At 33.3% G+C, this 129,369-nt stretch overlaps 12 protein-coding genes, 2 long non-coding RNA genes and 1 pseudogene across 34 annotated transcripts; 5 read left to right on the top strand and 10 right to left on the bottom strand.

Moving 5' to 3' along the window:
• Window positions 1-6,498: 6,498 nt before the first annotated feature.
• LOC7456665 (uncharacterized) lies at window positions 6,499-7,755 on the bottom strand. Its single transcript, XM_002321731.4, has 2 exons — window positions 7,309-7,755; window positions 6,499-7,197 (listed from the first exon to the last, which is right to left on the bottom strand). Exons 1-2 carry the CDS (start codon window positions 7,324-7,326, stop codon window positions 6,715-6,717), a joined length of 501 nt encoding a protein of 166 aa, XP_002321767.4. The 5' UTR covers window positions 7,327-7,755; the 3' UTR covers window positions 6,499-6,714.
• Window positions 7,756-9,906: 2,151 nt separating this feature from the next.
• Window positions 9,907-11,213, top strand: LOC112324362 (uncharacterized). Its single transcript, XR_002978211.2, has 2 exons — window positions 9,907-10,706; window positions 10,820-11,213. It is a non-coding gene; the product is annotated as an uncharacterized LOC112324362 (long non-coding RNA).
• An 807-nt stretch (window positions 11,214-12,020) lies between these two features.
• LOC7456663 (calcium-dependent mitochondrial ATP-magnesium/phosphate carrier protein 2) lies at window positions 12,021-15,781 on the bottom strand. Of its 2 annotated transcripts, none has more exons than XM_024586764.2 (4): window positions 15,087-15,781; window positions 12,843-13,628; window positions 12,649-12,739; window positions 12,021-12,523 (listed from the first exon to the last, which is right to left on the bottom strand). In XM_024586764.2, the coding sequence occupies exons 1-4, from the start codon at window positions 15,499-15,501 to the stop codon at window positions 12,331-12,333; spliced, it is 1,485 nt and encodes a 494-aa protein (XP_024442532.1). In that variant the 5' UTR covers window positions 15,502-15,781; the 3' UTR covers window positions 12,021-12,330. The 2 variants fall into 2 exon arrangements, with proteins under 2 accessions (XP_024442532.1, XP_024442533.1); XM_024586765.2 differs by having other exon boundaries at window positions 12,843-13,642; window positions 15,087-15,256.
• Window positions 15,782-18,941: 3,160 nt separating this feature from the next.
• Window positions 18,942-29,723, bottom strand: LOC18105874 (uncharacterized). Of its 4 annotated transcripts, none has more exons than XM_052447683.1 (5): window positions 29,421-29,678; window positions 20,780-21,576; window positions 20,158-20,316; window positions 19,534-19,785; window positions 18,942-19,371 (listed from the first exon to the last, which is right to left on the bottom strand). In XM_052447683.1, exons 1-5 carry the CDS (start codon window positions 29,464-29,466, stop codon window positions 19,228-19,230), a joined length of 1,398 nt encoding a protein of 465 aa, XP_052303643.1. In that variant the 5' UTR covers window positions 29,467-29,678; the 3' UTR covers window positions 18,942-19,227. The 4 variants fall into 4 exon arrangements, with proteins under 4 accessions (XP_052303643.1, XP_024442789.1, XP_006374583.1 ...); XM_024587021.2 differs by lacking the exon at window positions 29,421-29,678 and adding an exon at window positions 24,744-24,910; XM_006374521.3 differs by lacking the exon at window positions 29,421-29,678 and adding an exon at window positions 22,862-23,183.
• A 3,333-nt stretch (window positions 29,724-33,056) lies between these two features.
• Window positions 33,057-37,965, bottom strand: LOC7457588 (uncharacterized). Its single transcript, XM_002321728.4, has 5 exons — window positions 37,704-37,965; window positions 35,668-36,521; window positions 34,692-34,850; window positions 33,722-33,976; window positions 33,057-33,356 (listed from the first exon to the last, which is right to left on the bottom strand). The coding sequence occupies exons 2-5, from the start codon at window positions 36,514-36,516 to the stop codon at window positions 33,219-33,221; spliced, it is 1,401 nt and encodes a 466-aa protein (XP_002321764.4). The 5' UTR covers window positions 36,517-36,521; window positions 37,704-37,965; the 3' UTR covers window positions 33,057-33,218.
• Window positions 37,966-38,967: 1,002 nt separating this feature from the next.
• LOC18105872 (uncharacterized) lies at window positions 38,968-42,027 on the bottom strand. The gene is made up of 5 exons (XM_006374519.3): window positions 41,626-42,027; window positions 40,409-41,262; window positions 40,055-40,216; window positions 39,563-39,817; window positions 38,968-39,444 (listed from the first exon to the last, which is right to left on the bottom strand). Exons 2-5 carry the CDS (start codon window positions 41,255-41,257, stop codon window positions 39,307-39,309), a joined length of 1,404 nt encoding a protein of 467 aa, XP_006374581.3. The 5' UTR covers window positions 41,258-41,262; window positions 41,626-42,027; the 3' UTR covers window positions 38,968-39,306.
• Window positions 42,028-44,208: 2,181 nt separating this feature from the next.
• On the top strand, window positions 44,209-46,832 carry LOC7457587 (uncharacterized). The gene is made up of 4 exons (XM_002322275.4): window positions 44,209-44,509; window positions 44,730-44,988; window positions 45,120-45,314; window positions 45,971-46,832. Exons 1-4 carry the CDS (start codon window positions 44,418-44,420, stop codon window positions 46,364-46,366), a joined length of 942 nt encoding a protein of 313 aa, XP_002322311.2. The 5' UTR covers window positions 44,209-44,417; the 3' UTR covers window positions 46,367-46,832.
• A 1,544-nt stretch (window positions 46,833-48,376) lies between these two features.
• Window positions 48,377-51,231, top strand: LOC7457586 (succinate dehydrogenase assembly factor 2, mitochondrial). The gene is made up of 5 exons (XM_002322274.4): window positions 48,377-48,574; window positions 48,657-48,770; window positions 48,877-49,003; window positions 50,689-50,757; window positions 50,851-51,231. Exons 1-5 carry the CDS (start codon window positions 48,471-48,473, stop codon window positions 50,995-50,997), a joined length of 561 nt encoding a protein of 186 aa, XP_002322310.1. The 5' UTR covers window positions 48,377-48,470; the 3' UTR covers window positions 50,998-51,231.
• Window positions 51,232-52,655: 1,424 nt separating this feature from the next.
• LOC7456662 (uncharacterized protein At4g14100) lies at window positions 52,656-56,899 on the top strand. 4 transcript variants are annotated; one of them, XM_024585976.2, is made up of 4 exons: window positions 52,656-53,226; window positions 53,414-53,535; window positions 54,611-54,766; window positions 55,316-55,525. In XM_024585976.2, the coding sequence occupies exons 1-4, from the start codon at window positions 52,755-52,757 to the stop codon at window positions 55,484-55,486; spliced, it is 921 nt and encodes a 306-aa protein (XP_024441744.2). In that variant the 5' UTR covers window positions 52,656-52,754; the 3' UTR covers window positions 55,487-55,525. The 4 variants fall into 4 exon arrangements, with proteins under 4 accessions (XP_024441744.2, XP_024441745.1, XP_024441746.1 ...); XM_024585977.2 differs by lacking the exon at window positions 55,316-55,525 and adding an exon at window positions 55,068-55,253 and having other exon boundaries at window positions 52,659-53,226; XM_024585978.2 differs by lacking the exons at window positions 54,611-54,766; window positions 55,316-55,525 and adding an exon at window positions 56,876-56,899 and having other exon boundaries at window positions 52,664-53,226.
• Window positions 56,900-57,365: 466 nt separating this feature from the next.
• LOC7456661 (uncharacterized) lies at window positions 57,366-58,863 on the bottom strand. The gene is made up of 4 exons (XM_002321727.4): window positions 58,464-58,863; window positions 58,297-58,355; window positions 57,799-57,916; window positions 57,366-57,686 (listed from the first exon to the last, which is right to left on the bottom strand). Exons 1-4 carry the CDS (start codon window positions 58,712-58,714, stop codon window positions 57,602-57,604), a joined length of 513 nt encoding a protein of 170 aa, XP_002321763.1. The 5' UTR covers window positions 58,715-58,863; the 3' UTR covers window positions 57,366-57,601.
• A 3,330-nt stretch (window positions 58,864-62,193) lies between these two features.
• Window positions 62,194-112,810, bottom strand: LOC7456657 (uncharacterized). 4 transcript variants are annotated; one of them, XR_008057526.1, is made up of 7 exons: window positions 112,573-112,810; window positions 96,902-98,506; window positions 66,384-66,499; window positions 65,778-65,858; window positions 65,114-65,170; window positions 64,218-64,290; window positions 62,194-62,500 (listed from the first exon to the last, which is right to left on the bottom strand). XR_008057526.1 is itself a non-coding variant. In XM_052447692.1 (5 exons), the coding sequence occupies exons 2-5, from the start codon at window positions 98,742-98,744 to the stop codon at window positions 80,916-80,918; spliced, it is 2,241 nt and encodes a 746-aa protein (XP_052303652.1). In that variant the 5' UTR covers window positions 98,745-98,793; window positions 99,081-99,750; the 3' UTR covers window positions 80,689-80,915. The 4 variants fall into 4 exon arrangements, 3 of the variants coding, with proteins under 3 accessions (XP_052303652.1, XP_024442242.1, XP_052303653.1); XM_052447692.1 differs by lacking the exons at window positions 62,194-62,500; window positions 64,218-64,290; window positions 65,114-65,170; ... (1 more) ...; window positions 66,384-66,499; window positions 112,573-112,810 and adding exons at window positions 80,689-81,104; window positions 83,958-84,035; window positions 84,417-85,311; window positions 99,081-99,750 and having other exon boundaries at window positions 97,666-98,793; XM_052447693.1 differs by lacking the exons at window positions 62,194-62,500; window positions 64,218-64,290; window positions 65,114-65,170; window positions 65,778-65,858; window positions 66,384-66,499 and adding exons at window positions 94,737-95,032; window positions 95,979-96,059 and having other exon boundaries at window positions 96,786-97,665; window positions 111,735-112,810.
• Window positions 71,309-74,728, bottom strand: LOC7457610 (uncharacterized). The gene is made up of 3 exons (XM_024586217.2): window positions 72,641-74,728; window positions 72,373-72,450; window positions 71,309-71,615 (listed from the first exon to the last, which is right to left on the bottom strand). The coding sequence occupies exons 1-3, from the start codon at window positions 74,624-74,626 to the stop codon at window positions 71,508-71,510; spliced, it is 2,172 nt and encodes a 723-aa protein (XP_024441985.1). The 5' UTR covers window positions 74,627-74,728; the 3' UTR covers window positions 71,309-71,507.
• On the top strand, window positions 89,376-112,859 carry LOC112326237 (uncharacterized). 11 transcript variants are annotated; one of them, XR_008057528.1, is made up of 8 exons: window positions 89,376-89,856; window positions 90,071-90,340; window positions 91,483-91,584; window positions 91,748-92,806; window positions 94,039-94,237; window positions 94,318-94,407; window positions 94,501-98,573; window positions 112,640-112,859. It is a non-coding gene; the product is annotated as an uncharacterized LOC112326237 (long non-coding RNA). The 11 variants fall into 11 exon arrangements; XR_008057534.1 differs by lacking the exon at window positions 112,640-112,859 and having other exon boundaries at window positions 89,547-89,856; window positions 91,748-91,840; window positions 92,400-92,461; window positions 92,654-92,806; window positions 94,318-94,569; XR_008057535.1 differs by lacking the exon at window positions 112,640-112,859 and having other exon boundaries at window positions 89,549-89,856; window positions 91,748-91,818; window positions 92,400-92,461; window positions 92,654-92,806; window positions 94,318-94,569.
• Window positions 105,534-106,768, bottom strand: LOC127904397 (uncharacterized). The gene is made up of 2 exons (XM_052447694.1): window positions 106,004-106,768; window positions 105,534-105,659 (listed from the first exon to the last, which is right to left on the bottom strand). The coding sequence occupies exons 1-2, from the start codon at window positions 106,766-106,768 to the stop codon at window positions 105,588-105,590; spliced, it is 837 nt and encodes a 278-aa protein (XP_052303654.1). The 3' UTR covers window positions 105,534-105,587.
• Window positions 112,860-121,873: 9,014 nt separating the features above from the next.
• On the bottom strand, window positions 121,874-123,476 carry LOC18105868 (probable beta-1,4-xylosyltransferase IRX10L; annotated as a pseudogene).
• Between the last annotated feature and the right edge of the window lie 5,893 nt (window positions 123,477-129,369).

Genomic DNA, 129,369 nt, shown 5'->3' with positions numbered 1-129,369 from the left:
TGCCCTGATGTTGTAAGAGAATATAAATTCAGAAGCTGATTAAGCTTATTTAATTGTAATAAGTTCAAGAAAAAAAAGACAAGAATCGTGCCCATAATTTCAATAACTTTAGAGGCCACAAGACCTTGCTCTTGTTGACTTAAGGTTGTTTCTAAATTTCATAAATCACAGGGAAGTTATCGAAAAACAGCCATCCAAGACATGTATCACATGGCGCCCCTTACAAGTGCTAGTGACATTTAACCACCTTAATAGTTACAAGAACTGTAGTTGTGTAGGTAACTAGGCAGCGAGAACAATTCTTAGCTCCAGAAAATATATTCTACCTCTTCGAGATTGACGCCCACCAACTGCTAATTTTGCTTGACGGCCTCATCAAAGTTGCCCATCTAAGATTAGATCGTTAACGGGTGTATCAGTTTGCGATGAAACTTTTGTTTTCGATGGGCATAGGGAAACTAGGACAATTATATTGTAACAAGATGGTTTTTGGTCAGGGAATTTCCACAGGGATTCCTGAAATTGCACTGTTAGGCTTGTGCGGCAGCACAAAACCTTTTCACTTGAGCTGCCTTGCTGTGAATTTCAATGGGAGCCTGTCTAGCTAGCCAATGACAAGTGGTCCTCTTCGTTCTTGTGAAACAACAATTCTGCATTACAAGAGTACTTGATGTGTCCTTACGCCCATGTTGCACCAGCCGTGTGATAGTTGCAAGACATTCATTATATATGATTTTATAATAGATTATAAATGTCTCCCTCAAAACATCACAAATGAAAATTGAGATAGTACTTCAGGCATTTGGTGCTGAACGGACATAAATACCTTAAGATCCTGTTATGTGAGCAAATGGGATCGAGAATATATAGGTAACATTCAAATGGTAAATGATGTCCTAGATTACTTGCCATGGAAGTGACACTTTGGAGATGTATAACTAGCTCAATTACTAAGCTAGCATGAAAATAGTTTTCACCTATCTAGCATATTACAGGCGATGGCTCCACTGCTGCTCTCTCACCATTCATGCCGGTCCAAGGTGGGGAAGAGCTTGAAACTGTAGAGATGATCTTCCTTCCATCTATTAATAATTGAGAGTTGAGCCATGAACATAAAAAATACTAAACATCTTAATGAAGGGATTCTGATACTTGAAACGCTGCGACCAACCATTTGTGAGGTGAATCAATTTGCACCGTACAAAACTAAATTTACCTGTTAAATGTTCATAAATTTCTTCTCCGAGCTGAAAAACTCCTGAGAGGAACTTGTCAGAACTGTTTGTTTGAAATTGCAGGCTCTTTATATCTGCTCCTCCCTTTACATATAATCTCTGAAGTCTTGAAAGAAAGAATTTATGAGGCCAAGCAAATTAAAACCTCATTTCCAGTCATGCATACAGTCAAATTTATTGAATGTGTGTCATGCCATTGAGTTATGGGGAGTAAGCTCTCCATCTCCCCAAAGGAGTCCACTAATGCCATCATGTAAGGCAATTATAGAGGAAGCCTTTGAGGGAGATCGGAAGCTTCTCCAACCATGTTGTAGCATCCATGAAAGCCCTCGTCATTGGCTGCTATGCTTAAAATATGAACCTTCATGGGGTTTATATATAGATTGGTTTGCCTACTTGCTGTAAAAATTCTTTTCGAATCTCCCTATAACAACATCATTTTCTTTATCCTACTGCATTATCTTGTATGCCAATGATCAAATCTTACAGACATACGCACCTTACTGTTCAGTCTCCATTACAAAGATATTTTCTGCTGCTGTTTTTTTTTGTCCTTTCTAAAACTGCTGGCAAAGCTGTATGGGTGCCAACTTTTTGGAGAATATATCAATTAACTCATGCCCTACTTCAAAGGTCAAGTGAATATTAATGGGAATTCAACCTTGATGGGTACTAAAACTCATTCTTTTAAAAAAAACCCCATCTGGTGAAACCTTGAAACAACAAAAAGCCACTACAAATTGACTTTAGCTAGCTCAGTACTTCTAGACTTGGAATACATGCTAGAAAGAATAAATCAAGACTAGCCTTGCAACGCGCATTATCGCAATTTGGAGAACATTTTGGATATCCATTTTGGTTTTAAATTGACTAGAACAAGCATCTGATCTTCCCATATGGCCTAATCGTTTCAAACCACTTCTTAACTGATTAAGGAGGAAACCTAAAATGAATAGTGCCTGCTGATGTAATGATGCCCATAAATTCTTCTTTACACGCATCATCTAGGTGACATACGACACATAAAGGAATACTTTCACAGTTCGAATTTTTTAAATCCCATCTCTCTTACCCTTCAGGGTTGGGAGAGCTGCTCATCCAGCGCTAGCAGAGCACTTACACAAACCTTTTCTTCTAAACTATTAGCTGTAATAAAAGCTGGTAAGTAATCATGAGTTTAAGCCTCTCTGTTTGTAATAAAATCAAGAACACGGTAGTGATGAACTTAAATAAATTTTAAATCTGAAAGGTTTTGCTTGAAATGCATTGGAATGTTACTATAAAATGGCTTACATTTTTTCAATTGAAATGATTCTTCTGCAGTAAAAACATTTCCACATTTTGAAAGAGTAATTCCCATATCTTTTACCTTTCAACGATGGGAGTGCTAGCTACTATGTATCACCAAGCAGAGCACTAAAACAAACCTTTTCTTTTTAAACTATATCTTATCTGATATATTTAGAGTATCAATTCTCCAGACAACAGGAAATAAAAAAATAAATTAATTGCGTGCTGGTTTTGTCATTGTCAACCCTGTTGATTATGGTGTTCAATACAGAGAAATCAGAATCTGAGCATCCATTGCGAGAAGGTGGAGCTATTGTCAGCTCTAAGTTGCTTAAAGGTTTTCATGAAAGGAAAGAAAGAAGTTGATTTCTTTTTCTTTTTTATCAAGCTTCCAGCCATGCTTCCTTCAGGTCTAAGCATCTCCCATTTCCTTTAGCATTGTTTCTATAATTAATATGCAAAATTAGAGTACTAAATGAAGATCCTTGGTGCATGATTTCATGCAAAATCAAATCATGCATGGAATTCTTGTAGCTCCCATAAATGGATTCCATTCAGGGATAGATAATGACTATTCAATGAATTAAGTTTTTACTGTATTTATATCTTATTAAATTCTTATTATGTAAAAAATTTAAATATCCGTATCTTATTGTAATATTTATTATTCAACACAAATTTTATAATATATATATTCTAAGCTATATATACATTTAATAATGACATAATTATAAATGCTATACACGTGTATTATGTCAATATTAGAGTATACATGTATTAATTGAATTAAAAAAATATAAATATTTTATATATGAGAAAAATATATATATTTCAAGATGAGTTTGGATCAGGTTTTAAATCAGGTTTAGTATTACTAATATTCTTTTTACTATTAATTCAAGTTGAGTCGGTCCAATTTAATATTTATTGAGTTTAGGTTAAAATGCCATCCTTAATCCTATTAAATCAAACCTTCCATTTTAAGAGATAAAATACTTCTGCATCTAATCCGTATTGAGCCTCACGCCAAGTTGGTCCAGGATAATGAGAACAAGGATTTCTGGGGCAAATCCATTAGAGGATTGGATTCTGAAAAGATTATTATTAATAATAATATTCCATCCTATCAGGCACGTGCTATTATTGGCCCACTGGGCTCTGGTCAATATATATTCCAGCCCTTTATTCTCCATTTCCATCCTTCGTTGACTTACCAAATGAATACCTTCCTCACACGAGTCAATTGCATGGATAACGAATCCCCAGCGGAATATATTAAAAAAAACTAATTGGATTTGGAAAAAACCTGTAGTTCCATATTTAGTATATTGTTAGTATAGTGTTTATTGAAATACTGTGATGATATTCTTATTCTTTTATACAAAAAAATCTAACACTAGCTTTTAATAGTAGATTTTTCTTTTCAATTTTATCATTTAATCAAGTATAAAATTTATTTTATATTTTAATTTTGATCCTCATTCTTTTAATTGTTATTTTTTAGATCATTTTGTGTAATTGAAATTCTTTTTTCAATTTTATCCTTCAATATTTGATTGATTGAGAATTAAACTTCATGATTTTTACATATAGAGTGCTTTGGGTCTAATGACACGGGTCACAAATTTAAAATTTAACACAATTTTTTTTTTAAAAGAGCTTTATAATTCTCTTTATTTTCTTATTTGTTATTACATTCTCATGATCTAGGTAGCGAATTTGACGAGATATTTCAGGTTAGCTTGATCATGATTACCGAGATTACAAGTTTATCATGCTAGCTCATGTTAACCAGGACTAGTTTTTTTATGTCCTTTTTATCCCCATTTTGTTCTTCAATATTTAATGGTATGTGGATTAAGATATTTTTTTTTCTCTCAGGTTATCCTAATCACTTTTCATTTCAAATTTAATCAATTTGTCACTTATTTTTTATCTAATTAAAATAAAATCAATTTACTCAACTCAGTCGTATCTATGATCCAAGTAACATATATATATATATATATATTAGAACATACTTGTGGAATATTAACATTTTTTTTTTGCGCAAAAAAATAATCCAACCCTGTAGTGGAGCATGGCATCGAGACTAGTCTTAACTAAAACACTATTGTTTTTTTTTAATGATGCTTTATTGTTCATATAAAAAGTAAAGTATTTATTTTAATATGTTTTCTTAATTGTTTATATAACAAATCTAAGTTGTAGTTCAATCAGTTAAAACGTGTGACAACCAAGAGGTTGTGGGTTTGAGTGCTAGTGGACGTGCTTATTTTGTTTTTGAAAAAAATAAGAAGTGGACGACTTAATCATTTTATAAAAAATCCAAGTTGGAGCTCAATCAGTTAAAACACGTGACAACTAAAAGGTCGTGGGTTCAAGCGCTTGTAGGTGCATTGATTTTCTTAATTGTGTGACAAACACACCCCTTAATTAAAAATAAAATAAAAATAAATGAGGACCGGGTGTCCGATCATGACATGCTAATTGAGCGTGGGCCAAGCATGAGCATGGCCCTTTAATGACTCTCTCTCTCTCTCCCCCTTCTTTTTTTTTTTTGTTGCCTTTTTTCTTTGTTTTTGTTTTTGAACACTTTAAGAATTTTTGTTTTTTTATCAAATTCACTTAATCTTTAATTTTAACAAGATTTTTAAATATTATTATAATTTTTTATTTGAATTTTTATATTTTTCTCAATTCTTATGTATTTGATTTGAAAATAATACTAATAATAAATTTGTTCATTGAAATTCGATTGAAATGAATGGTTTATTATTAAAATATTTAAATAGATTTGAAACATGATTTTATCACATCTATAGTTTTTTAAGCATTTAATCACACATGTTTTGATATTTTTTAAAACATTTTTTAACAATTATATATATATTTTTTAAACAAAAATAATATTTTCAGTTTAAAGTATTGTATTGGCTAAAATAAACAAGAGATATATTAATAAAAAAAATATTATCTTTAAATAAATTCAAAACAAATGCATTTTTAGGTTTAATGACAATGCCAAAATAATTTCAAGACTTGTAATTTTTTTTTATGTTTTAAAGATTTTGGATCCTCTAGTTGGTGTTCAAAATCATTAATCATCCATGTATAGACGAGGTTTACTATAATGTAAGCTTCAATGCAATATTTTTTTTTTAATTAACGTAAGTGTCTGGGTTAACTTGCGCGTACCTCGACTAATCCAATGGGCCCTAAAGTTAACGAACATGTAAGCCTCTAGTGGCCTTGAAGTTTACGAGACTCGAACTGATGACTTATAGGGAACAAACTTAGGATCCGACCAGTTGAGTTACACCCCTTAGGGTTGCTTCAATACAATATCTTGTTCTTATTAGATGTTACAAGATATATAAATACCATAGTTATTAAATTTGGTTGGTCCAGTTAGTTGATCCAAAAAATCCATATCCAGGAGTTTGACCTCAACAAATTTCAACTTAAATTGGTTTTAATATTTGAATGACCTAACATGTTGATTTATGATCAAACTAAAACCAGTATAGACTTAGTTGAATCAACACCAATAACTTTTATGAAAAAACAAAACAAAATTGCTTTGATAAAAAATTATTATTCTAATATAACCTTTTAACTCACAAGTTAACCCGATAACTTAGTAACTGGGAGCTTTTTGCTAGGGTAGAACTCGTATCGGGTCAAACAAAGTAAAGACTATTAGATTGTGTGTAATTGTTAAACCAAGATGTAGTTTTATATCATTCATCAGCTTTAAATAAGCTTCCAGCAAACTTAAAATCATTTATGTTAGGAATGGGAAATATGGGTCACCTGGTGCAAGAGTTTCAAGAAACAAGCTGCATAGGTTAAAAAAAATAAAAATAAAAAAATCGTGCACGACATAAAGTCATAAATCATCTGTGTACACCATACACGAGAGTCCTAAATTAAACCCATCTATCCATTAAACACATTTAAAAATTAAAAATAAAGCTTAAAGGCTGAGCCCAAAGTCTTAGAAGAATTTGGGCAATAGACTTTATTTTAATCACTTGTATTTACAATCGCATAGGTTAAGTAAGGAGGTCCAACATACTCCCTCCCTCCTGCACAAGCAGGGGGTTAACCCCAAGAAAGAACATCAGAAATGGAAAAAAAAAAGGAAAAAAAGAGAGCAGAAGAGATGCATTTTTTCCAGAACAGCTCAAAGCTGTGATTTAGGATCAATCCCAACATCTTTAAGGGTCTCAGCACGAGGCTTTTGAGCGAAAACGTCTTTACGAGAAGGATCAGGCAAATACTGGAGCCCATTGTGATCAAACTCTTGAACATGTGCTACTTTCCTGAAGAAAGATTTCCTGATAAACTTATCAGCTTCATCCACCACTTTATCAGGATCAACCACTTCAGGTACAGTCTCTCTTGTCTTCTTCCTTACACGAACATTCGGTGCATACAGTACTTGTTGCTTGGCAGTGTAAAGACCAAGAGATATTGAGACAGTTATCATCCCTATTGCTACATAAACTGGCACAAAGTCACCTCTTACCTTCTTGCTGTGCTTGCTTTCTTGATGATACTGATGTCCGAATTGATCAGCTGTTTCTGCATATTTCAGTTTTGGTGGGGTTGATGTTGCATATGTCGCCGTTCCTCTTAAGCGACTAGCCATTGATTTCCAATAACCCTGCAAACCATATGAAGCAAATCAAGTCAGAAACTAAGTACATGCATAAATACACTTAGAAAATGAGGTCAACATTGTGATTAAAATGAAAATTAGTGATAATTCACCTACCATTGATCTAACAGCCATGATGGGAGTGATGAGAAATGTTGTCTGAGGTGTAAAACACTAAGGTTGGGCGAGATGAAGATTCTAAGCCTTGCTTGCTTGCTGAAGGAAAGGGTTTGGGTTCTTGGGGGTATAAAAAGGGCAGGATGATTAGAAGGAGAGAATTATAGAGCCACGTAGCAGAGCGTGGATCCTGAAGTGACATATGTTGAAGTGTTAGCAAGACAGCACCCAGTAGATGGCTCAGGAAGTGGCACGTCGTGTCCTACTACAGCCTTTTGTAATAATATGACAGAAGGATCCTTATCCAATGAAGAGTTTCCCCAAGCACCATTGGAAACTATCTTTGAGAGCAGAAGGTCTTAGAGGGGTCAAGTGAGGTCCTTCACTCTCTGTTCTTGTTCAAGGAAAGAAAAAACTGGACTGGCCTTTTGCAACCGGCGAGCTACACTAAACTCTGCAAATGTTGCCTGAAACACATTAAACATCCAAGAAATGTTATAAAGAAATTTTTAGCACCACTCTCATTCCTGTTCTCCTATAAAGTAATAACCATATGGTATATTCCGAAGGATATGAATCTTCTCTTATGTTCTACAGTATATAGAAATACTATCCACAACTCTTGAGCCATGTTCCATTTCGATATTTGCTGATATTTTCACTATAACTTATCAATAGATTCTCTGCCCGCTTGGACCAAGTACACCCAAATCGATCATAGGATGCTGATGCAAAGCCATCCCCAAATGCTTTTTTTTTTGGTTTTGCAGAAGAATTGGAAATACAGGAGACTGGAGCTGGAAACCTAGCAGCGAAAATACTCCTGCATTCAACTAACAAAAGTAACCTATTAATCTAATACACAGAAACTAGACCAGTAACAACTTGTGCTTCGCTGCTTTCTCTGGAATCTCAACATCCCCATGTATCCGACGCCCTCCAAGCAAACCACTCCACACAGACATATCACCACCCTTAGGAATATCCTTTATCATTTCCGTCACTTCTTTGATCAACCCAGCTCGCCCAGCCAAATCAGCCATGCACCCGTAATGCTTGGGCTCTCGAGGGACTCCATAAACAGAATCCATCTCATCAAAAAGCTTCCTTGCTTCATCTTCAAGACCCTCATGACTACTCCCTACCAAAACTCCTAAAATGCCAATCCCGTCTGGTTTTACCCCTGCCTCTATCATTCACAAAAAGTACTCCAACAAAAACTCACCATGCATTGCAAGGCCAACAAGCATTGCATTCCAAGTAAACAACTTTTTATCTGGGATCGATTCAAATATCTTTAAAGAAAAATGTCAATGCATCCACATTTTGCATACAAATCAACCAACCCAGTTGACAAAAAGGAATCCACTTTTATTGCATTCCTTTCAATAAAATCATGTACTCTCTTTCCCTTTTCAAGTTCTCCTAGCTGTGCACAAGCAGGAAGTGTTGAAATCAAAGCAAAATTATCAGGCCTAATCTTTAAATCCACCATAAAATCAAACAAATTCAATAGCCTCCTCACAATAATCTCCCTTCGTATTATAAATATCCATCATTTAACTTATGTTACAAATTTTTGTATATATGTATTCAGAGATGAATCTATAATTTCTGTAGGTAATGACAAGTTTTTTTTTGTTACGTTAAATTATTTTAATAAAAAATCCATTAACAAGAATTTTAAAATCAAAATATTTCTAAATAAAATAAAAATAAATGCTAAAAAATTATTAAATATAAATACAAAAAGAATATAAAGTATACGAATTAAGTCTAATTTGAACGAGATTTAAAAATCTAAAACTGTCACTCAATCTTTGATATTCAGTTCTTTGATATTTTGATTTATTAACTTTTATAATCTTTTTTTTTTTTATATTGACGAGTTTGATCGGCAAGATGCTGATGATTTTTTTTTAAACACCCCTGGTTTTCTGGGCGTCTCTCCAAGCTATTTCTTCTACATGCAAGAGGTTCAGAAATAGGCTTGAAGGATGGTTTGGCCATAGGCAGGTTCTTGGGCTTCATTTTGCAAGTCCCTTTTAACACTTTGAGGGAGGCCCGGCATAGAAAACAGTGCAGGATTTTTGCAACCAATTTCTTCATCAAGACCTTCTGTGCAATCATGTAAAACCGTACTTATCATACCCTCTTCAAGGCTTGAACAGACCAAGACTTGGAAAATTTGTTGGATCAACTCAAGAGTTGTGAAATCAATCCATATTATTTTAAAATAACATTATTTTTAGATAAAAATAAAAGATAATTTCTTGAATTTACCCTGCTCTAACAAGATCAAGTTAGCATCCACTTAAATTCAAGTAAATAAATAAATAAAATCTAACTTATAATAACTAGCGAAGTTCACTGTGTGTGTATATTGAACAGCTCTAATAAGACATGCTTGAAAATATAGTAAAGATTTTTTTAAAATAAATTAAAATAATATTTTTTTTATTTTTTAATATCAATACAATAAAATAATATATATATATATATATATATATATATATTTTACTTCTATGCGAAACATTCACCTTTACCTGTGAAAAACCTGTCAGGCCCTCTAAAGTCTAAGAGGAGAAATTGCTACACACATCCGGTCTATGTCGAGTGCGGACAGGACTAATCCATGTATAATCTGATGAAATAGACTAAAGTATTTCCATTGCAACTACAAGACAGCTTGAAAGGGGAAAACCAAGCTATCATTGCAGAAAAAGCCATCTCTCTCTTTCATTAAAAAAAGAAATAAAGAAAGGCTTTGGACACAATCCAAGCCCATCAATTATTTGAAGGACTAAAAAGGTTGCGTTACATCAACTTATAATTTCGAAGCAGCATAGAGGGGAGGAAGAAGCATCATAGAATCCTTCATCTCTCAAATCAAACCATATAATTGTTCCTTATCACTTGTCAACATTCAAAAGAAGAGATTAGTTTCTGTCTTTTTGACTATTCTCCACGCACATTCTTTCCACATTTAGCTTCTTCACATGGATTAGTGCTATTTGACACACAGATTCTCACATTCAAATACAAAAATGGAGTCATAGGTGGACGGTGCAAAGCAATTGTACCCTTTAAAAAAGAAGAGGCATGTTGATTTATCTATTTTGTTGCCATGAACACCTCTTAACTACCTTCCAATTGCTTACAATTTTTTATCTTCTTTCTAGGGTTGGCCTCGCATCTCTCATCAAGCTTTTTCTCTACCACTCTTGAATTTACTATCCATGTCTTTTGGCTTTTCTCCACGTGGAATGACTAGGCTCTCACTCTCTTGGTAGATAGAGTGGTGTGATTTACGAAAAAGAAGAATAATCATAGGGTACTTAGTGGGATAAGCATCGCCTCAATGACAGAATGATGCCTCTTGGGACCAGTTCTTAAGGGTTTGGTTTTCTTTCTGATCTGTTCTCTTTTGGCTTTATGTTCAGTTATTGAGGTAAAGTGTGGATTAAACAAAGATTTTTTAAATGCGTGAACTTTCACTGTTGTTTCTTAGGTCCAAGGTGGTTATATACCAGGAATGTTGGACAGACTGAACCAAGACAAAATCCCCACTTCTAGTAGTTGTTTGTTTCTATCTGAAATAATAGCTCTTTGCAGCACTAAAACATGCAGAGAAGGAAGAGGAAGAAGAAGAAGATGGTGATGAGAATTTCAAGTGTTGGATAATGTTATCTACCCTCTTCTTCCTTCACGGGATGCAAGGGGACACAAGGCAAGTCATTGAGGCAAAGGGAAGGCCAAGCCTTTCTTCCGGTTTTCTTAGTTCTTTTGTGTTCATGTCATCCTTGGCATAAACTGGTTATGTTTTCAGTCATGAATTCTGTACTGGTGGATTTTCTACTGTAAAATGTGGTTGCTTCCATAATGCTAGTGTGGATTTTCTACTTGATGCTATCTTTATTTTCTTTCCGCTCTTTATCAGATGCACAAAATCCCCATGTCTTGAAGATTTGGCCACAGAACTCCTTATTCTTCAATGCACAATTACAACCTCTAGTTTTGACAATAGCGAATATGGCAACAAACTAAAATCCCTACGTATTCATCAAGACGTGAGAATTCTCCCACTCTTATGATTTCCTGTCATTCAAACTTCACTTGTTCGCACACACACACAATGGGCATGGAATAAAAGGGCATATTACGAAACAGTTCAGCTTTCAGACATCAATAATCAGCCTACAAACACTAACACAAGGTCATCAACATTACCAGAATACCTGCTCTGACATGGTCAAGCCATGTAGGAGAAATTCTCTCATACAAATGGCTGGAAGCCTGGAATAGCAAAGCACAGCTTAAGGTTGCGTAATATTTGGCTAACAGCACAATTTGATGATTCATGATCATAGAGTTTACTTGTCCAGGTAGCTGATGATTACGACAGGCCAGAGAGCAGCACTAGCGCAAACAACGTTAATTGGCAATCTAGAACACAGGACAGAACTTGTAAATGAATCTGTGGAAAACAACGGCAGTAACTTGCTATGCAGCTCTTGCATGCTATGACATATATCATGCTCCAACTCAATATATCCTCCAATCCCATCTACTGTTGGCCGTGCAGTCGTATCATATAATTCACATGCCATTCACTCCTGAAGTTCAAGAAATTATGCAAAATACGTTGTTTCTGCAATGAATTATGATCTATAGAGTTCTTTTTTTCTTGGTATGAATAACAATAACAAGCGTTAAAGTTCCGGAGGATGGGGGCAAGGGTAAAGGAATAAGAGCCCCTCCATTCTGATATTACCTTGCAGTCAAATACAATGATTCATATAAAACTTGTTCGTCCACTTGCCCCAAATAGTTCTCTGGAAAAACTGGCTAACAAAACTATGTGCCTCGAACCCTGATGGGGATTACTGTCTATTGTATAATTCAACAAATTGTATTGCCTACTTGACTAGTAATCTTATTCTTAATTTTCGTCATCAACAGCATTGCTATACCCAGATCTCACATCAGTTTAGTTGCCACAGGGTATGGCTATTTCAGCCCCTAATCAAGTTCTAAACTCTTTTTCATAGCCTCATAAACCATATATGTTATGCTTGCTGCTGGCACAACCTTCAGAAGATTTGGAAAAATCCCTTTGTAAAAACCTCTACAACCTTCATTCTGAAATGTCCTCCAAAATACGTCAGACATTCCTTTGTAAGGTCTAGCATCATTAGGAGGTTGAGCTTGCATCCTGAAAAGAAGAAACAGGAAGCACTATTAATACTGCAAGAAAACTCATTGAGATGGAACGCAAAAGATGGAAAACTCCAGAGTGAGAAAGAGAGGGTAGCACAGGAACTTAAGACAACATAATACCTAGTTCTAATAACCTGCAAGGGGTAAACACATGTTGCTCCAAGGGCTCCTGAGATTGTTCCACAACACAATTGAACAAGGGGACCAGGTGCTGTAGAAAATGCAAAGTTTTCAGAACACAACCCTGAAAATATCAAGAAAGAAAAGAAAAAGGAAATTGTCAAACCACAGAAATAGGTATGAGAAAACTGTACCGCTGTCTTGCAGTATATAAGTCTTTGACATATCTTTCAGAGTCTCATACGCAGCAAGGTCAATGCCAGCATATGGGATAATCCCGAGAAGAGATGGCACAAGACCTCTATAAAAAGCTCGAGGTCCCTCCAGAACCCATATATCCTTCATCAGTACTCCCAATTTTGGAGCCTTTCCACCTTCACAAACACCAGTTTGTAAGCGAGTTTTCACAAGATCCATAGGATAGATTGCAGTCTGTGCAACTGCACCTGCCATACCACCAGCTAGAAGTCTCCCACCAGGACCTATATCAACCTTGTCTCCCCCCTTAAAATCTCCAATGACATCCTTTAACATTTCATATGCATAAAACTTGATGGCACTTTCAGGTGCCACCTTCACAACATTTAACCCGTTACCACGGAAAAAACCCAAGAAACCTTCTTCCTTCCATATCTTGTTAATAATAGGCGCCAGACGAGCACATGAGGTCTGAATTTGTAAAAAGACCTTTAGTCGATCAAGAGGAGCAGTTGCAGTACGAGACGCGGCTCCCGCTATACCCCCGGCAATAAAATATTTACTCCTGTGAACTTGCTTGCTGATTCCTTCTGGAATGACAGCTTGTTCTCCAATATCTACATGGCATACCCTTTCCCAGTGATGGTAGATGTTTTCAATAGTAGCTTCATGTGGATAGAGTAAAAGAAAATCTCTCCATTCTTCAAAAGTTATAATTCCATTATTATCCTTATCAACATGCTCTACAAAATGGGCAAGCTCCTCGTCATCAATTTCAATCCCTATAAAAAAGAAACTGCTTGGGCTTATAAGATGAAAAAAAACAGGGGTAAAATTCAAGGTAAATGGGCTAGTGAACGCTTCACTTGCAGTGAAAATCTTAAGGAAAAGAAAAAAAATCACACAACACATAGAAATTAATTTTCATCACAATTATCTGATCTCAAGAATCAAGAAACAATTACAAACAGCACAGTAAAATAGCAGCAGTGGTGCTTCCACAGCATAGGACAGACATATGGCATACCAAGTTCTATGTCATTCCAAGATAAAAAATTTGCATTTACTAGGATAACAAGAGTACTTGAAATCAAGGAAAACTCCAATATATAAAAGAGCCATAGTAACTTCTGCTTGATTATGGAAGGTTCACCAAAGATTTGATTTATCCACAAACAATATCACAGTTTTAACAAAAAAGACCAGATAATTTTTTGCACTTCCAGCAAATTCCAAACAAAACTCATGCTCATACAGGCAATGGGTAAAGTATCCAACAAAGACTTCTTTCTACTCCAAAGAATTTGAACATCAAATTAAGCCTGAGCTCTCCATGTTTTTGCTTGTTTGCATAACCAATAATTACAGGGGCTGTGCCTCTACAAATTTCAAGTGTATGTATACAGAATTTCTTAACTTATATACGATTTCTTAAGCACTTCATAACCTATAAACATATCCTATAGCAACTATAAAGCTGCTCGATTGCTTCCATATATTTCCCTCAAATGAAAATAAAAGACATCTAGAAGCCACCAAAGTGTTTAGAGAATGGTTTAATTCAGACTAACAAATGATTGCAGCATGACTCCAATTTATCATAGAGGTCTGGCCCATCCTCCAGGAGCTCAAACAACACACAAATAAGAATCTAAAAGCTGCAGCCTTAGAACTAGGCACAATCACAAAAGAGATCACCCATCCAGTGCTATCCAAACCCTAAACAAAATAAACCAGATAAAAATTAGACAAAATAAATTCAGTAGAAACCATGCATCTGGATCTCTAGTAAACAGCCGAATCCTCAGTCCCCCACACCATTATCCTCTAGAATAACTTCAACCAAGTGTTAACCATGATGGCAACAAATTAACAAAAGAGTCAAGAGACCACTAGGTGCAAAAATCTTCTTAGTAGATTAAAATACATTGCAAGTTCTCAGAAGGAAACCCATTAATTACCTCTACTTAGTTTACAAACTAAGAATACTTAAAACAATGCAAAAATCAATCATTATCATCACTATCTAATTTCTCAAAAAGCACCAAAATCCCCAAGAAATTCCACAATCTAACACAAAAAAAAATATCATCACTATCTAGTTTCTCAAAAAGCAACAAAATTTCCAAGAAATTTCATAATCTAACACAACAAACACATCAACAAAATAAAAAAAAACCCAATTCGGAAAGAAATCGAAAAATCCAGGTAAAAAAGGAGCTAAAAATTAAAATAAATACCATCCTTGACAAGAGCATCCCATAACTCCTCAGGCAAAATGCAGCCATTATGTTCAACATCAATAGCTTGAAAAATCCTATACAGCTCCATTTCTTTATCATCCATATACCTCCTAAACTCCTGATAATCAACCCTTCCATCACGATTTGCATCACAAACTTTCAACAAATCTTTCGCATACTTATACTCAGCAGGGATTTGGAGCCCCGATAACCCGGCTTCAATCTGGGCATAATCTAAATACCCCAAATTTGCTGCATCAAAAAAACTGAACAAACTTCTAATTCTAACATCTCTCTCTTCTTTCGTTTCTCTCAATGCCAGTAATACATGATCTAGTGATACCGGGCCTGGTTTTTTAACCGGGTTGCAACAACCGGTTTGATTCGGGTTGGGGTTTGTGTCTGTTTCCATTTTTGGCAAGTTAACGTGGTGGCGACGGTGGTGCTCTACCGCGTTACCTGCCCCGGCTGCATGTGCTGGATATTGGATCACAAAAAAGGTTTCTGTTTTTCTTGGGTTTTTTTTTTTTTTTTCTAAGGTTTGAGTTTCTTTGATCTATGCTAGAATAATGTAATAAAATTAAATGGAACTGATTTTTTTTTTTGGTTAAATGAAGGGTCAAATTGTAAAACCTCAGGGAGAGAGGGGGAGAGGAGAGAGGGGGATTTTGATTTTGTGCAATGAATAGGGGGAATTTTGCAAGAGAATTTGGCTGGGAGGGAAAAAAGAAATGGTTATAAATAAATATGAGAAGATCTCATATTAGTCCTCCAAGTAAATATAGTTCATCAATTGAGTCCCTATTCCATATATTTTTATCAATTAGTGCTCTCCATCTTTATACGACTCCTCAATTGAATCCAGAAATTGGATTTGAGGCTGAATTCAATCATGCACGGCTAACAAAATTAAAGAGTAAAAGGAATTAAACAAAACAAATCTAGCATGGAACCTAAGAGAGTGAGAAGAGAGAGAAATATATATTTTAGTGTTTCTCTTTGTTAACGAGTATAAAATGACATGTAGTTGGAGGACTTAACCGAAAAGATGTATATATTTGAGGGACTGATAGAGGTTTACCAGAAATTATTTCTGTGAGGTTGAAATGGGCACGTGGAGATAGCGGGGCAGGGATGGTTAAGGGAATGCGACAAGAGTATGGACATAAAGGATAGGAAAGGTGATAAGTGGGGGATTGTTATTCGCACACTTCTAACAAAGTGACTAATTTAACCCTTGTGCGATATCTATTTTACCCTTATATAGCAAGAAAATTAGTGGTGTGTTTGGTGGCGTTGATGGTATCGAATCTGACCTCTAAAAGCCCACCAAGCTACAGAAGGATTCTTGTCACTTGTTGTGAGGACAGCAATGCAAGGTGTGGGAATATCTATTCGTCCACAAACGTGGGCGCTTTTTTTTTTTTTTTTTTTTAAATTTTCTTTTTCTTTTTACGAGTCAACATCCTCCATGTGTTCTGGGAGAGAGGGAGAGAGGGAGAGGGAGAGAGAAGGGAGGTGGCGTTGGGTTATTTTATGCAATTTCATGGAGATGTGCTTTGTGGAAAGCGTGTCAAAGAATGGAGGAAGAGGGTATATTTTCCTAGGATCTTGTGGTGTTCGTCTCCCTTTCTTTCTTTTTAATTTTAATTATTGAGAGATTCGATGAGTCTTGCGGTAGAGCCCCTTTCATGCTTAAATTTTGCATTGTTAATTATATTTATGAGCAAAGTTGTTAAATATGGTTGAATTAGATAGATTTATATGGGTGTATTTTTGTGGTTAAGATTTGAAAAAAAAACTTTAGACAAATTATTTTTAGTTATGTTTGATTTGATTTAAATGTATTTGGTTAAAATTATATTTGAAAATATTATTTAATAAAAAAAATTTATTGAATAAAACTGTGATTAAAATTGATATTGTAACTTAAAATACAAAAACACACACTAAGTTTTTTCTTGATTTGCATGTCAATTGTAATACATTGAATTAAACAACAATAAAAAAAGAAAAATATTGATTTTGTTAAAGGTTAATGATTGTTTCATGCGAAGAAAAATGATGTTTTTTTTTTTGTTAGATTGGGTTTACAACTCAGTAAAAACATGTTGATGTTGCTTTTTATTAATTTGTGGTTAGACTGCAAATCTTAATGGATTCCATAAATACAAACATGTCTTTCAAATGTAACCAAATATTTTATTTTTATGGTTTATTTAAAAATTTGAAGTTATAAAAACAAATACATTCTAGAAAAATTTGAGTTTTTAATTGAATTAGACAATTGATTGACTTGGTCAAGCTCCTAGTGATATAATTAATCTAATTAAATCCATTTTAAATCTGAGCAAATTAATACTAAAATAAAAAAAATAAAACTCTATTATTTTAATAAAAAAATCATTGACATTTAATTCATGGATTAATCTAATTACGTAGTAAACTTTATTTTGTTTCGGCTTATTTGTGAATTTTCGAGTTTTTGAACCAAATGAGAAAAACAAGTATTAGATAACATTTTCAAAAAGATTTTCATGATTGTTTAAAAATAAAAAATAAAAATAAAAAACTACAAAATGAAGTATTCGGAATTTAAATATTTTATAATCTAAAAGTATTCTAAAAACATGAATTATCAGACACTTTTTTACAATCACAGGTAGCAATCATAACAAAAGTCACAACTAGACCGAAGAGATCCTAACTCGCGAGATATTTTCTTAGGAGTCTGAACATTTTTATATTTTGACTGTCTTGTTTCTTTCCACTTTAGATCCTGAAAGGGAGAGGGAAACTTCTTCTATTTTCGGCTCTACGGCCATTTGACGGTCGTTGATCGTATGGACCGACATTCATATGGTTCATCTATCAAAGTAATTATAATAAGAATTTTTAGGCTTGACTTATCATAATTTACATCTTTTCTCATTTAAAACTATGGAATTTGAGAATCTTATGGCCTGTTTTTCCTATTACAGCTTAGCAATACCATAAATGGTATTGGAAAATCTATCAAAATATGAGGTCAGATTACTTTAAAGTATGATTGTTTTTCGAGAAAAATATAGTCTTAAGGTAAGTAACGATGGAATAAAAAATGTTTGATGATGCTGAGAGGGAGCTGTAGACATCAAACAAACACAGTACACATGAGTTTTGATAAGTAAAAGGGAATACATATATGGACCTCAAATTTGTAACTTTATTCTCTCTTGAAAATAATGCTCATCCAGTCTGACTGCTTACGAAGTTTACAAGATTTAACTTTATTTTAATTAGAAAACAAAAAAAAATCTAAAAATATAAAAAAATAATCATAAAATCCAAATCAATACCCGAAATAATAATAAAAAAACAAAATTGGCCCAAACTAGAGCCAGAGCAAGGTTTTTGATATCTAAAGAATTGACAGTCAGTGCGGTGTTGTAGGCGCTATTATAGAAAAAACATCATCCAAAAACTCCTGTAAAAATTTAAGTCTTATCTAACAATTAAATAAAAAATTATGATTTTTTTAGATTATTATTTTAATTTGAAGCAACCAAATTTTTTTTTTGACCTAGATTTTATCTCACTAGTTTCTAAATAGATATGTTAGGCTATTTATTTAATCTGCATGTAAAAAATACTTATCTTGTGAAAAATTCAAACTTAATTATTTAGAATAACCATTTATCTCAAGTCTGGCTATATCAATATGACTCTCAGGAAAATTTATTTTCCTTCGAAATTTTTTTCTTCAAGTATATTGTAATGGTGAATGTTAGGGCATGGATTGTAGCCTTTCAGAGTCGGGCAAAAAAAATAAATAAAAATACAGTCAAAAGTCAATATGTTGGTCTCTGAACCTAAGTAAAGCCCACCAAATTCCATAGCGGTTACTGTTCAAGAGTTGAACTTGTACTGTTGCAAAGTAGAAATGTATAAATCAAGCCACTCTGCATGAAGGCTATGGCATTGCGGCATCAACTCATTCTAAAATGACATTTACAGGCCATAAAAGTTTTAGCAAGGGAAAGTCTAGAATGCTTATGCTTAAAGCAAGCATATATTCGTATAATATGGTATGATGATAACAGCGCTGGCTGTAGAGATGCAGCACACAGCTCATGGAAACATAACACAATTTACAGCCTTATTTAGGAACTGGTTTGTAGCCACCTTCTCTCCTTTTCTTCAGCCAGGAATGCACAGCAACAGCAACAGCAATAGTCACAGCCAGTCCAATGAAAACCACAATTGACCAAGCGTAAGTTGTTACTTTAATGCTTTCATGCATCTGCAGGATTCAAGAAAAAAATTAGAGGTTACATGTTCTTAACATTAAAAGCATTTTTTTCTCTCGAGAATTCCTGCTCCAAATCGGATAATCCTGTCTTAGTTACCCGACTCCTTTATACTGAAAAAGAAATCACTAGCTGAAGATTGAACAAAAACTTACCTGAACAGGAGCTTGTGAGAAAGTCACATTTGGTGCTTGTTCTGCTATGTAAATGTAGAAGAGCCCCATGACTCCTGTGTGCTTATTAGTGCTGTTGTAGTTAGATTCCAGAGTTAGATTCTCCCCAGCTGTTATCTTGACAGAACCTGGTTCAGGATAACAGGAGGACATTCCTACAATGTAACCATCCTCGTTTCCTGCTTCATTTCCATTTCCATAAATTGGTATTGAAGTGCATAATACGTTCCCATCCTGAATTCATCATATAAAAAGTTCACATGTTATTCAACTTGATCATCGATGACATGAAGTTAGTAATAGATGTTGCAGTAATAAACAGATAACATTCCAAACTAGCCTCTGGAACAATGAAATCAGACATAACAGAGAAATTGAAGAAGGTTCCCTTATGCTGCTATGGGAAAGGATTATGCTTATGGAAGTTGCAGGGACAAACATTTGGCAGAAAGCTGTAATTTTCAGAACGTCATTAAAAGATAATAAGATGATAGTTTACTTCAATAGCATTTCTAAGGAACTTTCAATGGCCTACCAGATATGAAAGAGGGTAAACAAGATGCAGAAAAAACGAGAACATGTAATCATAAATAGGTTGAAAATCACCTGTCCATACAGAGTTGAACCTATCCCACCAGCATGCTGGTGGGCAACGGCATAGATGACATAACCACCAGTTGGCATGGTGAGGCTATTTCTTTTGATGTCAATGCACCCATTACCAGCTGCATCGGTAGCAGTGCAAGACTCAACTGCATACTCAACCTGCACCAAAGATATTCTAGTTATTTGCAGTACAGTGACATCCTTGGAAAAGAGAAGCCCCATTTGTTTCCTCATTTAAATTGATTCCAGAACTTGTGATTCCTGCAGGTCTACTTCACTGTTTAAGCTGTTACTGCAGGTATTAAATTAATCTAACCATAGATGTATCTACCGCTGTGATTTATCATCAAGCATCAGCTGCCACTGCATTTCTTATGAGTTTTCTACAATGCAATTTGTTCGGTGGAAACTAACTCAATAGAACCTACCTAGTCAGTTGTGTGATCTGTAGAAAATTCTGTCAGTGCAGCATGTATCTAAGGAGAGATCTCAACTCATCAACAAGTCTATTTTGTTTTCTCCTACATTTTGAAAGAAGAGGTGGCAAATACGACATTTCCCCCCCTTACAGTGCAAACATCTTGGTACTTCGATGATAAGAGGCAAGAAAGAATGCATTTACCTGGCAACCATTCTCTGGACTGATTCCTGTTGATCCAAGGAGCCTTTTTCCAGTATCAGTAACATCTAACACAAAGATTTCAACAGGAATGGTGGAACTATCCCAATCAATCCATTTCACCGTATATCGCAGGTAGAGGCTCCTCTTGCCCCCCTGAAAACCCTGTCTGACTTTGCACTGTGTCTGACCATAGCAACAAAATAAACCTCCCTTATAGTCTGGCCTAATGGGGTTTCCATCTTCATCGTTTGTGACGTTATATAGATCACACCAGCATTCAATGCACCCCAGCCTATCTTCCACACCCCGTGTTTCAATTGCATGGACACCAAGATACCACTTCTCCTGATACCCTTCAGGAATTTCGGCAGGATTGCCAATTTCTATTCCAAAAGGATCTGGAATATGTGTAACTGTTTTTCGTGTTTCAGATCCAAGGCCAAAATACTGTCCAAGAATTTGACCCTGGCACAATCCACTATTTCGTGAAAAATTACGGCCTGATGGGAGATGCTCATAGTACTTTCCCACAAGCCAGTGGTGAATGTAAGTTTCATAAAGAGGTACAGGATTCCCAGCCTGATCAACTACCTCCGCATTAAAACTCTTGAGAGCGATATGACCTCTTGGGAAGTCAATATCATCGTATGTTTTGCTCTCAACTGATCCTGGCCCCAACATGAACTCAGGTGACAGGAAAGTTCTAGATTTGATCTTGTTTCCATTTTCCAGAAAAGCTTGTGTACAAGATACGTCAAAAGCCAGTATTGAAAGTACTAACAGAAGTACCATGTTGCCTGTCAGTCAATTTCATTGTCTCAGTTTAAAACCACATAATCTTGCACAAGGAATAGAGTACTCCTAGTTTATTAACCGCGATTGAATGTATAAAAATAATACTTAAAACTGTAGAAAACTTTTTAGCCTTTTATGAAACACCATATCTCTATTCTAACTTTTAAAAATCCTCATCCGACTAATTATTTAGTATGAGTTTTAAATTTAATCTTGACATGAATTTATTTATTGGATAGATTCATAGAAAAAAAATCAACACAATACAAAATGTTAAAATTCAATAAAAAAATTTATATTAAAAGATGAAATTGAAAAAAAAATAAAAAATCATAAAAAATGTTAAAAAATGCCAAGGAATTAAAAAACTGATATTAAATGATGGAATTAAAAAAAAAAAAAAAGAAAAAAAGAAAAAAAACTTTTATTATATATGATGAAAAATAAAAAATAATTTATCATCAACCCTACACTAAAGGGTATAATTAAATAAAAATTCTATACTAAAGAATGAAATTGAAAAAAAAAAGCTAAGAAAATCCTAAGAAAATAAAAACTTCATATCAAAAAATAAAATAAAAACTCAAAAAATAAAATTAAAAAAACAAAAAAACCCAAATGACCAGTCATGAACCTATAAGAAAAAACCTACGCACGTGGCCCATATTTTTTTGCCAACCCGTTTTTTTTTCCCCTGAAAAAGATTACCTATCATAATCTGCAAGTAATTTTGCTTCCACGGAGAATCAAATCCTTAACCTCAACATGACTCCTACGCAGTAACTATCGAGCTACAACTTAAAGTTTTTAACCAAACAAAAATAATATTAACCTGATTTACTATTTATATGGTCGCCCGCCCCTTCTTCTTCTACTTCTTCTTCTTCTTCTTCTTCTTTTTTATAAGAAAATCGATATTTAACGAAGAAGGATCTTGGATTATAATGAATTAGCAAAAAAATAATCAATCATAACCCCTCCTTTGTCATCCTGGAGATGCTTGTTCAAGATTTTTATTCTAGTCAGCAGCAGCCATGGATAACAAAATTAAACAGCAAAAAGTCTCCAGTTTCACTAATTTTAGGGCCAAGCAACACGATCCAAACCGATACAAATATTGCAGTAAAATATAACAAATCTAAGCGACTCTAGTTTATAAAAATGGATACGGAACCAGCAGTCAAGAGAGGCTTACTTCAAGCACAAACAGAGAGGCAAGACACACAAACACAACCACCTTAAGTAAGACTTCCATCAATCATTAGAACTTGAAAAACAGGAACATACCCGATGAATTCCATAGTCTCTGCCACTTCTCAGGCAGATTTATCATTTTGATGATTCTGAACAACTTGGTCTCTCTTCTGTTCAGACTTCAGATGAGTTCATTTGAACAGAGTAAAGAGAGGGAAAGCTTTGGAAGAGTGCTGCGATGTCATTGACTCAGGCCATCCATTAGTAATGAGGAATTCACATGCAGTAAACCATGGCAATGAATTACTGTTTAGAGTTGAACCAATTGGATTCAGGCTACTGCCTAAGCCATGACGTCTAGTGCCACATGCTTTCTTTTCTTTAAACTATTTTTATTTGTTTGCTCTTTTGACTGAGTCATCTCGATAAAGATTTCTTGAGTTTATAGGGAAATGACTTTGATAGAGTAGTTGACTTAGGGTTTCATGTCTCTTTTATTTTGAAAATTTATGAGTAAAATCTCTCCTTTGATAGAGTAAAATATTCGTGTTCAAATAATACACAAGTGAACTTGTCAAGGTATTTCAGAATCTTATATTCTAAGTTTTAAATTTAATCTTGACATGATCTTATTTACCTCGTAGATTAAAAAAACAAAACCAACACAATAATGATAAAATTCAATAAAATTTTTATATTAAAAGATGAAATAAGAAAAAATAATCATAAAAATAATAAAAAATATAAAGAAATAAAAATACCTGATATGATATTAAAGAATGAAATTAAAAAAAACAAAAAAACTTTTATTATATAATGAAAAATAAAAAAATAATTTATTATCAACCTAACACTAAAGGATATAATTAAATAAAAATCCTATATTAAAAAATAAAATTAAAAAAAAATAAATAGAAAGAGCCAAAAAATCATAAGAAAATAAAATTTTCATATTTAAAAATAAAAAAAACTCAAAAGATAAAAAAATATCAAAAACCCAAATAACCAGTTATGGACCTAGTAGAAAAGGACCTACTTGGCTACTAGAATAAACATATGCACATGGCCATGCTCTTGCGCCTATATTTTTTTGTTTTTTTTTGTCAAATTATTTTTCAAAAAAATTAATTATCATTAAGATTGTTAAAAATATTTTTTAACATGAAACGAAATATATAATATAAACTTGGATTGTATACTTGAATTATAAAATTATAAATAAAATATTTTAATTAATTATATATTAAAAATTCTAGTTAAGTAGTAATTAACAATATAACACAATAAAAATAAAAATAAAATAAATAATAAAAAATTTCAAATACATTAAAATACACAGTTTAAATAAAAAATTATATATAATTTAAATAATTTAAAAATACAATAAAATAAAATTATCTCTAGACTTGAGTTGGAGAAAGGGATAGAATGACCAAAGTTGTTAAAATAGGTAGGGACTAGGGAGGGGTTTTGTTAGCATTGAATGTGGGCTCACAAGATTATATAAACCAGAGAAATAAGCAAGCAGTCTTGTAGATACACTACATGTTAAAATATCCTTAGTTTTAGCATTCCAAGCCTAAATCATTGTGGGTAAACTTTGTGCCTCCCGAAATGGCTGTGATTTTAAAATCACGTAACATGGGTAGCAAAGACTGAAACATAGAATAATTTAGAAACTGAAGATGGAGTTGAATTGGTGGGGGAGAGTATTCGGAAAAGGAAGAGGGGCGATTGGTGGAAATATAAATAGAATACGCAGGGGGCTCACAATAGTTTGTTAAAAACTAACCTGGTTGATGCCAAAACTGAGATGATTGATGAGAGACCGCAGAAGAAGAAGAGAGGCAGACCGCAGAGGCGCAGATGAAGTAAAGAAAAAAATGGTAAAGTTTTTAACCAAACAAAAAAAACATTAACCTCCTTAAGTAAGACTTCCATCAATCATTAGAACTTGAAGAACAGGAACATATACCCGATGAATTCAATGGTCTCTGCGACTTCTCAAGCAGAAGTATCATTTTGATGATTCTGAACAACTTGGTCTCTCTTCTGTTCAGAATTCAGATGAGTTCATTTGAACAGAGTAAAGAGAGGGAAGGGTATGGAAGAGTGCTGTGATGTCATTGACTTAGGCCATCCAATAGTAACGAGGAAGTCAACATCCAGTGAACCATGGCAATGAAATACTGTTCAGAGTTGGACCATTTGGATTCAGGCTACTGTGATAGAACTAATTTAAGGAAGAAGAAATGTAACAGAGAAGAAGTCTGTGATTGGAGTACTTAATTCTAAGCATCCTTCAACTAAAAATAACCTTGGCATTTATAGCCATACAGTTCATAATAGAATTAACAAACAAATAGGAAAGAGTTACACCACTATTCCACTTCTAACCATTAACTAACTAATCCACGTTGCTGCCCACCCTGCAGTAGTGGAGCCACTACAAGTTCCTGCAGCTTGATCTGTGGCATGATCCCACGTTCTTCTGCATATCATACTGCCTAAGCCATGGCGTCCAATGCTGCATGCTTTCTTTCTTTAGAATATTTTTATTTGTTTGCTCTTTTGACTGAGTCATCTCGATAAAGATTTCTTGAGTTTATAGAGAAATGACTTTGATAGAGTAGTTGACTTTGGGTTTCATGTCTCTTTTATTTTGAAAATTTATGAGTAAAATCTAGCTCTCCTTTGATAGAGTAAAATATTTGTGTTTATCAAATACCATTGCTCTTAGTTACAACAATTTTTCATAATAAATTTTGTTTATCAAGATAGGATTTTTGGATTTCAATCCAAAACTCATGCACATCCTAACCTACATATAACAAGGACAAACATAAATCCAGCTTGGTTCATGTCCACATATGATAACAGCGTAGGATCTACGGATGCAGAACACAACTCATGGAAACATACCACAATTTACAACTTTATTCAGGAACTAGTTTGTAGCCACCTTCTCTCCTTTTCTTCAGCCAGGAATGCACAGAAACAGCAGCAGTCACAGCCAGTCCAATGAAAACCACTATTGACCAAGCACAAGTTTTTACTTTAATGCTTTCATGCATCTGCAGGATTCAAGAAAAAAAATTTGAGTTTACATGTTTTTAACAATTAAAAGCATTTTTGTTCACGAGAAATCCTGCCCCGAGTTGGTTAATACAACTAATACTGTCTTAATTACCTGACTCCTTTATACTGAAAAACGAAACCCCTAGCTGAAGATTGAACAATAACTTACCTGAACAGGAGCATGTGAGAAAGTCACATTTGGTGCTTGTTCTGCTATGTAAATGTAGAAAAACCCCATGACTCCTGTGTGCTTATTAGTGCTGTCATAGTTAGATTCCAGAGTTAGATTCTCCCCAGCTGTTATCTTGACAGAACCTGGTTCAGGATAACAGGTGGACATTCCTACAATGTAACCATCCTCGTTTCCTGCTTCATTTCCATTTCCATAAATTGGTATTGAAGCGCATATTACGTTCCCATCCTGAATTCATCATATAAAAAGATCATTTGAGCCGGATGTTATTCAACTTGATCAGCGATCGATGACATGAAGTGAGTAGTAGATATTGCAGTAATAATCAGAAAACATTCCAAACTGTCTCTGGAACAACGAAATCAGACAGAAGACAAATTGAAGAAGGTGCCCTTATGCTGCTATGAGAAAAGAGGATTGTGCTCATGAAAGTTGCGGTGACAAACATTCGGCAGAGAACGTCGTTAAGAGACAATAAGATTGATAGTTACTTCAATAACAGTTCTACAGAATTTTCAGTTGCCTACCAGATGTGAAAGAGGGTAAAAAATATCCAAAAAACGAGAACATGTTATCATAAATAGGTTGAAAATCACCTGTCCATACAGAGTTGAACCGATCCCACCAGCATGCTGGTGGGCAACAGCATAGACGACATAACCACCTGTTGGCATGGTGACGCTGTTTCTTTTGATGTCAATGCACCCATTACCAGCTGCATCGGTAGAGGTGCAAGACTCAACTTCATACTCAACCTGCACCAAAAATATTCTAGTGATTCGCAGTGCAGTGAAATATAAATGGCATCCTTGGAAAAGAGAAGCCTTAATTGTTTCCTCATTAACTTGATTCCAGAACTTGTGGCTCCTGCAGGTCCACTTCACTGTTTAATCTGTTGCTGCAGTCTAATAATAGATGTGTCTACCACAACGATTTATCATCAAGCATCAACTGCCAAGGCATTTCTTATGAATTTTCTACAACGCAATTTGCTCGGTGGAAACGAATTCAATAGAACCTACCTATTGAGTTGTGTGACCGGTAGAAAATTCTATCAGTGCAGCAAGTATTTAAGGAGATATTTCGACTCATCAACAAGTCTATTTTGTTTTCTCCTACATTTTGAAAGAAGAGAAAAGTGCCAACTACGACATTCCCCCCATTACAGTGCAAACATATTGGTGCTTAATAATATGAGACAAGAAAGAATGCATTTACCTGGCAACCATCCTCTGGACTGATTCCTGTTGATCCAAGGAACCTTTTTCCAGTATCAGTAGCATCTAGCACAAAAATTTCAACAGGAATGGTGGAACTATCCCACTCAATCCATTTCACCGTATATCGCAGGTAGAGGCTCCTCTTGCCCCCCTGAAAACCCTGCCTGACTTTGCACTGTGTCTGACCATAGCAACAAAATAAACCTCCCTTATAGTCTGGCCTTATGGGGTTTCCATATTCATCGTTTGTGACATTATATAGATCACACCAGCATTCAATGCACCCCAGCCTATCTTCCGCACCCCGTGTTTCAATTGCATGGATACCAAGATACCACTTCTCCTGATACCCTTCAGGAATTTCGGCAGGATTGCCAATTTCTATTCCAAAAGGATCTGGAATATGTGTAGCTGTTTTTCGTGTTTCAGATCCAAGGCCAAAATACTGTCCAAGAATTTGACCCTGGCATAATCCACTGTTTCGTGAAAAATTACGCTGTGATGGGCGATTCTCATAGTACTTTCCCACAAGCCAGTGGTGAATGTACGTTTCATAAAGAGGTACAGGATTCCCATCCTGATCAACTACCTCCGCATTAAAACTCTTGAGAGCAATATGACCTCTTGGGAAGTCAATATCATCGTATGTTTTGCTCTCAACAGATCCTGGCCCCAACATAAACTCGGGTGACAGGTAAGTTCTAGATTTGATCTTGTTTCCATTTTCCTGGAAAGCTTGTGTATATGATACGTCAAAAACCAGCATTAAAAGTACTAACAGAAGTACCATGTTGCCTGTCAGTCAATTTCAATGTCTCAGTTTAAAACCACATAATATTGCACAAGGAATAAATCCATGTTCTTGAATATACTTTCTTTTTCATCAGTTTTTACTGACCACCATACTTGTGATTGAAGAAAGAGTAATTTAATTAAGAAGGGTTTTGGATTATGATCAATTAGCATAAAATAATAAATTATAACCCCTCCTTTGTCATCCAGAAGATGTTTGTTCAAGATTTTTATTCTAGTCAACAGCAGCCATGGATAACAAAATTAAACAACGAAAAGTCTTCTGTTTCACAAATTTTAGGGCCATGCAACGTAATAGATGATGTCCCAAATCTCAGAATCTTTAAGTAACATGTTATTTAGTTATGGATAATGGTTAATTAAAATGTTCAAGTAAATAAATTTCTTCTTCTTAGCCCTTGCAAGCACCAAATTAATGCTAAAAACTTAAATATATACAAATATAGTTCCAAAACAGGAAGACTTCAAGATTTTCTGATAAAAAAAATCAGTAACTTTATGGAAAAGACAATAAATAATTTAAAAAAATCTTAAATTTCAAGAATAAAGATATTTGTTTATTGGATAGTTAATGCTCTAAAACATATGCAGAAAAGGTTCTGAACCCCTTACTGGATGTCCTGAATACTCAAGACCTGATATGTAATTAAATCTAGATAAAAAAGTATGATGTTTTATCCAACCCATAACACTTTTAATTTAGATGATTGTCTAGGATTTGATATATTTTCTTGGGTTTAGCTAACAACTGAATTCAAGTATATTGGGTCTGACATCTCGTCAGGTCCATGTTTTCTTAGGTTCAGTTGACGGCTGAACCCAAATTTATTGGGTCCGGCATATCACTAGATCCAAGTTACATTGGGTTTAGCTGATTATTGATATCAAATGTTTTGGGTCTGGTATCATGTCATCTTGGGTTCAGTTGTCAAGTGAATCCAAGTATATTGAATCTGGTACATTGCCAGACCTAATTTATATTGGGTTCAGTTGAGTACCAAACTCATGTTTTTGGGTCTGACATAATTGTCAGACCCACCTTATTCCAGATTTTTTTTTAAGTCTAAAAAATATAAGCCAAAAAAACAAATTAAATCTAACAAATCTGAGCAACTCAAGTTTAATAAAAGACTGGTTATAATAAAACTGGCATAAGTCTGTTTAATGCCTTCAGGTCTGTAAAAATGGATATGGAACCAGCAGTCAAAAGAGGCTTCCCTCACTGAATTACCTTCAAGTACAAACACAGAGGCAAAACACATAAACACACAACCACCTTGAAAAACAAACAGTAAAAGTAAGACTTCCACCGATCACCTCAATTAGAACTTGAAAAACAGGAACATACCCGATGAATTCAATAGTTTCTGCCACTTCTCAAGCAAACGTATCATTTTGAACAACTCGGTTTCTCTTCTGTTCAGAACTCAGATTTGTTCATTTGAACAAAGTAAGCAGAGGGAAAGTGCTGTTATCTTATTGAATTAGGCTATCCATTCGTAATGAAGAGTTCAATATTCAATAAACCAGAGGCAATGAAAAACTGTTTAGAGTTGAACCAATTGGATACAGGCTACTGCCTAAAGCCATGACGTCTACTACTGCACGTTTTCTTTCTTTGATTCATCTTGGTAAAGATTTCTTGAATTTATAGAGAAATGACTTTGATAGAGTGGGCAAGGCTTCCTAGTGCTGGTTGAATTGTTTGAAAAGGCGTGCAAGTATTTAATTTCCTAAGTTCTTATCAACACTTTTTTAAAATTTTAAATATATCGTGTCCTATATTTATAGGAGATTCCATAATCTAATAAGAATTTTAATTAACTAGTCTAACACAAATTTTTTTTATTTATTAAGGATAATAGTACTTTAATATTTAATATCAAATAATTCCTACTTTAACCCGGGTCTTCATGTAAAAATATTGATTTTGCATCTAAGATAAGCCATAAATTTTAAGCTACCAAAACAATAATCAATTTAATTATATCATGTCTTGCAATCATATGAAAACTTTTTTATAATTGACATTGTACTCTTGTTGGTAACATTTAGCTACCAAGCATTTTTTATATTTTCCAACTTAATCATTCTCCTTTAATTTTGTTTTATATAGCTATTTTACACCGATAATCTTTTATCATTTTGAAAGCTTCATCAACTCTGAAGAATTATTTTTTTCAATAACATCAATTTCATCATAGCTTTTTATCATTTTCTTTTCTTAATGTAGACCTTTTTCTAACACATGATCTTTAATTATTAGGTGCGCTTTGATCATGTATTGGTTGTGGTGTTTTCTACACAAGCTTTTCTATTATTTCATCACTCTCACCATCTAAATTCACTAGAATATTTTTTTTAATACCATCATTACTTCATGTCTAAAATTCAGCTTCCTAAAAATAATGTCACGACTAATACTAATTTTCTTGGTACTAGTATTATATATTTTATAAGCTTTTGAATAATCAACTCATAGGAAGGAAAATATATTTTTCTTCCTTTTCATCAAACTTTTTTCTCTATTGATCCGAGATATGGGCATAGATAATGCACTAAAAAATTCTTAGATTGATGATTTACTGTCAGTCTTCGTCCACTCCAAAGTTCTTTTAGTGTCTTATCTTGAATGAAAAGTGTGAGATTTTTATTAAAAATACGAACACTCCAATTTACTATTTCATGCTAAAAATTCTGCAGGAGGCTATTCCTTGTTAAAAGATTTTGAACCAAATTCATAATAGTATGATTCTTTCTTTTGCAAACTCTATTTTTTTTAGGTGTATATATAAGTTGTGGCAAGTTTCCTCTTGATTCTAAAAGTCACACAAAAATTTGCAAATTCATGAAAATTATACTCTCCACCACAATTCATTCAAATAACTTTTATTGGTTGGTTAGCTTTATTCTCAACAAGTTCTCTTAATTTATACCTCTTGAAGGCTTCAAAAACTTTTGATTTTTCTTGCAAAAACTAAACCCAAATTTTCCGACTATAATCATCAACACAGTTGATCATAATTGACCGTCAAAGCCATGATTTATTTATTTTTTGGTTAAAATTGCTGCTGCGATTAAACCATGCTACGAATCGAGCTGCTGCTAGACTACTGCTGTGAAGACTGTTAGGTGCTGCTACTGCATGGGAGAACTACTAATTTTGCAGGAAAAAACATACAGCAAGCACAAATTTCATTGATTGCCAATTAAGCACTGATTATTTAATACTAGCAATGTATTTTATTAATTTGGTTTTGGAAAAAACGAAAAGACACCCCCCATGAGTCACTATTTTTGTTCGTAGCAGCTTGGGGGTGTTGCTTTTGCTTTCTAGAAGAGTTGAAACCATTATTCAGTGTTTAAATAAAAGATTCCTATTAAGGGTTATTTGTTTCTTGTTATCTTCTATCTATAATCCATGCCCATATGCCCCAGACTTTTCTATTTTATTCTTCTATATTATATTAAATGCTATAACAGTCATACAGAGTCAGAAAGAATCTGGATCGAGAGAGAGAGAGCCGAAGAAAAAAGTTCTTAAAAAGTATAATGCATTACAGTAGTAGCTTCTGGTGCTTGCGAGCAACCACATTTCAATAGTTTTATGGAATATAATGTACTCGGAACATCTCGGTCGGAATTTGAACGACGAGAAATCTGGTCGGAATTTGAACGACAAATGTAGAATGATTTGAGATTCTAAATAAAATGAAATTTGTCTAAAAAATGATATGAAGTATACCGCCATTCGAGCCATAATATATAGAATAGAATTAACAACTTGAGTGAAAGTGAGCTGCTGCTGGGAGGATTGCTGCTGCTTGCATTGGGAGATGCCTGGTGGCTGCTGGAGAGGTCTGCTACAACCTGCTGCTGTTGTTGCATTCTGTGCGAATGAGCTGTTGCTGCTGCTACGTAGATTGCTTCCACGCCTAGTTTTCCTGACCTTCCTTGAACTTTTTAATTAATCTTTGCTTTGATATCAATGGTTGAAAACACTAAGTATATAAATATTTAATCTTTCGATTCAACACTTTAAAATTTGAAAATTTTAAATACAGTGACCCTTATAGTTTTTATAGAGAGATTATTATAATCTCATAAGAACTCAAACTAATTAGTTAAACAAGATTCTAATTAACTATTCTTACACATCAAAGGATGAAAACACCAAGTGCACACATATTTAACCTCCCGAGATTACAACCTTTAACTATTTTAATCTGATTCTAATTAACAAATCATTTTTTTATCAAGATTCCTATTCACATGGACAGGAATTCCATCCCAAAACTCTTTAAATAATACACAAGTGAACTTGTCAATAAATTATCTGATACCCCTTTCAAAGAGGAGATTGATCTGAGTTTTTTTTTCATCTTATTTACATTTTCTAGAAAAGCTTGTATATATGATATGCCAAAAGCCAGTAATAAAAATTACTAACAAAAGAAGGGGAAAGAATACGATTTTTCTTGTCAACCAGTTTGCCAGCATAAACAGGGTGGAAAAACACGTTTTTCCTTGTCTTGTTTCAATCAATAAATGTAAGACTTCAATCAACATACACGAATTCAAAAGTTTCTGCCACTGCAGGCAAAAGTAGAATCTTAATGATTTTGAACACCTTTTTTTCTCTTCTGATATGCACTTGGGAAAGAGAAGGTAGGGGCCGGGTAGCGTGTCAGAAGTCCTGTCATGTCATTGAATCACACCATCCACTATTGGTGATGTGGGATACAGTATTCAGCTAGTCATATCAATTGTCTATGTCATATGGAGGATTTGAAGTTCATTTCTTCAAGAAAAAACTGCTGGGAGTTATGAATCATGCATTTTTTCTTAATTAAGAAAAAAAAAGTGTTTACCTTCGATCTTTCTAGTAAAAGAAAAAAGTAAATAATAGATGTAAATACAAATATTTTACTTGAACTATTATTTTTATTTGATATATTTTCATTTATTTTATTTTAAAAGTTAATTTTGATTTTCAAGAATAAATAATTTTGATTTTTATAAATGATCGTGCAAATATAACTTACGAAAATATTTAAACAGTGCTATACTTAGTTCACGGTTTGATTTATAAGCAAGATCAGACAAGGAGATACAGTACATGGATCATGCAAACACGAATTCAACTCTATGCCAGCATTGGCTGGTAGCCTTCTTCTCTCCCCTTCTTTAGCCGAGAATGTACAGTGACAGCAACAGCTATTGCCATTCCGAACAAAGCTATAATTGCAACCGCATATGTGGATCCTTTCATGTTTACATGCATCTGTAAGAACCAAGAAAATCAATGGTTTTCAGTTGTCAACAATCCAAAATGTTATCAACATCGTTTTGCGAATTCTTCTCCATGTTCCTATCCTAATTACCAGAATTCTCTTTCGCCATAAAATGTCATTTATCTTCTGCTATAAAAATGTTTCTACCTGATTCTACTTGGCTAGAAAAACACTATCTAATTCCAGCATAATTTTCTTCTTAATATCTAAAACATTGCTTGTAAGGATTCCTCCAAGGGAGATTTGAACAGCAATGCATGTGACTCTATGCACATACATGTAAAACACACACAACATTCGTTTGCATTCATGTAAGTTTAAATGGTCACCATTTAAATTTTTTAAAAAGACTTACATGAATGGGAGCGTGTAGCAAACTCGTGGGGTTTGGTGTTCGGTCTGCAACCAATATGTAGAAAAGCCCCATAACTCCTGTGTGGTTTTGATCTCTGCTGTAGTTGGATTCCAGAACTAGCTTCTCCCCAGCTGTTATCTGGATAGAGCCTGGTTCAGGATAACATGTGGACATTCCTACAATGTAACCTGCCTCATTTCCCGCTTCTTTTCCTTCTCCATATGTTGGTAGTGAAGTACATATAACACGTCCATCCTGATCAGAATAAAATCTTAACTAACCTTCATCTTAAACATTTAACGCTTGAGCACAGTATTACATAATCAATGACATTGAGAGAGGTGCGTGAGGGGGCAATACAGAAAGCAGTCCAAAAAAATGAAACTCTAAACAACAATTTTGGACAGCAACACAACTTAAATGGAGACTGGAAGGTGAAGCTGATGGTAGGCCAGGACCAAGATATATGTTGGGTTGACAACTTATTATCGCAGACCTTGGAAGTGATCCTTTTTAGTACACAGGGGCATAAAGGAACCTTCTTGGGAAAGACATTAAGTTCCAAGCTCTTTAAAAGGCTCAATAGGCAAATAAAGTGAAACGCGAGTAACTGTACCCCTTTAGAGTTTTATGGATCATCATATACTGATTAACAGTCATTCAAATAAGTCTACAACCTATGAATTGGGAAAGACAGAGCCAGAGGATATCAGAGTCACTGCTGCACTGTCTACTCAGCAATATAAGTGGTCGGCCTGGTCAGTCTTCAAACGACCTCACTTTGTAAAATGTACTACTAGAAGTTAGAGAAGGGAGGGTCACAACGGTTCTAGGCTGATTCACGCAATGTAAAGTGAAAAATAATTAAAAAGGATTCTGACAATAGCAAGTGAAAAAAAGAAGATCCAGCCATATCAAGATGAGATGAGAGGACGTCACTACAAAATTGAAGTTTAAAGGTGGAAGTCACCTTCCCATACAGAGTCGAACCAATTCCTCCAGTATGCTGGTGGGCAACACCATAGATGAGATAGCCAGTAGTTGGCATGGTAAAGTTTGTCCTTTTGACATCAACACACCCATTAACAGCAGTATCAGTGGAGCTGCAAGACTTGATTTCATATTCAACCTGTAGCAAAAACATTATTAGTGATTCTCAATTAAACAGAAGTGAGCAGTTCTACTGGGAAAAAAAAAAGTTTCCGTTGAAACCTCCTTTTTGTTTTCTGAAACTTACGAAACGCGTGCTCAGGAATGTTCATTTCATGTGTTCAGTACCAATTCGGTCAAAGTAATCTAACCATAGATTCAGCAAATACAACTTTTTATTAAAAGGCATAACAAATGCAGCAGCATCATCACAAAAATGTGTGTATATAATGATAGAGTGTGACACAGAATCCAAGATCCCCATACCTCACACTAAGGCTGCTCCGAGTATGCAAAAATATATACTCTCAAAAGGGGAGGCCAGTTTTGCATGCTGGTATATGTGCTTATGACTGGGGTTTCGCTTTCAGAGTGTACATTGAGTTTTTATATATCAATAAATATGCATCTACTTACATGTATCAGGAACTTCACTCCAGTGAAATTAATTTAGTGAATTCAGATGTGACACAGCACTATTGCAACTATACTGTACCGTACTGGAGGATTTCCAAGAGTAGCAGATATTCTGTCAGTTCACCATGCTCTGCTGTGCGTTTAAAGAGAATTCAGCTTATTATCAAGTGTATTTCCCACTGTAATGCTTTTCTCAAACAAGAAGAAAGGATGATTGATATAGAACCTTGTGTCTAACCATTGTCATGGTTGCCAAGGTGTCTCCTTATAGCATAGTACCGGTATTCTTAAATAATAGGAAGCAAGAATAACAGAACAAAACGTAAATGCCTGATTCAATTTTCATGTAATGTCAAAACACCAAGTACAGAAGTCCTTACCTGGCAACCATTCTCTGGACCGAATCCTGTTGAACCATTTAGCCTTTTCCCAGTATCAGTGACATCAAATATAAAGATTTTAACAGGAATAATGTCACTATCCCATTCAACCCATTCCACAGTGTATCGCAGGTAAAGACTCCTCCTGGTACCCTGGAAACCTTGTTTGACCTTGCATTGTGTATGATCATAGCAACAAAGTAAGCCTCCTTTATAGTCTGGCCTCAAAGGGCGTCCCCATTCACTAACTGTGATGTTGTATAGATCACACCTGCATTCAGTGCATCCCAACCTATCTTCAGCACCCCGTGTATCGATTGCATGGACATTAAGCAACCATCTCTCCTCATACCCAACAGGAATTTCAGCTGGATTGCCAATTTCTATTGCATAGGGATCAGGAATGCGCGTAGCTGTTTTTCGTGTTTCAGATCCCAGGCCAAAATACTGATTAAGAATACCTTTCTGGCATATTCCACTATTACGTGCAGAAATGCGATCTGATTCCTTAAACTTCTGCTCATGGTTAGTCTCAACCGCATCTAGCCGTTGATAGTATCTCGAAACAAGCCAGTGGTGAAGATAAGTTTCGTGAAGAGGGACAGGATTCCCAGTATCATCAATCACTTCAGCATTGAAACTCTTGATTCCAATATGACCTTTTGGGAAGTCAACATTGCGATAGAATCTATTCTCCACAGATCCTGGTCCCAACACAAATTTTGGTGATAGGAAAGTGGCAGATTTGATCTTATTACCACCTTTCATAGAAGCTCGTGTATAAGATAGATTAGATGCCAGTATTAGTATTGCAAACAAAAGCAAGCAGGCTCGAAAAGAATGTACCATATTGCCTGTCAGTTTCAATATCTCAGGTTAAGCTATAAATCTTTCACAAAACCGAGCACAGTATAATTGAATTGAAACCAGCAAACTAAGACGGTAAGAACAAGTACATGGAGACGTTAAAATTGAAATTAATAGCGAACTGCAACACATGATGAGGAAAGTTTCAAATTTTTTTAACCTTGTCTTCTCAAATGCTTATTTGGTACATGATTGGAATCATATCTATGCGGCTAGACAATTTTTTATCCATCTCGTGCCAAATTCAAGACGGAGATGGAAAATTAGTGCTTTATACAAGTTGATTTGACTGGGGGAAAAAATTTGGCACCGGGGAAATGTTGTGCTGAAAATCCAATTATTTTGGACAAGAACAATTTTAATCCTCCATGCACATAAACAAAGGATTGATTATAAAAGTGTTCCAATCGTCCGCAAACCAAGAAGACGGACACCATGATTGAAACCTTCCTTATCAATTCACAACAAAGATGTTTGTTCAAAATCTTTGATCAAATCACCAATCACATGCACTGTCAGAAATATGCACAGATAGAACTGTGGAGAGAAACCCTCAAGAACCAGCATGATAACAGTTAAGGCAGAGATTACACAGTAAAAGAACATTCAATTTATGCTATGATTATTATGCTTTAATTTGATTTGCCCACAATTTTGTTTTTTTAGAAAAGCCTTAATTTGTGATTCTTCATTGTAATGTTAGTGGGTATAGGAAACAGGCTTACGTGAAGATCACTATTAATCGACTCCACTATAATTATACATGTTTGTTTCTTTGAAGCCCAAATACCCAAAATTGAGGTTAAAATTTTAACGGGATATATTTGAACAACAAATTTCAGAAAAGAAAAAAGGTCTAAAATGGGCACAGTATCATATTCACACGTTTCCATATGAAGGTTAAACTTTACTCGTAACACAGTATGAGACAAATGAGAAAAAGAAAACGAAGCTATTGTCAATATCCAGCTATCTCACTTTAAACTGTTGAAATCCAAATCATACTCATCAATGAAATGTCTTGTACAAAAAGAAATCAAAATATCCTAACATATTTTCTGCTAAATTTAGAAAGGAAAAAAAATCATGACTAAAATGGAACAAATACTAACAAAGGGATATATTTATACATCATTGAGCAGAAAAAAAGGAAAGAAAAGAGCATATACCCAGATACCAGAAGTCACTTGGCCAAAAGTTCGAATTTTAATCAGTCCCCTGCCTTTTGAATTTACACACCAGTAAGACAATATTCTTTATCGGCTCTTTTCTGCTGGGTAAGTGGCAAAGATTTTATATGTATTCTTCCCAAGAAAGAGTCAATAATACAAAGAAGGTCAGCCTGACAGACAGTCGTTTGTTCAAGTAAAACGTGTAAGAATCTGAACTTGGCTGATAAAGAGAGAGAGAGAGATGTTGGTGTACGGGAATGTGCCACGTGTGTGGGTGTCCTCCAGACTTTGAATCATCGGTATTTATTGTAGTAGTTTCTGGACAGTCCTGAGCCATGTTCATAAGGATGGCCTCAGCCATGACGTCCACTATGGCATTCCCTATTTGTTTTTGGTTTTACTCCAAAATTATTTTGAAATTGCCTCGATAACTTTATAAAATGAAGTAATTTTGACACAAAAAAATAATAATAAAAGAAAAAAAATGATAAATTCTACATAGATCTTTTGTTATCTACTCCTCTGTCTTATAATTATTGATCTTTATTGATTTTAAATAGTTAATAAAAAATAATTTTGATCACTTTTTATTAGTTTTATCCGTTTAATTTTTTTTTAAAGAATAAGCTTTAGGTAAATTAAAGTTTAATTTTCTTATAATTCATTTTATAAAAAAAATATCTTGTATAAAATTCAAGAAAATATATTAAAAAAATACATGTTATTTTCATGTTAAAAACTCTACAATGGAGTTTCATCCATATATTAATATAGTAGAGAGAAAATAGTAATTCAAAACTTTCAAATACCAAGAATATATTTATAGAAAAACATTTAAAATGTTTAATTCTATTTAATTTTTATTTATCAAAAGATTATTACAATTCATTTTATATAATAAAAATTAGAAAAATCTATTAATCCCGAATAGAAAAATTATTTCATTTAAATAGAAAAACTAGCTAGATAAGGCTAATAATATTGAATAGAAAAATAAAATTAACAAAATTTATGGACGAGAAAAAGAAATAATAATTAATTTAGTAATATATATAGATAGATTGATATATTTTAGTTGCATTACAAATTCAAGAGTGGGGTATAAGCCAGTGACAATTTTGTGGGGTGTTGCATCGGTGACATAGCATGTCCCCGGCGATGCCATAGTGAAAGGTTGATTTTGTTCTTGGTGGGCAAGTACGGGTTTAGAGGTTAGTAAGTAATTTCACATTTTTAGCCAAGTGTAATTACTAAACGGATCTTGTAGAAATTCTTCTTCTTCGTAGTGCTTGCCCCAGCAGCTCAATCCAACTTTAGTTCATTTACATATGCAGTGGTATCACAGAAAGCAACCCTACTATCTGAATGTCTAACAATGGTGCTTGGAATTGAGTCACGGCAATATGACTAATTTCCAACAACTCAGACAAATTATTTATGGTTGAATCTATAAGGATCCCCTAAAGAAATTACAAGCTCAAAATAATGCTTCATACAGTTGAAATGTTTTCATCCGTGTATAAAGCAAGCTAAGACATGTATTATGCATATATCGAGATGCTAATGCCATTACATAGATCATGGAAAAAGGATTACAACTCTATGCCATAATTGGTTGGTAGCCTTCTTCCCTTCCCTTCTTCATCCGAGAAAGTAGGCCGACAGCAATGGCCATTGCCAGTCCAAACAGAGCTACTATTGCTACAGCAGGTGTGGATACTTTGATGTTTTTATGTATCTGCAAGAACCAAGAAACATTTACAGTCTAACCAATTCGCATATAAATGTAGAAGATGCATTCATCTACGTTTTGTATAAGATTAGCAGAAACCATTAAAAATTGAATGACAACTTACATGAATTGGAGAATGCAAGAAATTTGTGGGATTTGGTGTTCTGTCTGCTACCAGAATGTAGAAAAGCCCCATGACTCCTGTGTGCTTTTGAGTACTGTTGTAGTTAGATTCAAGAAGTAGATTCTCCCCAGCTGTTATCTGGATAGAGCCTGGTTCAGGATAACAGGTGGACATTCCTACTATGTAACCTGCCTCGTCTCCTACATCCTTTCCAGTTCCATAAATTGGTTCTGAAGTACATATAACACGTCCATCCTGAAGTGAACAAAGCTGCTTAAGATTAGAATCAGATGTCATATTATCCACTCCCTCTTACACTTGATTGAATGAACATTCTGCAGCATAATTAATGATGAAAGGAGATATGTGGTGGTAGACTGAAAGCAGTCCAAGTAAGCTTGAGTGGAAAAAAACATGGACAACAATTTTGGGCTGTCATATTTTTATGATTCTGGACTTATTAATGCATCTAAAACTGAGATTGAAGATTACCTCCCCATACAGAGTTGAACCAGCTCCCCCAGTATGCTGATGAGCAACACCGTAGATGACATAACCACTGATTGGCATTGTCAGGCTTGTCCTTTTGGCATCAATGCATCCATCAGAAGCTGCATTAATGGCGCTGCTGCAAGACTCAACATTATACTCAACCTGCAGAAGGTATCTTTTAGTGATTCAGAATGTAACAAAAGTATATGGCACTGTTGGAGATGTGTTTTCGATATTAATAATAACTTCTTAACTACTAGCATCCATGATGTTAGTGCAGTTCACTTGGTGAATACTGACGCAAAGCACACTATTGGAAACGTTCAATATCATAAGACAAGCGAAAGTTTATACCTGGCAACCATTCTCTGGACCTACTCCTGTTGAGCCATTAAGCCTTTTCCCAGTATCGGTGACATCAAATATAAAGATTTTAACAGGAATAATGCTGCAATCCCAATCCACCCATTCCACCGTATATCGCAAGTATAGACTCCTTCTGGCACCCCCATAACCTTGTTGTACCTTACACTGAGTTTGGTCATAGCAACATCTCAGACCTCCTATGTAGCCTGGCCTCAAAGGTTGACCATGTTGATCCACTGTGATGTTATACAGATCACACCTGCATTCAGTGCATCCCAACCTATCTACGGCGCCACGTGTATCAATTGCATGAACATTAAGCAACCATTTCTCCTCATACCCTTCAGGAACTTCATCTGGGTTGCCAATTTCTATTGCATAAGGATTGGGAACATAAGTATCTGTTTTTCGTGTTTCGGATCCAAGTCCAAAATACTGTCCCAGAACATTCCCTTGGCATATTCCACTGTTTCCTGCAAATAAATAATCTGACAGCTGAAACTTATGCTTATCATTGTTCTCAGCCATACCCTGACGTTGATAGTATTTCGCGACAACCCAATGGTGAAGATAAGTTTCGTGAAGGGGTATAGGGTTCCCGATATTATCAATCACTTCAGCTTTGAAACTCTTGATACCAACATGACCTCTGGGGAAGTCAATATTGCTATAGTATCTATCCTCCACTGATCCTGGTCCCAGCACAAACTCAGGTGAAAGAAAAGTGGCAGATTTGATCTGAATTGCAATTTCCGGCGAAGCTAGGGTGCCGGATACATCAAATGCCAGTATTAGCATTGCAAACAAAAGCAAGCCTCCTTGAGAACAAAGTGCCATATTGCCTGTCAGTTTCAAAATTTAAGCCAACTCTTTTATTAGCAATTCCCTGCCTGAATGGCACAGAATATATATGTGCAATGATAAATCCATAACTATTTATAAAAGCACGAGTTCGTTGTCGAAACATTTGTTTAATTTGAAAAAAAAATATCAATTTTTTCCTGGATGATATTAAGAAAAAAAATCCTCATATATATCCGTTACATGCATTTAAGAAAATAAATCCTTCTCCATGTTGGTTCTAAAACTCAATTTAAAAAAGAAAAGAAAAATAGAGTTTATCTTCTTGATGATCAAATCAACCTTATAGAATTAATCAAGTAAAAAATATGCAAAGCAAGATAGGAAGAAATGAACATCCATACCGAAATATGAAAAGTCGTCTATAGTGCCAAAAGTGCTAACTAGGCTCTCTTCCTTCCTTCCTTGTCGAGCTTTTACGTTCACAAGATCACAGGCTTGCACCCTCTCTCTTTTGCTCCGATAGAGGCAAAGATTATGTCTTCCACGAAAAAATAAGAGAGGGAGAGGTTTATAGTAACATGGTCGAGTTTATGTAGATGACTCTCTGCGCTCTTAAGGATATATAAGAGGGAGGTGTTGGTGTGTGAGCATGAGTCACGAGTATATAGCTGGAGGTTTCTATGATTTTGAATCGGAAATATCAATGGAGGAAACACAGAGAGAATGGTATTTTGTAAGCGGATTCAATGGCTGATGTTGACAGAAGCAGAAGATGGCCTCAGCCATGACGCTCACAATTTCGTTCCTTTTTGAGCACGCCTCTTCTCTTTGTTGGTTGTACAAGGAGACGGCTTGTGAGACCTTATGATCTATCATCCTAAATCCCATTTCTTAGATCTCTTGATTTTTAACTATAAATTCCACATACTCATTAACCATTCAAAGCATAGTGCTAGTGTATTAAATCAATGCACTCTTTCGTGCTGAGTAACGTCCATTTTTTTAATCTATAGTAAAATCTAAATTATAGGTTGATATATGACATTATTATCAGTGATTTTTACAGGGATAAATTGACTAATTTGATAGTATTTTATTTCGTTTTCAAGATAGAAAGTCTTAGAAAAGGAAAAGACAGGGAAAGTCCCTAAAGATATAAATTTCGTTTTCAACACTACAGGTTGCATTAATGAGGTAGCATTCACATAGTAAGGCAGTGGACTTTATATGGAATACTTAATTTTGTCGATCGGTAAATTATTACCGGACAAGAACTACACGACAATAAATGTAAACAGACCAAAAAAATAATGTATGGGTTTGCTTGAATTTTATGACAAAAGGAGACGGTAATGCTCGATGTTGCCGTATTGATTAGCTAGTGGTATCATCATACCTAGCCGCTTAAAAGGTGATGAAAGCTTTATTAATTTACATGTTTTTTTATTAATTTACATGTTTTTTATTTAACTTGTTAACAAACTAGACAATTTTCGTGTGATGCTCGATGCTATAGGATACATGATGAAGTTACCTGGTATACTAAAAAGAAATTGCTCTTGCTTGTTCAGTAATTAGGTGTATTTATATATTTTTAGCCTGTGATTTTTTTTTTATGGAGGTGAGAATCATGTTATCAGTCAAGAAAGTTTATCGATTAGTGTGTGTCATGTTTATGTTATAGAGTATATTTATTTCTATTGGTGTTTATGATGGCTAATAGATGTAGCAGTAATGTAGTTATTGGTTATAAAAAATAATATTTTTCCTGTAAAAAATTCATGTGTGCAATACAGAAAAATTATGTGCGTTATGCATTAAAATTGTTAGTAAGAAAATAAATATAAGAAAAAAAATAGGGTAAAAAGAAAGACAAAGAAAAATAAAAAAGAAATTGTAGTAGTCGTTAGAACCTGACAGCTAGTAGGTTTGATCGTATGAAACTCGGAGAATGATCTAGCTAAGTGATTCAACAACACTACAGACAACAGATGACTTGGCTTGAGCTCAGAATAGTCATTGTGGCATGCCTGTAATCCAGTGGTTTGGCCAGAATGCGAGCGGTTCACAAATTCTAAAACGCCAAAACAGCAGGAAGGTTGCACCATTGTTCGTCATCAGAAGAGCCACATCTCACAAGAAAAAGAATTGCGATGGAAGGTATAATTTAACTGGTAAAATTTAGAATTTAATTTTTAAAAATTATTAGTTTGAGTTTTATAAATCTTAAAATTATTAAAAATTTATAAAGTTATTAATTTTAAAATTTATAAAATTAGTTAAGATACAGATACTAATATTTATATTAATTAAAAAAAATCGCAATGGCAACGTTGCACTAAACACTGGCCAGTCATTTGTATTTGTTTCCACTGGATTGTATATGGGCCATCTGAGGCCCATTCATTCTCAATTTTAGCAGTTTTTAGCGCAACAAATAAGGGTTCGGGGTATACCGACAATATTAAATCCGAACTAAATAGGCTTTTTTTATTAAAAAAATCTGATAATTTGATCACCCAATCAGTTTCGGATGGAGTAGTCATATCATACGTATCTTTGAGAACAGAAACGTAAAATTACATGAAATACGTTTCATAAGAATGTTTAAAATATACTGAATTAATTAAGACTATAGGCTAAATTGAAATGTATGAAGAAATTGTGTTCCTATAATATTTTGTATTAAAACAATATACTTTATTTAGTATTGCTGTTACTTTTTGGACATCAACCTCTAAGGATATATTTGGATTAGTTTTCGTTCAACAAAATTAAGTCTTTTTTCTGATTTGAGTCTTAAGCAGAACATGGACATTCAGATTATTACATGTGCATGAAAAGAATTTGAGTTCAAGGACTTAATTGAAAATTTGAGGAGTAGAGGACTAAATTAATGGATTATAACAACTTGAAGAACTAAGAAGTAAAGGCTTTTAACCCTCAACGGTTCTCTAGTGAAGTGCTCTCCATTTCCTATTTTGGGCAAGTTAGTTATTCATGGCTAAGGTAAGGAATAGGAGCCCAAAAAAACGGAAATTTGACCCAAAAAACAGCGAGCGGGAGGAACGAACTGCATAGGCTGAACCCACAGAATTCGCTGCAATTTTATCAAATTTTGCATCTAAGGACTCTCTCTTTTCTCTCTGTGTCCTCCACTGAAAGAAAGAAAGAAGAAGAAGAAGAAGAAGAAATGGGAAGTAAAGAGCCAGCAAAGGAAAAGAGAGAAAAAAGACTCCAAGAAATTTCTCTTCTCCGTACCATTCCTTACTCTGATCATCAAAGGTACCTTTTTATTAATATTCTTGTCTTAGATCTTTCTTTCTAGTATTTGCCTAAAAAGATCATGATCATGGTGTTGGTGTTGTGTTATTTTTATGTAGCTTGTTAGGGCATTCTGCTTCAGGATGCTTGTGAATGCCTAATGATGATGCTTCTCAATTATAGAATATTAAATTAATGCTCCCCAAAGCGGTGTAACTTCAATTTGGTTGAATGCTTGTAGGTGGTGGTCATCAGAAACTGTTGCTGTGGTGACCGGTGGAAATAGAGGAATAGGATTTGAGATTGCGAGGCAACTTGCAGACCATGGATTGTCTGTTATCCTGACATCACGAGAAAGTAGCGCAGGCCTTGAAGCTGCCAATGTCTTGCGAGAGTTGGGTTTGAGTGTGGACTTCCATCAACTTGATGTCTTAGATTCTTTATCCATCAAAACGTTTGCTGAGTGGATACAACAAACTTACGGCGGATTAGATGTTTTGGTAAGTTGACTGCACTTTAGTTTTCAAATCTAGTGCTACTTATACTATAATTCCATGTTTTATGCATGTTATTACATAGATATTGTCCTGAATTTCTTTGCTCTGTCTTATGCATATTATCCCATTTGCAGGTGAATAATGCTGGTGTTAATTACAATATGGGGTCTGACAATTCTGTTGAAAATGCCAAGAATGTTGTTGATACAAACTATTATGGTATCAAAAATGTCACTGAAGCTCTGATTCCTTTGATGAGACCTTCTTCTGTAGGTGCTCGTATTGTTAATGTAAGTTCACGGCTTGGAAGACTAAATGGCAAACGAAACGTAAGTAATCCTTCCATCTTCCTTAGCCCTCTCTCCGAGACATAGGATGTTATTTTGCTTGAGCTATGTAGGGTTTTTATTTTATTTTTTTTCTTTTTTCAATTCATGTTAGACCAACGCTATGCATGTGCATGAAGATGGATTCTTTTAACTGGGAAAGGTCTGAGGCATATTAATTTAAAATGCAATTCATGCTAATCTTTTTGTTGGCCTGTCACCTTGGAATGGGTAATGCTATCGAATTCTTGGACTGGCTTTGGCCATGATTTGTTGACTGCATTTTTATAAAATCAATGGTCCTTTTGCCGCAATTTGAGCACAGAAAATTAGTGTGCTGCTTTTGTCATTTTCATAGCATAGGATCTGATCGTAAACAGAAAAGGGAATGTCACGTACTCTACCATGAAGTACATATCCATTTCCTGCCAAGAACCAAAGGAAAAGGAAAGAGAGTTATAAATAAAGAAGAAAGGAAGATAAGAAACTCCATTGTCGTTATATTGTATCTGTAGCTTGTTCAATGTGTCCATTTCTGAGATTCAGCTATCTCATAAAGAGGGTAAAGAGTGGTGCCAGAAGTGTTTTATTTTTAATGTTATGGGGTACATGTTCTTTTAACTTTGCTGAGTTAATCGTAATTTGGGTGACTTTAACAGAGACTTGAAGACAAAGATTTGAGAGAGCAACTGGCTAACCTGGAAACACTTTCAGAGGAACTCATTGATAGGACGGTGTCTACTTTCCTACAACAAGTAGAAGACCGCACATATACATCAGGTGGATGGCCTCAGGTGAACACTGATTACTCGGTGTCAAAACTTGCAGTTAATGCTTATACTAGGCTAATGGCAAAGAAACTGTCCGATCGGCCTAATGGTCAGAAGATCTATATAAACTGCTACTGCCCAGGGTGGGTGAAGACAGCTATGACAGGCTGGGCTGGTAATGTATCAGCTGAGGATGGAGCTGACACAGGAGTATGGCTGGCCCTGCTTCCAGACCAAGCAATCACAGGGAAATTTTTTGCTGAGAGACGTGAGGTAAACTTCTGAGGCAATTAGGCTGAAAGATGCCATCAGGTTGCGGAACTGTTTACATTCTTTTGATCAACTGCTGATGCATAACATCCAAAGGTAAAAACAACGTTAAATCCAGTAGGGACTAGAGAGGGTAATAACATCAGCCTGCATTTTCTAACAAAGGTGTTGCCTTGTGGATTCTACTTGGGAACGAGAGCAACTACCAAGCCAATGGAACGGAGATTCGTGTACTTAGATTGCCAATCTACTTAATATCTAGAAGGGTATGTCAAGCACCATTCAATAACCAATTTCCCTTGAAAGAATGATATATTTGTTGACATTACATAAGGAAGTGATTGGCCTCAAAATATAACCAAGTCGTCCTGTTGCTGTGATTCTCAGCTGGATAAAGTTGAATTTTCTCCTTTAGTTGTTACCTTGACGTTTTTGTTCAAGCTGTATCGAATTTACTTGCAAATTCTGAATTGTTCTGGTCTTTCGAGATGTTCTTTTTATAGCTTTCCAACTGCAAAACCATTTTCTTGTCATTGAAAGATAAGGAATGTTCAAGGTTAATTTATGATAAAACTAGGGGATATTTCTCCAGTGGTTTGCCCATGAATTTTTCTTGTGATCACAGTCATAACTGGTTGCTGGTTACCGTAAGACTGTTGAAGGATAACCATAACTAGTTCATGAGAGGAATAAATTACGGATTTGGCTCTTCTCATGTTCTTGAGAGCCATGTTCTATCATAATCATTCAATCCACATCTCTGAAATCAAATCAACAATTATGGTTTTTATTCATGCATGAATAGCAGGAGGTGGTTAGGAAATGTGATTGAGTAATCATTTGATTCTAAGATAAAATCCAACCAATTAGAGATATAATTAACAGGCTAACAACAATACAAGGTTTACTATGTAGCGACTGATATCTCCAATTTCTGGGTTTGTATGCTCAGCAGAAAGGTTTCCAGAAAGAGACTGCATGGAAGAGGCCCTTCTAAGATTATCCTTCTAGTTTTGCTTCTTCTTTATTTATTTATTTATCAGATATGTCTCTCCACTACGAAACTGGATGTAATAAACCTTAAACTTTCAGGTCATGCGTCGTGCCTCTAACCAAATCTGTAAATTAACCGAAAATAGAGGGTGGAATTCACGACAAGTTAATAGTGGGGGTTAATAAAGATATATTGAAAACTATAAATTAATATATTGAATAAAAATTCATAGATAAATTAAATATTAAAAAAAATTTCCTCCTAAGAATAATTTTTTATTTTATGTATTTCTTGTATTTTTATGTAGTAGATTAATTTTTGAGTTTGGGGGAACTTTTTTTTGTTTTGGGTATGCGGGGAAACTAATTTTCTTTTATTTTATATTTCAAAAAGAAATATATATATATAAATTATATATATGAATTGTTATATATAATTAATTGGAGATACCAGACATTACTAGAAAATGAAAATTTAAAATCTGTCATATTCATTTTTATATTAAAATGATAGATTTTATCAAAAAAATAAATTAGAAGAACCACACATGTTTTTTATCCAATAAAACTATGTTATATCACAATAAATAGTTTCATGAACATGCTCAAAATCCATCAATGCTAATCATATTCTCAAAATTACTTCTTAAGAACTTGTATTTTGGAAAATTGATATATGTAAGGAATAAAAGATAACGAAAAAGTAATAAATAAAGATTATTAATAATAGACCAAAAAATTGTTTGAAATTACCACTTTCATCATTGTTTTTATTTATTTGTTATTTAAAAAAAAACATTGTGTGATATAACAGCGTCTTTTCTTTTGTTACATATTTAAAGAAAAGTAAAATTATTAACAATCGTTCGCTTCTGGCCCCTAAGCAAACCAACATATATTTTTTTTTAAAAAAAAGAAAAAAGAAAAATCGAAAAAGAAAAAGTGAAGAACATCATGTGTGTGGTGCGGCTACCATCAACGTAGCATTGCATCTCAACCGTTAACCGAACCTAACTCCATCCAAGACGACGACATGTGTGTCAAAATTATCCTTAAATGACATGTCGTCAAAGAATCTCTTGCCTTTTATGCTCTCTTTTTTTATTGCTTGTTGCCACAGAAGAAGATGATCAATAAAATGGCTAGCTTGAGAAGAGCCCTGGTTACCGTCCACCGTATCCTCAACTCCACCACCACAACCAATCACATCTCAGTTACATCCCCTTTAAGGTACCTATAAATTTTTACCTTTAAATCTCGATTCTTTTAATGTTATTTAACTCTAAAGATTTAAACGTTTTGGCTTTTTCAGGTCTCAATATGGGCTGTTTTCACGTTATTCAACGTTAAACAAAAATGATAATAAAAAACCATCATTGGATTTTGAGCTATCTAATGAAGAAAGCAAAAGGAGATTATGTAACAGGTATTCTTGTTTGATTTTTTAAATAAAGTTTTCATCTTTTTAAGATTTTTGTTGTTGTTTTTGTGTTTATTACATGAGCTGATTATTTTGTTTTTATTTGTTTAAGGCTGTTGTACAGGAGCAGACAAAGAGGGTTTTTGGAGCTGGATTTGGTTTTGGGGAAATGGGTAGAAGAGCATATTTATTCTATGGATGAAAATGGTGTTAAAGCACTAATTGATGTTCTTGATCTGGTAAATAATAATTCTCCATCACTTCATTTTTTTGGTCAGCATGAGTTTTTATGATTAATTATGGTTTTAATTTTAATTTTGTTTCTTTTAGCTTATTTTCTGTTCTTTGCTCTAACCACAGGATTAGTTTGTTCTTATCACTTCGATTGGTGATAATATCAAATGTTAGCTTATATAAATTTTCTCAGTTGAAGCTGGTTCTCAATGTGAACTTTGGTCTTGTGTGAACTAACTGGGTATAAGGTGGTTTTAATGATTAAAAAATTGCAACTTTAAGCGAGTTTTAATGGCTCGGAGGTAATTTTTGAATTCTGCATTAGATATTGTCAATTGGAACCAAATTATTACATTTGCCACAGCTCTTTGGTTCTGATTTTTGTGTTGTCTATTACGCAATGGTATGTGATCGGATTATATTCTGTTTAAGCTTTTTTGACTGAAAATATATTTATAAACACCAAAGTTTGAACCTTGGATGTAAGCCATACCATTCTCCTATACCCAACCCAAGCCGAGAAGCCAAGATTTATTCTGTTAGTAAAATGTCTGATGTAGGCTTGTGCTGAACCTGAAGACCTTCAGCAGGTTTTAACTCCATCTATTCCTTGTATACGAAATGCATGTTGGCCTTAAAGTTATTTCTGTTACGTGATTATTTGAGAGCATTTTTAGTAGTAATTGGTTCTAGTGGTTTTTGTTTGTGAAGTGAACTCAGAACTAGCATGGGAAAGTTTTAAGGTAGTTTTGATGTCTCAGATAGTGAAAGTTCAACGTAGTTTTATCACCTCAATGGTAGGCTATGAGAATTCTTTGTTAAACATTGTCAATTGGAACTGGTGTATTGCAGCGTCCATTGCATTTTGGCTCTACTTCTGTGTTGTTTTTTATCGGCTACGTATAGAGTTGAATATGATTTATGTTTCTGATTTTTGGGGTCTTTATAAGCTTTTGAAATTACAACATTCATAACAATAAAAAATTGTACATTACTTTGAATACCACACTCTTCTTTCAGACCTCAGCAGATGCACAAAGACGATTCTAATATTTAATTGCCTTGTCTAAGGCCTGTGCTGAGTGCAGACCTTAAAACCCTTCAGCAGGTGTAACTCCGAGGAGTGACTATATACACAACTTGGCACATTTGCTCTTTTGAGTATTTTGTTATCTATAGTTTTATGGAAGAGCATCTTCAGTACTTAATTTAAGATTTTAGCTTCTGGTGACAAGTTCTATAACAAATCATGAGTGGTAAAATCCCAACCGTTTGCCCCTAGTATCTCAAAGTTGTTTCTAGTTATCTAATGTAAGTAGAGCATTCGGTAAGCTAATGCAGATTCCAACAACTGATCAGAGCAATCAAGAAAAGCTGTATTGGTTCTCTTCCACATAATCAAAACACTTACGGACATCTTTATGCTATATTGAGGGATGGCAAGAATGTTTGTCTAGTCACTTGGAATAGAGTCCACAATAAAATTGTTTCATAAAAGTTTTCTTGCCTTGCATATTTGATGCTTAGGTACAAATTAAAATAATGCCAAAAGAGAGTATGCTTGTGGATCTGCTTTGACATGTTACTTGACTAAGGCTGGGCATAATTGCTTGGTCTGAACTCTGAAAGAGCAAAGTCTTTTGACTGGTGTTTAATATTTGCGACTGAATACATTGTTTTGCTTCTGCAGGAAAATCCAGATCTTTGGAAATGGTTAACTGGACAGGAGCAACCCCCTGAAGCAGTGAGCATAAATCCTGTGAGTCATTTAGATGGCCCGAAAATTGGTTTTCCTCCAGATTCTTCCTTTCCCTATAAATTGCATGCTTATGTGGTTTATTTGCTGTTTTAGGTATTCTCTGCTGTGCGTGACAAGATCATGAACAATCTCAGCAGCCATGCTGCCCCCGAGACACGGGCAATACCTGGACAGCCATGGGTAAGAGGATGGGATGATATCAAGAAAAGCGCTGGCAGCCCAGTGGCTGGAAACCAGTAGCACTACTACTACCAGGAAGCTATATAGACTGTTCATTTGAGCTTTTTGACGAGTCATAATGTATTAACGTGTGCTCTTCTGAATACCTTAATTGTTGTTATTTCTTCTCATGACTAGCAAAATAAAAAAGGACCGTTGGCTGTTAATAAAAGTGGAGATGTATTTGCAGGCCTTGCATTTCACACTGTTGAACCTTATAGTAAGATTATTTGATTCGGGAGATTTTTAGGGAAAGCTATTTGTTTCTTTAGGTATTTTTATTCCTGTTTAGTTTCGGAAAATATTTTTCCATGCTCTGCTTGTACTCTTTTCCTATTTAGTCTAGAAACTAGAAACCCGGCGTGATAGGTCAATCTAGTGGCTTCACCAGTCTAGATTTATTAAAAGACTGGTTGGTGTAATGACCTGATAAAACCCGGTTAACTCATGATTCGGGTGAAATCTAGTGTTTTTATTTTTTTTTCTTCTTTTAAATATGGTTTTTTTTCTATATTTTTTTTTATAATTTTTTAGTTGGTTATTGATACTTTTTAAAATTTATTATATAAATACTAGAAAAATATTTTATTTTTTTATTATAGGATTTAAAATCTTTTAGTATTTATAATCTAAGTTTTTTAAAAAATAAAAAATTTCAATGTGAGATTTTAAGTTTTTTTATATATATACTTTATGTTTACAAGAAAAAAAATTATGTTTTTTTAATGTGGATTTTAAAATCCTTTCATATATATACTTCATGTTTACAAGAAAAAAGTTATGATTTTTCAATGTGGGATAAAAAAAATTTTGGTTTAAATATTTCAATTTAAAATGATGACATAATATTTTTTTAATGTGGGATTTAAAACTTTTTAATACACACACACTCTATGTTTCTAATAAAAAAGTTATTTTTTTAATGTGAAATTTGAAGTCCTTTCGTATATATACTCTATGTTCACAAGAAAAAAAATTATGTTTTTTCAATGTGAGATTTGAAGCCCTTTCGTATATATATTCTATGTTCACAAGAAAAACGTTATGTTTTTTCAACGTGGGATAAAAAAAATTTTGGTTTAAATACTTTATTTTAAAATGATAACATAATATCTTTTCAATGTGAGATATGAAACTTTTTAATATATATACTCTATGTTCATAAGAAAAAAGTTATTTTTTCAATGTAGAATTTGAAACCCTTTAATATAATATTATATGTTCACAAGAAAAAGTTATGTTTTTTCAATGTGGAATAAAAATGTTTTTTGTTTAAATACCTCAACTTTAAAGGATAACATAATATCTTTTCAACATGGAATAAATTTTTTTAAAAAATATTCTTTTAAACTTCATTATTTACAAGATGTATAGCATATATTCACATAGATTTTTTTTTTAATATTTTCATATGAAATATTAAAATTTAAATATTTTTTAAATATTTTTTGGATTAATCTGTAAAATTCAGGATTCGACCTCTTGACCGGGTTAATCACGAGACCGGGTTTTATATCTATGGGATTCATTAAATAAAAACAAGCAGCCATTGAGGCACACGTCAAAATTAAGTGCAGCCACGAGGCAATTTTTGATGAATCCAAAGTTTTGTTGGGCTGAAAGTGGAATTTCCCATTTTGATGTCTAAGGATAAAGCCACATCCTCATTCCTCTGTATCTTTTGTGGACCTTATTTATTCACCCTGTTGCTTTCTTGTTCTATCCTCTCGTCACTTGATTCTTCATTACACTCATTGAATTGTAACAGAACAAGAGCAATGGGCTCTAAAGTCAAATCTCTCTCTCTCCTCATTCTCCCATTAGCCTTCTCTCTTTGTTTCTCTTCACTATCATCAAAACCAGCAGACCCAACTCCAGCTCCATGGCCACACCAATTCCACTCAATACTCTTCATGGATAACAATGGCTCACTTCAGGTGGTGGACCTCTGGTATGACTGGACTAATGGCCGCAACTTCAACATAATCCAGAACCAACTTGGAAAGCTTCTTTATGACCTTGAATGGGATAATGGCACCTCCTATATCTACACGTTAGACTCCAATAAAGAATGCAGAGTCTTGCATTTCCCAGTTGGTGTTCTCCGCCCCAATTGGCTTGAAGGTGCTACCCATCTTGGCCAACAAGAAGTTGATGGCTTCCTCTGCAATGTGTGGCAGAAGGTGGACTTTATTTGGTACTATGAAGATGTCATAACAAAGAGACCTGTTTACTGGGTCTTTTACACAGGTACTCCTTTTGATACCATCTCCTTTTAACTTAAATTTTAACCATTGCCCATTTCTTTTCATCATTATCTGTTTGTTGTTTATCAAGTTCATAAGCTATAGATTGATTGGTATAATTAGATTCTGGTTATTTGCTAAAAGTGTGATTATTAGGGCTTTTTTATTATGAAAATCCCATGGATTTGCAGGAATGACTGCTCATGTGATGACATTTGAAGTGGGGGCGGTGCTAGAGGATCCGAAGTGGCAGGCTCCTGTTTACTGCTTTAAGGAGTCTGAGAAGAAGGAGAACACTGTCATTAAATCTGTGGTTAGTCATGGATTATCTCGTGAAGGGTTAATGACAGGATCGTTTAATGTTTCTATGCTGTACTGATTGTCTCTTATGAGCTTCATTTCCTTTGCATCTTAATACACTTCCTGATTATATTACAATTGATTTTCAATTGCATCTTCAATTACTTTCTGATACCTGTCAGAAGAATTAGCTGCCAGAATTTTCCATTGCAATATTCTTGTAAGTTTCTGAACTACCAAAATTTCTGGAAAACAAAACTGGCAAGTGGGTGTCATTATAGAAGGCTCAAAACTTTTCAATTGTCAAGTTTTTTGCCCGAAATATAAAGAATACATCGCCACCTACTAGTAAAGAAAGGTACAAGAGGAAGAAAAAGAAAGCCACAAATACCTATTAATCTGTCTGATTTGTACAGTCTGTGTCTTGATGTTTGGCCAAGTAGACTGAAACCAGGCTCTCCCCATAATCATGAGCTTCGTTAAAACTATGAGCTCTCTCTACCAGAAGCTTTTTAGATTGTTGGATTGAGGGGTGAAAGAAACACAAGCCAGTTATCCTTTCAACTGGCTGGAGCTTAGTTTGTTCCATTACTATAATTTTATCATGCTCCCAAATTCCTAAAGGCTTCAGCATTGTAGTCATAGTCATGGTTGTTAAAATCGCGATTCAAGTCGTAAAATCGTACGTTTTTACGAGTTAATATAGACTTTACGTGCTAAATCGTTTATAAAAATCGGAAATGAGTAAAATCGGGTAAAAAACAGTTAAAATCGTTAAAATCGGGTGAAATCGTCTAAAATCGCGATTTCACCACCGATTGAACGAGTTTGCCCGCAGGAGAACAAAATTCAGTGTAGTTGCCACGTGTCACCCGCCTATTGGCTTGAACAGATCGAAGGCAAAGTAACTGTGACTCACCGAATCAGTCTTCTCTCTTCAGTCTTCTCTTCAGTGACATTCACAATTCAGTAATTCACGAAATTCCTAAATTGAAAATCCCAAATTTAACAACCAACAGTCTTCTCTCTTCAGTCTTCTCTTCACCGAATCAGTCTTCTCTTTTCAGTCTTCTCTTAATCTCTTGCAGTCTTCCTCTCAGCCAACAATCAACCACCGTCACAGCCCTCGCTCGTCCCTCATCTGCATTATTTCCATCATCGACGACGTTCTTTCCACCAGCCACTGTGAGAATCACAGTCCACACAACAACAACGGTCAACGACGTCTCTCCAGTCTTCACGAGGTAAGTTACACTGTCCGTTTATCTTGTTTCTCTAGTCTTCAAGTGGGTTTATGATCAATGTACATTAGCAATAAATAGTATTTACGTCAGTCACATTGAGCCCAATAGTAGATAGCTATGTATACAACTCTTGTGACTGCCAAGAGCACCCTTGTACATTAGCAATTTGATATTGATGATGGTGAACTTCAAGATTGCTAAAGAAATTACCTGGACAATTTGTTGTTTCCTATTGAACTGTTGTACCCTTAACCTGTCTCTCATGAAGTTTGCTTCTTTATATGTGATACACTTTTGCAAGAATCAACATCAAATTGAGCAGTGGAGGGAACAATAGAGAAGCAAGTTGATTACTTATTCAGGATGTCCTTTACCTGGGACTGCAATGAGTTGATTTTTCCTTTTTAATTTCATATAGTTGTAATAACAACACATGAAAATTCTATTTAATAGCATTGAAAAAATTGGAAGTTCTCCATTTAAATTAGTATTTCTGTATTTATATTGTTGAGTTTCACCATGAACCTGAATAGTATTCGTTGCTCTCAGCAACAGAAAGATGAATATGAAAATACTGAGGGATTGCCAACTGATGGATCTGAAAGCACCGAGGGGTTGTTAAGAGAAGACCTGGGTCGCCTTGTTGCTTCGCGTTGGACAGGAGAAAAAACTGAACACCAAGTTGAGGAAGTTGAGGAATTTTTTTTTAATGTATTTTAAAATTCCTTATGATTTTTTTATGATTTTACGATCCGTTTTTATGATCCGAGTTTGCGTATGATTTTTCATACCGTGTTAAAATCACGATTTTAACAACCTTGATCATAGCCATTGGATTTTGTTGTATACTACATAAGAATAGCCTTGTCCATCAATCATCCCATGTTCTTGGACATCCAAAATTATCAAATTCAAGATTTTCCCTTGCAGGAATTGACAACCAATACAATAGATTTCTGTTTCTGAAACTTTCACCTTTACAACAAACCATCCATTTTAATACTCAAAATCAGCATCACATCATGTGCCAGAAGATGTAAGTTCCCAGTTTTTTTAAATGTTTCTCAACTTCCAAAGTTCTAGGAAGGGCTAAAAAAATTTCATCTGTAAATTCTTTTTTGCCTGAAGTAATATAAAACATAAATAGCAGTAATAATTAAAGAAAGGCATAAAATGAAAGAAAAAGAAAGATAAAAATATCTAATAATATCTGTCGGTCATTTAAAAGTGTTTGGAAGAAGTTTTTTTTTAAAGTATTTTTTTTATTTAAAAATATATTAAAATATTTTTTTTATTTTTCTTTTATTATTAATATATCAAAACAATAAAAATATTAATTTAATTTAAAAAAAAAACACACGCACGTAATACAAACACCCACGTAGATGAACATGAAACCATGCTTTCCACGTAGCAACCAAACCTTGAAAGAATGTGCGAGCATGCGACTGATAATTACATTATAATTGAAGAATTCATAATAAAAAAAAGGCTAACAAATGAATAAATAGTCAAATACTACGCTAAGCCTCCATGTTAATTGATCGCTATGTTCTAGTCCAATTTATTTTTGATTTGGAAATAATAGGATTATATTATTTACTAGGAAGCACATATACATCAAAATGGGGATTAAAAAAAAAATTCAATGTTGAATTTGCGAGGATAAGATACGTGGAAGATAAAATCTGAACATATTTTGGGATTAAAGTTGTATTTAAAAAAAATATCCAAATATATATTTAAGTTTTATGAGCTAAATAACTTAAACATTTAAGTAGATAGAACATTAATGTTTGTTTATAAAATGTCAATCAGTGCAATATTATGCTTGATAAACGATCACATTCTTATGTTAGAGGTGCTTTAAAATAAATAATAAATATTACTATAATTTTTTTTATTCTTGTAACAAGAATTAAAAAAAATATATACCTGGGAATGAAGAATAATGAATAATGAAATACATACCTGGGATAGGGGATCTGATGATGATGGAAATCAGGTTGCTTTCATGGTTTGAGTATCATTTTTTTTGGGAATGAAGCTGGAGCTTATCCCTTTTCTTTTCTTTCTTCCATTTGTTATTAACGTGAGTTTTGATTATAGGTTTGGTGAGTGAAAGAAGGACCTTGCGAGTTCAAGCCTGCTCCAGTCTCTTGTGTTAGTGACTTGTTTTCTCCTTTAAACTCCCCCCTCCCCTGTCGATGGAGAAAAGAGTAAACAATTCTGCTTGGTTGTATAGCTAACAAGTAACATTTGCTATTAAATTTACCATCAAAGAACTCGCCGTCTGGATGATAGTTGAGGCATTGACCCTTCATAATTTGCTAACCATCATGGGATTTGATAGGTATAGACGGCGGTGGAAATTAACAGCTGGGAGGATTTGGCATAGTGGGACTGCATAAGTTGTAGCATCAAGTAATCTAAATTAGGTCAATATCATCCCTCGTTCATCAGGGAACGGAAAGGGTTTTTTTAATGGGTGATACTACTTCACAGAGGAGATGTTTTTGCAATTTCTAACCTTGTCAATGCTGCAAATATGCCCTGTCAAAGCTTATTTCCTAGATGCTCTCTGAAGATATGGGAGAAGTTTGTCTTATCCCCAACTTACCAAGCTGAGGATCTTTAAACTCTGTTCTTTTTCATTGTTACTCAGAATAATAAGAAGACAACTGTTTTTCAGCTATTAGAACAATGGCAGCAGAAAGTGCTACAGAACATATGTTGTCCTAAATGGAATAAAAAATACAAGAAAAGTTCTATGAACTCCAGCATTCACATTATGACATTCGTTTCACACTGGGGTTTACAAGGAGTTGCTGCCATTCAACCTGGGAAGGAATTGTTGATGTAGAAGTATATGCCAGCAAGAGCTACAATTCCAACCACCACTGCAATTGGCAAAGCTCGCCTGACAAGTTCAAATTCAAAATAAAAGGCGTGAATTATAGCATGATCAAGCTATGAGGCAAAAACAAAATGTAAATTGCATCGTTTCACCAGTTGTCAAGAATTACGCATACCCAATTGCTTCATCTTTCTGGATCTGTTCTTTACGTGCCTTACGAACATCTTTGTCATTAACATTTTTTGTCACAGCAGGCATGTATTCCCTAAATCTCCTTTTAGGAGCACCACAAACTGCAAAGCATAATTAACTCATCATTAGTACAACCCTTGTAATTTTGTAATCTAAACAGGCCTAAAAAATATTTTAAAATATATCTCCCTAACTTCTGTATCCTGTCTAGTGTCAGCGACTTTTCAAGCGTTTCGCTTAGGATTAGATAGCAATACTAAAATAAACCAACGAAATCAGCACTCTTTGTGGATAAGGCTACTAGATTCTAGGGTAACACCACAGCTTACACTTTGATGCAAGGCCATTATAGATGCAAATTATCACCACTAATAACAATAACTAGACATGATCAGTTGACTGTGTGAGGGATGGCCATAGGATAATTTTTTTTCAGTGGAAAATGAACATTCAAATAAATCCCAGAGATGAAAGTAATTACCAGGGCAGAAGTAATTATCAGGCTGTTTGTCAAAGGGTTTCCTGTCATTGTAAATATACCTGCATCACCATAATTAATTTATCACACCAAATCCTGTTAATTTCGCTTCCAAATGCTAAAACCAATACCGTGCAAGAAATAAAAGAAAAAAGGAAAATAAATAGTACCCGCAATCTCTACAAATGTAGGCCTGCTTGGTTGCAGCACGCATGGAGAATCTTGGTGCAGCAGATGCAAGAGGCTGCTGCTGATTGTAAGAAGCAATCAAGAGGTGAAGTGAAGGAGAAAAGAAGGATGATTTTAGAGCAAAACGATCAGTTGGACCTTTAAGACCAACATTGTTGCCATTAGGAGCTAAAAGAGAAGGTGGCGGTGATGTTTTTGTGGCTTGAAGCCTTATTGGTGCATGCAAGGCCATTTTTGCAGGACTTTTTCCTCTTCTCTTCCTCACAGTCTGTCTTCGTTTAACAGTAAAGAGAAGAGATATGGGGATAAGTGAGTGGTGTGTAGAGGTAAATAGTGTAGGAAGTTTGGAGAGCAAATGGAAGCGTGGCTGTCAGGCTCCCCACACAAGCTTCTTCTACCCACTTCTTTTGGGCTTTTCCTTATCTTTGTCCCACAATGTCGTGGGACAATTTGGTGCCTATAGTTTTTTATTTTCTTTTTAAGTTCAGAATTCAGACGAAGATTACAGTTTTGCCCAAATTCACTATTGGACAATTTCCTGTTTTCTTCTTCTTCGTCGTCTTCTTCTTCTTGGAATAATGGTAAAATACCCGAATGGAAATCTCCAATAACATCTTAATTCGAGAAAACATGAATTAAAAATATCACCGATTAACATATACGCAAAGATATAATGACACCAGAGGTCATTGATTCTAGTTTTTTTCAAATAAAAATTGATGAAAAAAATAATCAATGTTTGTTTGATTATTTTTTTCTTTATTTTTTAATTTTCTATATAAATAAAATTTTATTTTAAAACCCAAAGAAAAATATTAAGAAAGAATAATTTTTATGTAAAAATGAAAAAATCAAAATACAAAAATCAAGACTTTCATGAAAAAGTAAAATAAAAAATTATATATTTCCCACCGTCAAATATGTTTCATCAATATATTCATCACTTTATCCTTCATTACATATTATTAAACTATCTTTTAATCTATAAGACTAGTTAAAAAAAAAAAACTAAAACTAAAACACAATAGAGTTTTATTGTAACTCTACACATAAATAAATTTGTGGATTGCCACCATAAAAAAGGGGATAATTAAAAAAAAAGGAATATCAACGAATGTTAAAAAAAAAATCTGAAATGAAATTGGTAAAAAATATTAAAAAAAACGAGGAGCTTCACATAAACATTAGTGTAGAAGTAGTGAAGTTTTATTTTTATTTTTTTGAATTAATATGGATATTCAAATCAGAATCAGCATGTAGATATCTCAGTTAATCTCATAAATTTTAAAATTAAAATAAAGAGTAAAGCTCTATCTTGATTACCATGGAAGTAGTAATATTAGATTTACATAAACATTGAATGAGGTCATTAATGAAGACCTTAGTCACTGGGATTTTGTTAGGACAAAAGAGAGAGAAAACAGGGGAGAGAGAGAGAGAGAGGAAAAGTCTAAAGATAACAATCAGACAAGACTTAAATTTGTCTTTTTCATTTAGAAAAAGGTTATATACAATGGTTCTGCTAACAACATCTTTAGAATACTTTTTACGAGTTGTTCAACACTCAAAATTAATTTTCATTTTTGCTTATATAAATTATATTTATCACTTAAAAATATTATCATAAAAAATAAAATTTATTTAATATTTATAATTCATATCAATGATTTTCATTTAAACATTCGATTTTTTTTATTTTTTAACATAATCTAATAGTTAAGTAAATGTTTTTGGATAATATTTAATGGATGCTTTAAGTTTATCAAATTTATAATAAGTACACCAGCGTTGAAAATATCGTGGGGCACTTGTTATCAAAGAAAACGCTCATTTTATCAAGTAAAACAACATATTTTAATTCAATATTTTTTATTTTAATATTTTTTTAAAAAGATTTTAAATCAATTTTATTTTAAAATCAAACTATAATTTTAATAATTAATCAAATTATTTTTAAACTTGTCAAATCTACTAAGTTATATTAGAAAAACTTTCAAAATAATTTAATTTAAAATCCAAATGATATAAAAAATTAAATTAAAATTTTTCAAGTTTAATTAACTAGATCAAATTTATAATAATATTAAAAATATATATTATTTTACATTAAAAAAAAATAACTCGGCCTGAGCCATCCACATCCATGCTCTATATTTTAGTTAAATTTTAGTTAAAATAGCTAAAAAGCCATTTTAACTAACAAGTTAAAAAAATATTATTATATTTATGCTTTCTAAAATAGAAAATCTATGAATATTTTATCATTTTTACTTTTATCATCTTAAAAACAAACCAGTTAACAATATCAGCATGGAACCAAAATTGCTCCTAAGATACAAGTACTTGCAATCAATTCCTTGCAGAACAAGAACAAAGTTGAGACTTCAAATATGACAGAAAATTAAAAAGACACCACAAAGTTTTGAGAGCCTAAACAATTAGAAAACAAAATAGTAATTCAATTTCTTTGCTTCTTCTATATCATCAGTAGCCTAAAAGAGCAATGGTCTCGACAGAATCAAAATGGTCTCTCTTGATCATGTTACCAAGCATCACAAACACAGTTAGCGTCAGCACCCCAGCAACCACTTGTCTCAAATCCACACCCTCTCTCTCTCTCTCTCTCTCTCTCTCTCTCTCTCTAAGTGTTGTTAATGTGAAGAAAGACAGAGATAAAGCTACTAAGTCTGTATGCCCATCTTCTTTTTGTTAGTTTCTCAGCAACTAAAAAGAAATACCCAGATCTGTATATCATCAAATCTTGAAAGAAAAGTCCAAAAATTAAGGAAATTTACAAGTACTCAAGGAAAGAAGAAAGAAAAGAAAACCCTTGGATTCAAAATTGACTCCTAAACCAAGTTTAGTTTTTAAAAAATCCACCTGCAACTCATGTAAAGAATTATAAAGAATCCTTACGTAAGTTACAACTGTAAAATAGTATTAAAAAAAACTTGTAGAAGAGAAATCAAGTACCTAAATCGGGAGTCAAGAGGCAAGAGAGAATATCAGATCCTAAATCACAAGCATGAAGAAATGAAGGAGGAGATTTAGATAAAACCCAGATCAAATAAAAAGAAGACCTGGGATTTTGGAAGTGTAGAGGAATGGAGGATGAGGAATTCTCTATTTTCTTTGCCGCGAACAATTATTCTTCCCGCTACTGAATTTCCAGCTGAATAGAGAGTGCTACAGTACTCGCTATATATAGCGAGTACTGTTCATATAGGTAAAATAACGAGCCATGCTTGCTATTTTAGCTAAAGAGACAAGATAGCTACTAAGAATGTAGATGCTAAACCTAGTAATTAATTATTAACAAAAACTTATAAAAAGGTAGTGTTTTTATTTCCTAATACTCATTCCAATAGTATTTTATTTTTATTTTTTATAAATTATTTTTTATTTTAATAATATTTTTCATATTCTTTAACCTTATCTTTGTTTATTAAAGATTTCATGAATCATTATGCCTTATTTCAATCTCATAATTTATATTATAAATTAGTGAGTTAATCTAATTGTTTTGTTTTTTTATTTTATTTTTAATATTAAACTAATTAAAAATTACACTTTATAATTTGTTTTGTTTTACTTTTTATTAGGTTATTCCAGTTATGAGATCTTGATCACAAATTTTATCTTTTAATTAGTTTTTTATCATTATGAGAGATTCTATGCAAAATTGGAAAAAAAAGAAAAAGAAATTGCTCATTTTTAGAACCAAATATGAAATTAATAAATTATTAATCTTAGTCTTCAACAGATGAACACATGTGAATAATGAATAAAGATGATTTGCTCATGTTTTTCTGATGAGGAATTTAGCTATTATGAACACAAGGTAACAAAAGCTAGTATTCTTATTCAATGCTTAAACTAATCTCATTATTTGAAGGAGTTTGACTGATCCATCGATCGCTACTTTGTGGTGGCGAACCTCCTGGAAGAGTGCCAATCCTCTGTGCTTAAGTTTTTGTTCTTTAGCTGCCACTATCTTTTCAAATTCTTCCACATACACCTTCAAAATAATCATGTTGGAACTTGGAACTCAGTAGGGGTAATTAGTTGATATTTCATTAATAAACGTAATTTATTTTTATTTAAAAATAAAAATTAGGAGTCTCTTGAATTTCAATATATAGAAAGACTAATTTCCTGATATTAATTGATTAAATTTGGCTAGCAAATTAAGTACATTAATCTTGTTTTATTTGCATGCTGTTCGAAGTATGCAAAATGGTCCTAAGAACGAATTTTTAGAACAACCGCTGAATTTCCAGCCACCTGTCGTTTGCATAATAAAAGAAAAATGAACGTCTTGTTACATGCTTCTATAGTCAAATAAAAAAATGACACGTGGGTTTAGCTTTCAGCCCACGTACAAGGCCCTTGAGAGCTCTCAAAGAACTAGGTACTGGGCTACTCATGCCCAAACATCTATTCTATTTTTATTATATATATTTTTTAAACTTTTCCTTTATTTAAAGAAAATAAATATATTTTTTATTTTTTATTTTGAATATAAATATAATATATTTTCATAAAATTATCGAGCAACATTTATTTTCAGCTTTTCATTATTTGCTTACATTTTTCCTTTTAAATTTATTTTTTTCACTTCTCTATGTAATTTTTTATTATCGCATTATTAAATTAAAAATAAATTCTAGAAAATTTCAATATTCATGCATTTTTTAATACATCCACAACATAATAAAAACATTTTTTATTCAAATTTTCCTTTATAATTCTAATAACTTTTTTGCTTCAACAAATAAATAATACACTAGCTTATGTTTTATTTAAAATTTTTTAAGAATATTTTTTTAATTAATAGTGATTTTTTTTAATTAATAAGATTGTTTTAATTTATCTGAAAATGTTTTCCTTCTATATTTTATATAAATAAATTTTATGTACTTTTTTTTAAAATGGAAATAGACCAATAAACATAAGTAGGGAGGATTGAAGATTAGCTTGGATAAATGTGAAGGTTAGTTTATAATTTTGAAGCAATAGGTAGACTTTTATTGTCATCCCCAAGCAAGATGTCTCTAATGGTGATCTATCAATCACATAACTTGGCTTAAAATCAACATTGAATGACATATATTATGCACAAAAATATTATTTGATAAATTTAACGTTTTCTTCTAATCCTATAGTTTAAACTTTTCCAATATTATCCCTCTAGTTTCTAAAATTAGCAATGGTAACTTGGCCATTAAAAAGCTTACCATTTACATATGGTTTTTTTTTTTAATCATACTCCCAATTCTTTCTTCTCATTCCTATTTTTGAATTTGAATACTCACATATTTTTAAAAAACTTGATTAATCATACTTTAAATTTAATCATTGATTTTGAATTTAATGATATTAATTAAATGAGAGAAATAAAATAATATTTTTTTCACACATGAAATCATTATCATCCAGGTGTCATGCTTTGAATTCAATAAAAATGATAGTAAAGTCTTTTTAAGAACTTTTTTCCCATGATATTTAAAAAAAAAACAGTTTCTAATTACTTTCAGAAAAAAAATTTCTAGAATTGTTGCCTCATGATCGAAGGACCTGACAAATCCTTCATCCATTGTTGTAAAACAAATACCTGTGTTGTGCCATGTAAAAATAAAAAAGACAAGTGGCCATGTATATAATTAATTCTGCACTACTCCATTATACAATTTACTTGAGGAAAAGGATAGCGAGGAAGGAAGTCGGTATCATACCTCATAGGGATTGGACACTAACATGTCTGCATTATCTCTGAATTAACGCCAGGAGATGTTCTTCATCTTCCTCCTTCAAAAAAATAAAAAAGCAAATTGCAGTGAAGCATCATTCATTTGTATCAGGAATTCAAGTAATCATCAATGAACAAAAGCAAATTTCTAATGAATAATTTATTTTATAGTTTTTTTAAGAAATGTTTAGAAGTATGATAGCGATTGCTTTTTAAAATATTTTTTATTTGAAAATAAATCAAAATATATAATATTTAAAAAAATTATTTTTGATATCAACACATTAAAGTGATTTGAAATTATAAAAAAATATTAATTTTAATTTTTTTTTAAATACTTTTAAGATATAAAATAAACAACTAACCTTGGAGGAAACTATATAGCCATGGATTGAGCTATGATATCATAAGAAAATTGTGGTGTAGAGTCTATCCGCTAATAGTCTTTTTACTATGGTATGAAGGGTTGATTTTTAAAATAGGTTTTATTTGTATAAATTTATTTTTAATATCAATATCATAGTTTTGAAATCCGATCTGTCCCGGTGGGTTGACCCAGGATCCAGGCAGGGTTGATAAAAAAATAGGATAAGTCATGATCCGGTGTGACCCGGCCGGCCCGGCAAAACTCGGTCATAAACCCGGTTGCAACCCATTAACTTTTTTTTTTTTACTAAAACAATATCATTTTGATTTTTTTAAAAAAATAAGAATTGATCTGGCCGATCCGTTCAAAACCAGGAATCCGAGCCTTGAACCGAGCCGGGTTTAAAAATCAATACATTATAAATAATAAATTTATTATATCCTAAATTTTGTATCGTTACATTATATAATATACCAGAGGAGAAAACAGCCAGAACCAGGAAGTCGGTAGCATACCTCATCGGGACCTGACAGTGACGTGTCGGCAGTTTTAGCCAAATATCTGTATAAGACCTGGCAATATTGAGATTCCGGTGAGACGTCATTCAATTTGTTTTCAGAAATTCAAGTAATCATCGGTTAACGTAACGAAAGTAAATATCTAATATTAATAATTTATTTTATAGTTTTTTGTTTGACACAAGGGCATCAATATTGACCGGACTCATTAATAAAAAGTCTGAGGATCATACATGGTAAGAAAACTTTGGTGGAGTGCCTGTCCACTAAAAAATAAAAATAAAAAGTCTTGTATATATTTACATATATAAATAATTTAATGTATATATTTATAAATTTATCAATATATATCAAACATATTTTGTAGAGTCTTGTATTTTCTAATATTTATTTTGTGAGATACCTGTAAGCATTTTAATTTTTTTATGGACAATTTACTATAATTTTATCAATATACCCAAACTTTTTTTTTTCCAGTATCTCTCACTAATAATAAATAAATAAAATCCAATTACTCTTTGGAAAAAAATATTGCCATACTTGACTAATCATTCATGCATTTTTGTAAAACAGAGACTTGTGCTGTGCAAAAATAAAAAGGTTGTTCTATTATACAATCTACTTGTGAAAAGAACAATAAAAGAGGAAATCAGTATCGTACCTCGACGGGTCGTGACATTGACATGTCTACAATACCTTTCGCGTACTTTTCTACAGCCGACTGATATTTTCAACTCTCATCCTTTTTAAGAAAGAATTGCAAAATTCAAGGAGTCATCAATTAATAAAAGCAAATATATGATATTAATAATAGTTTTCTTAGACACAAAGGCATTAATATTGACCACATTCGAGAATAATATATAGTAATGGATTGAGCTATATATTAATATTTTTGTTTATTTATTTTTGTATTTTAAAAATATTTTAAAAAAATTAATATTTTTTTATGATTTTAAATTGTTTTAACATGTTGATGTTAAAAATATTATTTTAATATATTTTCAAATAAAACAATCTTTAAAAAATAACTACACAATAACAATCAAGTTTACTTAATAATACATGACATTCAGCGAGCTATGATCTGTGTTTTTTTTTTTTTTCCAATTAAACAGACTATGCATGTCAGAAATAGAGAATTGATATGAATTTTGTTTCTCAGAACAACTCGAGGTTTGTTAAAAGCACTTCATTGATAAAATGAAGAACAAGAATGTAGTCCACATCCAGTAATGTATTTGAGAGAGATTTTTGGTATACTTACCGATGGAAAAAACTCCAATACACTAACTTCGTCTCCGTCAAATCGCGTGAATTCATACTGTTCGCTCAAACCAAGATGTAGCATGAGAAGGGAGACATGAGTGAGTAACTCTCCACCTCTTCTGAGTTGATGAGTATGTTCTTTCCATGGACAATGAGCTGCTGCATAAGCAAGCATTTCTATCCAAACTTCCTTTATCATCTCCCATCGCTCCTTAGATTCCAATGGCTGCAATTGCTTGGCGAGCTTTTCCCCACCGATTACCACTGACTTTGCTATTTTCCAGAGACTTTGAAACGTTATCTCATCAAGAGATAATTCGGAACGCAAAATTCCATCAACAACACCCTTCTTCCTCGTCGCCTCATCGCCTCTTGTATTGCGAGGATTTAGACGCTGCAGGTCTTGCAAAGTATCTAGATATCCCTCATCACCGATTCCTTTAGAGAGCATATTTGGTCTCATCACCAAAAGATACATCATGTATTCAGATAAACATCTGCTTGTTTTATAATCTATGGAGACATTACTTCTATCTTTATCATCACAATAACAAATCTCTGTTGCCAGATGCCAAACAAGAATGCTCCGACTGAATTCTACTTCAGTCGTGCACCACTTGTATTTCTGTAACAGTCCCTTTTTTTCTAGCACACCATCTCCCCTCTGACCTATTATTTTACTTCTGAATTTTTTATCAATGACATTAAAATCTTCCTTCATCTCCTTGGCTTTCTTTCGAAGATGTTCGAAAATAAAACTTCGTAGATCACCATTCATATCTACCCGATGCACAAACATCTGCCTCATCTTTTCATTGATTCCCAGCGATTTCAAACATCCAAGTGGCCTGTTTTCAATGCAACAGCTTATCAGGTCATGCTGTGCTATGGATCTCGACCACCTCTCGCTTCTAGTTAACTTCCTTATCAGAGAATAAAAAGCACTATTCTGGGCATTCCATCCTTCATCTTCCAACCAAATCATTGTCCAGTCAGAGAAAACAAGGCATAAAAAAGCATAAAACTCGAGAAAAACAGCGGCCGCAAACAATAAATACGTGATTGTAATGTCGATAGTTGAGTAGGCATGCTTGTCAATCAGGACTTGGAATGTAATAAACGCAGTAAAAGTGAGCAGAAAGCTGATAGAGCGAAGAATGATTCCGGTACGAGAGTAAATCAGGGGCGCTTTAGTGTAAAGCATATCATATATTAATCCAAGCTCAATCTCTACCACCCTGAAGGCGCCTTCTGCTGAATTTTTGGAAATCAGCACCTCGCTTTTTATTAGTGCAGGAATGCCAGGGACAAGATCCTGCATTATAAACATGGATATATCCAAAAAAGTATAAGCTTGAAGAAGATAACTTCCCTCGAGAGCTTGATGACGTGTTTTTGTTAATGCCTTTAATGGATAAAAAGGCCGAAATTTTGAGAGAATAGACTTTTTCAAGCCTTCAGAGCTTGAAGAACTGAGCACCCAAGTCCTCTCTGCGTACTTTTATAATGCCGACAATGAACACCGGGATTGCTATGAAAGTGAGGATACCGCTACCCAAAGACCTCGAGAAGACATAAAAAGCCACTCCGACTTGGACTACAAGACCAAGTGCGTGCCTTAACCACAACTCGTTATCTTCAATCGAGTATGCTGTGATTGTGTCTGGGCCACCAAGGTGCAGGAGTAGAAAAGGTGCCCAAAATGCCTGGATGGAATTGTTTGCTTTTTTTGAACCGTCACCTGATGAATATCCTTGGCTCCTGGCTAGATTACCCAAAGCAACAGTTGCCACCATGTCTGCTGATAGGTATGCAGACCAAACGAGAATCCTGATCCAGCTTCTGGCAATGGTCTTTCGCCGAGAACCAAATACGATGAGGATGGTTTGTAGTAAGAGACTAAGCAAAACCATTCCTCGAATCTCCCCATTGTTCCACAAATTTATGACTTCTTCAGGAAAATTTTTAAGCATTGTATCTTTTCCTCAACAGTGGAAACTAGTTCTCTCGATGAACCCCAGAAGAAACTGTTTTGTAAGATGAAAAGTAAATATGGATATCTCTGAAAAAATCTCTGAAAAGGGATAGTGAAGAGATTCTTATGAGAAAAGAATTCTGCACTAGATTTTGGGTAAGGTGTCATAAAATAGGAGTTGCTGCATATTGTTGTTACAGCAAGCAAAGAAAAGGTATGGAATGCATTACAAATTAATGTATGGAAGTGAGTTCTAGGATATATCTCCTTTAAGAGCTTGCTTGGCCAGCTTTTACAAACCATAGTTACATGTACAAGTAAGAATTTGGTACTTGGCTTGGGTACAAAGCAATGAAGAGATGCTAAATAGTAATAAAGAGATGCTGCTTGAATCAAGAGACTTTAAATTAGTTGCCTTTTCTCCTTTTCTTTCCCTGACAGACAATAGACATAGCTTTCTGACACTTAAAGAAGGAATTCTGAATATCAATATGAGGTTAGAGTACTGAAATCCCCGGCCCAAGGTTTGAATATGAGACTACGTACCATTTACTGCTAATGAATTTCTGCCTTGCATCAGTGGAATTTTGCATCTTAACCTAATCAACGATAGTCATCCTCTCAATGAATAAAACAATGAGTTTATCCAATATCTTTTCATTCTCAAGAGATTCTAGCTAGATAGGCAAAGGCTTTGCTGCTTTGCACATTTTCAGCGGGCGAGTGAAAATATTCTTATGAGAAATTACTTCTGCAGTGGATTGTAGTTGAGGTATCAAGAAAAAAAAAGAATCGCTGCATAATGTTGTTACAAGCAAAAAGAAGGTACGGGTTGCAATGCCATAAAATAGAAAGATGCAACTTCCAAGATGTATTTGCCTATAATTCTAAAGCTCCTGCAATCAGCTTTTGCAAATCAACATATGTGACTAAAAATCTTAAAATTAGGTTGCTTTGATACAGAGCAAGCAAGAGATGCTAAATATTAAAGAGATATTCAGCTTGCAAGGAATAAAAGATTTAAATTAGTTTCATTTTTATTTTCTCGGTGGACAGAGTTTGGTTTCCTTTTCTTGAACACTTAAAGGGGCATTGGGGTTGGGCACAAAACAAAGAAGAGATGCTAAATAATAAAGAATGCAGATTGCAAAGACTAAGAAACTTTAAATTAATTGCATTTTCTTTTCTTCATACACAGAGTCGCTTTCTGTTTTAGAGAAGGAACACTGAACATCAATGCAGAGAGTAGTATCTTTTGACTTCATTTCTCGGAATATGATGTTTGAGCACTGAACTCCCGAAAGGTTTGAATCTGTAGCTCACATTTACCCTTGGATTGGTGTATTATCAATACTGCAACCTCAAAACAGAGAAAATGTACCTGATGATGTGTAAGACTACACTTGAACCTCAATGCGACTACTAGCAATTCAAACCAGAAAACTACTGCAGTATATGAAGCCCCTGATACATGGGCAATGGAATCATCAATAGTATTTCTTAAGAACATTTTCAAAACTATTCAACTCAATAGGTACATTGAAAATTTTGCAAGAACCTACCTGGTGAGGTGTAAGACTCCATCAATACTGGCTTGTATAACTCGGAATCCTTTGCCTGTACCATGTTAGATGGCAACTCAAGAAAAGATGTTCCTGATTAAAATTCCGCATCGAAAAGATTTCAAGAAGAGCTTCATGCCTGTTATAGCAGCAATGCAAGGACAATGGTACCAAATCAACAATTAAAATGAGAGTGATGAGCATTGTAAGGTGGCTTGATAGACACATCAAATGTCATGGAAAAGTAATTGCATGAATACGATGAAGTACGCTTTGACATTGAAACAAGAATAATAGTTATATAATTATCTACTATATATCTATCCAGATGTATAGCAGATCAGAAACAAGGCAGCTTACCTTGTCCAGTTGAATAAACGGATTGACATGTGAAGTATCAGAGGAGGCTGGCTTTTCTTACGTTAATGGATTGTCATATTAAGCTCTGCTTCTTGGCACCTCTCCTGTCTTGGACCTGATAATTTTTACAGGAATAACCTGTGTGTGAGAGGAGAGCTGCTTGAGATGTAGCCATTCCAAAGAAAGGTAAAAACCAAAAAGTGTTTGAAAACATTGGGCAAGTTTGCGCGTAGCATTACTGCTCTGGGCAGCCGGAAAATTAGAAATTAATTTTTTTAATATTTTAATATACTATTATCAAAAATAAATTTTAAAAATAAAAACTATCATTTTAATATATTAAATTAAAAAAAAACCTTCATTCTAAAAGAAAAATTCCTTCTCTTCCCCTCATCTTTCGTGCTTAATCACCCTGGAAAAAAAAAAAAAAAAAAGCACAGCCACCACAATTCTGAAGCCTCGGCACCACGACCAGCGTTAAAACCCACCAAAAATAGTGGCAATAAGAGGTGCAGATGGAGGAAGACAGTGAACAACCACTGCCGTTACCCACATCAGATCACCATCATGAAGTCTACCTCCCTCAGTGATCGATTAAATGCGATTTGGTTTCATCAAATTTGGGTTTCTTTTGATTTATGGGAGGTTCTTGAAATGGGTTTGTGGTGGATAAGTGGATTTGAAGGAATCTGGAGAGGGAGAGAGAGTATTTAAAGATTGTTTTAGGATTTCAAGCTTGAAGATTGCTTGAAGATTTAAGTCAAAGACCTGAATCTTAGGCTTTTCTTACTTCATTAAAAACACTACAGAAAAAATATGGTGTGGCCCACGATGGGCGGACCATCACTCTAGTGTTATTAAAATTAGAATCACGAGATTAAATTTATAAAAAAAAAAAAATACAAAATGAGCCTTTAAACCCAAACGCAGAGAGATACTCAGTTCACCACATTCCTTCTCAAGAAATTCTAAGCTAAACTGGCCAAAAAAAAAAAAAAATTCTCATTTTCAGAGAAGTAATTATGATATTAATAAATTAGTATTTTTATTCTTCAATTGATAAACACAAATGTTTTGCTCATGTTTTTTCTGACTATATACGGATACAACATAGTACTCTTATTTGAAGACTCAACTCATCTTATTATTTGATAAAGATTGAATAATCCCTTGATCATCAGTTTGTGCATGCTGGTGAGCTTCCTTAAAGAGCATGAATCCCATGCTATGGAGTTGATGCAACTAAAAAAGACCTCAACTGCTCAAGCTCTCGCTCTTTACGCTCAAGCTCTTCGTCTTTATATGCTACCATCCTTTTCAGTTCTTTCACCTCCTTCAAAATAGTTGTAATTTTGGAACTCAGCATGAATAATTGCCAGATTTTTTATGAACAATGTATTTTATTTAAGGAATAATACAGACCAAGCTAAAAATTATATGGATCTTTATTAAAAGTCTACCTCCAATAAAAATAAATATAGAGGATTGAAAATTAATTTCTATGAATGTGAAGGCAAGTATAAAATTTAGAAGGAATCGTGGAGGTAAGAGGTAGACCTCTATTGCCATGCCCAAGAGGGTTGCATCTCGTGATGATTTTATCAGTCATGTAACTTGGTTTAAAATTAAACAATTTTTTTATGATAAATTAAATATTAAAATAAAAAAATTTCAATTAAAAAAAATAAATAACAATAAAAAAAATCAAAGTAGGTATAAAAAAAATTAAATTAAAATCTAAAAAAAATTAAAAAAATAAAATAAAATATATAGCAATCAAAAGATTAAAGATTAAATTTGATATAATTAAAAAATAATAAAATATTTTTAAAATTTTCACAACTTTTAAAAAACAAATTCTACTTAAAATAAAAAAAATACTTTACTAAAAACCAAAATAAAACTTTCTTTTAACTATGAATTATTTTTCAAACGAACTTTTCTAACAATAAACATTAAAAGTTTGACTCTATAGCCGTAGAGTCCAAACAGTAAAAAGGCATTGAGCATATAAATGGTTGGCTTTGCACTGTTCCATTCTACACTTTACTTGAGGAAAAGGATGGCGAGAAAGGAAATTGGCATCATACCTCATTGGAACTTGACAGTGACATGTCTGCATTACCTCTCAAATATCTATCAATGGCCTCACGATATTCTTCTTCCTCCTTTATATTTTTTGTTGAAAATTGCGGTGAAACATCATCCCGATTGTTGTCAAGAAGTAAAGTGGTCATCAGTTAACATAATCAAATATCTAATATTAATAATTTATTCCATAGTTTTCTCAGACACAAAGATCAATACATGGTAATCGATGGAGCTAATGTACTCGAGAAAGATTTTTGGTAGACTTACCCATGGCAATTCCAGATCATGACCACGCATGTCGTCTTTTAATGAATTGTATTCATACTGTTCGCTCAAACCAAGATGTAGCATGAGAAAGCAGACATGGGTGAGCAACTCTCCACCTCTTCTCAGTTGTTGAGCGTGTTCTTTCCATGGACAATGAGCTGCTGCATAAGCAAGCATTTCCATCCAAACTTCTTCGATTATCTCCCATCGCTTCTTAAATCCCAGCAAACGCAATTGCTTGGCGAGCCTATCCCCACCAGCTACCGCTGACTTGGTTTCTTTCCAGCGAAATTGAAACCGTATATCATCAATAACATATGATTCATAGTAGAACAGAATTGCATCTACAACTTCCTCCCTGCTTGTCGCCGCCGGGCTTTTAGTGGGAGCTTCCCCCTTGCTTATGCTATCCAAGTCTCGCAAGGAATGTAGATATCCCTCATCACCGAATCCTTGGGAGAGTGTATCTGGTCTCATCACCGAAAGATACATCATGTATTCAGATAGGCATCTGCTTGTTTCATATTCTGAGGGGACATTGTTTGCATCTTTATCAACACAATAACAAATCTCTGTTGCGAGATGCCAGACAAGAATGCTTCGACTGAATTCCACTTCAGTTGTGCTCCACTTCAAGTCCTGTAACAGTCCCTCTCTTTCCAGCACGCCATCTCCTCTCTGACCAATTATTTTTCTTCTGAAATTCTTATCAATGAAATTGAAATTTTCCTTAATCTTCAGAGAGTTCTTTTGGAGGTGTCCGAAAATAAAACCTTGCAGTCCACCATTCATCTCTTTCCGATTCACATTCATCTGCCTCATCATTTCATCGATTCCCAGAAATTCCAAGCATTTAGGTGGCTTGCTTTCAATGGAAGAGCTTATCAGGTTATACTGTGATATGGATCTCGACCACCTCTCGCTTCTAGTTAACTTCCTTATCAGAGAATAAAGAGCACTAGTCAGGGCGTTCCCTCCTTCAGCAGTCAACCAAATCAGTGTCCAGTCAGACAAAACAAGGCATAAAAAAGCATAAAACTCGAGAAAAACAGCGGCAACAAACAATAAATACGTGATTGTAAAGTCGATCGTTGAGTAGGCATGCTTCTCAGTCTTGACTTCGAAGGTAATAAACGCAGTGAAAGTGAGCAGAAAGCTGATAGAGCGAAGAATGATCCCGGCACGAGAGTAAATCAGGGGCGCTTTAGTATAAAGCATATCATATATTAATCCAAGCTCATTCTCTACCACCTTGAAGGCACCGCCAGCGGAATATTTGGACATAAGCAACTGGCTGAGCATTAGATCCACAAGGCTAGGGACAAGATCCTGCATCATAGACCTGGATATATAAGAAAAAATATAAGCTTGACGAAGATAGTTTCCCTGCAGAGCTCGTAGACCAATTTCTTTTATTCTCTTCAGATGATAAGAACGCCAAAAATCAAAGAGATTAGAGTTTTTCAAACTCTTGGAGCATGAAGACCAGAGCACCCAAGTCCTCTCTGCGTACTTTACAATGCCAACAATGAACAGTGGAATCGCTATGAATGCGAGGATACCGCTAGGCCAAGACTTTGAGAAGACATAGAAAGCCACTCCGACTTGGACTACAAGACCAAGTAAGTGCCTTAACCACAACTCGTTATCTTCAATCGAGTATGCAGTGATTGTGTCCGGGCCTCCAAGGTGCAGGAGTAGAAAAGGTGCCCAAAATGCCTGGATGGAATTGTTTGCTTTTTTAGAACCGTCACCTGATGAATCTCCTTGGCTCTTGGCTAGATTACCCAGGGCAACAGTTGCCACCATGTCTGCTGATAGGTATGCAGACCAAACGAGAATCCTGATCCAGTTTCTGGCAATGGTCTTACGTCGAGAACCAAATACGATGAGGATGGTTTGTAGTAAGAGACTAAGCAAAACCATTCCTCGAATCTCCCAATTGTTCCACAAATTTAAGACTTCTTCAGGGAATTGCTTAAGCATTGTATGTTTTCCTCAGCAGTGGAAACTAGTTTCTCTCGATGAACCCTGAAGAAACTGTTCTGTAAGACGAAAAGTGAAAGTGGATATCTCTAAAAAAAATCTGAAAACGGATAGTGAAAAGCTTGCATGGCCAGCTTTTGCAAACCATAGTTACATATACAAGTAAGAATTTGGTACTTGGCTTGAATACGAAGGAATGAAGAGACGCTAAACAGTAATAAAGAGACTTTACAGTTGTTGTTTTCACTCCTTTTCTTTTCTGGATAGACAATAGACAGAGCTTTTTGGACTCTTAATTAAAAGAAGGAATTCTGAATATCAATATCATGTTTTAGCGCTAAACTCCCCAAAGGTTTGAATATGTGACGACCTTTACTTATTAATTAAGTAAACCGGATTTACTGTGCCCAAGTGTTTTTTTTTTTTTTAATTCTGCCCTTTAACAACCTAATTTAAAGCTAATTTAGCTAAAAATGTTTAGAAAAGACAAAATTAAAAAACAATTGATTAAAGTGGCACCGAATTTACTGTGTCTAAGAATTTTTTTTTGTTTTCATTTTTTTTTAATTCTTCCCTTTAAGGACCTAATTTAAAATTAATTTAGCTAAAATTGTTAAGAAAAAAAAATTAAAAAAATGATTTAAAGTGAAACACGAGGAGGAGATGGGTGGTGTTTTTGAAATTTTTATGAAATATTCAACTTAGTCCTTATTCTTTATGAATTATAATAATTGGGACCCTATAACTTTTTACGTTTTTTTTTAAATCAATTTTGGTGTAAAATTTTATTTTTTTTATTTATTAGTTTCTAGATTAATTAAAATGAGAGAGAAAGTTGCCAGATTTCAGTGATAGAGAGAGAAAATTATTATTTATACATATTCTAACCATCAAAACAATAGATCTTGGTACTAAATAGTTCTATTTGGTGATGAAAATTCACCTTAGGTGTTTTTTTACCTTGAAATTATCTAAGAAATAAATCTGAGCTTGAAAATATTTTTGGTTTTGAGTTGATTTCAGGTTTTATGATCGTTTTTTGGTTTTTTGAAGTCACTGATTGGTTTGTCAGGGTTCTATGGTGTTTTCAAGATTTTTTAGGTACAAAATGGGTTGAAAAAAGATTTTTAGGTAAAAAAAATTCAATTATGATTTTCTAGCCACTATAATACCCGAAATCTAAGCAAAATCAGACGACGTGTTGTCTGCCTTTATATTTTCAAATGTACGAGCCTATCTTTGCAAGCCCACACACAAGCCTTTATCAAATGGGTCACTCTTGTGAGACCCAACAATACCTTGTCTTTTCCTTCTTTCTCTCTCCCCCTCTCTTTTTTATCTTTAAAAAAATTCAATATTTGCTTGATTTTGAATATGCACTGACACGATCAAAGAGTTGATATCGTATCTCAAGTATAGGAGTATCAAAGTAATAAATAACCCGGCAAGACCGAGGTCGGACCACATGGAGATCAACTATATAAATAATATATATATTTTATTTAAAAATTAAAGAGATCTTTAAAATGTAAGATTAATGTGAGGATTAAACAATGATAAAAACAGATGTCAAGGTTAGAAGATCCACTTATGGTATTAGAAATAAGTAAAGTATAAACTCATTATAAATTATTAACATGATCATATTAATTATCTTATTTTTGTAACACCATACTTATAAATATCAACAGACATTCATGTTGCTAACTTATGTTAACAACAAATCAAGTTCCTCTTATAACAACGATGTCGGCCGAAGACTATGAAGGATCAAACATTTGATGTACCAAGTATTATATAACACAAATCTAGATTAATCATTTAATAAGCAAGGTATTAAGAATTAGTAAGATAAAAAGATAAGACATATTAATAACAAACTTTCTTGGATATAAGCATTGAAGTCCGTGTTGAGTTTATATTATGCTTATTCTAACTTCACCCTGACATAATTAACTTAGCTAGACATAATGAATGAGAAGAACATAAATAAACAAGATAAGAATATAATTATGATATAAGTTAACTAAGAGTAGTAAAAGAAATGAAAAGTATAAACAAGAGATTAATATAACTTGAAAGAAAACTTGAACATTACAAAAAGAGAAAGCAAGAAAATGATCTTAATCTGAAAATCAAGATGTCTAAATGAATGGCAAATGCCTTCTTTTATAGGCTAAAAGAACTATTCATTTGGTAATTGATTATTGATATAGTGACTAACTATTGATTTAGTGGACTTAGTGAACAGCAGCACTCAAGCATTTGGATTGGATGAAATGACATTGATGCAATCAGAATTTAGCAAAGTGTTCTTCATGAAAGTTGTTTTAAATTGTCTTATCTTTCCACCCGCTAAATTTGACGTTATTTGGATCACTATAGATCGAGATATGACTAAAATACTGAGTAGTACTTCTGGTGGACGTGGTGAATAGCCCTCAAGCTCTTGTCTGGATGAAATGTCATTGCTAACATCAGAATTTGATAAAGTGATCTTTAATAAAGTTGTAGCAATTTGTCTCATCTTTCCACCAAAAGAATAATGAGCGCATTTGAGCTTCTAGAACTCGAGATATGGACTGAACACTGAACAATGTCTAGGTTGCAGGACAGATTCAGACTTCTCTTTTGATGCTAAGATTTGGACTCCAAAATGGCAAATTGAGTCTTGGACTCTCATAAATATTTTAGGCCTATATCTTAGCTTTCTATCCATATAAACCAAACTGAAAGCCAAGATCTACAGCTCCAAATATGACCCAATGACTGAATGATATTCCAATTTGAATTGAACCAACATTTCTTTTCTATGCTTAGCCCTTTCTTTGTCCTTTCACTTTTAATAGTTAATCACATCGATCAATCTTTTGAATTGTGAGATATGCCTGTATTTAAAATGAACATTTACCATAAATTAAAGCTATCTTATATTATCAGACTTGTTATTATAAAACATGCTTAAGATAAGGAATTTAATGATACTTTAAGTGCAATATAATGATATAAAGCCTTAATGAGAATGCACTTTTAAGTACTAATCATGTACAAGCCTACTTTTATAGGCCCACACACAAGCCTTTTTTAATTTCTTTTGGTTTGCTTTATATCATATTATCATGATCCCAAACAAACATCACGATATTTGATTGGTGCTTAATTTTATAATTTTTATTTATTTATTTTTATTATCATATAATTAAGTAAAAAGTAGTTTTAAATAACAAAGTTCTTAGACTTAGTAGATTTCTTAACTCAAACCATGAATTTGACAGGTTAAGTCGCAAAGCCACAGTTGATCAAATATGTCATCATTTTAATATTGAAAAAAATCATCTTGAATATGATGAAATGGGGTTAAAACAAAAAGAACCTTAAAATTTTATTTTTATTTTTAAAATATTAATCTAACAAATTTTGCCTCTCTAGGAGGCTTATGAGAAATTTTATGGTGTTTAATCTATAACTACTGATATTCTATGAGTTACTCTTTGAAACCTATTATTAAATAGAAATAGATAAAATAAGAGAGAGAAATCCTATATATAGGTGTTCTTATTATTTTTGGTGGGACATGAATTTTATTTTCTCTCTTCTTTTTGTATATGTCTTTTTTTTCAAAGTAAAACTCATAGAGTGACTAATAAAATACCACTAGTTATAGCTTGAGCATCATAAAATCTTCTAAGGTTTACAATGCCTTTAAATAGACTAAAAAACTAACCTAAAATATAAAATAATAGAAATAATGTAAAAAAAATACCAAACCACATGAATCCATCTAATTTTCCTTTTTTTACTACTCTTTGTTTTGTTTGTTCTCTAGCCATTGTCTTAGTTAATGTTTGTTTTTGTATTTGTAATTGCATTTGAGTTTATTTGGTTTAAAAAAATATTAAATTGATGATTTTTTAATGTTTTCTAATTATTTTGATATGTTAATATCAAACATAAAAAAATCTTAAAAATTATTTTAATATATTTTTAAATAAAAAAATACTTTTAAAAAAATATTTAATCATAATAAGCCACCTTCTTTTGCTTAGTTTAATCTATTTGTCGTTTTATATTAAAAAACAAAAGAGAAGAAGAAGAAAGGAAGGAAGGAAGGAAGGTAATAATTTAATGCATAGCCTTTTCTTTTCTTTTCTTTTCTTTTTTTTCCCTTGATATGACATGTTCTACGATCATTTTTATTTGTTGATACCTTACCCAAAAATACTGCCAGTGAAAGTAGTCGGTAAACAATTTATAGCATGTTTTGGATTATAATAATAATAATTAATTTTTAAATTATTTTTATTTAAAAATATATTGAAATAAAAATTTTTATTTTTTAAAATTTATTTTTGATATAGCACCACAAAATAATTTAAAAATATTAAAAAAATATTAATTTAAAATAAAAAAATCTAAAAACACTTTGGACACTTAGTAAAATGATTTTTTTATATAAAAATTCATCCAATACTAATGATTACTTAGCATTGCCGCCAGTGATAGGGGTGAGAATTAAAACTAAAAAATTTATTAAATTGAGAAAATTAAAAAAATTTAATTAAAAAATGAAACTGAAAAAAAACCGAATTAATCAATTAAAAAACTAAAAAAATCCAATACTGTTTGGTTTTGGTTTTAAAATTCTAAAACCTAATGAGCCAGACCAAACTGGTTGAACCAGCTCTTAAAAAAAATATAAATACCAGTTTTTCTTCCAAACCGTGCACCAAACCAAAAGGATAGCCGCCCCAGCCAGCCGGCTCGTCGCTCATTTCTGGTCTGTGTTTTACCTCCTCTATCTAGTGTCTACGCAAGCCATCTCTGCTGGCAAATAATTAATTACTAGCCATTCCCTTCTCTTCTCTTCCACTTTTTATTATTATTATTATTATTATTATTATTTTGTTTTTTGCTGGTGAGTATTCCACTCCTTCCCTGGCACTATAGAAAGCAGTTTACAAGGATGAAGAAACTTTAAATTAATTGCATTTTCTTTTCTTCATAGACAGAGTTTGCTTTCTGTTTTAAGGTTGGAACACTGAACATCAGTGCAGTAATGAGTCATATCTTTTGACTTCATTTCTGGGAATATGATGTTCCTTTTTCCTTAAGCACCTAACAAGAATTAATCACAATATTTCTTTTTCTTTATATATATATATATATATATATATATATATATATATATATATATATATATAGAAAACAATAAATTTTAGAGCTATTAGAAGTTTATACGATCGTTAACTTTAAGACCTGTGGGATTAGTCGAGGTGCGTGCAAGCTAACCCGGACAGTCACGTTAATCTAAAAAGAAAAGAGCACTTTATTTAACTCTGAAGGGTGTAGCTTAATTGGTCAGATCTTGAGTTTGTTCTCCAGAGATCACTAATTCGAATCCCACAAATCTCAGGGTCACTGGAGGTTTACATGGTCGTTAACTTTAGGGCCCGTGAGATTAGTCGAGGTGCGCGGAAGCTAGCTAGATACCCATGTTAATAATAATAAAAACACTTTATTTGAAAATATTATGAAACATACAGGCACATCAATTTCTCAGAGCTAGGCCTATAGATAATAATTTATTTTAAAGAGATAGAACTAATAAAGTGTTGTACAGTGAAAAACAGGGTGAAAGTGTCATTCTTTTACCCCTGTACATAGATATGTCACTGTATTAATTTTGTCAAGAGGATTATCTAGTTCATCTAAGAATGTGTAAACTCTATACTACTGTAAAATAGAATTATATCTTTGTAAATCAACCTCACATTTCATTGGATTTCGGCGGCAAAAATCAATTTCTCTCCATAGACATTGAAAATTGTTGTAGTATGTTTATCCTCCAAACTTGTTTTAAGTCTCATTATGTTCTTTTTTAGATCATAAGCTTGTGAGATGTCAGCGCCATCAAAATATATTGCAGCGATAGCATCCCATTCGGCTTTCGCCGTTGAAAATATGATGCAGTTACTTTGCATCCATTGAATTAATAGTCATCCCTTCACAACTGCATTCTCTATTCTCCAAAAAAATCCTATAATCTCTCAAAAAATCCTCTGTTGACGACTCATGCCAGCAACCAGTACTTAAGAACAAATTGATCGTTGTTTACATGTTCTTAAATTGATATATTAAATATCATAATTTTGTGAACTCATAGAAACTTCGTAATTTTTTCAATACATGCATGCAAAATGAAGCCCAATAGTACTGTTACTAGTAGGAACTTATTTAAGTTTATTCACTTAAATAATTATGGACAAAGCATAATAAAAGCTACTACTTTTTATTCCATGCTTAAACTGATATCATTATTTGATGGTGGTTGACCAATCCCTTGACCATCAGTTTGTGCTGGCAAACTCCTTGGAAATGAATCAATTCCTTGTTGTGGAGTTGATGCAGTTAAAGAAGATCTCAGTTGCTCAAGCTCTCGCTTTGTATCTGCTACAATCTTTTTAAGTTCTTCCAACTCCTTCAAAATAGCAAAATTGTTAACTCGACATGAGTAATTAATAATTTTTTGATTCATCAATGCAAATTATTCTTATTTAAAAATAGAAATCAGGAGTCTCATGAATTTCAATTTAATTTTTCGTTTCAATAAATATAGAGGTTCCTGATATTAATTGATTAAAACTTGCCACTTACAATCTTGTTTTATATGCATGCATGATGTTCGAACTTCGAAGTAAGCAAATTAAATGCAACCTTGTTAGTGGTGTTTGAAAATGTTATAATAATTATTTTTTAAAATATTTTTTTATTGAAAAATATATTAAAATAATATTTTTTTTATTTTTTAAAAATTATTTTTAACATCAGCATATCAAAATAATCTAAAAATATTTGAAATAAAATTTTTTTATTTTTTTTAAAATACTTTTAAAATATAAAAATAAACAAGGTTTAAATAAAAGAATGTGCGGTGTAAAAACTGATGCAACACTGGATAAAGAAAATGTGCGTAAGGTATTTCTAAAAATAAAACAGCACAACGTGAATCTTATGGCATAAAAAATAGCTTATAATATTCAGATTATTAGTTAGTCGACAGACTATTAAAGACCTTGGACATTGAATTTAGCGGAAGAGAAAGAGTGGCAAAGTATAAAGCATGGAAAATTGACTAGTCTTCAATTTGTCCTTTCATTTGAAATAAAAAGGGAGAAAATCTCGTAGGATAATATTACAAAAAAATACTAAAAAGATACCAGTGATTCATTATGCTTCAAGACACATTGTTTTTACTCTTTTACCTTTATTAAAAAAATGGTTATACTTGTAATTGTAATTAGAGGAATCATTATAAAATTTATTAAGGACGAAATGATCCGGACATGTTTGTTTTGCTGCAGTGTCATAACTGATATGCATTTAAAAACAAGAAAAATTATGCTTCGGAAAAAGAGCTCTTTTGTCTTTTGCAAAACAAAAACAATGTGTTTACATTCATATCCTATAACATTGGCAGAGGGGCTTCTCAGTCTTTTATTTTTTATTTTTTTTAACAGTAAAATTACAACATAACCATATGACTTTGAAAAAATTAAAAAAAATTAGTGAGGGTGTTTTTATCTTTTTATCTTTTTTGATATGGTTTTGTTGTAATTCTTAAGTAGAGTCAAGGGTGTTTGAGTATTTTAACATGCATAAATTATTATTTAAATTTAGAGGTAGTTTATGTATGCTTCAGACGAGCTAACAAGTGGGCGCTGCCGACACTCTTTGAGAGGTGCATGTGGCGCCCAAATTGCACTCAATTCTGCTTTTCAGGGAGGTGTTCGATGCACCTTATCATCCCCATCATGTAAGTGAGGTGCGTGTTCGTGGCCGTGATGCGGAGGAGCACCGGCCGTGAGTTTTTCCCTCCCTCCCTCTCTTCTCTCTCCTCCTACAAAACCATGCTAACCATTGCAAAAATAAAAGAAGAAAAAAGTATGGCTATTTATTTGTTAAGTTAAATTATGTTTTCATTCTTTTGATTACAATGTATTTGATCTTTAACTATTTATTGAGCAAATTTTTTTTTAATTTTATTCCTTGACACTTTATTTTTATATAAGATTTGGTTATCATTCTTTTAATTGCAATGTATTTGGTCTTGAATCATTTATTGAGTTATTTTTTTTTTATTTCATCCCTTTATACTTGATTTTTTGTATTGGATTTGGTATTTCTTTTAATTATGGTGTGTTTGATCTTGAATCCTTGATTGAATTAATTTGTCTTTGAATTGCATCCCTTGACATTTTATTTTTGTATCAAATATAGTCCCTACTATTTTGATTGTTATTTTTAGTTGTTCTTATCATTTTTTTATTGAAATTGTTTTTCAATTTCATCCCTTATAATTTGCTTTTATTTTCTTTTTGTGTCAAATTTAGTTCTCTTTTTTTTCAAATCAATATTTTTTAAACCACTTCTTTTTTTAATTTGTTTTTTCAAGTTTATCTCTAATTATTTTGGTTGGTTGGGGATTTTGCATTGTTATTTTTTTTAATTTGCCTTTTATGTTGTGATACGGCCTCATGATCCATGTCACTAGTTTTTATAGTTGGACCCGGTTGGCTTCAGACATTTAAAAACAAAATCTCATCCATCATCATTAAGTTCATTTGAAATTGGTATTCTTTTATTTTTTTAATTCTTTTATGAATTTAATTTTTCCTTTTAATTATGACCTTCAATTCGATATTTAATGATATTTAAGTTTTGACCATCAATGTTTTGATTTTTAATTTTGATCCCTCGTCTTTTTATTAAATTTTAATTTCATCTTTAGATCTATAATCTTGATGATATTTAAGGTTTGATTATTCAAATCTGTAAAAATCTTTATCCAATAAAGATAAGTATGGAAAACTAAAATTAGATTCGATGGTAATTTATTGTCATCTGCAAGCACGGTGCCTGTAATGAATATATTGAATAACATATATGATATACAAAATATTATCTGGTAAATTTTATTTTTGTATCTATAGATTAATTAATGTTATGCTTATACTCATATAGCTTAAACGTTTTTAATATTATCCCTCTAGTTTTTAAAATTACCAATGTTACCCTAATCGTTAAAAAGCTTACTGTTTAAAATTGGTTTTTGAATATATGTTTTTTTGGAAATGTTTTTAAGTGTTTTTATGCAAATAATAACATCTATGGGTATATGAGAGTGGGTATATGAGAGGTAGTAAAAGAGAAATGTAAGGAAAATTGAAAGTTTTGATAGTTATTTAAAAAAACAAAAAAAATGGAAACTATTTAAAAAAACTATAGGGTAAATTGGAAGGTTTTAAAGTATTGAGATGAAAGTGGAACATACCTCACCAAGATTCGACCCTGACATGGCTGCACCTTCCATATATTTGTCTCTAGCGTTGAAATATTCTTCTTTCTCCTCCTTTTTGTTTTTGTTGAAGATTACGGCGAAAAATCAATCAATTTATTGTTAGAAATTGGAGTAGTTATCAGTTAATAAAAGCAAATATCTAATATTAATCATTTATTTCAAATTTTTCTTAAACACAAAGGCATCAACAAAAGCAAATATCTAATATTAACCATCATCCAACCGTTTTAAATTAAATGACATCCAATTAAAATCACTTTATTAATAAAATGAAGAAAAAGAAATGAAAACATTCAAATGGAATTTCCAAAATAATGAATTAAACAAACATATATAAATTGAAATAATCTGATTTGTTATTTTATTCTGACGCCTAAAAAAATGCATTATCTATCTATCGAGGTACTTGAGAAGGATTTTTGGTATACTTACCTCTTTCAAATAAGAAATGAGCTCGCCTAATCTTTTATATTCGTACTGTTCGCTCAAGCCAAGATGTAGCATGAGAAGGGAGACATGAGTGAGTAACTCTCCACCTCTTCTCAGTTGTTGAGTATGTTCTTTCCATGGACACTGAGCTGCTGCATATGCAACCATTTCTACCCAAACTTCATTTATCGTCTCCCATCGCTTCTTGGATTCCAATAAAAGCAATTGCCTGGCGAGCACATATACACCACGTGTCACTGGCTTTTCTGTTTTCCAGTAACGTTGAAACAATCCATCATCATAACGATTCCATCCTGGTGATTCACTGTTGCGCAATTCTCGCAAGATACGCTGATATCCCTCATCACCAGGACCACGATCTTTTAGACCCCGCAATTCTCGCAAGGTTTCTAGATATCCCTCATCACCGAATCCTTTAGAGAGCATATTTGGTCTCATCACCAAAAGATACATCATGTATTCAGATAGGGATCTGCTTGTTTCATATTCTTTGGAGACATTGCTTTCATCTTTATCAGCACGATAACAAATCTCTGTTGCGAGATGCCAGACAAGAATGCTCCGACTGAATTCTACTTCAGTCGTGCACCACTTGAAGTCCCGTAACACTCCCTCTCTTTCTAGCACACCATCTCCCCTCTGACCAATTATTTTACTTCTGACATTTTTATCACAGACATTCAAATCCTCCTTAATCTTCTCAGCTTTCTTTAGAAGATGTCCGAAAATAAGACCTTGTAGTCCAACATTCAAATCTTTCCGATTCACATGCATTTGCCTCATCATTTCATCGATTCCCAGCAATTCCAAGCATTTAGGTGGCTCGCTTTCAAAGGAAGAGCTTATCAGGTTATACTGTGATATGGATCTCGACCACCTCTCGCTTCTAGTTAACTTCCTTAGCTGAGAATAAGTTGCACTAGTCAGGCCGTTCCCTCCTTTATCAATCAACCAAATCATTGTCCAGTCAGACAAAACAAGGCATAAAAAAGCATAGAACTCGAGAAAAACTGCGGCCGCAAACAATAAATACGTCACTGCAATGTCGGCCGTTGAGTAGTCATGCTTGTCTATCATGACCTGGAAGGTAATAAACGCAGTAACAGAGAGCAGAGAGCTGATACAGCGAAGAATGATTCCGGCACGGGAGTAAATCAGAGGCGCTTTAGTGTAAAGCATATCATATATCAATCCAAGCTCAACCTCTACCACCTTGAAGGCACCGTCTGCTTCATTTTTTGAAATCAGCTCCCTGCTTCTTATTAGTGAAGGAATGTCAGGGACAAGATCCTGCATCACTAACTTGGATATATAAGAAAAAACATAAGCTTGAAGAAGACAATTTTCCTGGAGGTCTTGTGGAGGAGTTTTTGATATTCTTGAACGATTATAAGAACCCGAAAAATCGTAGATAGAAGAGTTTTTCAGACTCTTGGAGCATGAAGACCAGAGCACCCAAGTCCTCTCTGCGTATTTTACAATGCCAACAATGAACATTGGGATCGCTATGAATGCGAGAATACCGCTAGGCCAAGACTTTGAGAAGACATAAAAAGCCACTCCGACTTGGACTACAAGACCAAGTAAATGCCTTAACCACAACTCGTTATCTTCAATCGAGTATGCAGTGATTGTGTCCGGGCCACCAAGGTGCAGGAGTAGAAAAGGTGCCCAAAATGCCTGGATGGAACTGTTTGCTTTCTCTGAACTGTCACCTGATGAATCTCCTTGGCTCCTGGCTAGATTACCCAGTGCAACAGTTGCCACCATGTCTGCTGATAGATATGCAGACCAAACGAGAATCCTGATCCAGCTTCTGCGAGTGGTCTTTCGCCGAGACCCAAATATGATGAGGATGGTTTGTAGGAAGAGACTAAGCAAAACCATTCCTCGAATCTCCCAATTGTTCCATAAATTAAAGACTTCTTCAGGCAAGTTTTTAAGCATTGTCATCTTTCCCTCAACTGTGGAAACTAGTTCTCTCGATGAACCCTTGAAAAAACTATTTTGTAAGATGGAAAAGTAAATGTGGATATCTTTGAAAAAATCTCTTAAAATGAATAGCGAAAAGACTCTTATGAGAAAAGAATTCTGCAGTAGATTTTGGGTAAGGTATCATAAAATAGGAGTTGCTGCATATTGTTGTTGCAGCATGCAAAGGAAAAGGTATGGGATGCATTACAAGTTAATATTTGGAAGTGAATTCTGGGATATATCTCCTTTAACTTAAAGCTTGCATTCCCAGCTTTTGCAAACCATATATAGTTACATGTACAGGCAAGAATTTGGTACCTGTCATGGGTACAAAGCAACGAATAGATGCAAACTAGTAAGAAAAGAGATGCTGCAAGAATGAAGAGAATTTAAATTAGTTGCTTTTCCCCCCTTTTCTTTTCTTGATAGACAATAGACATCGCTTTCTGGACACTCGAAGAAGGAATTCTGAATATCAATATGATGAGTTGGAGCACTAAACTTCCCAAAGGTTTGAACATGTGACTACCATTTACTACTAATAAGTTTCTGCCTTGCACTAGTGGAATTTTGCATCTTCAAAACACACAAAAATTTCAGAAATTTGGATAGATAACCTATTCAACGATAGTCATCCTCTCGATGATTAAAACAATGGGTTTATTTGTTAGTTATTAAACTTGTTTATCAAGATTAAGTGTATTGAGATTAGTATAAAGAATAATCATTTACATTAAAAATACTATGAATCTAGAGTAAGTATTGAAGAGTCTAATATTAATTAATTATTTTGAAATATTGTAAAAAACATTTTATAATGTCTATATATATTATATGAATTTAATAATAAAAGATGTGAAAGTATTATTATTTAGTGTACTTGTCATCTCTCCTCTGTTCTGTCATTTGTTTTTTCCAACAATTTGTCCAGTTTCTTTTCATTCTCAAGAGATTCTAGCTAGCTAGATAGGCAAAGGCTTTGCAAATTTTTAGCGGCAATAATCACGGTAATAAAGTAGTAGTCCTATTATTCGTTAGCGGCAATAATCACGGTAATAAAGTAGTAGGAATTTTAGATGTTTAATGTGTGTTTAAATTATTATTAAAATTTAAATTTTTAATGGTTTGTAAACATGTGTAATTTTTTTGGTGTGTGGGTTGGTAATTAGTGAAAGAAGGGTGGGTGGATGTGTTTTTGCATGTTTTAAAAAAGATTTTGTATGGATTTTACAATAAATTTATAAAATTCTAAAGAATTTTGATTTATCTTTCAAAAATATTAAAATTTATTTTTGAAAAGAAGAACACAATATTCACTTGTAATATAAAAATTAAAAAAAAACTTAAAATGATTAATATTCAAAATATTATTATGGATAATAATTTATAATTACTTACTTTAATATCCAAAATTTTATTGGAAATAATATAATCTAATTACTCATAATATAAAATATAAGAAGTTTTATCTGAAATATTATTTGAAATGATATAATACTCAAAAATTTTAATTTCACCCTAAAAAAAACCTTAATAGTAATTAAATACATTTCACCATTTTAGTATACTCAATGTTACACAGTGCTTATAAATAAAAAGCATGAGAGGATGAACTCTTTAATTTCCTTGCTAAAATAGGAGCTTCGCATTTTAGCACGAGTAGAAAAATAAAAAAAATTAAAGAAATTAAGTGAAAGAGGGGAGAGCCGATCCTCTCATGTTATTGTTATTTTAAGAGTATTTTCATACATGAACGAACGAAGGAAGGACACTAGAAAAACATTGTTTTATACTGATTGCAATCAGGTTTGAACGGTTTCAATAAATTCTTTTTATAATAGGCAATGTCAATAATAAAATGACGGTGAATCTTTAATGATATATTTTTTTTCCTTTCTGATATGATATTAGTAATTTATTTATTTTAGTTAATTGCTGTCAAATATCTTTTTTATATTAGTCTATTATCATTGTCTATAATTTAAATCAAATTATTAAACTACGCGATCTTATTATATCTAGTCGAGTTAATGACTTAAATATCAAATTTTTTTTGTTTTTTTAAAATTATTTTTTTTATTTCAGTATTTTTTTTGTATGCTAAAAATATTTTGACCAGCTCGTGGATAGCGCAAGTCACCAATTTAAAAGTCACTAACAATAAATTCAAATTAAAACTTGGTGTCTTGGCTATTGAAAGTTAAAGACATAAAGTTGGACAGGAAATGTTAAGGTAAAGGGATCGTCAGGCTTTGGAACTGGGAGTATGCTAAGATGCTATAAAAAATATCCAACTTCCAAGGATTGATTCACCTTGTGGGCTGTCTTTTCTTTATTCTCTTAGTTATTTTCTTATTTTTATTTTTTTAATTGTTTTGGGATTTATTTATTAAATCAACTGGATTAACTTTAGATTGATTTTATACAACTCATAACAAGTTGTCTAAATACTGTATCGATCTGTCAGGCCTAACCAATTTTAATAACAGTGTTCATAAGTCACACCCTCTCTCTCCTTCAAACCCTAATTAAATTTTGAACCCCATCTTTTATTTCCATTTTAGCATCACAATATTCTCAATATCTTACCATTAGCTCTACCTTTCTCAAGTCCGAATACATCATCCTTCGATAGTCATGCTTCGTTACTGACAAAGCCTGGCATTTAATTAGATTGGTTTTTAGATACACACACCGCATGTTCCATGCTTATCTTAATGAAGTTTATTAATTAATTTTTTCTTTGCTTGTTTGGCCACGAGCCTTGTTATTATTGGAGTCTTTTCCATTTTCTTTCTTTTGTTTATATCCTTATAATGATTCTTCATCAGTAAAGGGTCTTAAGTTACAAATGATATCGCTAGAAAAGGGTCTAATAAAGTTTCAATCTTTCACTAATGAAAGATACAAGAAAAAATGTAACCTGTTCTTAGACAATATATAGCAAGCAATATATACCTCTATTGTGATGGTGAGAAGGAGAAGAGATTAGCAATGAACTGTAGGAAAGGTTCCACCTCATAATTCCCCTACGGGGCTGTGTAGTTAGTCTCTTTATCACATTCACCTCCATAGTTCTTTTACTCACTGTGGGCGTGTTTCAGTGTTTCTGCTTTGAAATAAAAGAGAAAGTGGAAGAGAGAAGAGTCCAAAAATGGGCTAATTCAATACCATTTATGGGCTCCATAAAAAAGGGGCCTTGCGGGGCCTTTGCTTCTTTTTTTTTTGAACTTACCGATTCAAAGCCGGCGTCGTCTCAACGAAAGCAATCCTTTCCAACGGTCAAAATATTTCATTTCTATCAAGCAAACCAAACTGTGTATATAAACGAAGAAAGGAAACCCCTTTCTTCATTTTTCGCTCATGCCTCTCTATCTGGGTTTTCAAAATCCTCTCTCTCTTAAACAAAAGCCCTAAGAAAGATCGTTCATCAAGTTTCACTTCTAAGGTATGATTGAAGGTTCACGCTCTTAAGATTTTATCTTTTATTTAGTTATTATTTCTTTGTTTAATTTTCAGTTTGAATATTTCTTTGTTTGATTTCCAGTTTGAATTAGAATTTATATAGTTCTTTCTTTGTTAACGTTCTTCTCTTTTATCTTCTGTTCTCTCTTCTGTTGTGTTTGTTTGATTATTTAGTCTGATTATGTGGTTTCTTGCAGGATTATCTTGAGAAAGAAACTTCAATTCAGGTCATGAACATTATTTATCCTTTTTATCGCATTTATCTTATGTCTCGCCTTATGAATTATAAAATATTCTTGGTCAATAATTGCTAAAATTATCCTAGGTTTAGTCTTTTTTCTCTCTATTTTCATATTTTTTTTAGAATTTGGAAAATGGGGTTATGTATGCTTTCTTTTTTCCTTCTTTGTATGGTTGTAGACCTACTTTTGCAGACACATGGCACCTCGGTTCAGCCAAGCATTCAGGTTCTTTCCTAATTTCCTGTATATTTTATTGGAGGCATGTGAGAGTGCCTGATTTACTTGTCTCACAACTTGGTCTATGTGGGGTTGTTAACAGTAATGTGTTTGCTGGTATTTTAAATTACTTCAATTTGATATGATGGATAAAATGGCTATTGGCTTGTTATGGTATTGTGTCAAGACTACCCAGAAAAGATAGATATCTATCTATCTATCTATAATTCTAACATTTACATTGTCAAATATATCTTTTATGTGGATAATTTCTGATTCTGTGGTTTTTAGAACCTCTAAAATAAATCACTTAAAATTCAACCATTGTCAGATATTCTTGATGGTAAAATTGTCAGAAATCAGCTGGGAAATTATGTGAGTGTGGTTGGAATGAACATATTGAAGCGAAAAGGCCCCTCACCTTGATTTTGTCATTTGCAATTTAAATGAGACTAATAATGTGATTCAAATTTAATGCTCCTAATACTCCGACTTTCTTGGAGTGGAAACTTGCAAAAAAATTAAGAACACAATGGAGAGTATTTTAGAGAAAACTAAAGCTTGGATGAGGAGATGTTATTGAATGATAAATTTCTTTGAAGAATGCAATACAGCTAGGATAATTTTTTGTTTATCTTCGAGGCAACCTTTAAAATCCTGTTTCAGCTAAATACTGAATACTAGAAATCCTTTTTGATTGGGATGTCGATCAGGAACGTATTTTGAATGCTAAAATATGTATCATTTCTTTTTCCTTCTTTATTTCAGTTGATCATCATTGTTATATGTTCTTTCCATTATCTTTACCTTGAAAAGTTTGGAGCAGGTGGTTCCCTTATCTCACAGAATTGTAGTTCAATTTTGTTGTGGCTGTTCTTTTTCATTTTTAATACCTGCTGCTGAGACACTTGCATGGGAAAAGAACTTGAAATGCCATTAATGATTTATGGAGGTTAAGAGGATGAACCTCAAAATCCTATTATAATGAACAAAAATATTTTGTGTTTTACTTGAACTTTGAAATTGAACCAAAATACAGAACTTGTATTTGTGTGCATGTATAACTCTGGCCTTGTACATATTTCACTTCACTTTTTTTCTACGGCAAATAGTCTTTTATTACTGTGTTTGTAAGGCTTTCACTCTTATAGGCAATATTTTTATGAATGCGTTGGGCAAAGAAAGAGTCAAAAGTGGAGAAAGACTGATGCTTGGAATAGCTTAATACAGATAAAACAAAGTAGGCATCTGAGGTAATAATTTTGTGGTTTCTTATGTACTGATAATATGACTTGCTTGGTCTAGTCACTTTGTAGTTGTCTACATGATTGCTTGGCTTAATTATTGAAATAGGTTATATTCAGGGCGCAACAGTCTCACATGTCTTTTTCATGTTGGGTATTCTATTTTTTTTAGATTAACGTGGATGTCTGGGCTAGCTTGTGCACACCTCGACTAATCCCACGGGCCCTAAAGTTAAGGACCATGTAAGCCTCCAGTGGCTCTGAGGTTTGTCTCGAATTGGTAATAATCTCTGGGAAGCAAACCCAGAGCTTAATCAGTTGAGCTACACCCCTTAGGATTAAGATCATGTTGGGTATTCTTGTTAAGATACATGGTTGTTATTACTGTTTTCTTTTTGTTGACACCATCATACCTAGTGAAGCTAGTTTCTTTATCATATTGAGCTGCATAGTTTCATGTTGCTCTCCCTCCATTTGTCTTATTGTCTCTGCTTTGAGAGGGAAGAGTACGAGCATGGATTATTGAGAGGGATTAATATAGGAGGAATGGTTTGCTTAATTGCAGAATCAAGTTTTTCTATTGTTATTGGAGATTTTTATTTACTGGTATACAGCTCACTTATAAAATCTCTCTCTAAATTTTTTAATAATCACTATTTTTTAGTTTCTTGAATGATAGTTATTAACTAGGAGAGTGAAGTGCCCGTAAGATTAGCCCCGGGGATAAATGAAGTCTAGAAGATTGACTTTTTTAAGTATCTATCCATAAGACCACTGGGCTTAATTCTTGAAGAGTTCAAATGTAGTTAGTGTTTTTCTTTCAGTGTTGATGAGTCAATTGGAAAGTTAGTGCTGCATTCTCCAAGTCAATAGATCTTCATATGAGGTAAGGCTATTTCGATGATCATGGCCAGTTTATATGCCCTTTAATTTCATATAATTGATCCTTAGGTAATTCAATTCTTGTGAAGTAGCAAGATTGTTGTTTCTCTCTTGGTTTCCTACACTCTACATAAAATGGAGGTAGGATGGCATTGATGGAACTAGGATAATGCTAACTTGGATGGGTTTCATGTAGTCTATGCTTTTTTGCTTCAACCAAGTCAATTATTTGAAATTAGTCGTTGTCCTGGGCTACATGGTTTCAATCAAGTATGATGAGCCATTGAAACAAATGGAGAGATTCGCGCAGTGTTGGAAGCTTTCAACATGTAGCCTGGCATGAAATGGGGTAAGAGATGACCATTTTGTTCTCTCATTTCTTTATTCTTTCTTTGCAATATTGCATGGTTATGTCATGACTTGGATACTTCATCGCTGGCATGTTTTCTACATTCTTTAGTTTTCACTTAAACTAAATATTATCTCGTAAGTTTTCACTTCAATATTCTTTTTCCCTTCTCTCGTTTAAAAAATCCCTAAATGAAAGAACCTTAATTCTCGACTCCCTCAATCATACAATCGTTATCATATTTTTAGTTTTCTTGGAAATCACAAAAAAGTTTTCTTTTCTTTCCCATCTAAAAAACGCAACTTGTTTTGGCATCACAATTTCTTGAAATATTGTCAGGATTGACAGAGAGTGACTTTATGGCAAATGTAAAACCACTACCACAGTAAACATTCAAGGAGGCTTCTTTATTCTGAATATCAGGGCTTAGACTGACTGTTTGAGGGATAGTTTGATCATTTGTATTCCCCAGGCCAAGTTGACCGTGTTCACTCCAACCCCATGTCTTTATTGCTCCATCCACTGTGAACAAAAATTTACAATGTCATCAACAAAATGAAATGACACAATGACTCGGTAAAGAAAAAGAAGATGGGTAGCAATTCATAGTAAATAAGCTTGCCTGTCACTAAAGCAGAGTGCCAGTATTCTATTGTGGTAGCAATTGGAAGTAGTCGGAAAACAATTTCGAGTTTGTATAATATTGTGGTAGAATTGTTTTTTAAAATAGTTTTTTTTTTTTTTTTCTCATAGAGAGAGGGAGTTTGCTTTCCTTTTCTTGAAAGGTTAAAGGAGCATTGGGTTGGGCACAAAGCAAAGAAGAGATGCTAGATAATAAAGAAAGCAGTTTATAAGGATGAAGAAACTTTAAATTAATTGCATTTTCTTTTCTTCATAGGCAGAGTCGCTTTCTGTTTTAGGAAAGGAACACTGAACATCATTGCAGTGAGAAGCATCTTCAGACTGAATTTCTGGGAATACGATGTTCGAGCACTAAGCTCCCCAGAGATTTGAATATATTTTTAAATAAAAAATATTTTAAAAAAATACCTTGCAACACAATGATATTAATGTCACAACTAATAAATTGGGAAAGCATAAGTGCTAGCTACATGCTTTTGCTTTAGCTACTAATTTAATGCATAGCCTTTTCTTCTTTTTTTTTCTTTTTTTTTCCTTGATACGACACATTCTGAAATTCCTGATGTGTTATCATAATATACTTGATTTAGCTCCTGCTAGCATATGTAAGCACGCCTCGTTGACAGAAATATGGCTGAGAAGGATGCAAAGGCTCTTTATAAAGCAGGTGAGAAGAGATTGGGAACTGATGAGAAGACTTTCATCCGCGTATTCAGTGAACGAAGTGCAGCACATTTGGCTGCTGTTGATTCTGCCTATCACAACATGTATGGAAACTCTCTGAAAAAGGTAAACTTTCTTAATGTTCTCTTGCCTCTCTTTCATCTTGTGGTTATTCTGTGAGGCAAATTCATTTGGAACAATTTCAGGCTATAAAGAAGGAAACTTCAGGACATTTTGAGCATGCTTTGAAGACAATTTTACAATGCTCAGAGAATCCGGCAAAGTACTTTGTCAAGGTATCCTTCTAAATTTTTAACCTCTTTGATTTGGTTTTCTCTGCTTCATCTGGTTCCCGTGAAAACTTTTTATTTTTTATTTTTCCCCATGAGGTGAAGTATGGGATGCAGGCAATCCATGTTGTGAAGGCACATTAAATATTATGGTTTCATTAAATTGTTTATTTGATGTGGTAAAACAATAACGATGTTTAAAAAAAAAGGAAAAGTAAAGACATTTCTTTTGTTTTACACTAAAATATCTTTAAAAAAAGATTCTGAGTTATTTTCTTTCACTTTATATTTAAAATTACTTAACAAGCACGTATAAATTATATAAAAAACCTTAATTGATCATGGACAACAAATGATAGATGGAATTGTATATGTGAAAAATTTGATAAAATAAAAGGTTTTGGATTATTAAATAAATTATATGCTAAATAAAATATGTTAACAAAAGCAAGTACTCTTATTCCATGCTTAAACTAATCTCATTATTTGATGGAGGTTGACCGGTCCCTTGATCATCAGCATCATATTTTTTATCCTCTTCAAACTCGCCATATGCAGCTAAACGAGATCTCAACAACTCAAGCTCTTGATCTTTAATTGCCACAATCTTTTTAAGTTCTTCCACCTCCTTCTTCAAAATAACAATGAGTAATTAACTGTTATTTGATTAGTAAACACTAATTATTCTTATTTAAAAATCAAAATTAGGAGTTTCATGAATTTCAATTTCATTTTTCACTTCAAAATATACAGAGGTAATTTAACTAATTTCCTGATATTAATTGATAAGAGTTTGTGTATTTTAGTATTATTTAAGATTACTTTTGTGAGATACATGTAAAGTATTTTAACTTTTTTAATTTAACAAGTTAAAAAATCTTTATAAGGGTAAAAATATTGTTCACCCAGTATTCAAAAAAGGAGAAAAATATGTATGGCTTTACAATAAAGCAAGGCTAAATTGTTAAGTTCAATTAATATGCTTACAAGGGAGTGAAGATAAGTCACTAGGATAGAAATTAAACTTCTCATTCTTATTTATAAATTTCAAAAGTCACATTTTTTTATCAGTCATATTTAAGATTAATCTTGTGAGATGACAATAAAGGGTTAACTGATTGGTGATTTATCAATCACATAACTTGGCATAAAATGAACACATTGAATAACATATATGGTATACAAAAATATTATGTGGTAAATTTTATTTTTGCATGTATAGATTAATTAATTAATCTGCATGTATAGATTAATTAATTTTCTGCTTATACTCCTATAGTTTAAACTTTTTCAATATTATCCCTCTAGTTTTTAAAATTATCAATGTTACCCAATCGTTAAAAAGATTACTGTTTAAAATTGGTTTTTGAATTTTTCTTTTTTGGGAATTTTTTTTAAATGTTTTTATGACATATAATACCATATATGGGAATCTGAAAGGAAGTAAAAGAGAAATGTAAGGAAAGTTGAAAGTTTTGATAGCTATTTAAAAAAAAGGAAAAAATGGAAACTATTTAAAAAAAAACTATAGGGTAAATTAGAAGGTTTTAAAGTATTGAGATGGAAGTAGAACATACCTCATTGGGAGTTGACTCTGACATGTCTGCCATACCTTTCAAATATTTGTCTTTAGCCTGGATAAATTGTGTTTTCTCCTCCTTTTTGATTTTGTTGAAGATTGCATGAAACATAATTCAATGTATTATTAGAAATTCAACTAGTAATCAGTTAATAAAAGAAATATCTAATATTAATAATTTATTCCAAATTTTTCTTAGACACGAAGGCAGCAATATTGGCTAGACTCATTAACAATCTCAGGATCATAAATGACAATGAATATTTGAGCTATAATTAATATCATAAGGACACTTCGGTGAAGTGCCCATCTACTTCCAATAAAGAAAGATTGTGATTCCTCGTCAAATTACAAATAATACATGGTATTTAGCAAGCTATTGACATAGTGTATTATTTTCTTTTATTTCTCAAGAATTGAAGCTCATACCGGGATTGATTTAATGTAATTTCAAGTTAGAAATTGGATATGGCACCATATAACATTAAATGTATATCAAAGTTAAATGCATCTTTTCGTTTCATGTCAGAAATAGAGAATTACTATGAATTTTGTTTCTCACGACGACTTGAGGTTTGCCGGAGACATAGAATTAGTATAACCTCTTAACCATCATCTAACCGTTTTAAATTAAATTACATCCAATTAAAATCACTTTATTAATAAAATGAAGAAAACAAAATGAAAACATTCAAATGGAATTTCCAAAATAATGAATTAAACAAACATATATAAATTGAAATAATCTGGTTTGTTATTTTATTCTGACACCTAAAAAAATGAGAAGGATTTTTGGTATACTTACCGGTGTCAATTCCAAACGCATAAGAACGGTGCTGTCATCAAATTCTTTAAACTCGTACTGTTCACTCAAACCAAGATGTAGCATAAGAAAGCAGACATGGGTGAGCAACTCTCCACCTCTTCTCAGTTGTTGAGTATGTTCTTTCCATGGACAATGAGCGGCTGCATAAACAAGCATTTCTATCCAAACTTCATTTATCATCTCCCATCGCTTCTCAGGTCCCAATTGCAGCAATTGGTTGGCGAGCCTTTCCACACCACTTAACACTGACTTTTGTGTTTTCCAGAGACGTTGTAACGTTATCTCATCACAACCACGTGATTTATTGTAGCCCATAATTAAATCAACAACATCATCGGTACCACGATCTTTTAGTCTCCGCAAGCCTCCCAAAGTTTCTAGATATCCCTCATCTTCGAATCCTTTGGAGAGCATATTTGGTCTTATCACCAAAAGATACATCATGTATTCAGATAGGCATCTGCTTGTTTCATATTCTGAGGAGACATTGCTTCCATCTTTTACATAACAAATATCTGTTGCGAGATGCCATACAAGAATGCTCCGACTGAATTCTACTTCAGTCGTGCACCACTTGTACTCCTTTAACAGTCTCTCTCTTTCTAGCACACCATCTCCCCTCTGACCTATTATTTTACTTCTGAAATTCTTATCAATGAAATTAAAATTTTCCTTCAGATTCTCAGCTTTCTTTTGAAGATGTTCGAAAATAAAACGTTTTAGTCCAACATTCAAATATTTCCGATTCACATGCATCTGCCTCATCATTTCATCGATTCCCAGCAATTCCAAGCATTTAGGTTGCTCGCTTTCAAAGGAAGAGCTTATCAGGTTATACTGTGATATGGATCTCGACCACCTCTCGCTTCTAGTTAACTTCCTTAGCTGAGAATAAATTGCAGTAGTCAGGGCGTTCCCTCCTTTATCAATCAACCAAATCATTGTCCAGTCAGACAAAACAAGGCATAAAAAAGCATACAACTCGAGAAAAACTGCGGCCCCAAACAATAAATACGTGATTGTAATGTCGGTCATTGAGTAGGCATGCTTGCCAATCTTGAGGAAAGCAATAAAAGCAGAAACAGAGAGCAGAAAGCTGATCGAGCGAAGAACGATTCCGGCACGGGAGTAAATCAGAGGCGCTTTAGTATAAAGCATATCAGATATCAATCCAAGCTCAACCTCTACCACCTTGAAGGCACCGTCTACTGAGATTCTAGAAATCAGCAACTGGCTCAGCATTAGATCTATAGTGCTAGTGACAAGATCCTGCATCATATACTTGGATATATAAAAAAAAGTACAAGCTTGACGAAGATATTCTCTCTGTAGATCATCTTGGTTCCCAGCTATTTCTGTTATTCTCAGATCAATAGAACGACGCCAAAAATCTGAGAGAGAGGAGTTTTTCAAACTCTTGGAGCATGAAGACCAGAGCACCCAAGTCCTCTCTGCGTACTTTACAACGCCAGCAATGAACATTGGGATCGCTATGAATGTGAGGATACCGCTAGGCCAAGACCTTGAGAAGACATAAAGAGCCACTCCGACTTGAACTACGAGACCAAGTAAATGCCTTAACCACAACTCGTTATCTTCAATCGAGTATGCAGTGATTGTGTCTGGGCCACCAAGGTGCAGGAGTAGAAAAGGTGCCCAAAATGTCTGGATGGAATTGTTTGCTTTCTCTGAACTGTCACCTGATGAATCTCCTTGGCTCCTGGCTAGATTACCCAGTGCAACAGTTGCCACCATGTCTGCTGATAGGTACGCAGACCAAACGAGAATCCTGATCCAGATTCTTCCAATGGTCTTTCGCCGAGGACCAAATACGATGAGGATGGTTTGTAGTAAGAGACTAAGCAAAACCATCCCTCGAATCTCCCAATTGTTCCATAAATTTAAGACTTCTTCAGGCAATTTTTTAAGCATTGTCATCTTTTCCTCAACTGTGGAAACTAGTTCTCTCGATGAACCCTTGAAAAAACTGTTTTGTAAGATGGAAAAGTAAATGTGGATATCTTTGAAAAAAATCTCTTACAATGAATAGCGAAAAGACTCTTATGAGAAAAGAATTCTGCAGTAGATTTTGGGTAAGGTATCATAAAATAGGAGTTGCTGCATATTGTTGTTGCGGCAAGCAAAGAAAAAGGTATGGGCTGCATTACAAATTAATATATGGAAGTGAATTCTGGGATATATCTCCTTTAACTTAAAGCTTGCATTACCAGCTTTTACAAACCATAGTTACATATACAAGTAAGAATTTGGTACCTGCCATGGGTACAAAGCAACGAAGAGATGCTAAATAGTAAGAAAGAGATGCTGCAAGAAAGAAGAGACTTTAAATTAGTTGCTTTTCCCCACTTTTCTTTTCTTGATAGACAATGGGCATTGCTTTCTGGACACTTAAAGAAGGAAATCTGAATATCAATATGATGTTAAAGCACTAAACTTCCCAAAGGTTTGAATATGTGACTACCATTTACTGCTACTAATAAGTTTCTGCCTTGCACTAGTGGAATTTTGCATCTTCAAAACACAGAAAAAATTCAGAAATTTGGATAGATAACCTATTCAACGATAGTCATCCTTAATGATATCGTTTTCATTGCATAGAATGTTCATTCTTGATGAAATCTATTAGAAAATGTGGATGGAAGAACTCAATTGCGAAGTTTTTAACCTTTGGAGATCCATGTTCTTGAAGATGGATCATAATTTTGATATTTATTTAGCCTTGTCTCTATAAGTATAGTATTTTTTTTTATTAACATGGGTGTCCGGGCCAGCTTGCGCGCACCTCTACTAATCCCACGGGCCCTGAAGTTAACGACCATGTAAGTCTCCAATGGCCCTGAGGTTTGTGAGACTCGAACTGGTAACCTCTAAGGAGCAAACCTAGAGCCTGACCAGTTAAGCTATACCCCTCAAGATTTCTATAAGTATAATAACAAGAAGAAGAAGAAGAAGAAAAAAAAAAGGGAGTTGCTGGCAAGTAAATTAATTAATGACAATGTGGATAATTTTAAGAGAGAGTTTTACTAGCATTGTTCATGTCTTTATAATATCTTAATTTTAAGAGATTGATTGGGTGATTAAAGAGGTTTTTTGTTATTTTAGAACATCTCTGACCAACTTTGCAAATCATTATTACATAAGATATGGTAGCTGGCTAGGACAGAGATTGCCTTCTTTCTTGGGAAACTTTAGGTTCTTTTTTGGGTATCAAGCAAAGAAGAGATGCTAAATAATAAAAAATGCAGTTTGCAAGATTGAATTGGCTATCCTTTTTCTTGATGGCAGAGTTCTCTCTTTTTTTTGGGACACATGAAAGAAGGAAAACTAAATATCATTGAGCTAAGTAGTAATTTCTGGCTGATACGATGCTTTAACATTAAACTCCCGAAAGGTTAAAGTGTTATATAAAATTATTTTTAAAATTTTATGGAACAACTTAAATTTTTGTGTTTTTTTTTTTTGGATAATCACTTAAATTTTTGTATTAAAATGATTTTTTTATATTCTTAACAATTATATTGATTTTGTTTTTAATAATTCACCAATTTTATTATCATCCTCGTAGTAATACATGGCTCTACATGAAAATTATATATGAAGAAAAAAAACGAAATAAATTTCATGATCATCACTGCAGCAATACATGGAATGATGGACAAAGGTACGAAAACCAAGAGTCTTGAGTTGCAGTGATGTTTATGCAATTGTGCCTTAGGTAACAGCTAGACAGCCAATAAAAGAAGGGATTTCAACCATCTAGCTGGTAATCTTGTGGTAAGAGTTTGAAATTAAGAGATTTGTTTTTTTTATGGTTTTAAGTTCGAGCCCTATAATTACTAATATGATAGCAACTGAAAGTTTACATGGTCATTAATTAACTTCAGGACTCGTGAGATTAGTCGAGATGCGCGCAAGTTGGCCCGAACGTACACTCACATTAATAAAAAAAAAAAAGAAAAGAAGGGATTTCGCCTTCTTTTCCAGTTTGGTAAGTACACTGTCTAATCTCCTATTAAAACACTTAAAAATTTCGCATTCAAGCTGTGATCTAATAATATAGTCATTTCCCAACTTCTGATCAATTCTGCAGTAAATGCCTACAACTTCTAATATTTTTAGATAGCAATTGTTTAGTTTAAAATTAATTTACTAAACCATAACGTTTCTTTCTCTTTTTCTCTCTGTTTTTTTTTACAGGATTGTAGACATAATTTTTAGCATCTAAAATTAAACAAGCACACGTGTACGACTATATAATTTTATTAAATATATAAATAGGTACAATCTCTATATAATATATTCTTTCAAGAGAATAAGACAATCCTCTGATTCTTCTCTTGGATCTGATGTATGGTGACTTGATTTATTTGATAAATTGAGCCAAGATTTGTGCTTTGCAAGAACGTGAATTTGGGTGTGTATTGCGAAGCAAGATTTGATGATTTGATGCTTTGAAGAGTACCTTTGATTTGTCTTTAAAGTGTTGTTGAAGAACTCTTATGAGGCGTTTAGGCTTGATCTAACAGAACTTAGCGAGATTTGGTGATTTGATGCTTTGAGGAGTACCTTTGATTTGTCTTTAAAGTGTTGTTGAAGAACAATTATGAGGCGTTTAAGCTTGTTCCAATAAAGCTTCGTTCTTTGTAGACTTCAAGCGTAGATGAAGAAGGCTTGAGAACTTTTGAGAGAGCTTCCTTGCTTGAGGCTTGAGGCTTGAGGCTTGAGGCTTGAGGCTAAATTGTTAAGTTCAATTAATATGCTTACAAGGGAGTGAAGATAAGTCACTAGGATAGAAATTAAACTTCTCATTCTTATTTATAAATTTCAAAAGTCACATTTTTTTATCAGTCATATTTAAGATTAATTTTGTGAGATAAGTGTAAATTATTTTGATTTTTTTTTATGGACAATAGACTTTCTTTAATGAAAAGGTACCGTGCAAAGAATCGTATCATGAATCTTTATTCAATAAAGATAAGTATGGAAAACTGAAAATTAGCTTCGATGGATGTTACTGCAATTATAGAATTTAGAAGCAATCCTCATGGGGAGAGTTAAACCTTTATTGTCATCCCCAAGCACGGTGCCTCTAATGGTGATTTATCAGTCACATAACTTGGCTTAAAATAAACATATTGAATAACATATATGGTATACAAAAATATTATTTGGTAAATTTTATTTTTGTATCTTTAGATTAATTAGTGTTCTGCTTATACTCCTATAGTTTAAACTTTTTCAATTTTAAGTGTTTTTATGACATATAATAACATTGGTAAAAGAGAAATGTAAGGAAAATGATAGTTATTTAAAAAAAATGGAAAAAAATGGAAACTATTTAAAACAACTAAAAGGTAAAGTGGAAGGTTTTAAAGTATTGAGATGGAAGTGGAACATACCTCATTGGGCCTCGACCCTGACTTGGCTGAAATACCCTTATAGTATTTTTTTTTTGCCTGTAAATATTCTTGCCCCTCCTCTTTTTTGTTTTTGTTGAAGATTGCGATGAAACATCATTCAATTTATTATCAGAAATTCAAGTAGTCATCAGTTAAAAGGAGAAAATATATAATATTAATCATTTATTCATATTCTTCTTAGACACGAAGGCATCAATATTGACTAGACTCAGGAACAATCCGAGGATCATAAATGATAATGAATATTTGAGCTATAATTAATATCATAAGAACCCTTTGGTGTAGTGCCCATCTACTTGCTATAAAGAAAGATTGTGATCCCTCATCTAATTACAAAAAAAAAAAAAACAAAAACAATGTGTTTACATTCATACCTTTGGAGGAGAAAAAAAATAGCTTAGGTTGAATGGCTTCTCAGTCTTTTCTAGTTTTTAAAACAAGACCGCTAATAAGGGTGTTTTGTCTTTTTGATATGACTTTGTTGTGATTCTCAAGTGGTGTTAGAGATATTTATGTATTTTAACAGGCATAAATTATTATTTAAATTTGGAGATGGATGGCAAGTGCTTCACACATGTCGGCAGGTGGGTGTCGTCTGCACCCCTTAGGTGGTGTGTGCGGCACCTAAATTGCATCGAACACCGACTTTAAGGAAGGTGTTCGATGCGCCTTACTGCCCCCATCACGGCGGTGAGGCACATGTTCGCGGTCGTGACGCAGAGAAGCATTGACCTTGAGTTTTTCTCTCCCTTCCTCTCTCCTCCCTCTCCTTCTAGAAAATCGTGCTAGTTATTGCAAAAACACAAAATAGTATGGTTATTTGTTTGTTAAGTTAAATTGGGTCATCATTTTTTTTTATTGCAATGTATTTGATCTTGAATTATTTATTGAGCTAATTTATTTTTTTCAATTTCATCCCTCGATACTTGGTTTTTATATAAGATTTGGTCCTCATTCTTTAAATTGTATTTGGTCTTGAATCATTTATTGAGTAGTTTTTTTTTATTTCATCCCTTTACACTTGATTTTTATATTAAATCTAGTCTTCATTCTTTTAATTGTGATGTGTTTGGTCCTGAATCCTTGATTGAATTAATTTAATTGTCTTTGAATTTCATTCCTTCACATTTTATTTTTGTATCAAATATGGTCCTTATTATTTTGATTGTTGTTTTTAGCTGTTGTTATTCTTTTCTTTATTGAAATTGTTTTTAAATTTCATCCTAGGGATTTTGCATTGTTATTTTTTTGGATTTGCTTTTTATATTGTGATTCGACCTCACGATCCATGTCACAAGTTCTTACAGGTTGGATTGAGTTGTCTTCAGTCATTTAAAAAAAATAAAAATTTCATTCATCATCATTAACTTTGTTGAAAATTGGTATTCTTTTATTTTTTTATTCTTTTGTGAATTTGATTTTTCTTTTCAACTTTGCCCTTCAATTCAATATTTGATGATATTTAAGGTTTAATCATCAATGTTTTAATTTCTAATTTTGATCATTCATCTTTTTTTATCAAATTTTAATTTGTATTCCATTTTATTTTTAGATCCATAATTTTGGTTTTTTTTTTAAAGATTTGATCCCCATTCTCTTGGTTTTTATTTTTTATTTTGGATTCATTTGTTAATTTGATTTTTTAAAAACAATTTGTCATTCAATTCAAAAATTTTGTTTATCCTTTTATTTTTTGTTTCAAATAAGGTCCCTTTCACTCAATTGCTTTTTTTTATCCTTCAATTTTTTTATTTCATCTTTCAATATTTTATTTATTAGGATTTGGTCTCTTTGGTTTTTCCTATTGCTTTTATGCCCTACCCAAGAGTTAATCTGAGACAATTATCGGGTCACAGGTCGAGTGGGTTGACTTGAGTGAACCCAAGTCAATTAAATCTTTATGTGTTATGAGAAAGTCAAAATGCTACCATTTTGAAAAAAATAGTTAACAGGTTTTGACCCTATTTTGATTGGATTTTTCACGGTTTAACCGAAACATGGTTCAACCCAAGTTTTTGGTCGTCTTACACTTGATTATTGCTCCCCAATTTTATTTTGACGATCATTGTTTTCTTTACAATCAAGTTTTCTCTATCTCATGAGCTATGTGAGGGGTTTATCTAGGTAGTCCAAGTTTTTCTAATGTTGCTTTTTTCATCCTTTTTTATTATGTCCTTTAAAATTTAATTCTTTTTACAACTATTTTTTTTTCTATTTTACCTTATATTGGGTTATCATGACCATTTGGTTCTACTTGCGGATTTTGACAACCACACTTGATTTTGCTAGTGCTTTGTTTTTTAATATATTTTTTTTCATTGTCTTTTTTCCCCTAATTTTATCCTTTTATATTTTTATTCCAGGGGATTGACAATTATTATTATTATTATTTAACTCTTTTTCTATGGTGTCAAGTTGTGGATTTTTTTCGTTCTTTAAAATCTAATAATTATGCTTGGGCATCGTTTTTTTACACTGCAGAAAAATCAGTCCGGCCCGCAACGAATCACAGGTCGTCTATCTAGTTTGTTACTAAAAAAATTCATTTTATCAAGTATAAAAAATCAAAAAAGGTTGGAGACAATAATTGTACCGACTTCTAAAAGTTCTACCTTCCATTATTTGAAAGGAGATATGAATGGGTGTAATTTTTTTTGTCATGGTAGGTAATACAATCAAACGATTTGGATATGAAGATGAGTAGAGTATTATTTAAGATTAATTTTGTGAGATAAGTGTAAATTATTTTGATTTTTTTTATGAACAATAAACTTTCTTTAATGGAAATGTACAATGCAAAGAATCGCATGAGTATGGAAAACTGGAAATTAGCTTCGATGGATGTTAATGCAAGTATAGAATTAATTTAGAAGCAATCCTGAAGGGGAGAGTTAAACATTTATTGTCATTCCCAAGCACAGAGCCTCTAATAGTGATTCATCAGTCACATAACTTGGCTTAAAATAAGCATATTGAAAGACATATATAACATACAAAAATATTATTTGGTAAATTTTATTTTTGTATCCATAGATTAATTAATGTTCTGCTTCTACTCCTATAGTTTAAAATTTTTCAATATTATCTCTAGTTTTTAAAATTACCTATATTACCCTAATCGTTAAAAAGCTTACTGTTTAAAATTGGTTTTTGAATTTTTCTTTTTTGGGAATGTTTTCAAGTGTTGTTTTTATGACATACAATAACATCTATTTAAAGGAATATGAGAGAGAGTAAAAGAGAAATGTAAAGAAAATTAAAAGTTTTGATAGTTATTTAAAAAAAGGAAAAAAAATGGAAACTATTTAAAAAAAGTTTAGGGTAAATTGAAAGGTTTTAATTAAATTATTGAGATGGAAGTGGAACATACCTTGTCGAGACCTGGCTCTTTCAAATATTCTTGTCGCTTTTCCTTTTTGTTTTTGTTGAAGATTGCGGTGAAACATCAATCAATTTCTTATTAGAAATTCAAGTAAGCATCAGTTAATAAAAGTAAATATCTAATATTAATAATTTATTTCAAATTTTTCTTAGACACGCAGGCATCAATAAAAGCAAATATCTAATATTAATCATCATCCAACCGTTTTAAATTAAATGACATCCAATTAAAATCACTTTATTAATAAAATGAAGAAAACGAAATGAAAGCATTTAAATGGAATTTCCAAAATAATGAATATAACAAACATATATAAATTGAAATAATCTGATTTGTTATTTTATTCTGACGCCTAAGATTTTTGGTATACTTACCCCTGTCAAACGCGTAAGAATGGGGAGGTCGTCTGATCCTTTATATTCATACTGTTCGCTCAAACCAAGATGTAGCATGAGAAGGGAGACATGAGTGAGTAACTCTCCACCTCTTCTCAGTTGTTGAGTATGCTCTTTCCATGGACAATGAGCTGCTGCATGAGCTAGCATTTCTACCCAAACTTCATTTATCATCTCCCATCGCTTCTTCAATTCCAATGACCGCAATTGCCTGGCGAGCTTTTCCACACCGATCAGCACTGACTTTTCTGTTTTCCAGCGCCTTTGAAACGCTATATCATCATAACCACGTGATTCATTGTAGCGCCCCAGAATTAAATCAACATTACCGAATCCTCGCAACTCTCGCAAGGTTTCTAGATATTCCTCATCACCGAATCCTTTAGAGAGCATATTTGGTCTTATCACCAAAAGATACATCATGTATTCAGATAAGTATCTGCCATTGATAACAAATTCTGAGGAGACATTACTTCCATCTTTATCACCAAGATAACAAATCTCTGTTGCGAGATGCCAAACAAGAATGCTCCGACTGAATTCTACTTCAGTCGTGCACCACTTGTAGTCCTCTCCTTCTAGCACACCATCTCCCCTCTGACCTATTATTTTACTTCTGAGGTTCTTATCAAAGACATTAAAATCTTCCTTAATCTTCTGAGCTTTCTTTAGAAGATGTTTGAAAATAAGACCTTGTAGTCCAACATTCAAATCTTTCCGATTCACATGCATCTGCCTCATCATTTCATCGATTCCCAGCGATTCAAAACATTTATGTGGCTTGTTTTCAATGGAAGAGCTTATCAGGTTATACTGTGATATGGATCTCGACTGTTGTGTTGATTTAGTATTAACCGTTACTGCTATTTAAGTTAATAATGTCCGGATCCTTTGGACTTCAGTTTTTAATTCGATTTTCTTGTAACCGCTTGACCACGTCTTTAGTGGTTCCGTTATTTCCATTATTCCTGCTGTGTAAAGGCTGATATAAAGCCTTAATCTCTCATCTGAAATAATATAGTTTTCTTGCTTTTAACAATTGTTTGTATAATTAAGAGCTTAAGAAACTGTCATTTGGTATCAGAGCCTCAACACAGAGAGAGTTTGGTTGAGTGTTCTGTTTGGAATTGCAATTCCTAAACACAAGAGTGAGTGACACGAGAGCAAGAGTCAATCACTTGGCAACTGGTGAGTGAAACACGAGAGCAAGAGTGAGTGAAACACGAGAGTGAGTGAAACACGAGAGCAAGAGTGGATCACTTTGTGAGAATTATTCTTTTGTGAGAACGAGAAGGCTGAGATGGCTACAGATAAATATGTTCAAGCAACCATTCCTCAGTTTGATGGTCACTATGACCACTGGGCTATGCGTATGGAGAATCTTCTTCGTTCAAAGGAGTACTGGGATCTAATAGAAACAGGAGTTTCTTCAGCAGTAGAAGATGGAGCTGGAGCTGTGCCAACCGAGGCTCAAAAACAACTTCAAATCAAAGATTTAAAAGTAAAGAACTATCTGTTTCAGTCCATTGATCGCACTATCATGGAGACTATCCTTGATAAAAGAAGTGCTAAGAGCATATGGGATTCTATGAGGCAGAAATATCAGGGATCAACACGAGTCAAAAGGGCTCAACTGCAAGCTTTAAGAAGAGAATTTGAGGTGCTGCAGATGAAGGAAGGGGAGAAAGTGGATGAATATTTTGCTCGAACATTAACGATTGTGAATAAGATGAGGGTTCATGGTGAGACAATGGAGCAGGTGACCATCATTGAGAAAATTCTAAGATCAATGACTTTTCGATTTGACTATGTGGTATGTTCAGTAGAGGAGTCTAATGATTTAAGCCAACTTACTATAGATGAATTGCAAAGCAGTTTACTTGTTCATGAACAAAGATTGAATCGTCATTTTCAAAATGATGAACAAGCACTGAATGTTTCATATGAAGGAGGAAGGAGTCGCGGTGGTCGAAATGCGTTTCGGGGTCGTGGAAGAGGTAGAGGCAGACATGGATTTAACAAAGCACTTGTGGAGTGCTACAAGTGTCACAAGCTAGGACACTTTCAATATGAATGTCCTAGCTGGGAAAAGGGCGCTCATTATGCTGAAATAAATGAAGAAGAAATGTTGCTGATGGCTTACACAGCACATGATAGCTCAAACAGCACCTGGTGTCAAACAGCGCCTACCAACTCAAAAGAAACAATGTGGTTTCTTGATTCGGGCTGCAGCAATCATATGACAGGAGATAAGAAGTGGTTCAGTCATCTGGATGAAACCTTTCGGCAATTTGTGAAGCTTGGCAATGACACCAAAATGGCTGTGATGGGGAAAGGAAACATCAAGCTTCGGATTAATGGCACAAGTCAGCTGATTGGTGATGTATTTTACTTACCTGAGCTAAGAAATAATCTTCTTAGTATTGGTCAGCTTCAAGAACGCAACTTGGCTATTCTAATGGAACATGGTGAATGCAAAATTTATCATCATAAACGAGGGTTAATTATGAGTACTCAAATGTCTGCTAATCGGATGTTTATCCTTCTGGCTGAACGAGAAACACAGATGCAAACTCAAGTCCTCATTCCTACATGCTTCAAGACTACATCTGAAAGTCCAGCTGATCTATGGCACCGTAGATATGGGCATCTACATTTCAAAGGCTTGAGTATCTTGTCCCGTAAGCAAATGGTGAAAGGCCTGCCTCATCTCCATGAGTCCTCTACTGTCTGCACAGTATGTATGACAGGGAAGCAGCATCGAGAATTCATCCCCAGAAAGAGTATGTGGAGAGCTACACAAAAATTGCAACTCATTCATGCTGACATCTGTGGTCCCATTACACCCGAGTCCAGCAGTCATAAGAGGTATATACTCACATTTACAGATGATTATAGCAGAAAACTGTGGACTTATTTTCTGAATCTTAAATCCGAAGCACTTGCCATGTTCAAAAAGTTCAAGTGTCTAGTAGAAAAAGAATCTGCAAATGTTATATGCTGTCTTCGAACTGATCGGGGGGGGGAGTTTACTTCGTCTGATTTCAATGAATACTGCAGCTCTAATGGTATTGTTAGACAACTCACAGCAGCCTATACCCCTCAGCAAAATGGGGTTGCAGAGCGAAAAAACCGAACTATTATGAATATGGTGCGTTGTATATTAGCAGAAAAGCTGGTACCAAAAATATTTTGGCCAGAAGCTGTCAACTGGGCAGTTCATCTGCTCAACCGTTGTCCTACATTTGCAGTTAAAGACATGACACCAGAGGAAGCTTGGTCTGGGTTCAAGCCATCAGTAGAATACTTCAAAGTGTTCGGTTGCATTGGTCATGTTCATATTTATGATAAGCACCGGCAAAAACTTGATGATAAAAGCCTTCGGTGTATCTTCTTGGGGTTGAGTCAGGAATCTAAAGCTTATAGAATGTATGATCCAGTGTCTGCAAAAATCATTGTGAGCAGAGATGTGGTGTTTGAAGAAGATAAGCAATGGGATTGGAGTACGGTAGAAACTGAAAATCAAACTCTTACGTGGGGTGACAATGCAGAAACAGAATGGCAGCATGCGGATCATCCAGCACGAGAACATGACAATGTAGAAGCAGAACAGTTGGTTGACAACAATGATGAACTTAATGTGCAACCAGCATTTGAAGGAGATGATAATGCAGAAGAAGAGCCACAGAGTGACAGCAATACTACTGGTGACAGTTCTGGAGTTGCTGATGCAAATTCTCCTGGAATTATTTCTTCATCCAGCGAAGACATTTCCAGTCCAGCTCAAGGGAGAGTTAGACGGATACCAGCTTACTTGCAAGATTATGTAACTGGTGACGGCTTATCTGACTCAGATGAAGAAAGTAACTTCATGTTGCTCACAGCCTCCAATGATCCCATCTTGTTTGAAGAAGCTGCCAAGCACCCGAAGTGGAGAGAAGCAATGGATTTGGAAATTAATTCTATTGAGAAGAATGGAACGTGGGAGCTGACTACACTTCCATATGGAGCCAAACGGATTGGAGTAAAATGGGTCTTCAAGACCAAGCTCAATGAGAATGGGAAAGTAGATAAATTCAAAGCAAGGCTTGTCGCAAAGGGTTTCTCACAGAAATTTGGAATTGACTACACTGAAGTCTTTGCACCGGTAGCTCGATGGGATACTATTCGAATGATACTAGCTCTTGCTGCTTGTAGAGGTTGGGATGTGTATCAGCTCGATGTGAAAAGTGCTTTCTTACATGGAGAGCTCAACGAAGCCGTTTTTATTGAACAACCACAAGGCTATGAAGTAAAAGGAGCAGAATACAAGGTTTATAGACTCAAGAAAGCTCTATATGGACTCAAGCAAGCTCCTCGAGCTTGGTACAACAAACTGGAGTCCTATTTCATTAAAGAAGGTTTTGAAAGATGTCCGAGTGAACATACCTTGTTTACAAAGAAAATGGAAGGGAAATGTCTTCTTGTAAGTGTTTACGTTGACGATCTTATTTTTACAGGAAATAATGTAGAAATGTTCGAAAGGTTCAAGAACTCTATGAAACAAGAGTTTGACATGTCTGATCTTGGGAGAATGAAATATTTTCTTGGCGTGGAAGTAGTACAACATAGAGGAGGGATCTTCATCAATCAAAGGAAATATGCTAATGAGGTGCTTGAAAGATTTGGCATGAGAAACTGCAATCCTGTCAAAAATCCAATTATACCAGGTTTCAAACTTGCAAAAGACGAAGGTGGGGTAAGTGTTGATGCCACAACATATAAGCAGATGGTGGGTAGCCTCATGTACTTGACTGCCACCAGACCAGACTTAGCATTTGTGGTAAGTTTGGTCAGCAGATTCATGGAACGACCAACTGAGTTACATCAACAAGCTGTAAAGAGAGTTCTTCGTTACATCAAAGGAACAACTGAGCTGGGAATCTCTTATCAAAAAGGAGGAGAAGAGAAGTTGGCAGCCTATACGGACAGCAACTATGCAGGAGATACTGAAGACCGGAAAAGCACATCAGGATATGCATTCTTACTCAGTTCAGGTGCTGTCGCATGGTCTTCAAAGAAACAACCAGTAGTTACTCTTTCCACTACTGAAGCCGAGTTCATAGCTGCTGCCGCTTGCGCATGTCAAAGTATATGGATGCGAAGAATTCTTGATGAACTTGGTTTTGAACGAAGCAAGTGCACTGATATATTCTGTGATAACAGCTCTACTATCAAATTATCAAAAAATCCTGTTATGCACGGAAGAAGCAAGCACATTGATGTCAGATTCCATTTTCTTCGTGACTTAACAATGGATGGAATTGTTAAGTTAGAGTTTTGTGGTTCCAAAGATCAGTTGGCAGATATTATGACTAAGCCTTTGACGCTTGAAGTATTCACAAGACTGAGAGAACTACTTGGAGTTTGCACAACACCAATTTTAAACTGACGAAATTGCAAGTCAGTTTAAGGGAGAGTTTGTTGTGTTGATTTAGTATTAACCGTTACTGCTATTTAAGTTAATAATGTCCGGATCCTTTGGACTTCAGTTTTTAATTCGATTTTCTTGTAACCGCTTGACCACGTCTTTAGTGGTTCCGTTATTTCCATTATTCCTGCTGTGTAAAGGCTGATATAAAGCCTTAATCTCTCATCTGAAATAATATAGTTTTCTTGCTTTTAACAATTGTTTGTATAATTAAGAGCTTAAGAAACTGTCATCGACCACCTCTCGCTTCTAGTTAACTTCCTTAACTGAGAATAAATTGCACTAGTCAGGGCGTTCCCTCCTTTAAGAATCAACCAAATCATTGTCCAGTCAGACAAAACAAGGCATAAAAAAGCATAAAACTCGAGAAAAACAGCGGCTGCAAACAATAAATATGTAATTGCAATGTCGGTCTTTGAGTAGGCGTCCTTGCCAATCTTGACTTGGAAGGTAATAAACGCAGTAATAGAGAGCAGAAAGCTGATAGAGCGAAGAATGATTCCGAAACGGGAGTAAATCAAAGGCGCTTTAGTATAAAGCATATCATATATCAATCCAAGCTCAACCTCTACCACCTTGAAGGCACCGTCTGCTTTATTTTTGGAAATCAGCCCCCGGCTTCTTATTAGTGAAAGAATGTCAGGGACAAGATCCTGCATCATAAACTTGGATATATAAGAAAAAATATAAGCTTGAAGAAGATAATTTCCCTGGAGGTCTTGTAGACGAGTTTCTGATATTCTCGTATGACTATAGGAATCCCAAAAATCTGAGAGAGTAGAGTTTTTCAAACTCTTGGAGCATGAAGACCGGAGCACCCAAGTCCTCTCTGCGTACTTAACAATGCCAACAATGAACATTGGGATTGCTATGAATGTGAGGATACCGCTACCCCAGGACCTTGAGAAGACATAAAAAGCCACTCCGACTTGGACTCCAAGACCAAGTAAATGCCTTAACCACAACTCGTTATCTTCAATTGAGTATGCAGTGATTGTGTCTGGGCCACCAAGGTGCAGGAGTAGAAAAGGTGCCCAAAATGTCTGGATGGAATTGTTTGCTTTCTCTGAACTGTCACCTGATGAATCTCCTTGGCTCCTGGCTAGATTACCCAGCGCAACAGTTGCCACCATGTCTGCTGATAGATATGCAGACCAAACGAGAATCCTGATCCAGATTCTGCCAGTGGTCTTTCGCCGAGACCCAAATATGATGAGGATGGTTTGTAGTAAGAGACTAAGCAAAACCATTCCTCGAATCTCCCAATTGTTCCATAAATTTAAGACTTCTTCAGGCAATTTTTTAAGCATTGTCATCTTTCCTCAACCGTGGAAACTAGTTCTCTCGATGAACCCCAGAAGAAACTGTTTTGTAAGATGAAAAGTAAATATGGATATCTCTGAAAAAATCTCTTAAAATGAATAGCGAAATGACTCTTATGAGAAAAGAATTCTGCTGTAGATTTTGGGTAAGGTGTCATAAAATAGGAGTTGCTGCATATTGTTGTTGCAGCAGCATGCAAAGAAAAAGGTATGGGATGCATTACAAATTGATAATATAAGGAAGTGAATTCTGGGATATATCTCCTTTAACTTAAAGCTTGCATTACCAGCTTTTGCAAACCATAGTTACATGTACAAGTAAGAATTTGGTACCTGTCATGGGTACAAAGCAACGAAGAGATGCTAAATAGTAATAAAGAGATGCCGCAAGAATGAAGAGACTTTAAATTAGTTGCTTCCCCCCCCCCCCCCCCCCTTTCTTTTCTTGATACACAATAGACATTGCTTTCTGGACACTTAAAGAAGTGAATTCGGAATATCAATATGATGTTAGAGCACTAAACCTCCCAAAGGTTTGAACTTTATCAATTATTTGACATATATGCATACTATTAATCATTACTCATGAGCACTGAAATCCCCGGCCCAAGGTTTGAATATGAGACTACCATTTACTGCTAGTGAGTTTCTGCCTTGCATCAGTGGAATTTCGCATCTTAACCTAATTAACGATACTCATCCTCTCAACGAATAAAACAATGAATTCATCCAATATGTTTTCATTCTCAAGAGAATCTAGCTAGATAGGCAAAGGCTTTGCTGCTTTGCACATTTTCCGCGGGTGAGTGAAAATATTCTTATGAGAAATTACTTCTGCAGTGGATTGAAGTTGGGGTGTGTGTGTGTGTGTGTGTATAAAAGAATCGCTGCATAATGTTGTTACAAGCAAAGAGAAGGTACGGGTTGCCATACCATAAAATAGATAAGCTCCTGCACAGCCACCACAACTCTGAAGCCTCGGCACCACGACCAGCGTTAAAACCCACCAAAAATGGTGGCAATAAGAGGTGCAGATGGAGGAAGACAGTGAACAACCACTGGCGTTACCCACATCAGATCACCGTCATGAAGTCTACCTCCCTCAGTGATCGATTAAATGCGATTTGGTTTCATCAAATTTGGGTTTCGTTTGATTTATGGGAGGTTCTTGAAATGGGTTTGTGTTGGATTAGTGGATTTGAAGGAATCTGGAGAGGGAGAGAGTAATTTACTATAAACCAAACTAAAATTTTCTTTTAACTATTAATTATTTTTCAAAGGAACTTTTCTAACAATAAACATAAAAAAGTTTGGATTCTATAACCGTAGAAAAACTTTTCAATAATTGTTGACTCGGACTTGACAAATATTCATGCATTGCTGTAAAACAAAGACTTGTGCAGTAAAAAGGCAGTGACCATATAAATAATTGGCTTTGCACTGTTCCATTCTACACTTTACTTGAGGAAAAGGATAGCGAGAAAGGAAATTGGCATCACACCTCATGGAACTTGACAGTGACATGTCTGCATTACCTCTCAGATATCTATCAATGGCCTCACGATATTCTTCTTCCTCCTTTATTTTTTGTTGAAAATTGCGGTGAAACATCGTTCTGATTGTTGTCAAGAATTAGTCATCAGTTAACATAATCAAATATCTAATATTAATAATTTATTCCATAGTTTTCTTAGACACAAAGATCAGTAAATTTAAAACTTCTCCAGGCAATTGCTTAAGTATTGTATCTTTTCCTCAGCAGTGGAAACTAGTTTCTCTGGATGAACCCTGAAGAAACTGTTTTGTAAGACGAAAAGTGAAAGTGGATATCTCTAAAAAAAATATCTGAAAACGGATAGTGAAAAGCTTGCATGGCCAGCTTTTGCAAACCATAGTTACATATACAAGTAAGAATTTGGTACTTGGCTTGAATACGAAGGAATGAAGAGATGCTAAAGAGTAATAGAGAGACTTTACATTAGTTGTCTTGACTCCTTTTCTTTTTCTGGATAGACAATAGACAGAGCTTTTTGGACACTGAGAAGAAGGAATTCTGAATATCAATATCATGTTTTAGCGCTAAACTCCCTGAAGGTTTGAATATGTGACCACCTTTACTTATTAATTAAGTACTTAAAACACTAAAAGGCGTGGGGAAATATTGTTTCTCCACGCACTGTAGACATACATTTGGATTTATTGTGTTCTAGTATTTCATTTTATTTTTGTTCTCATCCCTTTATTTTTTTTTAATTTTTCCCTTTAAGTACCTAATTTAAAGTTAATTTAGCTAAAATAGTCAAGGAAGAGCAAAATTCAAAGACAATGGATTAAAGTGAAACATGAGGAGGAGATGGGTGGTATTTTTGAATTTTGTATGAAATGTTCAACTTAGTCCTTATTATTTATGAATTACAATAATTGGGACCCTCCAATTTTTGAAGTTTTAAAAAAATCAATTTCGGTCTAAAACTTTATTTTATTTTTAGTCCCTAAATCAAAAAAGGAGATAGAAAATTGCTAAATTTCAGCGGTACAGAGAGAAAAGTGTTATTTACATATATTCAAGCTACCAAGACGATAAATATTGGTGTTAAATGCTTCTATTTGGTGAGGAAAATTCATCTTATGTGTTTTTTTTACCTTAAAATTATCTAAAAATAAATCTAAGCTTGGAAATTGTTTTTGTTTCGGGTCGATTTCACGTTTTGAGTTTTGGGTTTTTTTAGGTCATTGATGGGTTTATCTAGGTTGGAGGGTGTTTTCAAGGTTTTTTAGGTAAAAAAAGAGTTGAAATGGGGTTTTTAGGTAAAAAAAAATTCAATCCTAATTTTTCAGTCACTATAGTAGTCGGAATTTAGGCAAAATCAGACAACACGTTGTTTAACTTTATTCTTAAAAAGAGTTAATGTAGACAAACCATCTTCAATTAAAAAAACTAAAGGCCCAAGGGTATGAGCCTGCCCTTACAGGTCTACACACAACAAGGTTTCCTTTCTATTTTTTCTAAATGTTGTATTTCTAATTAATGCCTTTTCTTAATATGTATTTTTTCAGAATAATTTTTAAATTTATATTTAAATTAATACATCTTCTCTTTTTTCTTTATTTAGCCTCATTTAAATAGCAATTATTTTTTATTATTATTTATGCATTTAATTTTTGAAGAGATTATTCTAATTCATATATAATTGTTTTTATGTTTTAAATAAATGAACTTTATTTTTAAAAATAAAAAATATATCTATTTCTATTAATGTTTGATTAAATAAAAATTTGATTTTGGTGAACAAAATCATTAAAAACAACCAGGTCTAAGGTCTATCTTGCGAAGTCAAATATCTTCATCTATATTTGTCTTTTGATTTTTTCATTTTTATCTTTATTTATCTTTAATGCTTTTTATTTCATTAACACTCATAGTTCTTGATTTATTTGATTAGATATATGGATAAGTTTTTTTATTTACACTTATGATTTTTTATGTACAAAAATGCATTGAATTAAAATCCTGCGTATATATATTTTTTCAGGAAAAAAAAAGAATTGATTTACGACAGAGCATGAGTCAAATAGCTAGTAAATAAATCTAAAAGAGTTGGTGCAAAATCACCTCCTTCATTGTTTCATATGAACAATGAAGGCGGTGGCCTTTTTTTTGCATTTCTCTATTTTTTTCATTTTCATCCTTTTTTGTTAGTTTTATTCTTCAATATTTGCTTGATTTTGAATTTGTTCTTATAAGTTGTTTCATGAATTTGTTCTTATAAGTTGTTTCAGTTTACTTTCTATTAGGTTATCATAGTTTCAAACAAACATCATGACATTTGGTTTGTGCTTGATTTTACGAGTTTCTATTTTTGTTATTGTATAATTAAGTAAAAAATAGTTTTAAAAAACAAGAAAACAAGTTCTTAGACTTAGTGGAGTCCTTCACTCAAATCATGGATTTGACAGGTTAAGTCATTAAATAATGAAAAAGGATGGCAAGCCATGCCCTAGCCAACAGGGTAGGGTGGCCCTCTCTCCCTGCCTTCTATAAATACAGGGGGAGAACCAAAGAACTAATGGGGATTTTGGAGGAAGAGAGGAGATTATTTTTGGGGTTTTAAGAGAAGGAAACACAAGAATACATAAGAGAAGAAAAACATGGGAGAATAGAGGAGGGGAAGGGAAGAATAAAAAACAGAAAAAAGAAAAAAAGAAAGGAGATTTTGAGACATTTTTTGAGTGAAAAACAAAGTATAGAGAGAGAGAATCAAATCGAAACTAGAGAGGAAGATTATAGCAAGGAGGGATGAAAAGGACGTTATTTTTTAGAACAGCCATCTGGAAGATAGAGAAGAACAGAGACAGAGTGAAGAAGAATAGACGAAAAAACCAAAGCCAAAAAAGATAACAAGCAGAGAGAAACAGAACCATAAAACAGGAAAAAGAAGAAAAAGTGTAAAGAAATAGAGAGAGAAAAAAGAAGAAGAACTGTCGTTTGGAATCCCCCGTCCGCCACGACAATATCACCACCGCCTACATTCCTCATCACCGCCCCAAGAACTGCCCTGAGCCACCATTGGCAATAGCACCACAACCGTCAGAAACAGGTTACGAAACAGAGAAAGGGGAAGAACAGAAACTGAAAGAAGAAGAAATACCAAAAAAAAAAAAAACCAGAACAAAGAAGGGGCAGGATTGTCGTCCAACTGTCTAGAACCAATAGTTCCAGCTCCAGGAAGAACGGACGACCGCCGGGAGCCATCGTAGGTCAGCCTCCCTTTCTTTTTTTTCCTCTTCTCCTTCTTTGCGTGCAACCTCCACTATTCTGCAAGTGAACAGTGGAGAGTGAATTAATTCATTCTTCACTGTTCATGTTGTAGGTGAACAGTCACTGGGCCGGGCAGCGCCGACCCAGTCCAAAAAATCCTTTCGAAAAAAATTATGATTTTCCCGTGTGTTTTTCTATCAATTTTGTTTAATATTAGTTTGTATTTTTATACCGTAAAGATACAAATCTGGTATTAAAATACCTAGTTTTTGTTGAAACATTGCAAAAAATTATAAAATAAAAAAATATCTTGTTTTCATGGATACGGTCAAGTCTCTCAAAGATTAAAAAAAAATCTTATTGTATTTTTACTCAACAAAAACTAAAAAATATGTATTAACATGAATTTTCAGCTTTAATAATCAGTTTATTAAAGTCACAAGAACTAAGCCAATATTTTAAAAATTCTAAAAAAATTATTTTGTTTTCTTTTAATATCAGGGATTACGAACTTATACGTAAACTATATTTCTAATATTAAATAAGAATTATTTATCTTGTAGACATTAGAACAATTAAGTTTTACTCAATAAGATAAAGATCTCCTTACTGATGAGGACTTTTCTTAAACCTTAGATAGACCAACAATTAGAAAACACGACAATTCCTTAGCATATATCAGACAATTAAACAAAGCAGTTTACCTTAGGTTGGGCGTATTTTGGGTGCCAATACCTTCCTTTTATGCAACTAGTCCTAGTGCCCGATCTCTGAGACCAGTTAGGGTTCCTAGTAATCAAAATACTAGGTGACGACTCCCATTCCTGCTTTCCATGGATAAAAGATAAGAATTCCTCGCCTCCCCTATTTTTCCAGATACAAACTAATAGAAAGTAGAAGATCGTCGTGACGCCGCACACGTGCAATACTAAATATGATGAAATAGGGTCAAAACACAAAGAACCCTAACATCTTATTTTTTAAAAAAAAAAATATTAATCTGACAAAGTCTGCCTTGTAGTAAGAGACTAAGCAAAACCGTTCCTCGAATCTTCCAATTGTCCCATAAATTTAAGACTTCTTCAGGCAATTTTTTAAGCATTGTTATCTTTTCCTCAACGGTGGAAACTAGTTCTTTCGATGAACCCTTGAAAAAACTGTTTTGTAAGATGAAAAGGTAAATGTGGATATCTTTGAAAAAATCTCCTAAAATAAATAGCAAATAGACTCTTATGAAAAAAGAACTCTGCATTACAAATTAATATATGGAAGTGAATTCTGGGATATATCTCCTTTAACTCAAAGCTTGCATTACCAGCTTTTGCAAACCATAGTTACATGTACAAGTAAGAATTTGGTACCTGTCATGGGTACAAAGCAACGAAGAGATGCAAAATAGTAAGAAAAGAGATGCTGCAAGAATGAAGAGACTTTAAATTAGTTGCTTTCCCCACTTTTTCTTTTCTTGATAGACAATTAGGCATCGCTTTCCGGACACTCAAAGAAGGAATTCTGAATATCAATATGATGTTTGAGCACTGAACTTCCCTAAACATCCAATTTCAACCCCCTGGCTCTCAATTATAATAAAATACAAGCATGTAAATGTGTTGCGCCCCTCTAGCTGTTCTGGTTTTAGTTTTAGTATACAAAAGGAGCTCGTAAATGTTACCTGTATAAGTTGTTTTTGGGTAAGGTATCATAAAATAGGAGTTGCTGCATATTGTTGTTGCAGCATGCAAAGGAAAAGGTATGGGATGCATTACAAGTTAATATATGGAAGTGAATTCTGGGATATATCTCCTTTAACTTAAAGCTTGCATTCCCAGCTTTTGCAAACCATAGTTACATGTACAAGCAAGAATTTGGTACCTGTCATGGGTGCAAAGCAACGAATAGATGCAAAATAGTAAGAAAAGAGATGCTGCAAGAATGAAGAGACTTTAAATTAGTTGCTTTTCCCCCCTTTTCTTTTCTTGATAGACAATAGACATTGCTTTCTGGACACTTAAAGAAGGAATTCTGAATATCAATATGATGTAACTGAACACTAAAGTTCCCAAAGGTTTGAACATGTGACTACCATTTACCACTGGTGGAAATTTGCATCTTCAAAACACAGAAAAAATTCAGAAATTTGGATAGATAACCTATTCAACGATAGCCATCCTCTCGATGATTAAAACAATGGGTTTATCCAGTATCTTTTCATTCTCAAGAGATTCTTGCTAGATAGGCAAAGGCTTTGCAAATATTCAGCGGCAATAATCACGGTAATAAAGTAGTAATCCTAGTATTCGTTACTGTAAAAGAATCAGGAGCTAGTACTCTTAAATATATAATTATGGACACAACAGGAGCCAGTACTCTAGCGAATCTTATTATTATTTTGATGGAGGTTAATCTGTCCCTTGATCATCATATTGTGCCTACAAACCTCCTAGAAATGCTCTATGCACCTGTTGATGTTGTGTTAAAGCAGCTAAAAGAGATCTCAGCTGCACAATCTCTTGTTCTTTATACTCAAACTCTCGAATCTATGTACCTGTTTTTTGTTATTCTCTTGCTCTTTAGTTTGTTGTATAATACTTTTCATCCTTAAAATTCTTTCTAATAAGAATTTTATCAATTATTTGACATATATGCAAACTATTAATCATTTCTATTGTTTAGTCATTGCAAATCATTTCTATATTTAGTCATTTAAAATTCGAGATTCGTGAACTTCAATTTCATTTTCACCTCAATATGCAGAGGTAATAATGATGGCAAGTAAATTAATTAATAATGATATGGATAATTTAAATAAACAGTGTTTAAAAGAGAGTTTTGCTAGTATTGTTCATGTCTTCGTAACATTTTAATTTTAAAAGAATGATTGGGTGATTAAGGAGATTTTTTATTATTATTTTAGATCATGACTGACCAACTTTACAAATCATTATTACATAAGATATGGTAATTTGCTTTTTTTTTACTCTTTTTTTTGTCATGTACTGTATCTTTTTAATATATTCTCGATAATTATATAAAAAAAAATATATGATAGTTGGCTAGGATACGAAGTAAATAAGAGCAGGTTGTAAGAATGAAGAAACTTTAAATTAGTTCCCTTTTAATTTCCTGAAGAACAGAGATTGCCTTCTTTTTCGAGAAACTTTAGGGTACGCTGGCTTGGGTATCAAGCAAAACAGAGATGCTAAATAGTAAAAAGATACAGTTTGCAATATCGAATTGGCTATCCTTTTTTTTTTATGGCAGAGTTTTCTTTCTTTTTTTTTTGGAACACTTGAAAGAAGGAAAACTGAATATCAATGACGTAAATGGTACCTTCTAGTTGAATTTCTAGCAGTACATGCTTGAACACTAAATTCCTGAACTTTTAAAATGAAAAGAGTAATATAAAATTATTTTTAAAATTTTATCTAACAATTTAAATAGTTAAATTATTAGATTAAGATGATTTTTTTATATTTTTAATAATAATGTCAATTTTTTTTTATAATTCACCAATTTCATCATACTACTCGTAGTCATACATGGCTGTGCATGAAAATTATATATGGTGAAAAAAAAAAGGAATAAATTTCATGATCATCGCTGCAGCAATAACATGAAATGATGGACAAAGGTACAAAAACCAACAGTCATAAGTTACAGTGATGTTTGTGCAATTGTGCCTTAGTTAACAGCTAGCAGCCAATAAATGAAGGGATTTCGCCTTCTTTTCTAGTTCGGTAAGTACACTATCAAAGCTCCTCTTGAAAGATTTAAATATTTTGCATTCGAGCTGTGACCTGATATTATAGTCATTTCCCAACTTCAGATCAATTCTATGGTAAATACCTACAGCTTCTGATATGTTGGCGTAGTAATATATTTTTAGATAGCAATTGTTTAGTTTAAAATTAATTTATTAAACCATAACGTTTTGTTCTCTCTCTCTGTTTTTTTTTTTTTTTTGTTTGGACAGGATTCCTTTTGGTAATTTGTTTTAGTTTCTTCAAAGGAATTTTGTGAGGTTTGGTTTTCTTGGAAGATTTTTCTTAAAAAGAGATTTCTTGGACGTTAAGGGATTTCGGGTCTGAGTGTAAGATATTTTATTGAGAGGTTACTTTCTTGAGAGGATTTATTGAAAGACAAACGATGCTCTAGTTCAAATAACATGCCAATTTTTAGCTCATGTGGCTTCTGATCCATTGCCAAGTCACTTGAAACAGAACACAAAACAGTTTCCAGACCAAATTAGCCAAGGTTTAAAACTTGGTCACAGCATGAGATAATTATATGCTACAATGACGTCGTCCATCAAGGGGATTAAACAAACAACAGTTCCCTGTTTGAAGTTTCTTCACCCATGGCAAATTACAACTAATAGTCACTCCCTTAAACATGCAGATTGAATCTTTTAATCTGATACATTGAAAGAAAAATCATGATTTACACTTTATGTGAAATAGCCACCTTGACAAAACCAGCTTTTTTGGCAGGGCTAAGGGGCAGACTGCTAAGAATTTAATCAAGAAGCATCAAGTTAAAGTTGCTACCAATGTTTCAGGTCACTGACTAGGCCTGCAGTCCAGTTTAAGATCTTCTCACCTGACTTTAGGTAAACACTTCTATCATGAGGCAATTTTCGAGCAAGTCCATTCAAAACTTGATGGAAAGCATCTCCTGCTTGAGCAGGTTATGGGAATAGCATTGCCTGCTTCATTGAAGGGTTTGCAATCAGTCTCTGCTTCCTCAATATCACTTCAGGTGGAATGGAAGTGAGTATGGTGTCCAAATTTGGAACATCTTTCTCGTCTACAAATACCTCAATTTCTTCCCATGGGATTGCATCAGCAAAGGGTAAAACAATGTCGTCAGCTATAATAATAGCGATGTAGCCAAATATTACTACTTTAACCAATCTCGGACTCAGGGGCCCAGCCAAGGGGGCACAAATAGAAAACAGCTCATTGCATGTCTTCGTAATACATTGTTAGGTGCTCTGTGGAAATGTCAAAAAGTGGATTGTCCATGAAGTTCTCCCAGACTGCTACTCATGCACCTCTGTAAACATATGAAACAAATTGATTAGTGATCTCCACTTAAGCCTCTATCACATATAGCATCATTGCTAAAACATGAAATCCATTCTCTCATCCAATCAGCTTGACAATTGAATGAAGAAGTCCGGATATTGTATTTGACTTCTTTCGTTCTAATTGAAAAATATGAAAGGGTCATGATTCTAGTTTCATAACCCATACCATAAAGGTTCCATTTCTGTTGATATTTTGCTTGAAATTATACTTAAGCCTCACATTCTATGGAGAAGAGTTGAAGTAATTGAACATCTAATCACTTTCTTAAACATGTGAGAACTAAGTGAGAATTACCTTGCATAGTAGCCTCTTTCTGGGTCATTTCCTACATCATAAAACAATCCTCTGAAGTAAACAAAAATTGACCTCAGGTGTTTTTTCAGGAATCAGGTGGGTTTGCATTTTCTGTGGAGGAGCATATGGAGGAACTGTAATGAAGCCATCTCTTAAGCAAACATGATTTCTTTGTCCAAAAGTTTGCACCAAGGTGGCACGTTGGAGCAAGGGAAGAATTCCTCTTTTGATAGCCTTCTCTTCCTGCAAAAAGGATAAAGAATGGAGGAACATAAATTAAGAGTTGATGGAAATAAAAAGAAACTGCCAGAAAGCAACACTTTATTACCAATATATATCAATAATTAGATATACCAAAAAGATAGCAACCTCAACAGCTCTTCAGGAAACCACATATTCAGGTCAATTGATTCAAAAATCAGAATGCATTGAGAAAATTTGTCAACGGAATCTAAGGGAAACAGGAGAAGGTAAATAAAAAGGAAAAGGTTTACTCACTTGATAGTGGAAGCATGCACCAAAGTCGTGTGGCACAACAAAAAAGTGGTCAGCACCTTCAGTCCGATTCCAATAAGGCCAGTTTGATGAAATAAAGCCAACTGTGTTTTTAAAAAAATCAATTTTTTTTTGTTAAAAATTAATTTTTTTTATATGTTTTGAATCGTTTTGATACGCTAATTTCAAAAATAATTTTTAAAAATAAAAAAATATCATTTTAATGTATTTCGGCATGAAAAGCACTTTGAAAAGAAACTGCAACCACACTCTCAAACAGGCCTGAGTGTTTGTTTTTGAGGTAGTTTTTGTGCTGTGGTTTTAAAAAAATAAGTTTAAAAAAAGTATGGTTAGCTGTGGTTAGTTGGATTTAGTTTGATAAAAATTATGGTTGAAGTTTATGTGCAGCAAAAAAACATGTATAAAATATTTGGCGGAAGTGTAGTTGTGGTTATGGTTGCTTTTCAAAGTGTTTTTTACTTAGAAATGCATCAAAATAATATATTTTTATTTTTTTAAAATTATTTTTGATATTAGCGTATCAAAATGATCTGAAAACACTAAAAATATATCAATTTGAAGCAAAGAAAAAAATAAAAAAATTAATTTTTTTTCAAAAGCGTTTTTTAAACGCAAAAACAAACAGGATTTTACGAAACTCAGTTAAAAAACATATAAAAACTGTTGCACAAAAACTGTGTTTCAAACTTAATTTTTTAATGAGCCCAATAATATAAAATATGATTTGATTTGTTACCAAACATCTTGCTGCGTATATTTCACCATAGCCATGTTGTTCACCGATTCAACCTCCTATTTTTTATTATTTATTTGTTTTTATGTTCTTTTAATTAGTTTTAGTGTTTAAAAGTTTTTTAAATTTAAATAATTTGAGGATTTTGCAGTTGAAGCTTTGCTGGTGCCTGCACTCCTATTAATTTAGTTGGCATTAATAAATTGCTAAGGTGGCTAATTAATAATAATGACGAGGAAAACGGGTGAACTGAGTCAAATTTGGAACAATATTGGTCAAAAATGTTTAAACAGTATTTAATAGAATAATGCTCTAAATATAATTAATTTTTAATGTAAGATAAGAAAGTACTATGTGATGTATGTGTTTTAAGGCATTGTGAATTTCTTTTTAATTGAGAAATTAAAAAATATTTTTTATGCTTAATAAATAAATAAAATAAAATGATAAATAAAAAAAGGGGTATTAACTCTAATTAAATAATAAAGTTGACAGCTAATGTTTCTAGTAAAAGCAAAAAATAGATACAAATGTTTGTAAATATTTTACATCAGTACTCTATCTCATTTTACACGTTTCAATTTATTTTATGTTAGAGGTTAATTTTTATTATTAATAACAAATGATTTTTGTTTTTATAAGATCACCATTAAAATACAACTCATTTATATAAAATAAAGGAAAAAAACAATTATAAACAAATTATAATAATTTCTTTGAAACATTATAAAATTATATATATATATATATATATATATATATATATATATATATATATATATATATATTAAAAACTAAGAGGAAGAGAGAGAGAGAGTATTAATTAATATTTAAATAGAAAAATATAGTGAAAAAAAGAAAGGTGTCAAGCGCTATTGTGCCTGGTAGGTGAGGCTCACACGCCTAATAGGCTAGGCTTACATGCCTGGTCATCCATCAAAAAACCCAGCCATTATGGTTTTATTATTATTATTTTTTAATTCATTTCAAAAAAAAATTATAACAGGTGACAAGTTGTTTATTGCGGCGGACGACTTGTTACCTGATTTACTGGTTTTCAATCACATTTTAAAATTATTTTGATAAGTCAAAATCTGTATTGACTCATTTCTAAGACAATCTAGATGCACCTATTTTTTTATTTCATCTGCAAGGGCGCATGAACTCACGCACCACCATTTATAATTTCGGAATATTTCAGTGTGGTTCTTGAGTTTTCAACAACTTCTCCAATCTATTTTCGACCTTCAAGAGGATCATTTTGTAAATTTTAGTTGTTTAATGTGTGTTTAAATTATTGTTAAAATTTGAATTTTTAATGATTTGTAAACATGGTAATTTTTTGGTGTGTGGGTGGGTAATTAGTGGAAGAAGGATGGGTGTGTGTGTTTTTGCATGTTTTAAAAAAGATATTGGATGGATTTTACAACAAATTTATAAATTTTTAAAGGATTTTGACCTATATTTTAAAAATATTAAAATTTATTTTTGAAAAGAAGAATACAATATTTACTTGTAATATAAGGATAAAAAAATCTAAAAGTGATTAATATTCAAAATATTATTAGGGGTAATAATTTATCATTATTCACTTTAATATAAAAATAAAAAAAATTATATGAGATTAATATCTAAAATTTTATTGGAAATAATATAACCTAATTACTCATAATATAAAATATAAAGAGTTTTATTTGAAATATTATCTGAAATAAAACAATACTCAACAATTTCAATTCCACCCTGAAAGTAATTAAAGACATTTCACCATTTTAGTATACTCAATGTTACGGTGCTTATAAATAAAAAGCATGAGAGGATGAACTCTTTAATTTCCTTGCTAAAATAGGAGCTTTGCATTTGAGCACATTGTTATTGTTATTTTAAAAGTAATTTCATACATGAACGAACGAAGGAAGGACACTAGAAAAAACATTGTTTTATACTGATTGGATAAAACTAAATTACATACTAAGGTTTATTAACTTTGTCTTCAAGTTAAAAGTTGAGGAATCCAAAAGCATGTTATTGTCCAATCAATTTTGTTTTCAATAAACAATTTTCAATATCAGTTTATTATTTCTTATTTTTTTTGAATTCTCAATCAAAGACTTTCATTAATTTTTAAGTTTTTGTTGTCTATATTTTAAATTATTTTTTTTTTCTGTAAAAACTAATGTCATTGTTTATTTTAATGTTTTCTATTAAGTATACTAAAATAAATCCTAAATCCTTATTTGTGAAATTAAAAAAATCTAATAATAAAAATGGAATAAAAAATAACTTAAGTATAAAATTCATAATAATCTAATAATCTGCCCATACACTTGACTTGATGTTTGTCTAAAAATTATTAATTGATTTGGGAAAACTAGCTTAACTAATTAATATGAAATTTTTTTTTTGATATTCAAGTAGTAGCTAATAACATTCAATTAGTTAATTAATAAAATCCATTTTATATAGAAAAAAATATTTAATGAAGATATTCTTATTATTTTTTATAAATAATAAATTCTATTATCTCTCCCATTTATATTTATTTATTTATAAATAAATTAACTAACAATATACCACTATCGTACAGTTTAAATAACATAAAATTTTCCACGACCGCTCCTTTTTATCTTTATACAGTCCAAACCAAGTAATTTCCTACGAAAGGGAAGGAAAAAAAAAAAAAAAAAGAAGCTCCAGCAACTTCTTCTCATAGCAAACAAAAAGACTGAGAAAACGAGAGAGACCTGTATAGAGTTTGAAGGCAGTTGGGAGGCTCCTTTGTTTAATTACCCACCAGATCTCTGATTTGTTCAGGCTGTAGAGACCAGGGTCTATCATAATTGGCTTGGCTCTCTTATTCCTGAAGGTGATTAATATTAATAATATTTTTAATAATCAAATTCCTCTCATCACTTCACAAAAAAAAAAAAAAATTGATGAGCAAAAAAGAGAAAAGGGAAAAAGAAAAGGTCCCATACAGTTTCCATCCCAAGCGACTGCTGTGCTGTATAAAGTTGAGATTTCTTGGTAAGGTAGAGAAGGCATCAATCAGATCTGATAACAGCAAAGATAGGTGAAATAATTACTACATTATTGAACATAGAGTCTGGAAACAAAAATGAAGCAAAAACAATTTAATAATATTTATATTTATTCAATTATAAAAGTTCCCCTTTTCAATTTGATAATAACACAAAAATCAGAATGTAAAGATGAAAAAGACTATGAACGTTAGTTAAAGAATTTGTGATTTTAAGTTAGTTCAATATTTTTTGTTTCAAGAGTAAATTTATATATATATATATATATATATATATATATATATATGAGAAGACCCTATTATCTATAATAGTCATGCCATATGTTTTTTTGTTGAGAAGAGAAAAATCATCATTTTATTGTTTCAATTCACAATATAAATGATTTGGATTTGATCTTCTTGATTAAACTCGTGTCTAGGATTTCATGGTTATAAGCTATAGAAATTAACACAATTTTATGAGGTTTGCCTAGGATTGCTTTGTTTTTTTTTTTCTTATCATTTTTTAAAGATAATGTTTTTTCATTTTCATCCTTTAATATTTATTTAATTGGATATTGAATTCTGTTTTTTTCCTGCTTTTTATGACTTTTGTTTTATCTATTGTTTTTTTATTTAATTGGGTTATCTCGGGTCTTTTTATTTTTTGTTCTTTGTTATTTTTTTTAAATCGGTTTTATTCTTTAATTAAATAGAATTGATTGATTTAATATAATCACATGCTCACTTCATTTTGTTTTGTTCGGTTTGCTTTTCCAGGATGTTGCTTTAGCAGCCCATGCAACTTCTTCTGCAGTCAACGTCATCCATACTATTGCAATCAGGTTTGAACCGCTTCGATAAACTCTTTTTATGATAGGCAATGTTCATAATGAAGTGACGGTGTGTCTCTAATGATCTTTTTTTTTCTCCTTTTCGATATGATATTAGTGACTCATTTGTTTTAGTTAATTGTTGTCAAATATCTTTTTTAGATTAGTCTACTATCGTTGCCTATAATTTAAATCAAATTATTAAACTACCCGATCTTATTACATGTAGTCAAGTTAATGAATTAAGTATCAGATTTTTCTTGTTTTTTTAAAATTATTTTTATCATTTAAGCATCTCTTTTGTATGCTTAAATTTTTTTTGACCAGCTCGTGGCGCAGCGTAAGTCACCAATCAAGTATTCACTAACAAGTATTCACTAACGATAAATTATAACACTATCTAAATGGTGTGGGGGAATCACTGTTCCCCCACACACAAAGCACTATGGATTACAAACAGTAATTCACAGTGCTTTCCTTTTTTTTTTGTTAACTTTTCTTTTTTTTCTTTTTCTTTTTTTGTTTTTTTTCCTTTTTTTTCAAAATTATTTTTTTTTTCAAAATTACTTTTTGTTTTTCAACTTTCCTATTTTTTCTTTTTTTGGTTCATTTATTTTTTCTTTTGTTTTTTTCAAAATTATTTTTGTTGATTTTAATTTTTAAATATTGACCTGGTTAAAATTTTTACTTTGTAATTTTTTTCTTTAAAATACTGTGGATTGCTGCGATGTTTTTCCAGCGCTGGTTCACAATTATAACACCATCAAGTGCATTTGTTTTATAAGTCTGCGGCAACGCGTGGGCATATCATCTCGTTCAAATTAAAACTTGGTGTCTTGGCTATTGAAAGTTAGTCATATAGTTGGCCAGGAAATGTTAAAGGGATTGAAGCTTTGGAACTGGGAGTATGCTAAGATGCTATCACAAATATCCAACTTCCAAGGATTGATTCATCTTGTGAGCTGTTTTTTCTTTATTCTCTTAGTTATTTTCTTTTTTTTCTTTTTTTAATTATTTTGGAATTTATTCATTAAATTACTTTGAATTGATTTTGTACAATCCGGAACAAGTTATCTAAATACTGTATCGATCTGCACGGCCTAACCAAGTTTAATAACCGTGTTCACAAGTCACACTCTCTCTCTCTCTCTCTCTCTCCCCTTCAAACCCTAATTAAATTTTTATTTCCATTTTGGCATCACAATATTCTCAATATCTTACCATTATCTCTACCTTTCTCAAGTCCGAATACATCTTCCTTCGATAATCATGCTTCGTTACTGACAAAGCCTGGCATTTAATTAGATTG

Source organism: Populus trichocarpa, chromosome 15 (assembly GCF_000002775.5).
Source record: "Populus trichocarpa isolate Nisqually-1 chromosome 15, P.trichocarpa_v4.1, whole genome shotgun sequence".
In the NCBI taxonomy this organism is placed as follows: Eukaryota; Viridiplantae; Streptophyta; class Magnoliopsida; order Malpighiales; family Salicaceae; genus Populus; species Populus trichocarpa.
Note: the sequence above shows the minus strand (reverse complement) of the source record. Positions and strands in the feature narration are given on the sequence as shown.

What these genes read in the sequence shown, in the direction of transcription:
- LOC7456663 (XM_024586764.2), bottom strand. Translation starts at nt 15,501, where the DNA reads ATGGAAACAGACACAAACCCCAACCCGAATCAAACCGGTTGTTGCAAC. An exon ending in GGATGCTCTTGTCAAGGATG is followed by an intron (nt 13,629 to 15,086) that starts GTATTTATTTTA and finishes TCTTTTTTATAG; the next exon opens with GGATTGAAATTGATGACGAG. An exon ending in TTATATACTGCAAGACAGCG is followed by an intron (nt 12,740 to 12,842) that starts GTACAGTTTTCT and finishes CATTTTCTACAG; the next exon opens with CACCTGGTCCCCTTGTTCAA.
- LOC18105874 (XM_052447683.1), bottom strand. Translation starts at nt 29,466, where the DNA reads ATGATACGTTTGCTTGAGAAGTGGCAGAAACTATTGAATTCATCGG. An exon ending in GAAACTATTGAATTCATCGG is followed by an intron (nt 21,577 to 29,420) that starts GTATGTTCCTGT and finishes ATTGACTGACAG; the next exon opens with GCAACATGGTACTTCTGTTA. An exon ending in GTTCAACTCTGTATGGACAG is followed by an intron (nt 19,786 to 20,157) that starts GTGATTTTCAAC and finishes TGATGAATTCAG; the next exon opens with GATGGGAACGTATTATGCAC.
- LOC7457588 (XM_002321728.4), bottom strand. Translation starts at nt 36,516, where the DNA reads ATGGTACATTCTTTTCGAGCCTGCTTGCTTTTGTTTGCAATACTAATA. An exon ending in GTCCAGAGAATGGTTGCCAG is followed by an intron (nt 34,851 to 35,667) that starts GTAAGGACTTCT and finishes TTTTTGCTACAG; the next exon opens with GTTGAATATGAAATCAAGTC. An exon ending in GTTCGACTCTGTATGGGAAG is followed by an intron (nt 33,977 to 34,691) that starts GTGACTTCCACC and finishes TATTCTGATCAG; the next exon opens with GATGGACGTGTTATATGTAC.
- LOC18105872 (XM_006374519.3), bottom strand. Translation starts at nt 41,257, where the DNA reads ATGGCACTTTGTTCTCAAGGAGGCTTGCTTTTGTTTGCAATGCTAATA. An exon ending in GTCCAGAGAATGGTTGCCAG is followed by an intron (nt 40,217 to 40,408) that starts GTATAAACTTTC and finishes TACCTTCTGCAG; the next exon opens with GTTGAGTATAATGTTGAGTC. An exon ending in GTTCAACTCTGTATGGGGAG is followed by an intron (nt 39,818 to 40,054) that starts GTAATCTTCAAT and finishes TGTTCACTTCAG; the next exon opens with GATGGACGTGTTATATGTAC.
- LOC7457587 (XM_002322275.4), top strand. Translation starts at nt 44,418, where the DNA reads ATGGGAAGTAAAGAGCCAGCAAAGGAAAAGAGAGAAAAAAGACTCCAA. An exon ending in CCTTACTCTGATCATCAAAG is followed by an intron (nt 44,510 to 44,729) that starts GTACCTTTTTAT and finishes GAATGCTTGTAG; the next exon opens with GTGGTGGTCATCAGAAACTG. An exon ending in GACTAAATGGCAAACGAAAC is followed by an intron (nt 45,315 to 45,970) that starts GTAAGTAATCCT and finishes TGACTTTAACAG; the next exon opens with AGACTTGAAGACAAAGATTT.
- LOC7457586 (XM_002322274.4), top strand. Translation starts at nt 48,471, where the DNA reads ATGATCAATAAAATGGCTAGCTTGAGAAGAGCCCTGGTTACCGTCCAC. An exon ending in TCAGTTACATCCCCTTTAAG is followed by an intron (nt 48,575 to 48,656) that starts GTACCTATAAAT and finishes TGGCTTTTTCAG; the next exon opens with GTCTCAATATGGGCTGTTTT. An exon ending in AAGCAGTGAGCATAAATCCT is followed by an intron (nt 50,758 to 50,850) that starts GTGAGTCATTTA and finishes TTGCTGTTTTAG; the next exon opens with GTATTCTCTGCTGTGCGTGA.
- LOC7456662 (XM_024585976.2), top strand. Translation starts at nt 52,755, where the DNA reads ATGGGCTCTAAAGTCAAATCTCTCTCTCTCCTCATTCTCCCATTAGCC. An exon ending in TTACTGGGTCTTTTACACAG is followed by an intron (nt 53,227 to 53,413) that starts GTACTCCTTTTG and finishes ATGGATTTGCAG; the next exon opens with GAATGACTGCTCATGTGATG. An exon ending in ACACTGTCATTAAATCTGTG is followed by an intron (nt 53,536 to 54,610) that starts GTTAGTCATGGA and finishes AATCTCTTGCAG; the next exon opens with TCTTCCTCTCAGCCAACAAT.
- LOC7456661 (XM_002321727.4), bottom strand. Translation starts at nt 58,714, where the DNA reads ATGGCCTTGCATGCACCAATAAGGCTTCAAGCCACAAAAACATCACCG. An exon ending in TGATAATTACTTCTGCCCTG is followed by an intron (nt 57,917 to 58,296) that starts GTAATTACTTTC and finishes TATGCTTTGCAG; the next exon opens with TTTGTGGTGCTCCTAAAAGG. An exon ending in CAGAAAGATGAAGCAATTGG is followed by an intron (nt 57,687 to 57,798) that starts GTATGCGTAATT and finishes TGAACTTGTCAG; the next exon opens with GCGAGCTTTGCCAATTGCAG.
- LOC7457610 (XM_024586217.2), bottom strand. Translation starts at nt 74,626, where the DNA reads ATGCTTAAGCAATTCCCTGAAGAAGTCTTAAATTTGTGGAACAATTGG. An exon ending in ATGATCTGGAATTGCCATGG is followed by an intron (nt 72,451 to 72,640) that starts GTAAGTCTACCA and finishes AAAAATATAAAG; the next exon opens with GAGGAAGAAGAATATCGTGA. An exon ending in CACTGTCAAGTTCCAATGAG is followed by an intron (nt 71,616 to 72,372) that starts GTATGATGCCAA and finishes ACTATTTTGAAG; the next exon opens with GAGGTGAAAGAACTGAAAAG.
- LOC7456657 (XM_052447692.1), bottom strand. Translation starts at nt 98,744, where the DNA reads ATGACAATGCTTAAAAAATTGCCTGAAGAAGTCTTAAATTTATGGAAC. An exon ending in TCATTTCTTATTTGAAAGAG is followed by an intron (nt 84,036 to 84,416) that starts GTAAGTATACCA and finishes AAAAACAAAAAG; the next exon opens with GAGGAGAAAGAAGAATATTT. An exon ending in CAGGGTCGAATCTTGGTGAG is followed by an intron (nt 81,105 to 83,957) that starts GTATGTTCCACT and finishes GCTATTTTGAAG; the next exon opens with GAGTTGGAAGAACTTAAAAA.
- LOC127904397 (XM_052447694.1), bottom strand. Translation starts at nt 106,768, where the DNA reads ATGATGAGGCAGATGCATGTGAATCGGAAAGATTTGAATGTTGGACTA. An exon ending in TTCTTACGCGTTTGACAGGG is followed by an intron (nt 105,660 to 106,003) that starts GTAAGTATACCA and finishes AAAAACAAAAAG; the next exon opens with GAAAAGCGACAAGAATATTT.